Source organism: Akebia trifoliata, chromosome 9 (genome assembly GCF_017979445.1).
Source record: "Akebia trifoliata isolate Shusen 1 chromosome 9, ASM1797944v1, whole genome shotgun sequence".
NCBI classification, from domain to species: Eukaryota; Viridiplantae; Streptophyta; class Magnoliopsida; order Ranunculales; family Lardizabalaceae; genus Akebia; species Akebia trifoliata.
The window spans coordinates 2,498,700-2,604,164 of record NC_141383.1 but is presented as its reverse complement, the minus strand read 5'-3'; the positions used below and the strand labels follow the sequence as shown (position 1 = coordinate 2,604,164).

Below are 105,465 nucleotides of genomic sequence, written 5' to 3'. Positions count from 1 at the left end.
AAATTTAAAAAAAAATATTCCTAATTAGATAAAATCTTTTAACAATTTTTTAGGATTTTTTTATTTTTCATAAGCATAATGCTGAAGGAACATTAAATAGTACATCAATTATATATTTTGATGTGGTGGTGCACACATTACCATACATGCTTTTCATCTAGATACGAGTGAAAAGCATCTATGGTTTTGTGTGCACCACCACATTAGAATGTCAAAAACGATGTACATTTCAATTTTACTCTAGCACGATTCTTTTCATAAAGTAAAGATTGAACATTGATAAACTTTGAATCTTTAAAGAAAATGAAATATTTGGGGAAAAATAAAATTTTCAGAAATTTTTTATTCATAATTATTTATTTTGTTGATTTTATTTCAAGAATTTTTATTTTACTACATAACCTGAGCAAATTCAAGGTTTGAGGAAAGGATTTTATTACCTTTCTCAGTAGTGGGTAGATGCGATAACATTGATGTTGGGAGATGCCTTTGATGTTTTGGTTACTGTTTTTATAGTTGACTGGAAGATGAGAGGTTGAGATAGTCCTATCGGGTGTTCCAGAAATTTGTCGACAATAAATTTCAACAAATCTATCCTGAGATTCGTAAAATAAGATCACAAATGATTTTATTGATTTTGATGAAAAGGAGATACAGATCTCAATGTTTCCTTTGATTAACAGTCGAATACAAAAAGATGATGTATGTAACTTTTCTTCTCTCCGAGATTTGCACTTTATCAACTGAGAAGGTTATTTTGACGATGGCTTTGTTTGTGCTTCATCTTTTGTCGAGAGTTCTGTAGATTTTCTTCTCTTCGGATTTAACACTTTATCGACTAAAAAAGATTTCTTGACTTTCGGATAAAGGCTTAATGATTAATCTTCTTTTTAATTAAAGTTTGGATCTCTAAAGAACTTTACTTTGTTTTTAAAGGAGGGCTTGGGAGCTTCTTCTTCTCTAGAGGAAAATTTTCTGTCTCTGAGAGAAAGTGATGTGGATCCCCCTCAAATTAGAGAGGCTCTTGTATTTATAGACTTAAAGATAATTTAATTTTTTAATTATACCCCAACTTAAAGAAATTTGATTGGTTTATTTAAAGACTAAACTTGTCCAAATTCAATTTTCAAGGATTCTATGGATTGTTATTGAACCAAACTCATTTATTTGAGTGTAAGGCCCAATATTAAATATGTGGATCACTTGAATTTGTTGAGTCATGGCCTTCATCTGCAAAAATCCAAATCCAAACCATATAAGGTCAATCCCAATTAATGGGTCCTAATTTAGATTTGTAGGCCCAAGTTTGATTTTAGAGACTTTCCGATAATTTAGAGAGTTGTTTGGTCTCTTTAAATTTTTTATGCTTCCAACTATAACTAGAATTCTAACAAATAAAATCTATCAATCTACTAAATAACATTTTTTTTTAACGAACTTTTATATAAATAAATAAATAAAATTCCTAATTAGATAAAATCTTTTAACATTTTTTTAGGGTTTTTAATTTTTTGTAAGGATAATGTTGGAGTAACATTAAAATGTACATCAATTATACATTTTGATGTGGTAGTGCAGACATTATCATAGATGCTTTTCATCTAGATACGAGTGAAAAGCATCTATGGTTTTGTGTGCACCACCACATCAGAATGTCAGAAACGATGTGCATTCCAATCTTACTCTAGCATGACTATTTTCATAAAGTAAAGATTGAACATTGAAAAACTTTGAAACTTGAAAAAAAATGAAATATTTGGCGAAAAAGAGAATTTCCAAATATTTTCACAACGTGAAAAAAGCTTATATTTGACGGCTCAAGGTTGTCGAATTTCATTAAATTTGACGGACCAAGACATCAAAATTTTCATTGTCATTTTTTTTTTCAAGGACCGAAACCGTTAAATTAATGAAGGATGGGAGAAATATGATGGCTCTAAGCCATCAAATTGAGGATCATCAAAAATTTCAATGGCACTGTCAAAATTCACTTTCTAAAATTTGTGGGCTTTGGCCCATCGAAGTTTCTTGTCAAAATTTTCAGTTTTTACAGTGTTTGTTTCATAATTATTTATTTTGTTGATTTTATTCTCAAGAATTTTTATTTTATTTTTTATATTTTACTTTAATTTCATGAATGTTCTTCATCAAGATTTGTTTTACAAAAGAGGTTAATGTTTTGGTATTTTTGTAGATGTAGATTTACAAAGTGAAATTTAGTTTTTAGATATTATATTTTTTTAATAGAGACCTACTATTGCCACACCAACTTTTACTAATGCCATACCAATTCTTACATAAATCACCGAACAATTTCACACACTTGGTGTGGCGTTAGCAAAAATTGGTATAACAATAACAACTTTCTTTATTAATTCATCATGAATATTTTTTGATCCTATATATGTAAAAATCAGTTCGACCGAATTGAAACTTGGTTGGACCAGGATCCGACCAATTGAGAAATTTTTTGGTTCAATTATCGGTTCAGTTTTTAAAACATTGGCTTCAATCCCTAAATGAAGATTAATGTGAGGGACAATTTTCTGGAGAGGGCCCAGTTAACTCAAATAAAAATAGAATCCAACTAATGAGATTCGTTAGATATGTTCTCCCCTTCTTTTATTTGGATTTTTTTTTTTCAAAATACACATACTAATGAGAACGGTCTAGAGAGCTTGAGGGATACAGTTCCAATTAGAAAAAGCCGAGAAAGAGTAAATCACTAAATCATCGACGAGAGCAAATTCATTAATATCTATAATTCTTATTAGCCTTATCAAGCTTCTTGTATTTTCAATTCCGACTCAGATTTACCAAATTCTGCTAGAAAATCATTGTGGAATGATAAACAAGAAGTTGTTAATTAATCCCCTTTGCTAGCTGAGCTATAAAAAAAAAAAAACAATAAAAGCTTACGTCTGGATTTTCATCAAAGCTATGTCTCTTCAATTATCTAGAATTAGATTTAATGATGATAAACAATAAAAGTGATATTCAAAGGTCTGGATTAATCGATGCTTCCGTTAAAATAATGATTTTTTAAATTTAACCCATCAAGGAGATAAAAAAAAATGAGATTTGCACTCTCCTATTTTAACTAATTTTTTTTTTTTCATTAATTACACATTCAAATTAATAACTTTATTCATCACTTACAAGTTAATCCTATTATTAATTTTCTTAATCACAATTAATTTTTTTTCATTAATTTTCTTAGTCATTTACAAGTTAATCCTATTATTAACATTTTGCCACATGATATGTGGGGAAATATAATTTCTGCACCCACCAATTAGACTGGACTGTGGCACTATCAATGCTTAAAATAAGAATCCATTTGGGCATGTTTATTGCTATAAAAAAAAAAAAATGAAAAAAAAAACTGTGAAAATTTATTTTCCTAGAAATAATTTTTTTTTGTCCGTGTTTGATTGCAAAGAAAATCCTTATTTTCCTGTAAAACTGTTTGCCCATTAAAGTATATAAATTATTTTTTAGCCACTCTAAAAAAATTAATGTCTTTCAATACCAAATTTAATAAAATTTGCATTAAGGGTCCTTATCTTTAGAATTCTAATGAGAGAAGGCGCAGTAAAAGTTGTTCAGACACCAAAATTTGAGTAGCCCTAAACTGCCCCCACTTTTATATTTAAGATGAATATAATCAGTGTCATTTTAGTAAGAAAATTACAATTGTATGGCCCTATAATCACGACATTGGTTTTCAAAATTATGAAATTTTCAAAAACCCATTTAATTTATATTTTAAATTAAAAATCAGCGCTTTTGGTACATGCCACCTTTGAGAATCTCATAAATTAAATTTAAAAGAAAAATCTTCTAAAGTTATAAATTGACTCCACACATCCAAATTGGGTATGATATTTGGGAATGGGCCTTCAACAATAAAGCGTGAGATTCAATTGATAAAAGTCAAGGCTCGAATACATCGAAATAATCTAGGCAAGACTGATAAATTTGAGGGTTGAAATCAAAATCAATTGGAAATGAGTGGAGAGGCCCAAAAACATAAGGAGAGAGACAAGGCAATGAGAGTTTGATGTGGGACTAAACTCAATACGACTCACATGTGTGGGCCGGACTAGGTCGAAGCACGTAGAGATATGAATTGGGTGACGTGGGGGAGAGAAAGGCCCGCTCCCATACCATGATAAATTTGGGGCTACAACTCAAAACTAATTGGCAATGAGTGGAGAGACTCATGAGTTTACAAGAAGAGAGACAAGGCAATGAGTGTCCGATGTGGGACTAAACTCAACATGACCACGCAAATGTGGGCCGGACTGGGTCATCTCACGTGGAGATATGAATTGGGTGACGTGGAGGAGAAAAAGATCCACTTTGATACCATGATAAATTTGGGGGTCCAACTTGAAAGCGCCCTCGATCCGCGGGGTGTGCGGATCCGCTTTTGACCCTTGAGGTTTGGGAGTCACCACCTAGTTATTATGGTCTAGGAACCAAACTAACTTAAAACAGATAAAAAACTAATCTACTACAGAAAATCTGAATCCGGGGATCATGTTACGGGGTTGGAAGGTGTTAGGCACCAACCCCGCCCTGCCAATGCCGGTCTCTACTTATCCCAAGTAAGACTACATTGCTAATGACCAAAACCTAGATAAAAAAATAGAAAAATGTTACCTTCGATACGCAAAGGTTCTATTCCCTCAGATCTGGTGAAACTGCTCCTTGTACCGTACTCCTTGCTTCGTTCTATCTCCGGATCTGATTTCTGATCTCCGAGGCAAGGTATTTTCTTCTTGGATCTGGATGCTTTGAATTTGTTGTGGATTTTTTGGGATGTTTTTGAAAGATTTTTAGGTATTTTTTAGGCTAAAATCGAAGTATGGGTGTTAGGTAAGGAGTTGGGGCTCCAAAATTAGGGTTTTAGGGAGGTTGTGGAGGCTTCTTCACTTACTTTTTCTATGATTTTTTCTTTGATACGAAAATAGGGTGTGGAGGGTCCTATTTATAAAGTTTTTTAGGAGAATTAGGGTTTCATTAGGGTTTCATTTAGGGTTTCAATTAGGGTTTAGACTTTAGTCTCATGAGATGGACTTAGTCTTTAGGGTTTTAATTTAGGGTTTTGACTTTAGTCTTATGAGATTGACATGATTAGTTTAGATTAGGGTTTTGACTTTAGTCTCATGAGATTGACTTGATTAGTTTAGATTAAGGTTTTGATTTAGGATTTTGACTTAGTCTTATGAGATTGACTTTAATATTTTGACTTTAGTCTTTCTTGGTTGGCTTTTAATATCTTGACTTTAGTCTTACTTGATTGACTTTAATGTTTCACTTTACGTTATTTAATGATTTATTTATTAATTTCAAAATTTTTAATTATTAAAGTTGTAAAATTACCGTTTTGCCCTCAGAGAGGATTTTTTACGTTTTAAGTCATTTTTCAATGGTCCAGGAATCAGTTTTTCATAAGGAATTCAATGGGAATGTTGATTTTTATTATTTATGAAATTTTTTGTGTGAAATGATTGTGAATTTTATGAGGGGTATTTTCGTAATTTTGTCAAATTCTGTGAAAATTGGCGAAATGATTTATTTGGTTTTGATTTGTTATTTTATGTGTTTGAATGGATTTTTCTAAGTGTAATGTAGGCTCTAGGGTTGTTTTGATGTTAGGGGTATTTTGGTAATTTGGTCATTTTTAGTGATTTTTATCGTGAAGCTTATTTTTGATTTGCAATATGATGATTTCTACGTTTCTTGGATCGTATTTTCCTAGCGTAGCGTGGTTTCTAAGTTTTGTCAGTTCGAGATACCTCATCCGGATTTCTGAAATATATCTGGTAACAAAATAAAGCATTGGAATAAACATCCATCATTGGGAACCGTTGCGATCGGGTTGATGAGTTGATTAATCAAGCGAGTGCAAAAATGGGGTGTCTGCAGATACCCCTCTTTGGCAGAGGGTTGAAGCAAACTAGATAGTAAATCTATTTCGGTAGATAGTGCGATATCCGAATGCCAAAGTCAATGACATTTCATTTTTGCAGCCTGATTTGGTGTTCGTCAGGGCGTCCAGATCCTTGAAGGTAAGTTCTCTCTGGACTAAAAATGTCAAATCCTCGAATTTTGAAAAATTCTCCTTGACTTATGCTAACATGCACGTGTGTGCAATGGTGTGATGCTCACGAAATAATCTATCAGATCATTGAGATTAATCCCTCCTCGATAACAACAAATGTCAGGTCCTGGAGATCTTCTCTCGCCGATAATGATGATTCAAACTGGAATGTATATATGCAATGAAATCAATCATACGATATTTGAATTATGACAAGTTTGAAAAAATGAGATAATCATAACACAATCAGAATCAGGTGATGTAGGAACTTCATTAAATTCTATCAAAATTCTTTTTTTTTAGAGTTAGAAAAAGTTTGAGTCTCGTTTATCGAACTCGTGTTAAGGTTGATAGGAACTTAAAAATCCTGTTAAAAATTGAAGTCTCGTTTCTCGGACTCGAACTGAGGTTTATAAGAACTTAAACAATCCTATTTCAAATGGTTGGAGTCTCGTTTTTCGGACTCGAACTGAGGTTTACAAGAACTTAAACAATCCCGTTAATTCATTCTATGATTCAAACAAAGCTGGGGTCTCGTTTCTCAGACTCTGGCTAAGGTTTATAGGAACTTAAAAAATCCCGTTAATTCACAGTTGGAGTCTCGCTTATCGGACTCGAACCTGCTGGAGTCACGTTTCTCGGACTAAGGTTTGTAGGAACTTAAACAATCTTGTTAACTCATTTTATGATTAAAAAACGGTTAGAGTCTCGTTTCTCGGACTCGCTTGTTGGAGCCACGTTTCTCGGGCTTGGGTTCGTAGGAACTTAAACAATCCTGTTAACTCATTTTACGATTCAAAAGAGCTGGAGTCTCGTTTCTCGGACTCGAATTCAAAGGAGCCACGCTTCTCAGGCTTGGATCAATTAAAGATTCAGTATTATCGAGCTCAACAATTGAGAGATTGGCCTTTATTGGCTTATCATGCATCTGGATTCATAATTATGAGTGGACTTCGCCGGACTTTTAAGCTTTTGAATAAGATTTCTCTTTTTAATCATGGGATCAAGAATGTAAACTTCGAAATCATAATTATCCTAAAAAATGCCCCTAGTTTCAAGGTTGACTTATATCTGAAGCTTGCCTATGAAACTAATGGGCTGGATTACATTTGAAAAGTATGGAAAAGGGACTACGGACTCCAATAAATGACAGACAAAAGAATTGATATTCCTTTAAATTCAAGACTTTTGAGATTATCATATGTGCAATAAGGAAATGATCATTCTCTTTCGAATTTCTTTTTGAAAAATGCTTGAGCTGGGCTTTGATAAATATTGGAATATAAGATCTTCCTCTTTAAAGTGGTCAATGAATCTACATTTCCCATTAGCAGACACTACTAAAGATCTTGTAATGTTCAAAAGAAAGGCTTCTGAGTTTCTTCAACTTCAACATTGTCTTGAACAATTTTCTACATTCTCTAACTTCTGTGTAAGCTTTTATTCTGAATTTTCTTTCTTGGTGGGATCTTTCCTTTAATTTGATGATGCCCTAATTTTTGCCTAGATTGCCTCTTCAGGTTTTCAACCTAGTGGGCTTTGTTTTTCTTTTTTTGAACATGCCTTGATTTTTGCCTAGATCGCCTTTTTAGGTTTTCAACCTAGCAGTCTTATTTTTTTTTTGTTATGCTCTAACTTTTGCCTAAGTCGTCCTTTCGGATTTTCAACTTAGTGGGCTTATTTGTTTTTGATGATCTTGGATACTCAACTTGACAACCTTTGGTTTTCTGGACCTTAACCAAATCAATGAACATTCAAGAGGACTTAGTAAGTGGGCTTAGGACATGGTTTAGAAAGAAAATGTATAAGGCTCAACTTCCCAAAATGGCCCTAGTATGACATTCTCTTTTTTAGACAACTCTCTTAAGTCTCTTTCTTTCTAATGCCCTTAGTTAGGCATCTTTGTCATCATTTTTTAATTATTCTTTTTTTTTTCAATGCCCCTAGTTTTGGTTTCTTTTCTTTTCCTTCAATTCTTTTGATTCTCTTCTTCTAATACCCCTTTTTTGGTATTATTTTCTTTTGCACATTTCAACAGGGAGTTTTCCCTTTCGATGACACTTTCCTTAAGAGAATGTATATTTTGTTTTTTGTTGTGACCGGGCCTGAAGTAACTTCTCAGGTTGCCTACGTACCCCAAATCATTTTTTTTCTTTTTGGGATCAGGTCAAAACGTAGTTCATACAAGATTTCCCTCCCAAGGTTAGTTGGTATGGTTTAGAAAGAAAAAGGCTATTGAATTTTTTTAGAGGCTGCAAGGGGCTAAAGAGGGTCATTTTTCTTTCTTGACAAGATAAGAGAATAGTTTGGTCAAAGAAGGCCTCCTTTAGTGAAAATTACTTGATCCGGTCAAGGTTCTGGGAACTCAATGTCTTGATTACTTTGTCGAGCGAGATCTTCTTTTGAGAATAAACCGCTTTCAATCTTCTTTTGAGAATGAACTGCTTTCAATCTTTTTTTATAAAATATGATTAAGTTTTCTGCATTCGACTGTTCACTTCTTCTAGAACTCCGAGAAAATCCTTTATCCTTTATGAGGGATTCCTTCTTGCAAATCTTGGCATCTTTGTCGACGGTTTCAATTACATCATTCCTGATGATCTTCGGCTTTGATGTTCACTCTTGACAGTAAGTTCTGATCCATTTTGGTACAATTCGAAAGGTAAAATAGTGTTCGCATTTACCATATCCTCATGAGACCATGCGAAAACACTGCTGAATTTCTTAAATGAATTCATCATTTTCTCATGTTCTTTTGAGGATAATGTAGTACCAATATACACTTCTTGAGTGTACTCTCCTATTCTAATATTTATCAAGTTCAATTAGTGAGCTCTGAGTCATTCTTCATGTTAGATTTTATGTTCACATTATTATTGCACGCATGATAATCAAAAGCTTCTTTACTTTATTGGAATAAAAAGACATAGACCTACCAACTTGATTAAAAAATAAATCTTAACATAATGGAACTGACCGACTGAATTTAAAGACTAACGCAACTGACACTTAAGGAAAAAAAACTGAAAATAGGGATATGATTCTGAATGAAAGGACAAATCGCTAGGGTCTATGCCACTTTGGATATCTTCATAAGGGATGATTCAGGCTCGTCCGCTTTTACCTTCATGTTCTGATTTAAGCTTGTTTGACGCTGAATAACCCATTACTTTCATATTGTCCTTGTTTTTCAGTTCTGTCATTGTCTCAGGGCAGATGAGCCCATTCTGACATGATAAAGATGCACTATCAAGACCAATCAAGTGGATAAAAGAAGCTGGGTCAACTGATTCAGGTTTGGACATGGATATTAGATTCAGAGTAGGAGGGGGTTGATTTTGAAAAGTAGGCAAAGGGTTAGTTTTGACATTAGGCGCAGTAGGAGCAGGTATGGTAACTTTCCCTTGTTCGATAAGGTCTTGGATAGCATGGCGAAGGGTAATGCACCTATCCAGAACATGGCCGGGCATTTGATGGAATTCACAGAATTGCCCATTGTCCAAGTTTGGAGGGAGAGGGTTAGGCAACGGCTTGGGTTGTAACGGTGTCAACAGTCCCCTTTCATTAGTTTTTGGTAGGCAACACTAAGAGACATCCCGAGATTGGAAAATTGTCTCCTAGGCTTGACTTGTGAGGATTGAGTGGCTTGAGGAGCTAGGGCAAAAGAGGTGTGGGCCACTTGCAAGGAATTTGTACTGGGTTTGAAGTGTTTGGGTTTTGACTCAGACGAGTTGCCAAAAAGTCCCAAAGAGTAGGCATCCTCGACTTGGTTTCCGACTTTAAGAAGAGATTGAAATGTTGGCAAGTATTGAGGCATCAAGTACTTGGCATAATTGGGAGTAAGATTCCTGAGGATGATCTTAACTTGCTCTTTTTCTTGAGGTTGGTCCCATAACTGAGCGGGTTTAGCTTTCCATCGAGCAATGAATTCTGTGAAGGTTTCCTCGGGCTTCTGCTTAGTTGTTTCTAGATCTCTTCTTGTGAGTTCAATGTCTGTGTTAAAGGAGTATCGACCAATGAACTCTTTCATCAATTCATGCCATGTTCTTACTCGAGACGAATCTAATGACATTAACCAGCGTAAGGCAGGACCTGTAAGGGTTCTCTGAAAAAGTTGGGCCATCTGTTCTTCACTCAGACCCTGAGACTGCATGATGCCGACATATATTTTCAAGTGAGTCCTAGGGCATCCAGTCCCATCAAATTTATCCACATCTGGCATTGTGAACTTTTCTGGTAGACGGACTATAGGAAATAATGTCATTGCCCCTAATCCAAGGGCGAGATCGTCAGGATCCTTGATATTCTTCAATGCAGTTTCTACCTGAGTTATTCGATGAGCTAATACAGGGTCAAAGGACACTTGATCATCTTCAAAATCTTCAACCAGATCAAACACGGCCTGAGGTTTTACAACTTTATCTTTTTTATTTTCAGTCTTCAGGGCCTCAATTTGTGTCTGGACAGAAGCAATAATCTGCGCTTGAAAGGAGTCCAAAATCTGACGGAGTGTTGCTTCATCCATTGTACTTGTTTCTTCTTGTGGAGAGTGTTGACTACTTGGCCTTAACAAAGGTACTCTGGTGAGACGACTCTTTTCACGGACCCAAAGTGGCACGGTTGGTTTAGAACGCCTAGGAGCAATTATTACCTAATTAGAAGTAAATCAGGATCAATTATTGACTCGGAAGATTGGATTCTTAACCACATGATAAAAAGAAATTTGACATGATTTAGCCCAAGTCCGGTTGTAAACATTATGTCCAAATGCATTATAAGTCTATAAAGACCACAAGGGTGAAAGAAGTTAATTACGGGTCTACCCATGTTTGGGTTGAACCTTGGGTCAGACTAGTTAGTTTGACCTCCTGATTGCATCTCTTCGGTATGAGTTAGGTTGAATCTTTAAACCTAAAAAACCAATTGGTCCAACCTGTTTGATGTTGTTCGTTTAGATCCATTTGCCAATTGGGCCAACTGGTTTAATTGGTTCAAATTGATTGGTGCATTTTACCCATTGGGTCGGACTGATATTGCGGGTTTAATTTGAACGGTATGGATCGGTCTACCCACTTACCTTTTGGTTAGATTAAATGGAACAACCTGGGAACACCCATAGTCAGTTCTAGTCGTGACCTATAGGAAGGCTTCTAGACTCTAGGTTTACTACGTGCAATGCATTTTATCTGGCCACCTTTGCTCAGATACACCTATATACCTCTCGATACGTGGTGACTTGGTTTGATATACCGTATAGGTGATAATCTAAAATCTCAACTCACTTCTCTAAAGTCAAAAATAGCCAGTTTGATCTCCAGTTGAGAGGTGGCGCACAATGCTGAGCAAGGGCCTACTTAAATACCTCTCGTCTAGAATAGACGTAGTCTATCCCCCTCGTACAGTAGGGTACAGCGGAGCAAGATCTCGCTTAGGCACCGGTTTTGACCAAGAAGTGCAATTGATATACTTAGATTATATTTTATACCTATGGGTACGAGTCAAGAGTTGTAGCTTTCATAAATGGTTTGGCATCCCACGAGGGGACCGACCACGTACTAGTACTACGTTGGCAATCGGGACATGTGACTGTGTGGCTCATAATAGGTCAAAGGCTTAGGTCGCTCCAGCCTGGGTGCATCAATATACCTCTCAGAATCACCTGATCAGACAATATTGATGCCCCAGTTTGATATACCCTAAGGTACGTGACTGGAGCTGTGATTTTCATGAATGACGTCGCATCTCCGAAGAGACCAGGCCAAGCACTAGTGCCACGTTGACTATATAGGACGTGTAAGTGTGCAAAACAGTAAACGTGCATGTGGTGTATGTAACACAGGGTGGGGTGTGCCCGGGGCCTTTTTAAATAAATGGGTCCATAGGCCTAATCAAACCATCACAACATGAATATAATGAATATTACCCACATAATTCATCATATCAAGATTAAGATCAAAGCATGCACATCAAAAAATATCTATCAAGATCATGACAAATCAATTAATGAGCATGGCATATAATAATTAATCAAACAAACATTACAATAGGCATAATTTTTATAATTTTTAAGGTCCAATCAATGATCACTTTTGGATGATCCAAAATAAATCAAGATTCCAATAGATGTTACATTGATGATAGAATGACAATGGTTGAGATGAGCTCACTCTCAGGAACATTAATTGTGCTAACATTAGATAAATTCGGATTTTCTGTGAATTAGGAAAAAACAATCCGAACTTGCATTGATGATATCTAAAGCTTCCGATAACGAAATCGAGTAAACTCAGATTCTAAATTAATCTACTCGATGAGATCTACATTTTATTAAAAATGCCCAGACTTAGTTCTCACTAGAATGTTCTATAAAAACGTTTTAACATTGCTATCCCAACCTTCATTCAGAAACAATTCCAGATTTACAGATTGAACTTGCATCGATGATATCTAAGGCTTCCGATAACGAAATTGTGTGAACTCAGGTTCTAAATTAATCTACTCGATGAGATCTACGTTTTATTAAGAAGTTCCCAGACTTAATTCTCACTAGAATATTCTATAAAAACGTTTTAACATTACTGTCCCAACCTTCATTCAACAACAATTCCAGATTTACAAATTTAACTTACATCGATGATATCTAAGGCTTCCGATAACGAAATTGAGTGAACTCAGGTTCTAAATTAATCTACTCGATGAGATCTACATTTTATTAAGAGGTTCCCAGACTTAATTCTTACTAGAATATTTTGTAAAAATATTTTAACATTACTGTCCCAACCTTCATCATTCCATCATTTTCATATGTCAATTTGACTCTTTCATTATTTAGGGGTCATCAAAAAGTGATCCTTAATTGGAAAAAAAATGCAATACCGAAAATTATCTACAATCAAGTCACAAAAATAAATAAATAGGAAAAATAAATAAAATAAATCGAACTGAATAAAAAAAAACTAGGTCATCTTGGCAATGCTCCCATACTTGGGGTTTTTCAAGTTTGATCCTCAATAGTCCCCAGTGGAGTCGCCACTGAAAGCGCCCTAGATCCGCGGGGTGTACGGATCCGCTTTTGACCCTTGAGGTTTGGGAGTCGCCACCTAGTTATTATGGTCTAGGAACCAAACTGACTCTAAAACGTATAAAAAACTAATCTATTACAAAAAATCTAAATCCGGGGATCATGTTACGGGGTTGGAAGGTGTTAGGCACCAACCTCGCCCGGCCAATGCCGGTCTCTACTTATCCCAAGTAAGACTACATTGCTAATGACCAAAACCTAGATAAAAAAAATAGAAAAATGTTACCTTCGATACGCAAAGGTTCTATTCCCTCAGATCTGGTGAAACTGCTCCTTGTACCGTACTCCTTGCTTCGTTCTGTCTCCGGATCTGATTTCTGATCTCCGAGACAAGGTATTTTCTTCTTGGATCTGGATGCTTTAAATTTGTTGTAAATTTTTGGGATATTTTTGAAAGGTTTCTAGGTATTTTTTAGGCTAAAATCGAAGTAGGGGTGTTAGGTAAGGAGTTGGGGCTCCAAAATTAGGGTTTTGAGGAGGTTGTGGAGGCTTCTTCACCTACTTTTTCTAGGATTTTCTCTTTGATACGAAAATAGGGTGTGGAGGCTCCTATTTATAAAGTTTTTTAGGAGAATTAGGGTTTCATTAGGGTTTAGACTTTGGTCTCATGAGTTGGACTTAGTCTTTAGGGTTTTAATTTAGGATTTTGACTTTAGTCTTATGAGATTGACTTGATTAGTTTAGATTAGGGTTTTGACTTTAGTCTCATGAGATTGACTTGCACTACAACAAATATTGCAATTAGGAACGGTTTATTACCGTTCCTAAGCCGCTATGAAACGGCTTGCAGACCGTCTTTAATCGAGGCGTCGTTAATGAGGTTAAACGGCTGAAAGCCGTTCTATATTTGATGATTTGGAACGGTTAAAAACCGTTCCAGATATCTGAATTTGGAACGGCTGAAAACCCTTCCTAATCTGCGTCTTTATACAACAGCACACAGTACCCCCAAAAAGATTTGAGACATCGGATTTTATAGAACTGATGTCCTAGGTCTGAGACTTTAGACATTGGTTATTAACTGATATCTAAAATTATTATAAATTGATATCTAAAATATTTTTTTTTTCTATTTGCCTATTACCCACAGTTAAAATAGATCCAAATAAAGAACATCGAGGTTCTCTATCACATTAATTTATACACAAAAAAAGTTGCAATGAGTCATAACTTACAAATCCAAAATTACAATGCATCGATAAACCATTCACAATCATTACACAAGCACAAGTGCTTACAAGGAAGCAATGCCAGCACTCCCATCCCTCTCTATCTTCTTTAAGATCCCCACAATGTCCGCAACTACCAATAAAAGAATTCTTTCGTGTCACCACATTGCCTACTCTCACAATGAACTTCCGCACCTTCAAAGGAGTATCTGAGAAGCAAGTGCTCCTGATCAACCAAAAATGGATATCAAAGATATTAGACACAATAAATTTCTACATCTGAAAATATAGATAAGGATCCAAAGGGTAGACTACAATTTTAATTGTCACAGAAATGTTTGTGAAGCAGATTTTCCAATTTAATAAAATTCACTTGTTATACCTTACTAAAAAATATATTGATCCCTGTCTCGGCGCATGTTTCCCCTCCTCCTCCAGGATTTGGTCGTGTTGGGCTGAAAATGTTCACCCAAATGCAGATGTTATCATGGCAGAACAAAGAATATAGTAAGATTGGCAAATGGATAGCTTTATTTCCATACAAAATTATCAAAGTACCTGGAAAAGGCAGACCGCATAGTAGGTGGTGGTAACTTTGGTTTCGGACTGTTAAAGGCCACTAGGCGATCCTTCACCGGCGATGCAAAGGAATTACATTCTATCAATACACTTCTATAATCACCACACACTCTCTTTGGAGACCGGATATCTCCATTCTGACCTAAAGTTGAATTGAAGGATTGAAAAAATTTTAAATTAGAATACTTGAAGTCTGAATAGAAAAAGCAACATCCAAGATCTACCATCAACTGCCATACATGCTTTAATAAAATGCAATAATAAAGGTTGAAAATCAATGCTAAATTGAGCTCGGAAAACTTGGAAAATCGAATTGAAGATTATTATGCTCTGCACAATCATGTACATTAACTTAGAATCATATTTCAGTAACTTTAGCTGGAAATAGACAACCATTCATAACCTGATGAAGTCTCTTGCTTGTGCAAAGTGGGCAAAGGTGGAAAGCCTCCATAGGAAATGTTATTATGATTTTCAATGGAATCCAACGATGGCATTGGTTCCGCTAAAGACAAGGCCAATCAATGTTTCCAAGGAAGTTCTCACAGATGCCATAAAACAAAATTTGATTTCAGTGGAACCTATGCACAATCACTTATTTGAAAACATTGGTACAACTTCCATGACAACTATATCCATGCAATAACAGCAAAAAATATCCCTACAAAGCAAGAAGAAAGACAAATGAATACAGACCCCCAGCATATAAAATGTTTACATCAGTTAGAGATTGCAAAACTAATAAACATATGTATATATATAATTCTCACGAAGAAAATATATAAATAAGCACCTGCCCTGGCCCCAGGAGGTTGAAGTGCATACAGACCCCCAGCATCACCATAACCAGACTGTTGCACAAAACAAACAGAAAGAGACACAGATACTTTAGCAGAGAAGGTCTGAGGAACAAACATTAAAATGATAACCCATAAAGCTTGTAAAGAAAGAAAAAAAGGTTGATGATGAGAACTGCATAGAAAACTTGGGAAATACAATGAAACAAGGGAACATACATACTTGTGATTATGGACTCGCTGGTAATTTAATAAAAGGTTCACTCTTATTGATTATGGACCTTGTTTCTAAGTGCTTATTTGCTTCTAGCTGAAGAATTGGCATTCGATTGATACCCACACCTGGATTTTCGTTTGTTGCGATGGGAGTGGTTGAACTCACAATACCTTTTTCCTCTGGCCCTGGCAGGGCTAGCCTCGCACTGTATCCCAACTTGGTTCATTAGTCATCTAAATTATGAGAATATATCATGTATGCCAAGAAACAAATTCATTATAAGCTCTCTATAATGTCACACTATTAGTATCACAATATGGTGATGACCCTCAAACAGTAAATATGGACATAAAAGAGTTTTAAGATTCTCCCAACACTAATAAATACAAGCAACAATCACACAAGTCTATGTACCAGTAGTAAGTTCTCCTCACATACCCTCCATCCATGAACCAACCCTCTCAATTGTGGTGATTCCTTACCTATGCTTCAAGATTATCAACTTTGGATTGTACTCCTGCCAGTTCAAGTGACACTATTTTCATTATGGAGAAACCATATTTCTTTGATGTATGAGAAAAATTTAACAACAATGCCTTTTTTATTTTTCATGCTAAAGTTCCTAACATGCTTATTTCTATTTTTTAAGCATTCAGAGATCGAGCCCCCACTACAGTTACGTCATTTCCAGACACCATAGAATAGTTGAAATGAACTTACCCACGAAGTCCCAAGTATCAAAGTTAATATTGCTTCGGTTTTCAGTTTTGGACATCACGTTAAAGAAAAATAATCAAATTATGTTTCATCAAATTCAACTCTAAAAAATAACTGGTTTATAAATTTCCCAATCCTAATCAAACTGACATCAGAATCCTAATATATTTCAGCTTTTACCAAAGCTTACCTAATAACTGGCATAGAGGCAGGTGCTTTGCACATGAACAAAACTCGAAATATTTTTGGTCTACTCACTCTTTTTGGAACCTTCAACCTATTTGGTCTTCTACCTCAATCTGAACCTGAGTCAGATTCAGAGAATCATTGGAGCAACAATTGGATATAATTTCATAGGCAATAGTAAACATTCTATTTTCAGTCTCCACAATTATAATGAATCTGCCATCTTAATTACTGGTATATGTATATGATATTCTAATCACTAAGATGTCGTGAAAAAGATCTTAGAGATATTCACACTCTATAAGTAGTAAAACCAACCATTATAAACATCATACAAGTCAATTTTATTCTTCAAAGCATAAGAAAAGCTCATAAACAAAATTAAGGTCGCAAAAGAAGAAAAAGAAGCTCATGTGAGATGACTTGAAATGAGAAAAAAATTGTAACTTATTGATCAAAAAAGACGATGTAAGATGGTTGCCAAAAAAATGAAGAACAAAGAAGACTTGTTCTTCTTTACCTCCCTCATCGGGCAAATCTGAAGTCCAAAGTGTGAGATTGTCCCTAAGAAGCTGCATTATAATAATGCTGTCCTTATAAGATTCTTCGTTGAGGGCATCGAGTTCTGCAATAGCCTCATCAAATGCTTGTTTGGCAAGGTGGCATACCCTGCATTGTAAGAAACCTTGAAGTGATAAGATGATCTAACGGGTAATCATTATTGATTAAAAGTAAGAAATTTAATAGAATTCAATTATTATTATTATTATTTTAAATTTGAATTAAAAAATAGAAATGAAGGCAAAAGCAAAAGTTTTAAAAATAGAAATCCAAATTAAATACACAAAGGAAAACATAGAGAAGCTTGCAAACCTTTTGGGTGAGTTCAATATCTCATAGTAAAAAACAGAGAAGTTGAGGGTTAAACCAAGTCTGATTGGGTGAGTTGGTGGGAGATCTGCTGAAGCAGTGCTAGTGGCAGCCTACATCACCACAAACAATTCCGTAACCACTCTCATTTCCACTTGTAAAGTTTGAAAAATTACAAAGAACGTAAATATATATATATATATATATATATATATATATATATATATATATATATCTATATATAGGGTCCCGTTCGGCACCCTAAGTTTTACCACACACTTTAACAAACGCGTTTTGTCCTACATGGGTTAGAAGTTTCGGAATGAGCTGATTTTTGGTGAGGATGATCTCTATGGTGAGGAGATCATCCTCACCAAAAATCAGCTCATTCCAAAACTTCTAACCCCATCAAAAATGATTTACAAAAAATGGACGGTTCACAATTTTTCAACTTGTAAACATGGGGCTAAACATTTCGGAATGGGCTGATTTTTGGGGAGGATGATCTTCTAATCATAGAGATCATCCTCACCAAAAATCAGCCCATTCCAAAACTTCTAACCCATGTAGGACAAAAAACGTTTGTTAAAGTGTGTGGTAAAACTTAGGGTGCTGAACATTTCCCATATATATATATATATATATATATATATATATGGGTCCCGTTCGCCACCCTTAGTTTTACCACACACTTTAACAAACGCGTTTTGTCTTACATGGGTTAGAAGTTTCGGAATGAGCTGATTTTTGGTGAGGATGATTTCTATGGTGAGGAGATCATCCTCACCAAAAATCAGCTCATTCCAAAACTTCTAACCCCATCAAAATTGATTTACAAAAAATGGACGGTCCACGATTTTTCAACGTGTAAATATGGGGCTAAACATTTTGGAATGGGCTGATTTTTGGGGAGGATGATCTTCTAATCATAGAGATCATCCTCACCAAAAATAAACTCATTCCAATACTTCTAACCCATGTAGGACAAAAAACGTTTGTTAAAGTGTGTGGTAAAACTTAGGGTGCTGAACATTTCCCTATATATATATATATATATATATATATATAAAAGAGACCTCATAGGCCTTGAGTGACTGATCTGCCACTTCTTTACGTTCATTCCCTGGTTTAAATTCGGCCAAATATCAAAAATAGTTCCCCTTCCTAGACAAGAGAACCAAGATTGAAATTAGCCTGAAAAATACTTGTTATGATAGAAAATCAAAACCAGGGCAATTTTCATATATCAGGTTTTGGATTTATATATTTGTCGGTGTTATAGGAGAGAAATCGAAATGGGAAACTCGGGTTCGAGGTAGGGGAGATCTAAAAGAGCCAAAGAGGTATCATTTGGATACGCGTGTATCTAATCATAATACAAGCTTATAACAAATCCAACATTTATAGCATTGAAATGTTGTTCACATTCTGAAACAAATTGAAATTAAGTCAAGGTACTCCAAACAAATATGAGGAAGTAAATAATTGAATTTACAAGTCATACTAACAGGGCATCTAACCTATAAACAAATGTTAGAATAAAAAATATAAGTACATAGCAAAGGAATATCTATAGATGGAAGGGTTTAATGACCAAAGACAAAAAGACTAGGACTAGAAGTTAGCTACCCCCACAACAGTAAGACTAGGACTAGAAGTTACTCACTAACTCACAAATTACTTATGCTACGGCTACCAAATTAAAGAAAAGAGGGAAAACTCTTAAGAGTTGCTCCCACAACAATAAGACTAAGCCTAGAAGTTAGCTACTCCCACAACAGTAAGACTAAGACAAGAAGTTACTCACTCAATGCAGATTTGTAAAAGTAGGCTCATCCACATAAAACCTTAATTGGGATGCTTCATCTTCTGTAGTGATATAAGTCGCATACTTAGATCAAGCATAATGAATTTTAATATAAACTAAAGCTAATATTCAAACACTAGTGAGAAATTATCATCATTGTTGAAAAAAAAAAAGAGGATAACTATAACAATCCTCATCCCCATATTGCTACTTCGGACAAAAGGCATCGAAAGTTGGCTACTTTTTAGGATAAAAATTATATTCTATTCTACACAATAACGAAATTCAAATATATTTGGATAATAATGATAATGATTACCAATGAAGCCTTAAATGGCCTAAAAAAATCCAACAGAATTTTATTGTTGAAGGGTCATAGAAACATGTAATTCCAATGTAGAAATGGTAACACAGTCCTTAAATGATTGTCTGACTTGGCAAATACAATACTAACTATTGACAATCTTACATGTCACTGTATGATTCAATTAATTTTTGTTTCATATTCAAATCATTTTGGGAGTCAAGTCAATCATACCTTAATCCACAGAAACGGAAGGACTCTACAGCACTTACTATCTTTTGCAGCTTGTTGGGACCTTTGGAAGGAAAGGAATTCTTAAGCATTCGATGGGAAGGAACATTCTTCAAGAACTTCTATATTAGTATTTTGAGTATTTTGTTCTTTTGGGGAGTTGTTCGAGGGGTTCAATAGGTGTCTTCTTTTTCTAAGTAGAGAAGTATATGGTTTCCTATAGTTCGCAACGGGTGCAGAAGTGTCAATCAATTAGGTAATGAACGTATTTCTGCAGAAAAACTAGGAAATCAGGCCCTTATCATATATAAGAAGAGTAACTATATTCTTGACCAGATACATGGAGTGGTTTGTGCCCATGTGTTAAGCTGTTGATTGTAAATTTTGATCACTCACAAAGGAATTAGAATGAAACAAATGACTGCACAGAACATAAACACATCTCAAGACATCATCTTTAATCTTAGTATTTTGAATCATCTCAGCAACCACCGAGACCAAGATGACTCTGACAGCATGTAGACTAATATTAGAAGCTAAAATCACAAAATCTCATTTTATATAGCTCACAAATATTTAAATTCTGAAAAATCAATTACATATATAACCATTCTATACTGGTCGACTTGGTCGAGTTTTTCAAATTCTTGGACAAGATGACTAGTGTTTTGGACCAGTCATTAAGATGGCTGATTCATAGTAGAAATCTCGCTTGGATGCCTCAAAAGTCAGAGATCACTCGTCTAAGCTGTCTCCAAAATGTTGGATCATGGATTATGATCTATACTAAGTCCTCTATAGAATTGTACCAACCACACATAAAGAAATTCTTCAAAAATTAAAATAAAATTCAGATCGAAGAAGAATCTGAATTAAAATAAATATACCTGACTTTAAAATTAAATTAAAATTCAGATCAAATAATAGCATTACATACCTTTCAATTTGAATAATCCCAAATGTTGTTAAAGAGAGATCGAAAGAGATGTTTCAGATTTTTGGGGAGTTCTTCTCCGATTGATAGAGAGAGAGAGAGAGAGAGAAGTTTCAGATTTTGGGGGTTTTCGAGTTCTCCGACTGAGAGAGAGAGAGAGAGATATGAAGCCAACGAATTAAAGAGGGAAGATATTGAGAGGTCGTTCGAGGGAGTGACTGAGAGAGAGAGAGAGAGAGAGATCTAAGAGAGCGAGAGATCGAGAGATGAGATCGAGAGAGAGAGAGAGCGATCGAGGGAGCTACTGAGAGAGAGAGATGAGATCGAGAGAGAGAGAGAGCGATCGAGGGAGCTCTGAGAGAGAGAGAGAGGGAGCTACTGAGAGAGAGAGAGAGAGATAAGATCGAGAGAGAGAGAGAGCTCGATCGAGGGAGCTGCTGAGAGAGAGAGAATGAGACTGTGAGAGATGTTCGTTCCAATACGGTGATTGGGGCGTTTAAACTACGAATAAAACGGTTTTATAAAGTAAAACGGTTTAATACCGTTTTTTAAAAAAAAACGGCTTAATACCGTTTTAGACGTCTGTTCCTATTTGGCAATTTTTTTGTAATGTTGATTAGTTTAGATTAGGGTTTTGATTTAGGGTTTTGACTTTAGTCTTATGAGATTGACTTTAATATTTTGAGTTTAGTCTTTCTTGGTTGGCTTTTAATATCTTGACTTTAGTTTTTCTTGGTTGGCTTTTAATATCTTGACTTTAGTCTTACTTGATTGACTTTAATGTTTCACTTTACGTTATTTAATGATTTATTTATTAATTTCAAAATTTTTAATTATTAAAATTGTAAAATTACCGTTTTGCCCTCAGAGAGGATTTTTTACGTTTTAAGTCATTTTTCAATGGTCCAAGAATCAGTTTTTCATAAGGAATTCAATGGGAATGTTGATTTTTATCATTTATGAAATTTTTTGTGTGAAATGGTCGTGAATTTTATGAGGGTTATTTTCGTAATTTTGTCAAATTCTGTGAAAATTAGCGAAATGATTTATTTGGTTTTGATTTGTTGTTTTATGTGTTTGAATGGGTTTTCCTAAGTGTAATGTAGGCTCTAGAGTTGTTTTGATGTTAGGGGTATTTTGGTAATTTGGTCATTTTTAGTGATTTTTATCGTGAAGCTTATTTTTGATTTGCAATATGATGATTTCTACGTTTCTAGGATCGTATTTTCCTAGCGTAGCGTGGTTTCTAAGTTTTGTTAGTTCGAGATACCTCATCCGGATTTCTGAAATATATCTAGTAATAAAATAAAGCATAGGAATAAACATCCATCATTGGGAACCGTTGCGATCGAGTTGACGAGTTGATTAATCAGGCGAGTGCAAAAATGGGGTGTCTACATAACTCAAAATCAATTGACAATAAATGGAGAGGCTCAAGAATCTATAAGGAGAGAAACAAGGAAATGAGTGTTCGATGGACTAAACTCTATAGACACTCCCAATTTGCACGAATCCGTTAGGAAGATCCAAATTTCCTCAAATTGATTTCGATTTAGAACTTAAGTTCTTTGACGGACCCGCATTGCCACTTGGCATCATTATTCATGCATACATGCATTATCTCATATTATTTTTGTATACCCATACCTTGTCCCTAATCCAAACAAATTCTACTTACTTCCATGAACCGATCTGAACCTATATCTATTTTCCAACCTAACCCAAGTCCAAAACTCAAGTCCATATCCTAAACCCAAATCCAAGTCCATATTTTAAGCCCAAACCCAAGTCCATATTCTAAGTCAAAACCCAAGTCCATATCCTAAACCCAAACCCAAGTCCATATTCTAAACTCAAACCCAAGTCCATAAATAAAGTCCATATCCCAAACCCAAAACCAAGTCTATTTTAAGCCCAAGCCCAAGTCCATATCCTAACCCAAACCCAAGCCCAATACCAAACCCACTCCAAACCCATTCTCTCATACCCCTTCACAAGATGACACATGTTGATACCTCATAAGCCCCCAATACCCAATGCATCATCTAATTGGAAGGTCAACTTTCCCTTTGTGAAAACTCAAGAATGCCCTTCTCAAAAAGTTTAGTCAAACCAAAAAGATACTTTGATCTTTGATAATAATCCATAAAGGTGAGAAAACTTCCAATCATACCCTCAAAAGGTGGGAATCTTCAAGTACGTACACGGAGTTCTCCCATTAGTCCATTTCAAAAACATATATCCACCATTGCTTTATGAGTTATTTACAAATAAACCAAGGTCTACTTTTTACCTACCATTTCACCTTTACACATGTCATTCTCTTACTCACCCTCCCAAATGTACTTTTGTTCTCCCATTGGCTTATTTCAAAATTCTACTTCCACCCCTACTTTATTTGTTATTTACAAATGAACCAAGATCTACTTTTTACCTACCACTCCACATTTACACATGTCACTCCCTTATTCACCCTCCCAAAAGTACTTTTGTTTTCTCACCTTTATTTACTAAAAAATCAAGGATCAAAGAATGTTTTTAGGGTTTCTTCACAAATGTCATCTTTGCCCTCATACAAATAAAAAATCCAAAAAGAAATAACCTAAACTTTGTGTCCATTCTCTTTATTTTTAAGGTTGGACCACTTTATCCCCAAAAGTTCTCCAAAAACTCTATAAATACCTTCATTTTCTATGAACAACTCATGCTCTCAAGTCCCCATTTCTCAACCTAAAACTCTACCAAAATCTCTACTCATCTATCATCTCCTAACCTTCAACTCTCTCACCCTTCAATTCTCAAGTTCATCTCTAAAGCTCAAGTTCATTCAAAACTTTAAAAAAGGACAAGGTGGGACAATAGTTATTTATTTATTTTTAAACTTGCATCTTCTTCTATCCCTCTCTTTTTATTTTTAGAAGCCTTTAGGATGTAATGGAGAACCCTCCTTCATCCCGAGTAGATTGAACATCAACCTTGGGCATGGAATGCTTTAGGCTGTTTGATTGAAAGGATGGAGGTTGAAGTCCTTTTTAACCCATTCTCATATCATGCATCATAATGTACACTATGCACACACATCACACATGTTTGGCTATGATGAAGAAATATGTAACACTCTTGATGAGGTTAAAACACTAAGTTTCTAGCTAAGCATGCATGCATTAAGGTTATAGATCTAAGAGAACTCCATTCATGAAACTTCTCTAAAATCCTAAACCAACATTTCAACTCATGCAAAGGTGTGTTGACTCCATAGAATATCTTCTCTCATAAGATATTTCTTATGTCAACACCAATATCAAATCCTCTTCTAAAGAGGTACATACACAACATGTGCACCCACCTACTCCATGCATCCCATGCATTTTACTTGTTATGCTAATCTTTTTTAAAAAACGGCCAACTTTAAAAGGTAACCACCTTAGGTGGAGAGAATGGGGTGCTTAACACCTTCCCCATTCTCTAATCGAACCCCCTTACCTAGATTTTAGGTAGACCATACCTTTTCCAAGAATGAGAGTCACTAAAATGTCATAAAAAAATGGTTTTCAAAAGAATCGATTCAGGTGCCCATTCACACTCATTTCCAAAAAAGAATGGTGGCGACTCCAAACCACGTAGCATTGAGGTTCAAAGATGAACATTCTCATGTCTACAAACTCAATAAAGACCTTGTGCTCACACACCCAATTAGAATAATTGAGTCATAATCGAGTCCACAAATCCATTAATTTAAGATGGTCATACTCTTGAGTTTCAAGAGAAGTCAAGCACATACGATTTTTTTTTTGTTGCTCCACATTGGTGCTTGTGAATTATGTTCAATACTCAATAATCCTTCAAGAAAAATGAGTTACATGATGTGTCTTGTTCCTGATATGTTTAAAAAAGAAGATCGAGAAAATCCCTTTATGAGAGATTTTGATTTTATTTTGAATTCTCAACCACTAAATTTGTGAGCATGGAACACAACACTAGGATGGAATAATCCAAAGTTCACGTTAATATTGATTAATTGTCTACAACTCATAATAAGAAAATGGAATAAAAAAGCTCAATAAAAAATCTATAATTAATATAAAAATATTAATTGGACTTCTTCTACCTTCAACCTGAGCTCAACCCGAATTGAAATCGGGTTAAGATATTCTAACCCTAGCTCAACTCATCTTCTATGTAACTCAGCTCAGGCTTGCCCATCGATCGGGTTGCGCCCGGGTAGAGTTCGGGCCAGCCTGCCTAAGTTTCAGCCCTAGGTTATAGGTGACATTTCAATTCCCTATAGTTCACAAGAGCATCAAGAAAATCGTGGGACACACACTTGAAGGGAGACTGTACAAGTTCTTAATAATTGTATTGAAATCTATTTTAAATGTTATTTCAAATATTTTTTCTTCTATTATTTGCAGTCAAATTCTTCCTCTTAATTGTGATAATATATATATACATATGATATATACAAAACTAAACATTGTGCCAAATAATTTGCAATATATAGGTGAAAAGTTTTGGAATGGGCTGATGTTTTGTGAGGATGATCTCTATGGTAAGAAGATCATCCTCACAAAATATTAGCTCATTCCGAAATTTATAACCCCATTAAAAGTGGTTTAAAAAAATAAGTTGGTCCACAATTCTTCAACTTGTAACTGTGGTCAGGTTCAAGGGATATATATCCACTGTTTATACTAATTGCACCCATTTACCTCTATGAATTCCACCCCAAAATTTGTTGTAAGTTAGTTCAGTGAGCACAAATGGTTGGTGCAACTGCAAAGAGCCTAATCCTATCTATATAATAAGATACAACTGTAAGGCCCACTTTTGTGAGGGATAAACTTCCATCCAGCGAGGATAAACATCTCATGCAATAACGATTTTCTTTTAGGCCACATTATTATCTTTCCTCATCACCCTCTCTACTTTTATTATATATATATATATATATATTTTTTTTTTTTTAACTCACTTTAATATTTTTCATCTTTTATGTTATAACCTCAAAAAAACCTTAATAATTTTCCTAATTTTGTTTGTTTGTTTGGTTGGTTGGTTTTTTTTTTTCACTTTTACCCCTTAATCTCAAAGAGGATACGGGTAAACTCTAATACATTAATGGAGTAATGATTTTCAGTCTCCCCCATGTGGGATGTGCAGATATGTATCCCGAGGCATAAAATCTATGATTCTAGCATATGCCGCATCAAGAGAATATTTTGAATATGCCACATGGGGGATCAGATTATCACGACTCATATTAATAAAATGAAAATATTGTCAGTGACCACGTGAACATGTCCATATCACAGAGTACCAAACCTTGATGGAGCAATAATTATATCAAGATTCATCTTTATATTTGGGGTCCACTGTATTTATTTCCTTTTGTTTTAAATCTTATCACCTTCACCTATAATTTAGTTGAAGAACTGCTATATAAATGCACCTCAGGAACAATTTGAGAGACACCACCAAGAAAATGGCTCACAAGTTTTCGATCAAATGTGAGATCAAGTGCCCTGCAGACAAATACTTTGGATTGCTTAAGAACAATCTAATGGATCTCATCAAGATCCACCCTGAGAATTACAAGAGTGTTGAAATACTTGAAGGAGATGGAAAGAGTGTAGGTTCTGTCAGGCTTTGGAAATATGTCTTAGGTAATTTGATGAAACGAAGGAGGATACAAAGGTAAAGCAGGCTGATTTCCGACAGCATACATGGAGAAACGCCATAGGATCCCCACCAGTAATACAAGCACTGAAGTTTTTTAGTAGCACACATTAACTAGTCAGAACTTTATGTATCTAAGGTAAACAAAGCACACTGTGTTGCTAATGTGTAAGGTGTTGGTCACTTGTACTAAATTCTTTTACTTCATATTCTTCTTACTGAACAAGATGAATATTAAGTTATGCTTTTGAATCTGGGCATGAGACAAGACAGAGACAACTTAGACGAGTGAAATCTGACTTTGAGGGATCCGAGAGAGATTTCCACTATGAATCAGCCATCCCAATGACTGGTCCAAAACAGTAGTCATCTTGTCCAAGACTTTGAAAAACTTGACCAGTATAGAACAGTTATATATGTAATTGATTCTTAAGAATTTAAATATTTGTAGGGTCCCTATCCGTGGCCAACAGTTTGGCAAACATTTTGGCAAACACTTTTTCAAAACATGGGTTAGAGGTCTTGGAATGGGCTGATTTTTGGTGAGGATGATCTCTACGGTGAGGAGATCATCCTCACCAAAAATCAGCTCATTCCAAAACTTCTAGCCCCATTTTACAAGTTGAAAAATCGTGAACCGTCCATTTTTTGTAAACCATTTTTGATGAGGTTAGAAGTTTTGGAATGGGCTGATTTTTGGTGATGATGATCTCCTCACCATATAGATCATCCTCACCAAAAATCAGCCCATTCCAAGACCTCTAACCCATGTTTTGAAAAATGTGTTTGCCAAAATGTTTGCCAAACTGTTGGCCATTGATCGCTACTCATATTTGTAATCCATATAAAATGAGATTTTGTGATTTTAGCATCTAATATTAGTTTACATACTGTCAGAGTCATCTTGGTCTCGGTGGTTGCTGAGATGATTCAAAATACTGAGATTAAAAATGATGTCTTGAGATGTGTTTGTGTTCTGTGCAGTCATTTGTTTCATTCTAGTTCCTTTATGAGTGATTTTAATTTACAATCAACAGCTTAATACATGGGCACAAATCACTCCATGTATCTGGATTATGTATAGATAGGGTTGTTTCGTGTAAAGTTTAACTTCCTTCTATTTGGAATTAGAACTGGTATTGCCTATCCAAAACGGAAGCAGAAAGTCAGGCTTTTGAGTATGCAAAGAGAAGTGAGCTCAATGTCGTAACAGTTTGTCCATCCCTTATCATCGGGCCAATGTTGCAATCCACAATGAATGCTAGTAGCTTGTTTCTTGTCAGACTTTTGACTGGTATTTCCTCCTATTATAGCTATCATTCTTATATATGTAGTTACATTGACGGATGCGGATATTTATTACTGTCAGCACCTTCATGTATCTATGTGACAACATCTCATGCTTTCTTATTGACTAACGTTTTCTTATGGAAATAGAACTCTGATGCTTATAATTATTCATTATTGCCAATAATCTATCAGATGGGTGTGAAACTCTGGAAAACAATGTTCGGATGATGGTAGACGTGCATGATGTGGCTAAAATATCTTTTCTATGTGATTAGTCATTGTCAAACACCATAGAAGGAGGAACCAGATGGCTGGTTAATAAATTCAAAGGTGACCTTTTCTTTGTAGTTCATTGACTAAAATTAATTCCTTGTAAGTTATAAGAAGCTATAGCTGCATGAATTGAACCACAATACACTAAAGGCATGCCAATATAATACCAAGTTCAATGCACTTTAGCCTTTATGACATAGTTGTGAGATGGTATGGAGATTAGGTGTTCTTTTACTTGAATAGTTTTATTTATGCTGTTTTGGTATTTTAATGGAATTGAATTGAGAATGTGAGTCATGTTTCCGAGTAGGATGGCATTGACATGTAACTTTTTTTCTTCTTCTTCTCTGAATAGGATTCTTCAACTTTTTAATGAAATGGAGATTTGGTTTTTACAGGGAAATTGCAAAAGCTACTGCCGGAGTTATGAAAGGAATATGACATGGCAGTAGGCATTTTTCCTCGAGATGCCCTCAACTACGAGTTCAATAAAGAGACAAAGAAGCTAACTGTATTTATACCTTGTGTATGTGAAGTCGGGTACAAGGATTCATCTGTCTTGCGTTTCTTTACCACTGTGACTGGGTATCTGGAGAAAGGAAAGCTAGCTGATATCTAGAGAGGCTTATGAGGTCCTAAAAGATGGCGTGTGTGTGCATAAGTTTTAGGAGGGTCTCTTTTAAATGGGTATCGATCTGTTGGAAAAATCTCTATTTTTGTGATGGTTGTAAAGTGTCCATCTATTGAGATTATATCTGTTTGTTTTTGTAATGTCTCCTAACAACAAATTGGATACTTATTAAGCCAATTGTCTAAAACTTATGAAATGCTTGTTTTTAAGGCTCATGATGGAGTTGGTCTATACATACTTAACTCCACCTTGTGGAGTGTATTATCTATATGGGTGACTCTAACTTGATTTCTCAAAATGCTTGTTTGTTGTTACGCATGTTTGAAGTCTGGATCAAACCAAACCAAATAATTTGCCATGTCCTATGGGATAGGTTTGTTCGTTGAGAAAGTGAAGCAATGTGTGGCATCAGGTTTGGACCCATTCAATAACATACAAAACCTTGTGATGGATATGTATAACAAACCTATCATAGCCCAACCTTTGAACATGAGTGGTGGTTGCCTGTGTTTTTATCCAGACCTAGGAATTAGAGACCTGGATTATGTGTCATATGGGGGAGTTAGCTTCTAGTCATTTTTTCTGCCCCTTATTAGCTTGTATTGTATTTCGGCTTTTAATACACAACAAAAGTTTAATTAAAGAACACAATTTACAACTTATCCTTCACAATAGACTGATTTTTTTTGCCTTCTAAAAAATAAAAATTCATAAAGTCGATACTTTGCCTAACTGTATATCGACCGAGTGAAACTGATTTTGTTACAAAATCCAGTCAAACTTTAGTCAGTCCTCCTCAGTTTGGGAGGAGCAGAACCTTTCCCTTTTCACAGCGTGTTTGGACCACATTTTGGTGAATATTTGTGGTACCTCCATTTGTGGAATGGAAGAATTGTTAAGTATATTTTTTGTTCTTGGTGTTGCTCACACACTCTTGGCCCTCTCCCTCCATTTATAAATATATGCACTATCTAATGATCAAGAACTGATCAAAAAGTATTTGACAAGTGTAAAAGGTGACAAATTTATCAACGTGAAAACTGTTTGATATCGCGTTAAGGACTATTTTGGGGTGGAAGGAATTAAGTTAGACCTTAACCTTAAACATTTTTGGAACATGGGTCAAGACGAGAGGTTCATGCAATCAATATTGTGTTCTTTCTCAGTTATTCCAAACTGAAATGTATATGATGATGCCCTTCATTGGTATAAAATAAGTTTGCTATCTGAAAAGACCAATGAGTTGCCTTTAGTAACCTTTGTTGCCTTTTGTTCATGATATTAGAAAACAAAGAAAATAATACAACTCATACATGTATATATGCATGAATTAGATTTGTAAAGTTGCAACCAATAGTCTGCCTGACTCCATTGCTGAGCGTGTTTCCGAAGGAGCTCAACCAATAGTTCCCCTGCACCTTCCCATGGAACATCAACCAATGTTGGGCATCCTTGTACTCCTTTCTTTCGAGCATCACACAACCTAAATGGACAAAATAGGTTCATGCTAAAGCACTTATTCCTTAGAAGAATAAACCCGAACAGAAAAAAGAAGTTCAACATACTAGTACTGTGTTGATTTGATTACTACTGTATGTGTTGGTAAGTTGATTCCATGTGCAAGAGTATTAGTAGTGCATAGAATTTGAACATCTCCCCTAAGGAAAAGGCCTTCAATGAGGTTTCGATCCTTCATACAAAGCCCACCATTGTGATAACCAACTGCAAATAACACAAGCTTATCATTGAAGACATAACTTGAAATAAAGTACAACAATACTCATTTCCTAGGGTAAGAGTTATCAGTATCAACTAAAGGGTTAAGAGACACCCCTAATCAAACAAGGAAAACAAGAGGCATGGATGATAGGAGGAAGGAAACTCAATAATCATTTAGTATGTACCAGCTAAAAGAACACATGATTGCATTTGTTTATCGCTGAATGACAGTGAAACTTCCTTTAGCCTTTCTTGTTGTTCCTTGCATTTTATTAATGGATTCAAATGGCCAAAGGTCATTGCTGTCCGAGAGAGCTGTAGTGCTGCTTCTTGTGCTCCTTTTCTGGTGGAACAGAAAACCAAGGCAGATTGTCCTCTTGAGTGTTGCATAAGAATATCTGCAACCAAGTTTTTGCACATAATTCTATGGAAGTGAAAAAGATGAGAAGATGCAAAAAAAGAGAATCAACATAACTGTCTCTTAAACCCTGCTTACCAAAAACATAGTTTTGGAGGTGCTGGATAATAAAACAAGATATTAAAATAGTCAGATGGAAGTGACAAAGGTATAAGAGGACATTTCCAGAATTCTAATTTTCAACTACAATTACCAAAGATATCGACAAGTTTAAGCAATTACCTTTTCAAATAAGAAGTCATTTTTTGCTGGAGCATAGCCTGCAGAGAAGGAAATTGTGAGAACAAATGAAACAATAGGATTGAGACTTAAGATATTATCCATTCACTAGATATTGCTTGAATCCTCATGAAACAAAGAATTAAATAAAATGAAGTCTTGATGCTACAATTTATATCTTAGTAAGAAAGTTCCTTTTCTAATTTTATGAGGACAAATGGAGGAACTCCACTTTAAATGAAACCATAATCTAGAAGGGAAACACGAAAATGATTGATGTATACCAAATACTCGGGTGGTCAATTGTACAGGACTCATTTCTTCTCCAAATCTGCATAACAAACATTAAAAGGCGAAACAAAATTAACTTGCTGCTGCATTTGCATTGAAGAAAACAAGAGCTTGTTTATATCAGTCATATAAAGAGGAACCTTTTAATTCCTTGGACCAGAACCAGAAGCCATTCCGCTGCTGAGACTAATAAAAATACAATGAAGTCTACATGAGGGGATTAAAATCTGCCTAAATCAATTGGGCAAACCAATTGGGGATTAAAGTAACAAGCTAACCAATCCCTTCTAAAATTCTGAACATGAAATTAAAAAAAAATTAAAAAACTAATTAAGGGTTTCTGATTTCTTACCTTTGACAGAGATCGAATTTGTGATTTCTTTGGAACGAATTAGAGAGAGAAAGAGTGTGACGAAGTTTTGCAAATCTACAGAGAATCGAATCCGTCCAAATCTACAGAGAATTGAAAATGCCCATATCTACAGAGAATTGAAAATGTCTAAATCGATGAGGAAGAAGATGTCTTCGTCTTCATCGTAAACTGACGGTTTCAAAAGCCGTAAACCGATGTTGCAGAGAAACGAAGAACGAAGTTGAGATCTGTTTTTGTTTTTACGGGGAGGTGAGTCTAATCGATCTCGATGAGGAAGAAGAAGTCTTCGTCGTAGTCATAGTCGTAAATCGCTGTAAATGACGAGAGAGAGAGAGAGTTGTCTTCGTCTTCATCGTAAATCGAAGACGATCTCTGCAATCTCTCGAGAAGAGGAAGTTGAGAACAGGAACGAGGAAGAAGACGATCTCTGCGATCTGTCGATTTGTTTTTGTCAAAGAGGATGTTTCAGAGAGGGCTTCGAATGCAGAGATCAAAGCGAAGAAGATGAAGTAGAAGAACTTGTTTTCTGTTCGATCTGTGTTACGGGGAGGTAGTTGTAAATTTTAAAACTTCATCGTTTTAAAAATGGGTCGCGAGCTAGACCATAGATTTAACGAATATCGAATGGTTGAAATTGTGAATCGAGATGTGCGTCGCAATGTGTGTCGTAAGAACCCGATCCATATATATATATATATATGGGAAATGTTCAGCACCCTAAGTTTTACCACACACTTTAACAAACGTTTTTTGTCCTACATAGGTTAGAAGTTTTGGAATGAGCTGATTTTTGGTGAGGATGATCTCTATGATTAGAAGATCATCCTCCCCAAAAATCAGCCCATTCCGAAATGTTTAGCCCCATGTTTACACGTTGAAAAATCGTAGACCGTCCATTTTTTGTAAATCAATTTTGATGGGGTTAGAAGTTTTGGAATGAGCTGATTTTTGGTGAGGATGATCTCCTCACCATAGAGATCATCCTCACCAAAAATCAGCTCATTCCGAAACTTCTAACCCATGTAAGACAAAACGCGTTTGTTAAAGTGTGGTAAAACTAATGGTGGCGAACGGGACCCTATATATATATATATATATATATATATATATATATATGGGAAATGTTCAGCACCCTAAGTTTTACCACACACTTTAACAAACGTTTTTTGTCCTACATGGGTTAGAAGTTTTGGAATGGGCTGATTTTTGGTGAGAATGATCTCTATGATTAGAAGATCATCCTCCCCAAAAATCAGCCCATTCCGAAATGTTTAGCCCTATGTTTACACGTTGAAAAATTGTGGACCGTCCATTTTTTGTAAACCATTTTTGATGGGGTTAGAAGTTTTGGAATGAGCTGATTTTTGGTGAAGATGATCTCCTCACCATAGAGATCATCCTCACCAAAAATCAGCTCATTCCGAAACTTCTAACCCATGTAAGACAAAACGCGTTTGTTAAAGTGTGTGGTAAAACTTAGGGTGCCGAACGGGACCCTATATATATAGGGTCTCATTCTACAACAAACATTTTGACAAACATTTTGGCAAAACATTTTTCAAAACATGGGTTAGAGGTTTTGGAATGGGCTGATTTTTGGTGGGGATGATCTCTACGGTGAGGAGATCATCCACACCAAAAATCAGCCCATTCCAAAACTTCTAGCCTCAGTTTACAAGTTGAAAAATCGTGGACCGTCCATTTTTTGTAAACCATTTTTTATGGGGTAAGAAGTTTTGGAATGGGCTGATTTTTGGTGATGATGATCTCCTCACCGTAGAGATCATCCTCACAAAAAATCAGCTTATTCCAAAACCTCTAACTCATGTTTTGAAAAATGTTTTGCCAAAATGTTTGTCAAAATGTTTGTTGTTGAACATTTCCCATATATATATGGGTCCCTATCCGTGGCCAACAGTTTGGCAAACACTTTTTCAAAACATGGGTTAGAGGTCTTGGAATGGGCTGATTTTTGGTGAGGATGATCTTTACGGTGAGGAGATCATCCTCACCAAAAATCAGCTCATTCCAAAACTTCTAGCCCCATTTTACAAGTTGAAACATCGTGAACCGTCCATTTTTAGTAAACCATTTTTGATGAGGTTAGAAGTTTTGGAATGGGCTGATTTTTGGTGATGATGATCTCCTCACCATATAGATCATCCTCACCAAAAATCAGCCCATTCCAAGACCTCTAACCCATGTTTTGAAAAATGTGTTTGCCAAAATGTTTGCCAAACTGTTGGCCATTGAACGCTACTCTATATATATATATGGGAAATGTTCAACAACAAACATTTTGGCAAAACATTTTTCAAAACATGGGTTAGAGGTTTTGGAATGGGCTGATTTTTGGTGAGGATGATCTCTACGGTGAGGAGATCATCATCACCAAAAATCAGCCCATTCCAAAACTTCTAACCACATCAAAAATGGTTTACAAAAAATGGATGGTCCATGATTTTTCAACTTGTAAACTGGGGCTAGAAGTTTTGGAATGGGCTGATTTTTGGTGAGGACGATCTCCTCACCGTAGAGATCATCCTCACAAAAAATCAGCCCATTCCAAAACCTCTAACCCATGTTTTGAAAAATGTTTTGCCAAAATGTTTGTCAAAATGTTTGTTGTTGAATGGGACCCTATATATATATATATATATATATATATGGGAAATGTTCAGCACCCTAAGTTTTACCACACACTTTAACAAATGTTTTTTGTCCTACATGGGTTAGAAGTTTTGGAATGAGCTGATTTTTGGTGAGGATGATCTCTATGATTAGAAGATCATCCTCCCCAAAAATCAGCCCATTCCGAAATGTTTTAGCCCCATGTTTACACGTTGAAAAATCGTGGACCGTCCATTTTTTGTAAATCAATTTTGATGGGGTTAGAAGTTTTGGAATGAGCTGATTTTTGGTGAGGATGATCTCCTCACCATAGAGATCATCCTCACCAAAAATCAGCTCATTCCGAAACTTCTAACCCATGTAAGACAAAACGCGTTTGTTAAAGTGTGTGGTAAAACTAAGGGTGGCGAACGGGACCCTATATATATATATATATATATGGGTCCCGTTCGGCACCCTACAACGTAACAAACAATTTGACAAACATTTTGGAGCCGTCGGATATATAGAGATCGGACGGACGAGATTCACTTAAACACGTTCTAACGTGTAATTTAAAACTTTTAAGTTAATTACACGTCATACTTCTACTTTCCATTAATTAGTGTCTCCTCCCTCTCTCTTTAAAAAAAAAAAAAAACAGAGAGTGAGAACTCTCTCATTCTCTCTCTCAATGGAACTCGATAGCACCCTCTCTCTTACTCTCTCAAACCCTCTCACCTGAACAAAAATGGTGCTTGGATGGGCAGTAGCTTTGAGGAGATAATCAGTAGCCCAATGAATGGCCACCCTTGCGTTCTGTAACTCGCCCTTCATCAACCCACCAAACTCAATCACACTCCATGAACCCATAGTGGTTGTGAAAGCCATTGGAAACCCAAACTTCACATTGTCCCCTGCATCATAATACCCTCTTATTTTGAGAGAGAGGGTTTCAATTCGATCAAGAATGAGATCGTGAGAGAGTGTGAAAGAGAGTGAAATCGGACGGATGATTGAGAATGAGAGAGTGAGAGAGTGAGAGAGAGTGTGAGAGAGAGAGAATGAGAGTGTGTGAGAGAGAGAATGAGGAACTGGGAGTCTCCAATACGGGGGTGTTATTTTCTCTCAAACGGTTTGTTATTTTTAACTTTATTTCAGTTGATTATTTCTTTTTTGTGTGAAATCATCTTATTTTAGGCACTTTCAGTTCCTCTGGCTGTCGATGAGTAGATTGGGAGTTGTGACCGAAGGATGCTGTGTTTTATGGAATAATTTTCGTTGTTTGTGATTGCAAAACGCATTTGTTTTTTGTTTTTTTCGATTTGTCTTTTTTTTTTTTTTTGGGGGGGGGGGGCTTGGTCCCCTTTTATCTGCAGAAAAAATAAAACGGTCAAATGTTTTGAGATCCAATAAATAATTATACTCAAATGTCAATTTTCTTTTCTCCATTTTCCTCCAGTGTTGTGCTGTGCTGTTGTGCATTTCCATAGTTGATGAATTCCTTGATTGAACCGACTGTTAGTTCCAAAGATAGCAGATTTGCAAATTCCTTTCCTTTATTTGTTCTTCTCATTAGCAATTTATGAATTCCTTTGGCTAATATTTACTCAACTTTTTATAACAAAATTCTCCCTCACCTTCATAAAATTTTTCAAGTACACAAAATACAATCCAGTCCATGAATGGTCCATCTATTCGTGAAGACAAGTGAATGATGGAGAATCTCATACTCAAAATTTCGGATATTTGTGAAGACAGTGAATAATGGTGAATGACATACTCAAAATTTTGGAGACTTAGATCTATTTTAATTTCTTCCAATTTGATCAGTGGTCCACTTAAATCTTCATTGTTTTCACTTTCACTTTCACATTACAAGTCCCTTCTTAGAATCAAAATTTAATTTATGCTTGTATAGTTGTAATATCTTCATTTGTTTTCACTTTCACATTAGAAGTCCCTTTTCAAAATTTATACTTCTTGTATAATTGTAATATTGAAATGGAGAATAAATAAATAAAAAAGAACATTTTTTTTCCTTATTTGATCGAATTGAAAGAAATTAAATTTTGAAATGGCACTATGATATTTACAATTGATTATGCTCTTATCAACAAATCTTTTGTATATTTTTAGAGAACTGCTATTAACATGCCAACTTTTACTTATAACACACCCCTATACTTATGTAAACTACTACTCGATTTCAAAAGGATTGGTGTGTTGTAAGTAAAAGTAAGTTTGGCTATAGATCTTTCTTTTTTCAAAGAATGAGGATATAATTGCACTTTGAAGGATTCAGTGACCAATATTCATGCAACCTTTTAAGGTTTTGCTACTATTACACTATTGTTGCTCAATGTTGCAATGGTTACATTTATAACTATCATTTCTCTATAAAACATACTTTTTATCAACATGGATCATGAAAGATTTTCAAGATCAGAAAGCTGCTAAGATTTAAAATTTCTACGGATTTTCATAACTCAATAGTTAATTATGAAATTTGATCTAATAACATTGCAGCAGCCTCAAAACAAACTCCCATCATGATTCCACGATTGCATCTATTTAAACACCCATACAGAATTTAAAACTATTACCCTTTCTACATGTAATGCAAATTGACTAGATGCCAAAATTGCACATATTTAGCCTAGAGATTTCACCAACATTCCTAATGTAGAAGCTAACATCATAAGACAGCTGAAGATGTGGATTCCTTATAGTGTTAGGAGACCCTAACGACATTAAGTTCCAGTTGTGTCACAGCCGCATTGATTGCATCGATCACCTCCATCTTCCCTTGGCTCACTGCTTCATCCATTGGCGTCCGCTCAAAGCTAACCAACACCCAACATCACAAGCATTAAAGATTAAACAAAGAGCATCTTTAATACACTAATAATGGCTTCAGAATTTGTTTTCAGGGTGGAAAATACATACCAACTTAGAATGGTTACATTCGCTCCTGCCAGAATCAAATTCTTAACCACCTGAGAGAACATCTATCACTAAATTTGCATGAGGGATCAAATTGACAACCACAAGTAGGGAAGCAGGACTATCACCTCGATATGCCCATTGAGGCAAGCCCAATGAAGAGGTGTATTTTTCTCCACATTAGAAGCATTTAGATCCTGCATCACAGAATGAACTCTCAAACACAGGTTCTCTAAAATGATTTGAGAAATTTTGGAGGACTTGAAAATTGTATATAAAGTATTAGAAAAACTATGTCGTGTTCCAGGCACAGATATTACTTTGGTCTTTAAGAACCAAAACTCAGACAAATCTCTCATCAGCCAATATAATAATTCATCAAAAAGATGTAAAACATAATTCATTTAGGAAAAATAAAAATTTCAAAAGACATTGGAAGGCAAAGAATTTTTTACCCAAAAACAGAAAGGATATGGAACCAATACAAGGTGTAAAAGACAAGCACACTTTAAATTGAAGTAGTCGATATGGATAAGGGTAAGAAAATATGTTGTATTCAGGTAACATTGATACCAACAGTGAGGCACCCAATAATAGAAGCAAAGAGAAATCCTCACCACTCCATTTTCCTTTGTAACATTCTTCTCATTACTTTGGCTGCCATTATACAATAGCCATTATCTCATATAGTAATATTGTTGCACTTCCCTATTTTGGATAAACAAGCAAGCCAAAGGTAGGTTGTAGTCTGTTGGTGAAGTTTCGCAAGATGTTACCTTACACTCAAGCAGTTCTTGTCTTTGACTAAGTGTTGATTGTCACCTTCTACCACTTGGAAGAAGAAGCATGCTATACACAAGGGGCCACAAACCCATGATGTACCACAGTGACACAAGCACCTCATTCATTCTAAACCCATCATCACCCTTCAAATTAAGGAGCTTTTCCAAGAAATACATGTCCCTAGACTGGAGAAAGTTCCAAAGTTAACATATATAAAACAAAACAAGAAAAAAGTGAAACAAAGAGCAATTTGAGATTATATTGTGGGAATGATCAATAGTTCAGCTCTAGTAGGCAGCATATACAATCTACACATAGCATTCCATAAAACTCTCACTTGTAACGCAGAGGGAATCATTCACCAGATGGTCTTAGACGATAGCACAGTGGTTGACATATTGCAATGCAACCTTGAGGTCCTCAGTTCAAGAATGGTTTTAAAACTCATTTTCACGTCTCATCTCGTCCATGAATGAGACTGAATCATCTTGGACGAGTTTTCTGATACGTTTAAGCCACCTCGTTCAACAATGAGAAAAATGAACCACAGTTTTAAATCTCTTCCGACACGTTTGACTTGTCTATCCTCGTTGGTGGACGATACCGAGATGCATCGGACAAGTCATCTCGGTCTCGGGCTAGATTTTAAAACCATGGGTTCAAGTCCAGCTTACTAATAAAAAATAAAAAAAAATTCACCACTTGATGGCTGCAAATCATGATTAAAAAAAAAAAAAAAGCTAAATATTTCCCACTTCTAGTATCTTTCAACATTTACTATTTTAAAAAATTATTGAAAGTCAGGAGGAACAAAAAGAATAAAAACAGAAAGTAAATTAGTCAAACCAAATAAAACAATGCCAATTCCACAAAAATGCTTGTGAATGAACTGGACTGTTTTTTTTTTTGTAGTTTTTCATCAGACATGAAGCAATGTTCGAATTTCTACTTAGCAATGAGACACACAACAAGATGATTAAAGAAGAAATTAAACTAATCAACCAACAACACCACAACAATTAAACCAACAAACAGATAGAGAAAGTATATATTTCATCCAAATTTTTAAAGCAAAGGGGCGTACCGGAGTTTGGTTGGGTGTGAGCATAAAAACATAGTACATTAGTGCAGCCCACAAGCCAAAGAGAATAATTGAAGTTGTCCAGTCTCCTCCATCCCCACCAGTTCCATTATCAAGCTTATTGTTCGTAAGTTGTGCAGCATTTAGCAGTGTACCATCCAAGAATTCAATGAAGTATGTTATAATGATGAACACAAAACCAGACTCCACTAGGCTGTAACTGCAAACCATACCTGCAGTAGAGATGCAATACCAATAGTTAAACAAATCTTCAAACCAGCCAACTGTTGAAGTATGAGTCAAGGCTTTGAAAGGTGACAACTTTCCATGGAACTTGGAGGATATGGTTGCAAAATGTTACACTTATTTCTTAGCTACCCAACAAATTCAGAATTTTCACAAACAAAATTTAACTTCCACTCTGGCATGATGAGTCTCCCTCTGGTATGTTGTTTGGTAATTTAATTTGTACACCAATTTAGTTTAAATTTTCGTTGCATAATTAACAGATATTTTAGAGAAATTTACAAAGTGAATCAAACAACTGATACAAACTCAAAAAAAAAATTAAAAATCAATGGTTCTCCACAAAGTTAAGCATTTAGAGAATTTTAAAATGGGGTTTCACATGGATAACAATTAAGGATTTAATTTAAACACTAGAACTACAATCTTCTCAACAGAGAGATGTTTTTTTCAAATAATTCTTACTAAAATAGAATCAAAACCACTTCTACAAACTCAAAAAAAAATCGCTCAATAGGTTGAACTAAAATAGAATCAAAACCATTTTTCTACCTAGAAACCAGATGTAATTTCAATGAAGTTCTTAATTTGAATCAATAATATAAGAAAAACCCATATTAGCATTCAAGAAAGTATTGAAAATTCAGACAGTACCTGTCTTCGTCGAGAGGGAGTTGCAACACACGTGAGCGAGAGTTGCAGAGAGAGAAGAGAGGAATTTTGCAGCGAAAGCCGTTCGTGCGAGGGCGAGGTAGTTGCAGCGACGAAAAGGGCGAGAGAGAATGAAAGAGTGAGAGAGAGAGTTTCAGTGAGAGAGAGGGTTTGACAGAACTCATTGTTATTTCGTTCGATCGGGTTTAAACGAGAGAGAATGAGAGAGTAAGGGAGTGAGCGAATGAGAGAATGAGAGAGTGAGAGAGAGGGTTTCGGCTGCGATGAAGTTCGAAGAGAAAAGGGAAAAGGGATCGAGAGATCGAAGAGAACTCTCTGTTCGTTTCTGTCGGGTTTAAAGAGAAGAGGGACTTCGCACTAATTAACTTAATTTAGAGGGATGGCGTTGTAATATATATAAGTTATATCGTTTAAGTTAAATAGCGCCGAGATTCAATCGCGTCCCTTAGATCACGTTATATCAAACGGTCCGAAAATGTTTGCCAAACAGTTTGCCATTAGCCAACGAACGGGACCCTCTATATATATATATATATGGATCCTGTTCAGCAACAAACATTTTGGCAAAACATTTTTCAAAACATGGGTTAGAGGTTTTGGAATGGGCTGATTTTTGGTGAGGATGATCTGACGGTCCACGATTTTTCAACTTGTAAACTGGGGCTAGAAGTTTTGGAATGGTCTGATTTTTGGTGAGGATGATCTCTACGGTGAGGAGATCATCCTCACCAAAAATCAGACCATTCCAAAACTTCTAGTCCCAGTTTACAAGTTGAAAAATCTTGGACCGTCCATTTTTTGTAACCCATTTTTGATGGGGTTAGAAGTTTTGGAATGGGCTGATTTTTGGTGATGATGATCTCCTCACCGTAGAGATCATCCTCACCAAAAACCAGTTCATTCCAAAACCTCTAACCCATGTTTTGAAAAATGTTTTGCCAAAATGTTTGTCAAAATGTTTGTTGCTGAACATTTCCTTATATATATATATATATATATATATATATATATGGGTCCCGTTCAGCAACAAACATTTTGACAAACATTTTGGCAAAACATTTTTCAAAACATGGGTTAGAGGTTTTGGAATGAGCTGATTTTTTGTGAGGATCATCTCTACGGTGAGGAGATCATCCTCACCAAAAATCAGCCCATTCCAAAACTTCTAGCCCTAGTTTACAAGTTGAAAAATTGTGGATCGTCCATTTCTTGTAAATCATTTTTGATGGGGTTAGAAGTTTTGGAATGGGCTGATTTTTAGTGAGGATGATCTCCTCACTGTAGAGATCATCCTCACTAAAAATCAGCTCATTCCAAAACCTCTAACCCATGTTTTGAAAAATGTTTTGCCAAAATGTTTGTTGCTGAACATTTCCCTATATATATATATATGGGTCCCGTTCAGCACCCTAAGCTTTACCACACACTTTAACAAACGTGTTTTGTCTTACATGGGTTAGAAGTTTTGGAATGGGCTGATTTTTGGTGAGGATGATCTCTATGATGAGAAGATCATCCTCACCAAAAATCAGCTCATTCCAAAACTTCTAACCCCATCAAAAATGATGTACAAAAAATGGACGGTCCACAATTTTTCAACATGTAAACATGGGGCTAAACATTTCGGAATGGGCTGATTTTTGGGGAGGATGATCTTCTAATCATAGAGATCATCACCAACAAAAATCAGCCCATTCCAAAACTTCTAACCCATGTAGGACAAAAAACGTTTGTTAAAGTGTGTGGTAAAACTTAGGGTGTTGAACATTTCCCTATATATATACATAGGGGACGGTTCAGCAGCCCTAAAGTTTGCCAAGTTTGGTGCCAAACAGTTTTCAAAATATGGGTTAAAAGCTTTGGAATGAGCTGATTTTTTGTGATGATGATCTCTATGATGAGGAGATCATCCTCACCAAAAATCAGCCTATTCCAAAACTTCTAACCCCATCAAAAGTGATTTACAAAAATTGGACGGTCCACGATTCTACAACTTGTAAACTATGGTTAGAAGTTTCAAAATAAGCTGATTTTTTGTGACGATGATCTTTTCACCGTAGAGATCATCCTCACAAAAAATCCGCCTATTCCAAAACTTCTAACCCCATCTAAAGTGATTTACAAAAAATGTTTGGCACCAAACTTGGCAAACTTTAGGACTGCCAAACTGCTCTCATATCTATATATATATGGGTAGCGTTCAATGGCAAACTTTTTTGCAAAACATTTTTCAAAACATGAGTTAGAAGTTTTGGAATGGGCTGATTTTTGGTGAGGATGATCTCTACGGTGAGGAGATCCTCCTCACCGAAAATCAGCCCATTCCAAAACTTCTAACCCATGTTTACAAGTTGAAAAATCGTGGACCGTCCATTTTTTGTAAACTGTTTTTTATGGGGTTAGAAGTTTTGGAATGGGCTGATTTTTGGTGATGATTATCTCCTCATCGTAGAGATCATCCTCAACAAAAATCAGCCCATTCCAAAACTTCTAACTCATGTTGTGAAAAATGTTTTGCCATTGAACGTTACCCTATATATAGGGTAGTGTTCAATGACTAACTTTTTGGCAAAACATTTTTCAAAACATGGGTTAGAGGTTTTGGAATGGGCTGATTTTTGATGAGGATGATCTTTACAGTGAGGAGATCATCTTCACCAAAAATCAGCCCATTCCAGAACTTCTAGCCCATGTTTACAAGTTGAAAACTCATGGACCGTCCATTTTTTGTAAACCATTTTTGATGGGGTTAGAAGTTTTGGAATGGGCTGATTTTTCGTGATGACGATCTCCTCACCGTAGAGATCATCCTCACCAAAAATCAGCCCATTCCAAAACCTCTAACCCATGTTTTGAAAAATGTTTTGCCAAAATGTTTGTCAAAATGTTTGTTGCTGAACATTTCCCTATATATATATAGAGAGTGGGGTTTCGTAGACACATAAAGTTACTCATAAAGGTACAACGTGTTTGTCTTATATGGTTAAAAAGGTTTGGAATGGGCTGATTTTTTGTGAGGATGAACTCTGTGGTGAGGGGATCATCCTTGCAAAAAATCATTCCATTCCAAAACTTCTAACCCCATCAAAAGTGATTTACAAAATTGGATGGTCTATAATTCTTCATCGTGTAAACATGGGGCTAGAAGTTTCATAATGGGCTGACTTTTGGCAAGGATGATCTCCTCATCATAAAGATCATCCTCACAAAAAATCAGTCCATTCCAAACATTTTTCCCATATAAGACAAAACACGTTGTAGCTTTATGAGTAGCTTTATATGTATACAGATCCTAATCCATATATATATATATATATATATATATATATATATATATATATATATATATGGGAAATGTTCAGCACCCTAAGTTTTACCACACATTTTAACAAACGTTTTTTGTCCTACATGGGTTAGAAGTTTTGGAATGGGCTGATTTTTGGTGAGGATGATCTCTATGATTAGAAGATCATCCTCCCCAAAAATCAGCCCATTCCGAAATGTTTAACCCCATGTTTACACGTTGAAAAATCGTGGACCGTCCATTTTTTGTAAATCATTTTTGATGGGGTTAGAAGTTTTGGAATGAGCTGATTTTTGGTGAGGATGATCTCCTCACTATAGAGATCATCCTCACCAAAAATCAGCCAATTCCAAAACTTCTAACCCATGTAAGACAAAACACGTTTGTTAAAGTGTGTGGTAAACCATAGGGTGCTGAACGGGACCCTATATATATATATATATATGGGATCAGACAACATTAAGGAGACAATGTTTGTTCTATATGACTTACAAGTTTTGGATTGGGCTAGTGTTTTGTGAGTAGGTTGTCTATAATGTAGAGATCATCCTCACAAAAAATCAGCCCACTTTAAAACTTCTAACCACATCAAAAGTGGTTTAAACCTGTGAAATATCATTTTTTACCATTAATTTGTAAATCACTTTTGATTGCGTTAGAGATTACCCTTACAAAAAAAATTAGCGCAATCAAAACTTTTAACTCAATGTAGGAAAATTTTTGTCTCCCACTTTTTTCTCCTCACAGATATCTTCATGATTTTTGCATCATAATTGATTTTTTTTTTTTTTCATATTAATTATTTTGGTTGAGTATAACATATTTCTGACAACTGGTAGCTCACTTTGGTGACTACTTGTCTGGGATGATCCCAATGCTAGATAGGTAACATAGTACAATTTCTCACAAATTCACTTGGGTCTTCACTATCACGTCCCCATAATATTTATAGAGAGATTCTATTAACATGCCAGTTTTTTTATTGTAACATACCAAATTATACGGAAACAACCATTTAACTTCAAAGGATTGGTGTATTATGAGTAAAAGTTGACATGCCCAGTTCTTTCATGATTTTTATTAGATTTTAAACTTCTATGGCTTGGCTTTGGTTACATGATCAAAGGAGATGAACTTTTATTTCTCAAGGAGAAGACCACATCCATTGACGACGAAAAAAGGTCAATTGTTTTAAGTGCCATGGAAGGAGATGTCAAGAATCATTATAACTGTTTCAATATCGAAATTCATGTGACTCCAAAGGGTGAAGGGTGCGTTGTCGGGTGGGGCGTGGAATTTGATAACGTACATGACGAGGGCCCGACTCCATATCACTTTATGGATTTGTTTGCTAAGGTCTGCAAGGGCATCGGGGCTCATGTTGTCAAGGAATAAAAATAAGTTGCAACCAATGACAATGATGATATTGGTTCTGCAATAAAAGATGTGGAGCTGTCATATATAATTAATCTATGTTTGTAGAAGCTTATACGTAGGAGCTTTCATGCTCCTAGATGGAGTGGTTGTAATGTGTTCTTCTCTATGGTGGTGATGTTGTGGTCATGCCCTTCTATAAGGGCAGCTTGTGTTTGAGATGTGATAGGAATCTCTGGGATTCAGGTTATGTATTCCAAGGATGGTATGCCCCCTTTGCAATGTAAATTATTTTATTTGATAATATTTCCTTGTTTGCTTTAAAAATTAATAATAAATGAATAAAAATAAAAGTATGTAGTTAATAGGAAACTCCTAGTATGAAGAGGCATCAAACAACATACAACTGAGATGGGGGTATATTTCTAGGGATTCTAAAGAAATTGGATGTCTTCATGGATGAAATTCGTACTTCATTTGAATTATAAAAGTTTAAGACCACTCCCTATGTGAAAAAATGGGTAAATTTGACGCATCCCTTTTAAACGCTATGTGAAAAAATGGATAAATTTGATGTCAAGGTCCATGGAATTTACCTTTTTTCAAGTAGTGTTCCTTTCTGGTCGACGTTTGTGCTGATCCACTTTGCAACAACTTTCATTTTGATGGCCCCTTTTGGAGTTCACGGGCAAGGTGCTCACTCTTATCGGGCTGTTAGATAGCCCATTACCAGGGCCTCCACTTTTAATGTTAAACCTTAGGTGTGGTAATAACTCTGTTGTACTAACATCCAGCTGTTAGGGTGCAACTCGGTCTAGTTCAAACCAAAAAACGAACCAAACCGATAACTTTGGGGTGGTTTGGTTCGGTTTGGAACAACTTGCGGTTCGATTCATGGTTATGAAAATGGAGAACCGATCAATTTCATTCAGTTCTTGGATCAAGCTTGTATAAATTAATGACTTGTATATTATTTTAGTAGTTAGGACATATATTAGTGATTTGTTTAGATAAATTAATGAATTTTTATGGAAAGATTAGTAATTATTGTATGAAATTTTATGTTATTATATGTTTAGTTTTTTAATAAAAAATATTACTTACAATTTATAGAATATTGACATTCCGTAAAACTGAACCGAACCAATCGACTTTAGTTTGTTTTGGGTTGGTTTGGTTCCAATGGAATTTAGATCGATTTTGATTCTTATTTAGTGGAACCGACCTATGTTGGTTCGGTTCCAATTTGATCTCAAACCAAACCAAGTTGCACCCCTAGGTGTCATTAGTGCGGAAAGTTAAGCCTCAACTTTTTGGAGTCGAAACAAATACAAGCTATCTCTCTCTTTCTCTAAAACACAATGACCTAGTGTGTTATCAGATATGGTCGAATCAACTAATTATTGGAATACTGCCCTGAAAAGACATTTTTAATTAATTTATTAATCAATAAAATATTTTTGAGTTTATTTAATTCATTTATTATTCAATTTTATTTTTCATCACACTAGAATATAAGAGGAAGTTTCATAAATGATGAGATGGTTGATGAGGTCTGCAATATCATATGGTCCTTTGGATATAATTATAATATAACTAAGTGATCAACAAAAGATTCAAATCGAAGAATTAGTTATATAATTCATTTTCTCTAAAATTGTCATGGCTACGAATGAAGTTATGATTTCATTATCATGTTGTTAGAGTGTATGCATTTGATGTATGAGATTTTATTATCAAGATATATCGTGTTTATCATGCACTCAACACACGGACGCTTATTAGTACATTGATTGATTGCGTATATTGTTTTTGTTGAAATTTATGATAAAAAAAGAATTGAGTTTATCACATAGACCAAGTTTAGAAATTCCTTAAATCTAAGAAGCTTATCTATCATTTAGTAGCAATCCGTTCACTTTGATTTTGTTAATAGTAGTTCACAATCATGGATTATGTTTGACATTAATTGTGTAACCGATGAATTACTAAGATAAGGATAAGTATTAAACAAGGAATTAACAATCATTAATTTGGAGAATATTCAAGATTGAAAAAAGGATAGTCATGAGATACAAGATCATGATCAGGCGAATTTTGATCATTGATTAATCAATAAATACATATTTTATTTGTTAAAAATATCTACTATATATTACATTTCAAAAGAGTTTCTTCCATTATCCATTGATCATCCTAGAGTCCTAATGACATGCATAGAGACTAAGGGTTAAATACTAGAATAAATTCACCACGATTTCTATATGGGATATTGATTATTGGAGAAGGAATTATCTAATGAAAATTTTGTGGCAAAAACCTATTAGTTAAATATCTAATTCTAAGGATTCAATTATAATATACATATCCTATGTCTTACAATTATTTACCTATTGATTTAGGGTTAGCTGATTAGTACAACTTAATTAGCTTGGAATAGGATATCCCAAAGCAATATGAGTTTGTGTTCAAATCGAATGGATTTATCATTTTATCTCCATGGCGTGTATACACTTGACAAATCCGAAGTTCATTATTCAATGTGTTTTTATTAAGCCCATAAGGTTAAACGACGGTTTGGGTATTTTATTAAATGATTTCTCGGATAAGTTTGAAATAATGTTTTAAAAATCGGATTGGACCAACGGTTTGACCAGGTTCGACCGGATTTTATCTAAAATTGATTCGATTCTTAATGAACCGTTATTTAAGTAACTACTGGTCTTTTGAAAACCTATGGTTCAAGCGTACAAGCCGGTGGCCTTTAAAAAGTAATTCTTGAAAAATGAAAATTTTCTAATGCTTGTCTCTTGCAAAATTAGAAAATCTGGAAATTTTGGTAATTAGTTTACATGCATATTTTTAATACCAAATAATATAGAAATCTACCATAACTAAAATTCTAACAAATAAAATTTATATCAATCTAATATTTAGTACCAAATAATATAGAAACCTAATATAACTAGAATTCTGACAAATAAAATCTATCAATCTACTAAATAACATTTCTTTTAAGAACCTTTAAATAAATTTAAAAAAATATATTCATAATTAGATAAAATCTTTTAACAATTTTTTAGGATTTTTTTATTTTTCATAAGCATAACGCTGAAGGAACATTAATTAGTACATCAATTATATATTTTGATGTGGTGGTGCACACATTACCATACATGCTTTTCATCTAGATACGAGTGAAAAGCATCTATGGTTTTGTGTGCACCACCACATTAGAATGTCAAAAACGATGTACATTTCAATTTTACACTAGCACGACTCTTTTCATAAAGTAAAGATTGAACATTGAAAAACTTTGAAGCTTTAAAGAAAATGAAATATTTGGGGGAAAAGGAAATTTTCAGAAATTTTTTATTCATAATTATTTATTTTGTTGATTTTATTCTCAAGAATTTTTCTTTTACTACATAACCTGAGCAAATTCAAGGTTTCAGGAAAGGATTTTATTACCTTTCTCAGTAGTGGGTAGATGCGATAGCATTGATGTTAGGAGATGCCTTTGATGTTTTGGTTACTGTTTTTATAGTTGATTGGAAGATGAGAGGTTGAGATAGTCCTATCAGGTGTGTCAGAAATTTGTCGACAATAAATTTCAACAAATCTACCTTGAGATTCGTGAAATAAGATCACAAATGATTTTATTGATTTTGATGAAAAGGAGATACATATCTCAATATTTTCTCTGATTAACAGTCAAGTACAAAAAGATGATGTATGTAACTTTTCTTCTCTCCGAGATTTGCACTTTATCAACTGAGAATGTTGTTTTGACGATGGCTTTGTTTGTGCTTCATCTTTTGTCGAGGGTTCTGTAGATTTTCTTCTCTTCGGATTTAACACTTTATCGACTAAGAAAGATTTCTTGACTTTCGGATAAAGGCTTAATGCTTAATCTTCTCTTTAATTAAAGTTTGGATCTCTAAAGAACTTTACTTTATTTTTAGAGGAGGGCTTGGGAGCTTCTTCTTCTCTAGAGGAAAAATTTCTGTCTCTGAGAGAAAGTGATCCGGATCCCCCTCAAATTAGAGAGGTTCTTGTATTTATAGACTTAAAGATAATTTAATTTTTTAAGTATACCCAACTTAAAGAAATTTGATTGGTTTATTTAAAGGCTAAACTTGTTCAAATTCAATTTTCAATGATTCTATGGATTGTTATTGAACCAAACTCATTTATTTGGGTGGAAGGCCCAAAATTTAATATGTGGATCACTTGAATTTGTTGAGTCATGGCCTTCATCTGTAAAAATCCAAATCCAAACCATATAAGGTCAATCCCAATTAATGGGTCCTAATTTAGATTTGTAGGCCCAAGTTTGATTTTAGAGATTTTCCGATAATTTAGAGAGTTGTTTGGTCTCTTTAAATTTTTTATGCTTCCAACTATAACTAGAATTCTAACAAATAAAATCTATCAATCTACTAAAAAACATTTTTTTAACGAACTTTTATATAAATAAATAAATAAAATTCCTAATTAGATAAAATCTTTTAACATTTTTTTAGGGTTTTTAATTTTTTGTAGGACAATGTTGGAGTAACATTAAAATGTACATCAATTATACATTTTGATGTGGTAGTGCACACATTATCATAGATGCTTTTCATCTAGATACAAGTGAAAAGCATCTATGGTTTTGTGTGCACCACCACATCAGAATGTCAGAAACGATGTGCATTCCAATCTTACTCTAGCATGACTATTTTCATAAAGTAAATATTGAACATTGAAAAACTTTGAAGCTTGAAAAAAAATGAAATATTTGGCGAAAAAGAGAATTTCCAAATATTTTCACAACGTGAAAAAAGCTTATATTTGGTGGCTCAAGGTTGTCGAATTTCATTAAATTTGACGGACCAAGACATCAAAATTTTCATTGTCAATTTTTTTTTTCACGGACCGAAACCGTTAAATTAATGAAGGATGGGAGAAATATGATGGCTCTAAGCCATCGAATTGAGGATCATCAAAAATTTCAATGGCACTGTCAAAATTCACTTTCTAAAATTTGTGGGCTTTGGCCCATCGAAGTTTCTTGTCAAAATTTTCAGTTTTTACAATGTTTGTTTCCTATTTATTTATTTTGTTGATTTTATTCTCAAGAATTTTTATTTTATTTTTTATATTTACTTTAATTTCATGAATGTTCTTCATCAAGATTTGTTTTACAAAAGAGGTTAATGTTTTGGTATTTTTGTAGATGTAGATTTACAAAGTGAAATTTAGTTTTAAGATATTATATTTTTTTAATAGAGAGCTACTATTGCCACACCAACTTTTACTAATGCCACACCAATTCTTACATAAATCACCGAACAATTTCACACACTTGGTGTGGCGTTAGCAAAAATTGGTATAGCAATAACAACTTTCTTTATTAATTCATCATGAATATTTTATGATCCTATATATGTAAAAATCAGTTCGACCGAATTGAACCTTGGTTGGACTAGGGTCCGACCAGTTGAGAAAATTTTTGGTTCAACCATCGGTTCAGTTTTTAAAACATCGGTTTCAATCCCTAAATGAAGATTAATGGGAGGGACGATTTTTTGGAGAGGGCCCACTTAACTCAAATAAAAATAGAATCCAACTAATGAGATTCGTTTGATATGTTCTCCCCTTCTTTTATTTGGATTTTTTTTTTTTTTTTCAAAATACACATACTAATGAGAATGGTCTAGAGAGCTTGAGGGATAAAGTTCCAATTAGAAAAAGTCGAGAAAGAGTAAATCACTAAATCATGGACGAGAGCAAATTCATTAATATCTATAGTTCTTATTTGCCTTATCAAGCTTCTTGTATTTTCAATTGTCTAGAATCAGATTTAATGATGATAAACAATAAAAGTGATATTCAAAGGTCTGGATTAATCGATGCTTCCGTTAAAATAATGATTTTCTAAATTTAACCCATCAAGGAGATAAAAAATGAGATTTGCACTCTCCTATTTTAACTAATTTTTTTTTTTTCCATTAATTACACATTCAAATTAATAAATTTATTCATCACTTACAAGTTAATCCTATTATTAATTTTCTTAATCACAATTAAATTGGGATAATCTACATTTTGGGAATCAGCTAGTCCAATCTGGATTTTATGGTAATAACATCTTCCCACATGGTATGTGGGGAAATATAATTTCTCCACCCACCAATTAGACTGGACTGTGGCACCATCAATGCTTAAAATAAGAATCCATTTGGGCATGTTTATTGCTATTAAAAGAAAAAAGAAAAAAGAAAAAAAAAACTGTCAAAATTTATTTTCCTAGAAATAATTTTTTTTTTTGTCCGTGTTTGATTGCAAAGAAAATCCTTATTTTCCTGTAAAACCATTTGCCCATTAAAGTATATAAATTATTTTTTAGCCACTCTAAAAAAATGAATGTCTTTCAGTACCAAATTTAATAAAATTTGCATTAAGGGTCCTCATCTTTAGAATTCTAATGAGAGAAGGCGCAGTAAAAGTGGTTCAGACACCAAAATTTGAGTAGCCCTAAACTGCCCCCACTTTTATATTTAAAATAAATATAATCGGTATCATTTTAATAAGAAAATTACAATTGTATGGCCTATAATCACGACGTTGGTTTTCAAAATTATGAAAAAATATCCTTTTCATTATGAAATTTTCAAAAACCCCTTTAATTAATATTTTAAATTAAAAATCAGCCCTTTTGATACATGGCACCTTGGAGAATCTCATAAATTAAATTTAAAAGAAAAACCTTCTAAAGTTAGAAATTGACTCACACATCCAAATTGGGTATAATATTTGGGAATGGGCCTCCAACAATGAAGCGTGAGATTCAATTGATAAAAGTCAAGGTTCAAATACATCGAAATAATCTAGGCAAGACTGATAAATTTGAGGGTTGAAATCAAAATCAATTGGAAATGAGTGGAGAGGCCTAGAAACATAAGGAGAGAGACATGGTAATGAGAGTTAGATGTGGGACTAAACTCAATACGACTCACATGTGTGGGCCGGACTAGGCCGAAGCACGTAGAGATATGAATTGGGTGACATGGGGGAGAGAAAGGCTCGCTCCCATACCATGATAAATTTGCAACTCAAAACTAATTGACAATGAGTGGAGAGACCCATGAGCTTACAAGAAGAGAGACAAGGTAATGACTGTCCGATGTGGACTGAACTCAACATGACCCCGCACATGTGGGCCAGACTGAGCCATGGCACGTGGAGATATGAATTGGATGACGTGGAGGAGAGAAAGATCCACTTTGATACCATGATAAATTTGGGGGTCCAACTCAAAATCAATTGACAATAAATGGAGAAGCTCAAGAGCCTATAAGGAGAGAAACAAGGAAATGAGTGTTCGATGGACTAAACTCAATAAAGACCTTGTGCTCACACACCCAATTAGAATAATTGAGTCATAATCGAGTCCACAAATCCATTAATTTAAGAGAAGTCAAGCACATACGATTTTTTTTTTTGTTGCTACACATTGGTGCTTGTGAATTATGTTCAATACTCAATAATCCTTCTAGAAACAATGAGTTACATGATGTGTCTTGTTCCTGATATGTTTAAAAAAGATGATCAAGAAAATCCCTTTATGAGGGATTTTTATTTTATTTTGAATTCTCAACCACTAAATTTGTGAGCATGGAACTCGACACTAGGATGGAATAATCCAAAGTTCACGTTAATATTGATTAATTGTCTACAACTCATAATAAGAAAATGGAATAAAAAAGCTCAATAAAAAATCTATAATTAATATAAAAATATTAATTGGACTTCTTCTACCGTCAACCTGAGCTCAACCCGAATTGAAATCGGGTTAAGATATTCTAACCCTAGCTCAACTCATCTTCTATGTAACTCAGCTCAGGCTTGCCCATTGATTAGGTTACGCCCGGGTAGAGTTCGGGCCAGCCCGCCCAAGTTGCAGCCCTAGGTTATAGGTGACATTTCACAAGAGCATCAAGAAAATCGTGGGACACACACTTGAAGGGAGACTGTACAAGTTCTTAATAATTGTATTGAAATCTATTTTAAATGTTATTTCAAATATTTTTTCTTCTATTATTTGCGGTCAAATTCTTCCTCTTAATTGTGATAATACATATATATACATATGATATTATCCAAAACTAAACATTGTGCCAAATAATTTGCAATATATGGGTGAAAAGTTTTGGAATTGGCTGATGTTTTGTGAGGATGATCTCTATGTAAGAAGATCATCCTCACAAAATATTAGCTCATTCCGAAATTTATAACCCCATTAAAAGTGGTTTAAAAAAATAAGTTGGTCCACGATTCTTCAACTTGTAACTGTGGTCAGGTTCAAGGGATATATATCCACTGTTTATACTAATTGCACCCATTTACCTCTATGAATTCCACCCGAAAATTTGTTGTCAGTTAGTTCAGTGAGCACAAATGGTTGGTGCAACTGCAAAGAGCCTAATCCTATCTATATAATAAGATATAATTGTAAGGCCCACTTTTGTGAGGGATAAACTTCCATCCAACGAGGATAAACATCCCATGCAATAACGATTTTCTTTTAGGCCACATTATTATCTTTCCTCATCACCCTCTCTACTTTTATTATATATATATTTTTTTAGCTCACTTTAATATTTTTCATCTTTTATGTTATAACCTCAAAAAATCCTTAGTAATTTTCCTAATTTTGTTTGTTTGGTTGGTAGGTTTTTTTTTTTTTTTTTTTTCACTTTTACCCTTTAATCTCAAAGAGGATACGGGCAAACTCTAATACATTAATGGAGTAATGATTTTCAGTCTCCCCCATGTGTGGGATGTGCATATGTATATCCCGAGGCATAAAATCTATGATTCTAGCATATGCCACGTCAAGAGAATATTTTGAGTATGCCACAATGGGGATCAGATTATCACGACTCATATTAATAAAATGAAAATATTGTCAGTGACCATGTGAACATGTCCATATCACAGAGTACCAAGCCTTGATGGAGCAATAATTATATCAAGATTCATCTTTATATTTGGGGTCCACTGTATTTATTTCCTTTTGTTTTAAATCTTATCACCTTCACCTATAATTTAGTTGAAGAACTACTATATAATGGCACCTCAAGAACAATTGAGAGACACCACCAAGAAAATGGCTCACAAGTTTTCGATCAAATGTGAGATCAAGTGCTCTGCAGACAAATACTTTGGATTGCTTAAGAACAATCTAATGGATCTCACCAAGATCCACCCTGAGAATTACAAGAGTGTTGAAATACTTGAAGGAGATGGAAAGAGTGTAGGCTCTGTCAGGCTTTGGAAATATGTCTTAGGTAATTTGATGAAACGATATCAACTTAATTAAATGTTCAAATACACCAACAATTTATTTTTTCTATAGTTTTTTTACATTTTTTTTGGATGTGTAAGGGGAAGGTTTGGGGGACCAGTTTTGGGAATCCATGCAAGTAATATGAGATTCGATTCACGAATATATGTCGTATTCGATGCAGGATTTCAATTAAAGATACTCCGATGCTTAAATTAATGAACACTCAAAAAAAATTCATTAATACAAAAAGAATGAATTATACATCTTAATCATTGTCTTATTTATAGAAAGTTTCCATATGTACTATAGAAATTTATTTGTTTATTTATTTATTTTTCATATGATCACGATTGATTTAATTGTTATTTTCTGATTATTTTGAATGTTTATTATATATTTCTAACAATGATAGATCATGTAGTTGGTGACTTCTCAAGAGCAATGATCCCGACTTGCTTGACAAGTAATATAGTTGAAATGTGGTGCATGTTTTGGTAAATCTGCCTAATAAATACATGTCTCATCGTTCAACTTGGAGTCTCACTATCTCTTTTCCATAATATTTATGTTCAGCTTTTTATTATTTGATCACAGGGGCAAATCCTGATGACATTTTGTATGTCAAGGAGAAGACCAAAGCCATTGATGAAGAAAACAGATCAATCATTTTTAGTGTCATCGAAGGAGATGTCATGAATCATTACAACTGTTTTGATATTGAAATTCATGTCGTTCCAAAGGGTGATGGAAGCTTGGTGGAGTGGACTGTGGATTTCGAAAATGTTCATGATGAGGTCCCTACTCCACATCATTATATGGACTTATTTGCTAAGATCTGCAAGGGCATGGATGCTCATCTTTCCAAGGAATAAAAATAAGTCATAATCGTCAATGATGATGATGTTTCTCTTTAAATAAAACAATCTGTATTTGTTGAAGTTTAGTTAGGGGCTTTCATGCTTGGAAGTTGAGTTGTACGTTGTAGTGTGTTCTCCTCTATGTTGGAGATGTCTTCTTCAATAGGAGAAGCCTATGTTGAAGATCTGATGGGAATTTCTAAAATTAATGTTATGCATTTCTAGGGCCCATGCCCCTCACCACTGTCTGAAAATGGAAAAACACTTTCCTCACTAACTTAGTAAGATTTTAACTCTTACTAAGGGTCCTTGAGCCTAAATGAATTACCACATTGGCAATCCAACACCACAGACCTCTAGATTTCATGAAAAAACTAAGATCCAAAAAAAAAAAAAATTTAAAAAGAATTTTTTTGGGGGCCTTGATCTAGGTTTTTAAAATGGATGGCTATCAAACATCCACGAAGCTCTCAAATTTAAAATTAAAATTCAACGGTGAAAAATAATTTTTTTTAATTCTTTTTCAAAATACATAGAATTCTGTCCCCAATCTACAACCCTGTGGCATCAGATCATATTGTTGGATGCAGCAAGGCAATCTCAATGATCCTTACTAAGAGTTGAAATCTTACTCAATTAGTAAGTTTAGATGGACTCTAAGAAAAAAAAACTTTAGATACAAAAATTGGTTAAACTTTTGATCAAGATACGTAATCAGATATGATTTTCAAATAGTTACATACCTGGACAAAATTTTCCATCTGTGCATGTAAAATTTTTGTCGGGAATTTATCTTTCTATCCCTTTGATTTTAAAATATCGGTTGTGCAATATATTTTGACTAAAACTTTTATTTGACTACATAAATTAAAACACCTTAGGAAAAATTTAGTAAGAAATTAAACGTCAAACATACATTTGAGAAACGCACATCGATCCTGTGATGGTCCACCATTTGGCGACTTTCACTATTGGAGCCCCTGGATAGTCTTGTCCTCACTACATTTTGTGTCCAGATATCCCTTTCTCCAGTTTACTCCTACCATGGTTTGAATCCGAGATGTAGTTCCCATTCTAGATACAAACACAACCAATATTACAACAAAAGCAAGTAGATATTACTACTTTAAGTTCATATCTCATTCGATCGTAAGTGAGAATAAAACATATTGATTTAGTGTGCGAGTAATTATGGTCAAATCATTGAAATTTTAAATCCAAAGGGATTGACCTAGTGGCAAGCCGAGTCTTGATAAACTACTCAGGAAGGGTAGGTCAAGTGTTAAAAACCCATGAAGTAATGAATTCCTGGGGGCCACTCTCCAAGGTCAACTCAACCAGTTGCACAGAGGACTTTATGAGGGGGTGGTACATGTGACAGTGAGATTAGTCTCACCCAAAGGGTGGGGATACCCACTATAAGAAAAAAAAAAAAAAAATCAGTGAAATTTTAATTAAGTTGGTAGGTTTGTCAAGATGTTGGCAAAGCATTTAACAAATGGTATATAGTTTGCTATCCTTCCCATTCCCATATGACGACTATATGTTTGCATTAGTAATTTTCTGTACATATTTTTCTATCCTACCCACTCCCATATGAAGAGTATATGCTCACATTAGTAATTTTCTATGACTAGAATCCTATATGAGATTAGGGTTGGCAATGGGTTAGGTGTGGCCGTGTGGGTCGGATGAAGCATATTTCATATTCATATCGGATTCTATATTTGGATATCCATATCCAATTTTTTACTTGATTTTATTAAAGATATTTGTATCCAACTACTTATATACTACAACATTTATGATATATAGCGGCAGATATATCCACATGACAAATCCATTTATTTAGTGTCGAGTTGTATGTTGTAGTGTGTTCTACTCTATGTTGGAGGTGTCTTCTTCAATAGGAGAAGCCTATGTTGAAGATAAATTGCGGTGGATGAGTAGCGGAAGTGCCATTCGCCTGTGCTGCCCTCGTCACTAAAAATAGCTGCGGATAATATCTTCCATTGCAACAAGAGGTACCAATAGTGGCAGATGCACAATCGAACACATTAAGTAATTTAAAAAAAGAAAAAAAGAAATAATACCTGTTGCAGCAGAAATATCCGCCGCTATAGATGTATTTTTAAAAAAATTAAAATAGCTAAAGTAGCACGTGCAAGGCTCGTGCCCAGCTGTAATTAAACGCTTTCCTTTTTCATGTCTCTTGATGTTGCTAATTGCAAAAGAAAGTAAAATCAGTCAGGAGAGTGAAAGCCAATGATACTTGTTTCTTTCACACAAGGAGATAAATATTTTATGTGATGAAATATTTAATATATATTACATTTTGAAAAAGAGTTTCTTCTATTATCCATTGATCATCCTAGAGTCCCAAAGACATGCAAAGAGATTAAGGGTTAAATAGTAGAATAAATTCACCAAAGTTTCTGTATAGAATATTAATTATTGTAGAAAGAATTATCTACTAAAAAAAATTGTGGCTAAGACCTATTAATTAAATATCTAGACATCCCATTCTTGCATTTGCTGGATTCAACAATTCCTTACTTGGTCAAATATGCCAAAAGTTGAAAGTTAGGGAGAGGCATTTTTACAATTTTCTCCAATCCTATCTTTGTTGTGATTTCATCCTGTTCTTATTTGGCATACTCAAAGTAAAAAATTACACACGATTCTGATTGTCACACTTTACACTTAATTTAGCAAATACGTACGTTTAGACTTGTCACACATTTCGATGACCTAAATACCTAAAAACGCTAGGAAAATGCGCCATTGAGACTTAAAAATAATTACATTGGGACACAAAGAAGTCACACGTTGAAATTCGTAAAAAATGACAAAATAATAAAAATACCTCTCGTGGGTTTCAAACAATTGAAATGTCTCAAAAGTACTTTCATTACTCTTGAAATGTGATTTCGAGTCTAACGTGACTAAAATCGATGAAAATGAAGAAATTTATGAAAAATTGCAAAAATGACCAAATCTCCCTTGAAGTTCGACCTTTATTTAAAAACTTCAAATCCTAAAAAATCATGATTGAAAATAAATATTTCAACAACATTCATGCAAATTGACAAAACATAGAGATCCCATATGCTTAGGAAAACCAAATTTCCATATGAAATGAATATTTCCATTGCTCAGAATGATAATTTTTTACATAAAATGACGACCTTCGACTATGTGAAGTGGTCAAATTCAAAAATTGAAACTTTAGTTCAAACATTGAAGCTCTAATTTAAATCTAAAACTTAAAATTAAACCTAAATCGAAAGTATGAATTAAAACATTTAAATCTCAAACTATAATAAATATTTAATCAACATTGAAATTTTTTTAACCAATTTAAAAATATTTAATCAATTAAAACTTCTAACCAATATAGTTTTTAATCAAATTAAAAAATAAATTAAATTTTTAATCGATCAATCCAACTAACAATCAATCAACAATTTGATTTAGTTTCTAATCAACCTTAACCGATTCCATTTGATAACGAAAAAATTTGACCAATCGATCAACAATTTTTAACATAATCAAATTAACCAAGTAAATTCCACTCGAACCAATTTTAAAAGTAAATCTGAAATATTAACAAATTAACAAAAAATATATATATATTTAACAAATTTGAAAACATTAACAAATAAATTTTCCACAAAATAATGATTGGATTAAGGGTCCTTTGGCCAACAATGCATGTGAAGGGTATAGACACTTCAATTTGAACGGGCCACTACTCGAAAGGGCCCAAAAATACAGATTTTTCAAATAAATGAGCCAACTGCCCTCAAGGGCCCAAGTCATTTAAAAGTGACATTTTGATCAAATCAAGGCCCCTAAGACCTCCTAATGATTTGGGAGGCCCGCCAAGAGAACTCGGCCAACTCTCCGCTTTCCCAATATTCACCGCTCTGCTTCCAAAATCAAAAATGCCAAATTTTTGATAAAGTTCACAAACGGGCCTAAAAAGCCCGATTTGCCAACACGTGGCATTTTGATTAATTCAATAATTTCAAAATCTAAAAAAAATAGATAAAACTAAAAATGTGAGACTTGGGACATCTATCACTTCCTCTACCTTCACCGTTCCACTCCCGAATCTAATTACCCTAAGCCCACCTAAAGCCCGCAAACTCTCAACACTCACAAATTACATTTCTCACCTCCGCCCCTAACCTAAACTCAATCCCACATCACCTAAAATCTAAAACTAACCTACACCCTCAAAAATCCAATTCAAAACAAACCCTACCCAATCCAATAACTCAAAACCATTCCATAACCCAAGCTCAATACATTAAAAAGCCCACAAGCCTTTATCCATATCCAATTGACATCCAACCCATAATCCTAACCCACAAACCACTACCCACATCAACTAATCACCATCTTGATAATCAAATATGACACATGTTATCATCCCATCTCACCTCCCTCATCCAACTACCTATCCCATTAATTTTCTTTAAACCTCATCTACCCACACATCAACCCACCCCCTCCCATAACCTACTATCATCACTCCCTACTAACCAACCACCACCTTCCTCTAATCTACCATCTCTACAACCTAAACTTACACCCCCTTCAAAAACTCATTCTCTCCCAACCACAATTAATTTAAATCAAACACCACTCAATCAATCAACCACCCTCTTAAACACCCATCATCTCACCTCACCAAACACTCCACCTAAATGGTTTGGGTAAGATCCAAATCATTTGGATCAAAACACAACCCATTTACCCTCATTACATAATTACCCCTCTCCCAACTCCTAATTTCATACCCCCCACCTTTAAAAGATGTCATTCTCTACTCTCTCCCACTTTACCTCATTCTATCCCTAAAATAACCCCTCAACATCTATAAATACCCTCATCCTTTTCTCAAACCCCCCCCCAATTCTCACTACCAACTACTATTATCAATTCTCTTATACCAATTCTCTCTTACTAACTCTACACCAAGTCTCACACAAAAAAGAACTTAAATCTCTACTCACCTCTCCTCTACTATTCTACCTTCACAATAATCTTCTAAAAAAATATATACACACTCTCTCATAGTCTACTAAGGATTCAAGAAAACATAAAAGAAGAAAGAAAGAAGAGAAGAGAAGCTTCAAGGTGGGTTCAAGACTCCATACCCCCTCTTCTCTCTACCCTCTCCTCCTCCCTCTTCTATTATCCCATCTCCTCTTCATTTATTTTAAATGGATTTAAGATGAGTAGATCTCAAGGCAAATGATCCATTAGGATCATCTCTTTCAATGAGATGATCCTATGATCGAGCCGAAAGTAAATCTCTACTTAGGGTACAAATGCACACACATGATACTTTATTTTTCACATTTTCTTAAATCAAATGACTGAGTTCTTTGAGGTTACCGCCACTTGGGGGGAGAAAATGGTGCCTAGCACTTTCCCTTTTCTCCAATCGAGCCACTTATCTCGAATCTCAAGGTTTGATCAATCCTTATCCATCGCGAGTCACCATATGCCAAAAATGTCATTTTTTTGCAAAATGCACATCGGGTGACCATTCACACCCACTTACAACATGGATGGTGGCGACTCCAATCCTTAGTAGAGGTGGCCATCATAATGACGAAACCACGTATCTACAAAGGGTATACATCAATTAGCTTTAAAGTCTAGGGTGGAGGAGTTGGAGCACTACGTGAAAATTGGAAAATTCGACAGAAAAAATTGAGGAGCAAAGACTCAAATTTTAGAAAGTTAATTTTGACGGTCTAGGACCGTCAAAATTTTTAATGTTCTCAAATTTGATGGTTTAGAGAGTTGTCGAATTTCTCCCACCCTTCATTAATTTGAAGTTTCGGCCCATCAAGAAAAAAAAATTTTGACAATGAAAAATTCAACACCAACTCAACCCCTTGGTCATGGAATTTTATGAAATTTGACTGCCCAGGGCCATCAAATTTTGACTTTTTTCACATTGCGGAGAGGAGGAGGAGGAGGAGGGTACATCTTCTTTAGTCGTTGGGAAAGAGAGTGAATAGGAAAACTAGCCTTACTTTCTTTTTGTTAATAAGTAAAGTACCTCTCAAAGATCTTTTTAGATTCTCCATTCCAATAACTTAGAAGTCCAAAATCAGAAACAATAATAAAACCTTCAAACAAAAATGATATAAAAAAATAGAAACAAACCATTTTCTTTAGGAACTCCATATCCTAGCTCAAGTTAACTAAAGAAAATGTAAAAGTTTAACGAAGTAGAAAACCAACACAAATTGAACTCTAGGGAAAGAAAAATAAATTCTTGGAAACTCTTGCTCGTTAATTCAAAAAAGGGACAAAAGTAAGAGGAAATCCATTCGCATGAAATTTTTTGATTTTCGTTGGACTCAAAAGAAAAGATATAGAAAATCTAGAAGATCATATAGAATTAGGTACGTTCGAGTATTCACACAATTCCCAACCCATTCTCAAGATCTTAGGAGAATCATGAATTCTTTGTAGAAACAAAAAGGAACAACATTCGGGTTGGACACTCAAGATTTCTTTAAAAAAAAAAAAAAAATTCCAATTCTTGAGGCTTTCAACGTCCTACACAGAGAAGCCATTCTCTTTCTCTTTCTATCTCTTTTTTCCTTCATTCTCAGGACTTCTTTTTTTTTTTTTTTCCTACCCTCTCTTCACGTCTTGCTTAAGATTGCAAAGGTTACTTTTGTGACGGTATAAGACATACGAACACTCTGAAGGAGTCCGAACAACCGAGCATCTATTTCGGCTTTGTATTCTAACTTGGATTAAGTCAAGGTTGGTTGAGTTCTTTTCGATTTTCAAATTCATTTTCTTTATTACTGATTCAGCCCATTATTGCAGGGATAGAAAGGTCACGTTATCATGGATCTGAATTTCAATCATAAAAGATATTGCTTGGGTGTAAATTTTGATTTATCTTTTAACCATATTAGCTTGAATCATCTCACATGAAATTATGATTCAGATTCACTATTATAGTGTGTGGTCATACTCAAATGTAGGATCAAGACAGCTTGTTTTTTTCTTTTTACCCTTTGGAGTGCCTCGGACATCGGGCATTGAGCGAGCCGATATAGACTACTTAATGGCTACTTTGTGATCATTCTCAGTTGACCCTCTAAAGTTCTGTGGGTAACAATTTCATCAAGGAAGGTGAGTTTGTAAGCAATTTATCAGCTAGAAGTGCAACATGGTATCTGCGTAGACATTAATTTGAGCCTGTGATTAATTCAGTCTACCTACTTATATGCCGTTGAGATGATCTTGGGACCTTTGGATTGGATTGGAGACTGAAAATTTCAACTTTCTTTTTGAAATATCTTACATGTATCATCTGGTCTAATTCAAAGATAACGAGTTCTTCTAGTTTTGGGAATTCGTTTAATCGGACCAATTTGGTGGTTATTTCAAATTTGAGGTAAGTAGTGAATTAATCTCCTTTTGCATAAATTTATTTTTCATTGAGCCAAATCATCGTTTTTTGTGTGTGGATGGGGCGAAGTTGGAATTATCTTTTTTCTAACAGGTATAAGTGAGCCAACTCACTGATTTTTGGTGCATAAGATCAATTTTATTGGAAAATTTCTCATTAAACACGGCAAGTGAGTGGACTCACAGATTTGTGTGCACCAGGCATGGTATATAAATTAAGTTTTTTATTCCAAAATATGGCTAATAAATAGATTCACTGATTTTTGTGCATTAATTAGCAAATTGACTTACTGATATATGCCATGTGGATCTTGCAAAATTAACCGAAAATTAAGGTTGTTTTATGATTCCTTAAATACAAAATTAGGAAAGGATGATGTATTTAATTTTTTGGAGAATTATAGCCATGGGATTTGATTGGCATTTGGCACACAATGATGATGATCAGACCTAACTCTTTGGGCCTTAACCTTGACTTTAATTTGTTTTAATTTGACCTTATGATATTTTAACCCATTATTTTGACCTTAGTCTTACTCTCTCGACTTTAGATTAATTTTGAATTGTAGTAGAGATTAGTCATCTTGATCGGGCAGGTTCAATGACTAACACCTTCCGAAACTTGCAACTCGAATCCTTACCCATTTTTCTTACTTGTGGACCGACCCAAATTCATTCGGAGTCAAATTTTTTATTCATAGACCTAAATTAGGTGGCAAATCTCCATTCCATAAAAATCCCCCAATTATTAATTATATATTTTTTATTTATGATAAAAAGTGTCGAGGCACTTTCAACATCCTATGTCACTTACAATTCTTTTACCTATTGATTTAGGGTTAGTTGATTATTACAACTTAATTAGCTTGGAATAGGTTATCCCAAACAATCTGAATCCGTGCTCAAATGGAATGGATTTATCATTTTATCTCCATTGTGTGTATACACTAAAGTCCAAAGCTCATTATTCAATATGTTTTTATTAAGCTGACAAGGTTAAGGGTAATTTGGGTATATAAGTTTGAATTAGTGTTTTAAAAACCGGACCAAACCAGCAGTTTGACAAAGTCCAATTGAATTTTATCTAAAATTGGTTTGATTCTTAATGAACCATTATTCAATTAAGAAAGACCGGTTTTTTGAAAATCGATGGTTCAATCATACAAACCGGAGGTTTTTAAGAAGCAGTTCTTGAAAAAATGAAAACTTTTGAATACTTCTCTCTTGCAAAATTAGAAAATCTTGAAAATTTGGTAAGTAGTTTACATGCTTTAGATTTTTAATACCAAATAATGTAGAAATCTAACAAATAGCATCTATGTCAATCTAATATTTAGTACCAAATAAATATAGAAACCTACTATAACTATAATTCTAACAAATAAAGCCTATCAATCTACTCAATAACATTTTTTTAGGAATCTTTATATAAATAAAAAAATATTCCTAATTAAATCAAAACTTTTAACATTTTTTTAGGGTTTTTTATTTTTCATAAAGTAAAGATTGAACATTGAAAACTTTTGAAGCCTCGAAGAAAATGAGAAAACACATGATCTTGACCATGTGTATATATATATATAAAGTGAAATTTAGTTTCTCTACATCTTATATTTTATTTATTCATCATGAATATTTTATATATACTAATGAGAAAACACATGATCTTGACCATGTATATATATATAAATCGGTTTGACCAAATTGAACCTTGGTTGGACTACGGTCCGACCAGTTGAGCAAAATTTTGGTTCAATTATCGATTAGATTTTTAAAACATTTGTTTGAATAATCCTTAAATGAAGATTAATGTGAGGAGTGGTTTTATGGAGAGTGCCCACTTAACTCAAATAAAAATAGAAGCCAACTAATGAGATTCATTTGAAATTTTCACCCCTTCTTTTATTTGGATTTTTCTTTTCAAAATACATATACTAATGAGGACGGTCTAGAGAACTTGAGGGGTACAGTTCCAATTAGAAGAAGCCGAGAAAGTGTAAATCACTAAATCATCAATGAGAGCAAATTCATTGATATCTTGAGTTCATTCGTCATCGACTATATCTCTACATTATCATTTTTATCAAAGTTATATGTCTTCAATTCTCTAGAATTAGATAAAACTAGATGTTAGTATTGCGGAAAGTTAAGTCCATATCTCATTCGATCCTAAGTGAGAATAAAACATATGGATTTGGTGTGCGAGTAATTATGCATGGCCAAATCATTGAAATGTTAATCCTAAGGGGTTGGCCGCCTAATGGCAAGTCGTGTCTTGATAGGCTTCTAAGGAATTAGTGTAAGTCAAGTGTTCAAAACCCCACGAAACACTAAATTCCTTAGACCACTCACCTGGGTATGATTGACCCTTGACTCAACCAGTTGCACATAGGACTTTATGGGTGGTGGTGCATTTGACCATAGGATAAGTCTCACCCAAAGGGTGGGGATACCCACTATACACAAAAAAATCATTGAAATTTTAATCAAGTGGGTAGGTTTGTCAAGATGTTGGCAAAGCATTTACCACATGGTATATATTTTGTTATCCTACCCACTCCCATACTATGATTATGTGTTCACATTAGTAATTTTCTATGATTAGAATCCTATATGAGATTAGGGTTGGCAATGGGTTAGGTGTGGCCTTGTGGGTCGGATGAAACAAATATTCATATTCATATCAGATTCTATATTTGGATATCCATATCCAATTTTTTACTTGATTTTATTAAGGATATTTGTATCCAACTACTTATATACTACAACATTTATGATATATATCGGTGGATATATCCGCATATACAAATCCATTTTCCGTCGTTGAAGATAAATTGATGTGGATGAGTGGTGGAATTGCCATCCGTCTGTGCTGCTCCCATCGCCAAAAATAGCTGCAGATAATATCTTCCTTCGTAAAAAGAGGTACCTATACTGGCGGATGCACAATTGATTGCAGTAAGCAGTTTTTTTAAAAAAAAATGAGATAATACCTGTTATGGCGGAAATATCCTCCGCCATATGTATTTTTTATATTAAAACCTAGTTAAAGTAGCACGTGCCCAGCTGCGATTAAACTCTTTCCTTTTCATTTCTCATTTCTCTTGGTGCTGGTAAGTGCAAAAGAAAGTAAAATCAGTCGAGAGAGTGAAACCCAAGGATACTTGCTTCTTTCACACAAGGAGAATCCTTGTAAGATCTGAAATACAAAAGTAGAGTTTAAAAAAAAAAAACTCCTAAATTTTCATAATCTATCATTTTTTAGCTCCTCTCTTGCTGGCATATTTGCACTCAATCTGATCAATGGTTTCTGATGGGAGGAAAAAAGCTGCAATGCCCAAATCACTAAATACACAATTTAATACATCATTATTTAATACTGACCAACAACAACGATAAATACAAAATAAAAATAAATCAGATGGGTGCCCCATGCATTAATTTAAGAGTTGTGATAGTATGACTTGCCAGGTGGCATACTCAAAGGACTCTTCGACATGAAAAGTTCGGGTACTGTAGATCTGTATGTCTCAGGGTACACGATATCACTCCCTCATAAAAACGTGTATCCTGAGGGAACTGTGTATCCTGAGGCATACAGATTTAGGGTTACCGAACTTGTCCACATCATGAGGTCATTTGAGTATGCCACCTGACGAATCATATTATCAGAACTCTTAATTTAACCAACCTACTCACCTTCAATTTCACCAGGCAAGCAAATCAACTCAGTGAAGTGTACAGAAGTGAAAATAAATTATTTACAGCAAGGCAGTGAAATAGAAATAAGTTTGTTTAACGTTTAAAAAAAGATCATAGTCGGATTAAAAAAGACACTAAAATGTTTCTGAAAACCTCTAGGCATTGTCTAGTTGTTTCCTATGGAAATTCATGAATACCAACCTCATGTATTTCCTATCTCCAAGATCATCTCATAATAAGTAAACAGGTCCTTTAATCTAACTTTAAGTGTTTCAAATTGGGGCTGAGGCTCACCTATCCCGGATTGGCTTTGAGGACTCAATGTATTATCACTGTACATCATCACAGCTAGGGACTCCATATCCAAGGTGCCCTTTAAGTGATACTCATCGAACTGAATATCTGAAATTGGGCAACATAAGAGATGCCACGAGCTGCTTGTAGGTTGAAGGAATTTTATATGTAATGCCCTAACCAATATCAAGACGAGCAGAATCGAGGGACTAAGAGAACCTATCAGCCCCATGTTCTGGTGTAAAATCATCCTCATAATAGTTCACTGGCTCTTGAGTACTAATGTCAGTGAGATAATACGACGAGGTTTACATATCTTCATATAATCTGGAAAATTATATTTTCACAACGAAAGTTTTAATTATTTTAAATAGAGGGAGGATACTATTTACCTATCAACAACAGTCGTTCAAAGCTCGAGTTCTTCTAATGAGCCCTGAATATTATCGATTGTTTGTGTGAAATTAATGATTTGTATGTTGCATCCTACAACATTCATAGTGAGGTTCGAGCATAATCCCCAAAGTGAAAAAGAAACCCTCCAAGAACTGATCCTCTGTGAAGCTCTATTTTTCGGGTCAGCAAAAGTGCCTCCACCATTTTAATGACAGAAAAGAAAAATTGTATTATAATTAAGATATATTGTAAAGGATTAAAAAAAGGATCGAAAATGATATTAAGGGTACAACCCTACAAATATAAATTTGGAAATCTAAATGATCGTTCATTTTATCTCCAAGAAATGCATGTAACACAATGGAACAGCTATGATAGATCATAAAAAGATTAATATCTCCTATGGAAAAACAATGTTCTATGAAGATTTCAATGAGAATTTATGAATCTGCAAAACTATGGCTTTTATAAATATTTCTAGAAAGACAATTTATTGTATTTTAACACAAAAAGTTAAGTTTTTCTTGTCATCGCCTTGCAAACTTTGTGAAATTTTTGTATTTCCACAAGTTACCTGAACCCCAACTCTTTTTAAGGCCTTCTTCACCTGGCAATAAATCAGGAAAGGCAGAAAAACGACACAGCTTGTCATACACAGAGAAGACCGCAGTTAATTAAAAGAGAGGGGAAAGGAAACAGATGACAAGGACATCAGTAAAATATAAATGTGTAGTACGGTAGAATCAAAATATACAAGAAAGTCATATACAGATATAAAAATGTGTTTAAGAAAGAATTGTCTCATTCACAGTGCTGTATGTGATTTAGAAGATAATATTTTGAAAGAATGAAAACACATCAAAAAGATAAAATTTTAAACATGAATAGGCATTTTATCTATTTCTCTAACTTCATCCAAATCCACTGTGCATTATTCTAAATCAGATACACAACATTGTACAATAATGTCCTAATCAAGTAGGGAATAGAGAATTTACGTATGCTATATTTTTTCACACTTAGCATAGAAACTCAACTTATATATTAATTTTATGTGTTCATCCTATTTAATGTAGCAGACCATCCTAGAAAACCTTGATTTTTTACAGGAATTCCATAGAGTCCTGTGATTTAGGTTTTCAATTCTCATCATCACATACACCTAAAGCCATAACCTTCCAGGCCTTAATATCCCCATCGTCCCAACTTAACAATAATCAATACCACCAACACAAAACTACTCCTAAGTGAGTATGTAAGTACGTGTAAGTGTTTTGGGGTCTAAAAGAGTGAAATTTAAGTGGATTTGCATTCAAGTCCCAAGCCCACAAAAAAATTCAGCAAGCACCCATTTTCCTTTTAACTTTCTCGCTTACTCTTTTGCTTGATTTTACCAATCAAACTATAGTTCATTTTATTCATAAATCCATTATTATCTCTTCTAACTTCAAAACATACCAAATAATAATAATAATAATAGTATTTCCACTTCACTTATGACCATCTTTTAATAATCATCACTTGATGTGAGAGACAAGATGTCTAACACCTTCCTTGTCCCTCAACAAAGCCTCTCTACCTAATTTTTTAGGTAGACTACCATTTCTATTGATGTGAGTCAGTATGAGTATATACCAAAAAGATAGATTTTATAAAACCACTTTTGGTGTCCATTCACACCTTAATCTTGAATGGTGACGACTTTTAAACCCATATAGTAGAGTCCAAACCCATGAACCTCACATGTTTACACAAGTTTTATAAATATTTTTTCTTTATCGATGGTGATTTTTATTTTTGCTAAGTAAATGAATTTTGTACTAAGAAACAAAGGAACATGCCCTTAAATTACAAACAAACCAATCCCCCATGATATGCTACTTTACATTTTCTGGGAAATTTGAGAAAATCTATCTCTATTAGATTCGATTCCATAATTTGCAAGGGCATCTACAGTTGAATCCTCTTCTCTGAATATACATTTTACTAACCATCGAATGTTAGAGATGATGATGATGATCACACACACACACGCAGGTGTGTGCACCAAGCTTGGTCTTAGTACACTATTCCGACAAGGGTGCTTAATATATTCTCGAAAAGGAAAATTGATTGGGCTTTATGTAGTTTATGGTGAGTTGTGAGACTTCCCGTCTGTATTTAGAAATAATCATTTTGTAATGGGTAAAATACACTTTCAGCCCCTATGATTTGGCATAATTCTATGTTGACCCCCTAACTTTTTGGCAACTGCACTCACTTCCCCTATAGTTATCTAATGAGTGCACTTACCCCCAACAAATGATTTTTTACATTTTGTAAAGATTATTTTACCCTTTTTAAAATATTATTATTCTTGATAAATAAAACTTCCCTATAAAAAAAAATGGGTTTCCTTGTGAATGCTTAGGTAGTGCCATTTTTTTTGTAGTTCCAAATTTTAATTTATTTTTTTATGAAAAAAGATAAATGAGAGAGTAAAATAGTACAATAGCATCCGAACTTCAACACCGTTCGTGAAAGGGGAGGTAAATGCAATTGTAAAAAATGTTAGGGGGTCAACATAAAATTATACCAAATCACATGGGGTCAAAGTGTAATTTACCCAAGATTGAGAGAAGCAACTTTTGTGCTCTTATTTTGACTAAATTTGCTCGTCTACACTTTCCAATTAATTAGGAGATTTATTCATCACTTACAAATTTATCCATCATTTTCTATTTGGACATGTTTGGTTGCAAGGAAAATCAGGCAGCAAATCATTTGCCTATAAAATGATTTTTTGTTTGCAGAATCCTTATTTTATAAAAACATTATTTGCCCATAAAGTGTGAAAAATATTTTTCATAGGTACCAAATATATGAAAATTTGTATAAAGGACCTTATATCCTTCAAACAAAAAAAAAATACTTCTAATGTCAAAAATTGGTCTCACACATCCAAATTGGGCATGGTATTGTGGAATAGTCATCCCAGATATGTTTGGGGACTGAATTTCATTTTATAAAACCTCCTATTCAAATACATCAAAGTGATCCAAGACATGCATTGATCCCATAATGAGCCCATAAATCTATTAATTAAAGACGAGTTAAACTTCAAACAAATAGAATGAGAGGACCAAATACAAATAATGTCTTTTATATACTATTGGAACTTGTTTACTATTTACTATTTGTTTCAATAGTCCATTTAGAAACTATGAATTACATGATGTCTTTAGTTTATAACATTAAATTAAATAAAAAAAATAAAAGATAAAACTTGTTCTTGCAAGTCAGTCTATTAGGGACTTTGATTTTATTTTGAATCCTCACCCACTAATTTTGTGGTTTTGGAACACATACTGAGCATAGTAATAACAGAAATTTGGCAAGAACTTTATATATTAGATCAACTTAGGATGCCATATGTTGTCAAAGTTAACACTCATATATATATATATTCCATATGCCTCACAAGAACATTTTGATAATCGTTTTACACTTCAATATATATATATATATATATATATATATATATATCTATTCCATATGCCTCACAAGAACATTTTGATAATCATTTTACACTTCAATGACAATTGTAGAAGTTCTTAATTATTATGTTGAAATCTTTCAAAGATCTTCCAAATCATATGTTTTCTTATTTTATTTGCATTAGTTGTCACCTTGAGAATGATACATCCTTTCTTATCTCAATGATAATTTTTTGACGTATTATACTACACTCCTTGACCTGGCAGTGCATAGAATCATATATCTTTTTTCTTCAAGATACACAAGGAAAATGATCTATGGTTCTATGCACTACCACGTCAGAGGGAGTAGTCAGTTTATCATTGGTCTAATTTTTTTCGTCTTTTAGGTATAACATGTATTATAAATAAATAAGGTGAAAAGGATGGTAAAGCTGACCACCACAATGAAATTTTCTTTATGTATTATATAAATTTTTTAAATATTTAACAAGGATTCATCTTGATATTTGGGGTCCAGTTTATTCTCTCTCTTTTCTTTTTTTCAGTGTAATCTCCTTCACCCATAACTTTAGCTTTGGAATCCATTTTATCCTCTCTCGGTTTTTTTTTTTTTTTTTTTTTTTTCAGTGTATTCTCCTTCACCATAACTTTAGCTAAAGGACTGCTATATATATCAAGCAAGGAAACAATTTCAGAGAAAGACCCAAAATATAATGGCTCAAAAATTTGAGGTGAAAAGTGAGGTCAAGTGCTCTGCAGACAAGTTTTATGGATTGCTTAAGAATAATCTGATGGACCTCTCCAAGATCCACCCTGAGATTTACAAGAGTGTTGAAATACTTGAAGGAGATGGAAGGAGTGTGGGCACTGTCAGGCTTTGGAAATATGTCCTTGGTGGTGAGATGATACAAAATCGATATCTGAGCTACTTAAATATTCAAATGCCCCAATAATTTTTTTTTCCATTTATCACTGATAGCAAATAGCCTTGTCATTAGTACCTTGCTTGTAGCATACCAACTAAAGATATTCCGATACTCAAATTAGCAAATAGTCCAACAATTTTAATTCTTTTATAGTTATAGTTTCCTTAAATTTTCATCTCTTGGAAAGATTTCATAATATTTTATCAGGTTCTTACTATGTTTTTTCTTTTTCAATCATATTTGAATTTGTGATTCATGTTAACATAAATGATATATATTTTTCTCAAATGATTTTAGATCTTTATTAGTCTTTAAATATCTAGCAATCCATAATCATATGGATAGGAACTTGATTGACTAGTAACATGATACATGTGTCTCATCATTCACCTGCCGCGGATCGGATTATCTTTCACACGATATTTATTTCTAATAACAAAAGTTCTTCATGAAAATTGTTATATATCATCAACTTATATGGCTCATTTTTCGGTTATCTGATAACAGATGGTCCCGATCATTTGGTTGCAAAGGAGAAGATCAAAGCAATTGATGACGAAAAAAGGTCAATTACTTTGAGTATCATCGAAGGAGATGTCTTGAATCATTACAAGTGTTTCGATGCTGAAGTTCATGTCACTCCGAAGGGTAATGGGAGCTTGGTGGAGTGGACTGTGGAATATGAAAACGCACATGACAACGCCCCCACTCCACATCTCTATCAAGAAGTTGTAGCTAAGGTCTGCATGGGGATTGATGCTCATCTTCTAAAGGAATAAGAATATGTCACAACCAAGGACCACGATATTAGTCTTTCAATTAAAGAAGTCGAGCTTTCATATATAATTAATCTATCATATTATAGAAGCTTATATGTAGGAGCGTTCATGCTTCTAGATTGGGTGGTTGTAGTGTGTTCTTCTTTATGGTCGTGATGCCTTCTTTTATAAGTGAAGCTAATTATGTTGGAGATTTCAAGGGTTATGTATTCCAAGGGGAATGCCCTTTTGCACTGTAAATTATGTATAATATTCCTCTCGTTTGGTTAATAAAAATATATAAATAAATAAATAAATAAAATGTTGTTAATAATAGGAAAGCTTTACTCTGAAATGAGTATTCAAAACATGCGGTTGGGATGGGAGGATTGAATCTGAGATATGGTACTAATGGCGTGTTTGATTGCAAGAAAATCACCATGGAAAATACTTTTCATTCAAAAATTGGTGTTTGACATCAAGGCAAAATGCAAATATCGGGAAAAAGGATTTTTCATTTGTATCCAATTTGCCTCAAGTAGTGGCATGTCTTTTCTCACCCCTCATCCCTAGTAAAACAATTTGCCACGTGAGACGAAAATTTGGATCTCATAAATGCTCCTCAATTTCTATTTAAACCTAATATAATGGGGTCATTTTGGTCAAAATCCAATAAAATTTCCACCTTGGACTTCATAATCCCTATAACATAGGTGGTGAGTTATAAAAACTGCAAAAATATCTATTTTATTGTATAATTGTTAAAATTTCTTTTTTAAGTATTAAATTACAGATAAAGTTTAATTAAAAAATATTAAATAAAGGAAAAAAGTAGAAGATGGTATTTATTGATTATATTTAGTTTAATTAAAAATAATAAAAATATTTATTTTAGACTTTAAAAAAATATTATTACAATAGTTATTTTTGAATTTTTTTTTCAAACGCTATTTTATCATTTTTTTAGTGTAATTTATTTTTAACATTTTTTTAATTTAAGTAGCAAATCTAAAGAAAAAAATATTTAAATAGATTCAATATATGAATGAATATATTATCATTTAAATCATATATTAATTTTATTTTTAGAAAAAAAAAACATAGAAGTTGGTATTTTCAATTATTTTTAGTTTAATTTAAAATTAATAAAAACTAATTTATTTTAAACATATATAAAAATATTATTTTAAATATTTAATTTTTGCATTTTTAAAAAAAATTATTTTACCATTTTTAAGTGTAATTTATTTTCAGTATTTTTTAATTTAGGTAGTAAACCTAAATAAAAATGTCATTTAAATAGATTTAATGTATAAATGCATATATTATCATTTAAAATCGCAGATTAATTTTATTTTTATCATTTTTTAAAATTTTATTTTATTGTTTAACAAATGTAAGCATTTTTTAAATGTAAAAATAAGCATTTTATATATAAAATACTTAAATAAAAAAATTATCAAGTTTTCTACATGATTTGCTCAAACGGTGAAAATGGATTTGCCTCCACATCATTTGCCTAACAAATGATTTGTCAAATAAGTATTTTCCCTCTAATCAAGCACTCATTGTAATGTAACCAAGATATTATGAGTCAATGATGAATGCACATGATTAGGTATGTGACTGACGTGTCAACGGCACAGAACCATAGATCTTTTTTATCAGGATACGCAAGAAAAGATGTGCGGTTCTATGCCTTTGCCACGTCAGCCGTGTACCCAACCGTGTGCATTCATCATTATTCATAGAGTCGTGATAATATGACTTGCCAGGTGGCATACTCAAATGACTCCAAGACATGACAAGTTCAAGTACCGTAGATCTATACGTCTCGGGATACATGATTGCACTTCCCCATAAAAAAGTGTATCATGAGGCATACAGATCAATGGAACCTGAACCTGTCCACGTCATGGAGTCATTGCCACCTGACGAGTCATATTACCAGGATTCTTACTCATATACTATATAATCCTCTTTTCTCTCTCTCTCTCTCTCTAGCAGTTTGGATCAAATCGAAATTTTTTTGATCAAGTGTATAGTTCTGCCAAAACATGGGCAAAGCATTCCTTACTCAATGATCCATGTGGCCTTGTTTTTTCATCCTACACACTGCACCACAGGTTATATTACTTTATAGGAAGGGGTTGGACCTATAGCTTATGGTTGACATAATTTGCAGGAAAATTTCTAGGTCGTGGCGGGGCTTTAGGTCCAGCTGATCATCTGAAAAATAAAGAAATAAAATCCCTGAAATTTTTTGCTGTGGAAGACCATAGATCGACCTAGTAATGTCATTAAAATCAGTTTACATTAGAAAACATAATAAAACTGATAAAATATTCAAATTAATTTTAACGTACATTTTTTAGATTGATGATGGTGATCATAAAAAATCTAGATAAGTAAAATCAAATATTCTTTACATAGTTGTGAGACTTTTTCATTCTTATTTATTTAAAAGTGATTGTTTCATAAATTTTAACCAATATATTCATCAGTTAATCCTATTATTCATTTTCTTAATCACAATTAAATTGGCCAACAAATCTGGGTTGTCACAATCAGCCAACTTGGTCTAGATTTCGTGATTTTTACATTCTCCTACGAAGTATGTAGAGACACATTATTTTTTGCACACTTTGATGACATTTGACTTTGGAATTTACAATGTTTAAATCACAATCTAGAGGGAAGAGGGAAAACAATTTTGCGCCCTTTGCCTTTTCGTTTAGAAAGTTTTACAGACAGACTCTATTTTCCGCTGCAACACATCTCGATCAATCGTTTTGTATGGCTCCTATAGCAGCGGCCACATCTATCCGCTACAAAAAAAGCTCCCTACTGCAGCAGAAATAAGAATCCGATGCTATAACTAGATGCAGCAGAGCGGAAATGTTGTAACAATAGCTGCGGATAATAAACTCCGCTGCTATATTAATTTTAAAAGAAATAAATTAATTTTTACTGGCGGATTTATTAATCCGCTGCTATTTTTAAATTAAAAAAAAAATATATTGATAAAGACAAGAACTTACTGAACATAATTTTTTATATAAATTTTTTTTTTATTTTTTTAGTGGCAGATATACGTATCCGCTGCTATATTCAACTTAAAAAAATTTTAAATTAATTTTTTTAGTGACGGATATATTAGTTCGCTGTTATATTCAATTTAAAAACAATTTGAAAAAAAAAAGAACTCATTAAACAAAACTTTCTATATCAAAAAAAAAATTTTAATTTTTTACTAACGGATATATTAATCCGTTGCTATACTTAATTTAAAAAAAAATTATAAAGGGAAGAACTCACTGAACATAATTTTTTATATAAAAAAAAAAAAATTGATTTTACAGTGGCGGATATAGAAATCCGCTGCTATATTTAATTTAAAAAAACTTAATAAATAGAACTTATTAAAAAAATTGATTTTTAGTGGCAGACTTACTAAGCCGCTGTTATATTCAATTAAAAAAATTTTGATAAAGAAAATTCATTAAATATAATTTTTATATTAAAATGGTTGATTTTTTTAGTGGCAGATCTATTAATTTGCTGCTAGATTCAATTTATACATATTACATAAAAGAACCACCTGAACAGAACTTTTTATATTAAATTTTTTATTTATTTTTTAATGGCGGATATATTTATCCGCTGCTATATGAATTCAATAAACACAAACTTGTAAGCACGGGTTCCTATAGCGGCGGATAAATTAATCCGCTGCACAAGATATACCTATAGATGCGGATAATAAAATCCGCTGCATAAAAATGTATTTATAGCATCGAATAAAAGTATCCGCTGTTATAAACCATCGTTGTAGATCAAAACTGTTGTAGTGTCTGATATATCATTTGTTTTGAATGAGTATGTACTCATGTCAATAAACAATTTTCCATTGCTACTTCGACCTTGAAGATAAACTAATTGACTAAAATCATGAATCGAGTTATAAAAATGAAAGTGAGAAACGAGGGCTAATCACAATTTTTAATATCTTAGGCTTTTCGATGTAATTTCACTGTTTTCGTAGTTGTAGAAGATTTGCCAACCCCTCAACCAATGGAGTTGGAGTCCTGGGAGATGGGGTTTCTGAAATTGTGGAATAAAAAATTTCATTTATATGGGTTTGCAACTATAAATTATGATTAATTAAGAAAATTAATAATAGGGTTATGTGGTTATATATACAAAATTTACTTAAATTAAAAACTGTTTTATTTCGTCGTTAGGACAAGATGTTGTGTATGTGAACACCTTGGTAAAACTCAATTAGTAATTTGATTAAACATTTATTGGGTATTTTACCAAACACTTTATATATTACACTTTTCAAGACATTATTTAATAATGGCAATGAAGGATAACTTAACTAATATTAGAAAATGTAAAGAAGATAAACAATCACACAAAGAAAAAGTAAGAATATAATACCCACACATAAGCTTTTACGTAGTTCACCCAAAGGTAGCGTTCATGGAGGTATAAGTGTTGGATCTCGATTTCACTATAAAGAAAACAAGGTAAATCGATACAAAAAAACACCTCTAGCAATTAGCTTCACCTTCTTCTAGATCTCAATTTTCTCAAACCTTTGAACCTCTCTTATCATGGATTTTCTCTTTCTATAAAAAAGATTTAGACTTGGAGATAAACTTCTAACCAAATTAAATAGAATCCCGTCCTTTTAGAAGCACCACAAAGTGGACCTCTTACACAAGTTACAAGTCCAACCCAAACTACTTTTGACTGATCCCCAATACGAGAGTTTACATAGTTCACTCAAAGACTACGTCCACAGAGGTATGAGTGCTGGAACTCGATTTCACTATATAGAAAATAGGACAAATCGATACAAGAAAACACCTCTATCAATTAGCGTCACTTTCTTCTAGATCTCAATCTTCCCAAATCTTTGAACCTCTCCTCTCTTGGATTTTCTCTTTCTCTAAAGAAGACTTAAACTTAGAATTAGCTTATAACTAAAGGAAATAAAACCCCATCCTTTTAAAAGCACCAAAAAGTGATCACTTACATAAGTTATAAGCCAAACCTAAACTACTTTGGACTGACCCAAAAACACACACATTTGGAGCGGGCCTAATTGATTTTGAGCTATAACTTCAATACAAGAAACATTTGATTAATAATTTCAATATCTTTAGAATGAGTCTTATGGATCGATAAACAATTTTTCATTGCTTTGAGATGCACTAAACAATTATAACCATTAATAGAATTACAAAAAGAAAAAGGGGAAAAAAAAAAAGAGACCTCAAGATGTTTTACTTATCTTGCTCTTATAATTTAAATTTGCTAACCCTTGTCTCAATGGAGTATTGGAACCTCGAGAGATGGTTTTTTTTTTTTTTTTTTTTTTTTTTTTTTAATAATTTGTCAACACTATACAACAACTTTGTCAATATTTGTATGTTACACTTTTAAGTATTCATGATAATATTAGTAATTATTTGGGATATTTTCCTTTTTGTCAATGTCGAATAAAATATTTCACTCACATGCGTTTACACCTAACTTGTGGAATATGAAAATCTTTCCATGAATATTCCTCCAAACTTCTAGAATATGGATTTGCTCATTGTGGGTTATGAGAATCCTTTCAAAGAATGATTCCTCCCAACTAATTGGAAAGCATTAAATATCTAGTCCATTGGGCTCTTCAGGAAGCTTGTAAACCTAAGACTTCCTTCAAATGCCGTATAAAGTGTGCATGAGGTTCCCCCTCATGGAAGGGCTCCAACCAACTTGTAGAATAAGGGAACCCTTTCATGTAAATGATTGAGATCAATTGAAATTCCACTACAGTAAAATAGGGTTATAGCGACGGTCGTAACTGTCGCTATAGGGACAAATACCGTAGCAAAAACATGTAGCGATGGCCAAGGAGGCCGTCGGTAGTCGTATTCACGTCGTTAGTGCAGGACTTATAGACAGCCGGTATTGGCCGTCGCTATAGGGTATCGTTTTAAAAAAAAATTAATCAACTCTTTAGCTACACTTTTGGCCGTCGCTGTAAAGGTTTTTGAAGAAAACAAAATTTTATTTTACACCAGCCCCCTCATATATTACAGAATATTGGAGATACCCCTATGTTTTGAAGTTGATGACCATGACCCCAATTACCTATATGAAAAGACTCAAATGCCCCTCTACTAGAATTCATTGTGTTACTATTACCAGATTATGATACAAGATGAGCTACTAATTTTACTTTTACGTTACAAAAATTTTTACTTTTACATTACAAAAATTAATGGACATGGAGTAATTATAACTAATTAATTAGTTGCCTTTGCTGAGGTCTTTATTAGGATATGAAGCATATGTGGCTATGCCGCGCTACATTCTTATGTAACCTTTCTCACCCCATTCTGGTCCCCATGAGTTCTTCACTATCTAATACTTGGTCCCACCTAGAGTTGCTCCATAGCCTACGATCACCACCCCATGATCTAGTTCTTTGCCACAATCTCCCGTGAATATGCCCTGTGATCATAGTCAAGTCGATACATATATATAAATTAAATTCAAGGAGTTTTATGTATTTAGAATATAAGAACTGCAAACTAACTGATAAGTTCCCAATCATTTCATTTTGGGACTGTAATTTCACCGAGATTACCATAGTATAAATACTAGTTCCCTTAAAATAATAATAAATTTCATTAAATCCCAAATTAATGTGGCTAACAATAGTTTGTTACTAATTTCAGGTAAAAATGGCACATTCGGAAACTAACAAACGGTGTAACAATTACTGTTACAACATGCGAGCAAAAAGGAAGCATCTAGCAAAATCTCGAGGATTTTGGGCGTCACGTCACCGCGCCGCGGCTAGCCAAGACCGCGTCGCGGTCATTTCGAGGAATTTGTCTTCGAGATTTTTACAGAAGCTTCGGTGGTTGTAACTGATTGGGTCATTTGAATCGAATTATCCGTCAAATCACCCCGATTACCCGAATACAAACATTATAAATTGGGAGGTTGATTTTAGAGAAAGGGGCTCTTCTCTCCTTCTCTTCTTCCATAATTTTTGGTTTTTCTTTTTTTAATTCTCTGTAATTTTTCCTTTAGGTGAGCTTTTGAGTGTGGTGAGAACATCAAGAGTAAACCATTGGCTCTATTGTAACTCTTTTGAGAGATCATCAAGAAAGGAATCAAGTTGCATTTCTATTTTACATTTTCTTTCTATCTATCTTCTTGCTTTTAGTATTGTTGCAATATGATCCTTGCGCTGATCGGCTAGATTCTCATTAGAGAAGTCAAGAATGCCGGAGCAAGTTCACTCCATTAATGCTATTTTAATTCATTACTTCTATTTTTTTATGCCAATTTTATGAATCTCTTCATGATAAGATCTTCCAATTTAGACTTCCATTTCAAGCTTTGATGAGTGTTACTTAGATAAGCTCAAGAACATTCATGCTCTGTGATGAATGGAAGCATAAGTCGGATAATCTTGCATAAACAAGAGACCTTCATGAAGACTTTTGGGTTCCAATCAATGGTTACATCGAATCATCTTCCGATCCACGAGCAATGACTTGCTACGTGGATTGAGTCGTGTTCTAGAATTAATTAGCATTTTTGGGTAACTTGCAAAGGTAATCTTGAATTCTCTAAACTCTTTTCCTTATACCTTCAATCTCTATTGTTAGTTTAATTTCATCTACCAATTAGTTGCTACTTTCTTCTTTGTTTTGTTTTTACAAATCAATTTGTTTTAAGAAAAATCTGTTTTCTAATTCTTTTTTGGCCTTTCTAACCGAATGAATCTTTGAATCTTCATTGTCCCTGTGGAACGAATTCGACTTGCCCAAAGTCTTAGTTCACCTCTTAATCTCTACATTTATTTAGCAAGATTTACAATCGATCACTAGCCTAATAGTATATCTATATATACTAATTGAGGGCTACTACCATTATTTGTTATCACCATCATATGTTGAATACTACGTCAGGATTGGATGAACAATGCCATGGGCTGCTTCAGCTTCAATGGTCTTCCCATCTGGACACACCTGAAATCCCAATCCAAACTCCAATTTATTCAGAGACTTGCGTACGTACAAAGAAAAAAAAATGATATAAAAGGTGTTTACAACAAATATACCAGTACAAATGTCATCAATCCAAGAGATTAGAATCCTACAAGTGGGGAAACAAAAATTTGTGATTAAACTGGGACTGCATCTCGGTATAAGTACTACTACGAGATGAGTTAGAAGTAGATGTAAAGACCGAACTCGAGGTCGGGCCTAGGCCATATGTACGCACTCTACCATGCTGCTCTGGTCCCATCTCCTCAGTAAATATCCTCTCACTTATGGGTATAGAATCAGATCCGCCACTATCTTAATGTTTTTTTATCATATTATTCTGTAAAAAAAAAAAATTAGTAATTATCTTACAATAAATAATTTATCTTACAATTGACTTCTTATGTACAATAAGCTCGGTCGATTTAGGATCACTGTAAGACCTATTTTTCCTAGTATGGATTTTCTTGAAAACTTCAGCCCGGGTAGGTAAACTACCATCTTCTTTACCCTTGGCCTATAATTACATGAGAAAAAAAAAATTAGTATATATCGTAGGTCACTTAAATATTGAAATATATATATATATATATATATATATATAATTAACATATAAATACGCACCATCTCCGACCAATACTGTCCACAACTCTTTGTCCCCCCGTATGTTTAATTACTTGATTTTTCCTATTATTGCTATTCCTTTTTGAGATAACCTACACAAATTTAATAACATTACAAACAAATCATTCTTTAAAAATGATTAGTTAAGAATTTTGTAATAATTTATACCTGAGCCTTGGGGGTGCTCCAATAATGGACAAGTCAAGTCCAATCAGCCTTTGAGACGCCAGTAGGAATATGTAGTAATCTCTCTTTATCTGTTTCATATTTTTTGTAATCTTTCTTTAAATCATTCTTCCAATCTTTATACCTCGTCGACATACGTTGCATCACCCACTTCTTCTTTGAATCATCCATTTCGGTCTTATTCTACAAAAACACATAATTTAATAAATAAATAAATAATGATATAATTAAAAAAATGACAAACACATTAATTTATATTTACCTTGACCGCTTGCCATAATGAGTCCTTTGAATGCTTTGGAATGTCAGCCCATTTCTTATACTGCAAAGGGGCATAACCAGAATGCTTAACAATAGTCCTCAATAATTGTGAAAAACGACTAGCATTCTCCCCTATTGCTTGATTATATTTATTCCAATCTAATGACATCTTTTGGCCTATCTTCTGGCCAAAATTACCCACGCCTCGCATAGGGCCTCTCTTCCTCGTACTAGTAGAAAGCTAAAAAGATGAAATCATAACAAAACAAAACAAAAAAATGTTAACGATAAATTATCTAAATGCACATGTCATTAACGATAGTACATGATATTCAAAATAATTTAATACAACATATCATACCTGCACTACTCACACTGTCTCCAACATCCCCGGATGGCATAACTCTAGAAGATTCTCCACGAGATATATCTAACTAAGCAATTCATAACAATGAAAATCAATATATTCACCAATTATAAGAAAATTTCACTTAACAAACTATCAATAAGTACAAATTTTATTGAAATATAGGTAAGGAGTCCTCAAGAGAAAAACAAGCAATAAGAAAAAAGAAGTAAAACAAAATGACTAAACATCATCATCATCATTATTATCATTAATGAAGTCATGATCACCGTCATTTCCTTCAACAAGTACTCCTTGGATATCACTCCTATACCAAGTGACAACATCGTCATCAATGTCGACTTCGGTTTGGTACAACTCATGCTCATTCTCATTCTTTTGGAAAGGCTCTTCTTCAACATCCTCTTCAGGCATCATATTGTATAGGTTACGTGGTTGCGTATTTATTATCACACGCCAATCATCATTAGTGTTGTCTCTAATATCAAAAACTTGTTGTGCCTGGTTTGCAAGGATATAAGATTCGTTAGTAGATAATGTCCGTGTAATATTCACACAATTGAACCCATATTCATCTTGCTTGAATCCCCTACGACTCAAAACATCCCACCAATGACATTTGAATAAAACAACTCGATACCCATTAGGATACTTCAACTCTAAAATATCATTTAAGATGCCATAATATCCAACATTGCCTGTCACCGGATTCATGTCCCTTGCGCTTGCAAAACTATGTGTCTCTGCAGAAACGAACACACCACTATTTTGAGTCTTTCGCTGTCTGTTGCGCTCTTTTGTGTGAAATCTAAAGCCATTCACAATATATCCCTTAAAACATATCACATTATGTGATAGACCCAAAGCTAGATTCTCGATATATTCATCCACAAGCTCACCATGTAATCGCATTTGAGTAACCAATTTGATATTAGAAAATAAGATAACTAAAGTTACAAATATATTGAAATGTGCTTAATAAATAAGAATATAATCATGATATTGAAGGCATACGTGATGTTTAAACCATTCAGAAAATTCTTTAATATGTTTTCGCTACATATCCTTCGCACTCATGTGATTATGAGTGTCTTTAATCAACTCTCTATGTTGTCTATAAAATAAATTGTTCCATTAATAATTGAATAATGAAAATTATGAATATATAAAAATAAAATTTGAAAAAATTTATCTTACCGAACAAATAGAGCAATTTCATTGCAGTTGTTCAACACGTAAAGACGTGCTTGTTCCCACTCACTGGATCCCAATATTTGTGGGATAGCCTTTCCAATAGCACGATCATTTTCCATAAAAATTGATAACATTCCACTTGAGCCAACATCAACATTATCGTTATTACGCTTTAGTCGATTGAATCTTGTCTCGACCCCATGTAAGTACTTCGAGCAAAATGTTAATGATTCCTTACAAAGATAATCTTCTGCAATTGAACCCTCTAGATAATTTTTATTATGCACATATGACTTTAGCCGATGCAAGTACCTCGCTATTGGATACATCCACCTGTAGTGCACTGGACCAGCCATCTTGGCTTCACTAGCTAAATGAATGGGTAGATACACCATAATATCAAAGAATGCCGACAGAAAGATCATCTCCATTTTACAGAGTGTTAAAACAATTTGATGTTCAAGACCCTCCAGTTCCCTCACCCTGAGTACCTTACAACATAATTGTCTAAAAAATGTGGACAACTCAATCAAAACAGAACATACATTCTTAGACAAGAGTCCCCGTATTGCAAGTGGAATAAATTGTTGCATCCGTACATGAAAATCATGACTCTTCAGTCCTGAGATCTTGTATTGTTTAACCTGAACACATCTTGAAAAATTCGAAGAATAACTATCTGGAACCTTTACACACTTTAAACATTCACAAAACTTCTTCTTTTCAAGTGACAACATTGTGTAACATGTAGGCGGTAGTAATAGTTTTCCCCTTTCCGGTATCGGGTGAAGTTCTTTCCTTTATACCCATTAATTGCATATCAAGACGACTTTTCAAATTGTCTTTTGTTGAACCCTCAATGTTCAAAAGTGTTCCAATCAAATTATCACATACATTTTTTTCAATGTGCATAACATCCAAATTGTGATGCAATAAAAGATCTTTCCAATACGATAAATTGAAAAAGATGCTTATTTTCTTCCAATTTTTTGGTAACTTGCAATCATCTTTTTTTCTCTTCTTCCCAATCTTATCTTTATTTGCCTTACCAAAAATAATTTGCTCGTATTCTCGTAATTGATCAAGCACATCCTCTCTACTCAACGATTTTGGTGTATATTCCAACTCTTTTTTTCCATTAAACGAATTTTTATTTTTTTGGAATCTATGATCAAGTGGTAAAAATCGACAATGTCCCAAGTAACATTCTTTGTTTCCTTTCTGCAATCTGACTGAACAAGTGTCTTTGTGACAAGAGGGGCAAGCAAGTTTTCCTTTACTACTCCATCCTGATAAGTTCGCATATGCAGGAAAGTCATTGATAGTCCATAAAACGGCTGCATGCATCTTAAAATTTTATTTTCTTGAGGCATCGTATGTCTCAACTCCATCTGTCTACAATTCATTCAATTCGTTTATCAATGGTTGCAGATACACATCGATGTCGTTCCCAGGAGCTTTAAGACCTGGAATGAGCAACGACAACATAAAAGAAGTTGGTTTCATACACATCCATGGAAGTAAGTTATACGGAATCAAAACAACAGGCCATGTGTTGTGAGGAGTACTCATATAACTGAAAGGAGTAAAGCCATCGCTTGCCAATCCAAGTCTAACATTTCGAGGTTCAAAACCAAATGATGGATACTCCTTGTCTAAAGTTTCCCACGCCATAGAGTCAGCTGGATGCCTCAACACACCGTCTTTTATACGACTATCAGAATGCCATCTCATGTTCTCGACTGTTTTTGAAGACATAAACAACCGCTTAAGCCTCGGTTTTAATGGAAAATGATGTAAAATCTTTGCAGCTATTTTCTTATCTTTTGTAGATGAACGAGAAGGTTCCTCAGTTGACTAGCATGTAATTGATCTCCATCTAGACTCACCACACACTACGTATTCATTTGCATTCTCATGCTCCTTCCAATATAGCATGCAGTCATTCGGGCACTAATGTATCTTCTTGTAATGTAAATTAAATTCCCGCAGGATCTTCTTCTATTCGTAATAATACTTTGACAACTTTTCACCAGTAGGAAAAGCATCTTTTAACAATTCGAGTAACATATCAAATGATTTATTACTCCATCCATTAAGACATTTCAGATGTAACAACTTTACAATGAAAGATAGTTTCGAAAATTTAGTACAACCCGGATATAACTCAGTCTCGGCAGCTTTCAACATTTCATAAAACTTGTTTGCATCCTCATTTGGCTCATCTGGACTATCATCATTCGACTCATTAACATCCTCATTCAAATGCATCATGTAACATTCTTTGCATATCATCACCCTCTTTAGACTCATCAATTATATATTCATCTTTGAATGTCTCACCATGACGTGTCCAATGTATATATCCCTTATCTATCCCATACCATAATAAATCGCCATGCACGTTTTCTCTATTCTTTACCACCACGTTGAGACATTTGACACAAGGACATTGGATCGCATTATTGAACCTTGAATGAGAAAATGCAAAATTCAAGAACTTAATAACTCCTACTTCATATTCAGGGGTATCTCTAGGCAACTGAATCCAACTTTTATCTATCGGCATATCCACTTCACAGCAATGTCACCTTTAAACCAAAAACACATGGTAAATAAAACTTACCAACTTGGATGAGTGCAACTGCATAGATTAGTCTACATCCCAAAAGATGTAGGATACCCCCACCTTATTAAAAAAATAATCACAAAGGTCATGGTACGAGACGTAAGATTGTTGCGGTCAAGATCCTATCTAGGACAATCGACCGAATAGAAAAAGGTCACCTTAAATGGGGTCCTAGTACCTTAAATATCAATGAAGAGTATATGATGGGATGTTATGAACTTGGGACTAATAAAATAATTTCACCAAGAAGGAAACATCGCAAATTCGCTATCAAACCTAATTATCTTCCTTTAAAAGGGATGGGGAAAGGCATATCTGATTGAAAAGGTTGACAAGTGACTCAACCTGCAATTATTAAAGGTCTTCCTAAAATTGAAATCCTAAGAGAAACTTCTCCCAAATTGAACCATGAAATCTTCAAATCAGTATATTTTCTTTGATGAAGTAGAAAAGAAATTTGAAAAGTGCAGTTCAACAAGTGAATTATCACACTAACGATCCTCCTAAAATTGTATTATAATGGGCTGGGTTAGATCCGGAATGAGATCTACCAAATTTCAGTCCATATTTAAGACCACCTCAACCTTATTTGATTTAACTAATGAGAATAGCAACATAGGAAACAAAAATCTGAACTTACACAGATGTTTGACCTTCCTCTAATGAAAGATGGATGGCTTTCTTCTCCAATTTAACTACACAATTGCTAATTCCAACCAAGGATAACAATCAATGCACTAATAGAATCCAGAATTGGAACAGTTAATTTCGGAATAAGAACTGGAACTATAAAAGAATCTCTCTTAAACTGATTTTAGTTATTAATTTTTATCAGTTCCTATTGATGGATCAGGTTTCAAGAGCCCTAACTCCATTTGATTCCAATAAAAAATGAGTCAGAACCATCCTATTGATTCTGATTATACAGATAGTCATTGATAACCCTAGAGATCATGACATGTTACAAACAAGAGAGATGGCCATTGATAACCCTAGAGATCATAATATGCTATCAAAGAGGGGCTTAATAATTAAAGATTAGAATACAGCCAACCACTAGCATGTGGTTCTGGTTCTAGTAGAGAGGCTCGGTAATCTCTTCGACTCTTAATGAAATCGTAAATATTAAGGACAATATAATGTCTTAAACCTACAAAATTAGCACAAAAATCTTTTACAAAATGAAACTTATTTCAAATTTATTCCCTCCACCCATTACATACATGCTTAGTTAATCTGAACTTAAAGCAAATAAAAAAATTAATACAGATCTGAGAGTAAACTTGATAATCTGAGTGAGTTCTCAGATTTGATAAGCAGAATTGGGGAGTGACGGTCTCCTGAAATCTGATTTTATTCAATTGAATATTAGTTAGCTATAAAAATGAGAAATTAGGGTCTTGGCTTGAAATTAAACTAAAAATTGAATTAAAATCATAGAAATTGGGATTTTGGTTTGAAATCAAACCAAAATTTGAATCAACCCTATAGAAATTAAGATTATACAGAAAAATCAACAAAATATGCAGGAAAACAAAATATGCAGAAAAATCTAGGGTTTAGGGATCGACTGAAGAAAAAAATTAACAAAATATGTATAAAAACATACCTAAATTTTCGAGGTTGAAATCAGATCGGATCTGTTTAGTTGAACCCTAACGCGTTTAAGAGATCAAGAGAGCAAGAGATCGATAGAGAGGTAGAGAGGCAGAGAGGCAGAGAGAGATCGACAGAGACAGATCTGTCGAGTATGAGATGAGAGAGAGACAGAGGCTTCGTTTTCGATTTGCAGACGAGAGTGAGAGAGAGTGTGTGAGGCTTCATTTATTTGCAGACAAGAGAGAGAGAGTGAGAGCTTCGTTTTCAAATTTCAGACGAGAGAGAGAGAGACAGAAAACGAAGAGTGAGTGAGTGAGTACAGCGAGAGTGAGTGAGTGAGTTAATAGAGTTAGTGAATTTGAGCGAAATAAGTCTTATATAGCGACGGTCAAACTTTGACCGTCACAAAAAGTGGTTGTGGTAGCTAATTTTTCTTGTAGTGTTCCCGGATATTGGAGCTCCGATGATGATCTTATCAAATAGAGAATGGTTACATGTAGTGCATAACTAACCTAAGTGCAATATCAATATGATTTAATGTTTCTCAATGCATCCTAATACAATGTATCATAACTACCTTAATTGCATTGAGATAACAATTCCATGCTTCGTTGATCACCTTGATACAACACTCCATAATATAGTACTCTAATACCCTCCGGCAAACTCATATTCCTTTGAAGAAGGAATGTGCAATTGATTATATAATATCAAAACCTATGAAATTAATGGATTGATTGTTGCCAAAAAACATCGATTGTGCTCCTTGGAGACTGTCACCTGTTTGTTGATGAATCGAGAAAGACTTTGAGGAGATGGACTTAGTACTTTAGAACATGCCTTGGACATACTCATAAAGAAAATATAATTGGCCTAAGACTCACTACAGTTGTAAATGAGGCCTCATTCAACTGGGCTTGGATTTTGGCTTAGAAAGAACATGATCCAATATCAAACAAAATGGCTAAGGATGTTGGGACTTGGGAGGCCTTCAACTTCAACTTGAACTCAAAGTAAAGAGTTGCACGAGTAATAATTTGGTCAGATACCAAGAGGTAACAACACCAATTGCAGTGGCATGAAGATGACACGTGTAGTGGCAAATGCAAAATCATCCGGTGTTGCCCAATGCACCTTAACAAAGGCACGATTTTTTTTAGCGAGACAATGACTAGAAGTGTGACATTTTCCTTCTTGGATGTAAACATAGATCTGACGATCGAAAGAATTAAGGTTTATGTCACTACAAAATCGCGGGGTTTTAGCAACAACGTTTTAGCGACGGCCAAAATTCCCGTCGCTAAAACTCGCGTTTTTTTTTTTAAGAAAATCAATTCTCCGTGGAAAATTTCCCAAAATGCTTCGTGCGTCGAATTGAACGTAGCTCTCTGCTCTCTCTACATCGCACGAAAATTTGCTTTGAACGTCTGTCTTTGCTCTCTCTACATCTTCTTCTTTGTTCTCTGTGTAGGGTTTTCAAATCTAATGGAGAAAATTTGGTAGAAGAGGTATCGTCTCTCTCTCTCTCTCTCTCTCTCTCTCTCTCTCTCTCTCTCTGTATGTATGTATGGCGGAAATCATCTCACTCTCTCTACTCCATGTATCTTCTCCTCTCCTCTCCAGCTAGGGTTCTAAGGTTTTCGATATTAATGGCGGAAATCGATATACTCTTTTTAATAGGTATCGTCTTCTTCATCTCTCTCTCTCTCTCTCTGTATCTTCTCATTCGATTATAGCGATTTAATCAGATTGATTTGAGATCAAATGGCGATTTTCACTTTGGTTTGATTGAAGATCAAACTGATCTCAATTGTTCCAGTTTATAGATTGATTTAAATATCAAAATGCTCAAATCAATTTTAGATTTGCTTTTCCTTTAAAGATTAAAACCTCCAAATCATGTTTCAGATTTTGATTAAAGATCAAAGAGCTCAGTTTGGTTTTCTTTGATTGAATTCTTATATTTTCTGTATATTTTCTCCAAATATTTGGGATGAGGAATATATTATGCTAATTTTCTACACTATAACAGAGTGGATACTCTATTCTTTTTGATAGTTCAAACATTTAAAACATGTAGAACAAGTTCCATAGTTTATTCGTTCAACCATCTAGACTTTTTCGAATGTATTCTGCACTTGCCTTGTCCTTCATATTTATTTCCTTGATGTTTGAGTGTATATCTTAGATCAGCCCTTTCAATTTGAGTAGTTTTGGAAAAAATTTCTATTCTAAAGAGCATCAAATTATGTCATAGCATTGTGTTTATTATGAGGGCTTTTGAGTATAGAGGGCTTAGTTCCCCATGGCTTAGAGTGCACTTATTCCTGATGCAGGGGGTAGTGTAGGGGCTTTGTAGTGTGCTTACTGTCCAGGGTTCTTACTTTAGGACTTTAGGTGTTCTTATGAAAAGTGAAAGTAACTGAACATTCATGATTATGTATCTACGTTTACGCAAAAATTGAAGAACAAAAACTACTTATCTCAATTCAAAATGATGCAGAGGCTTCAGCACATAATGTAGTTTAGTTCATAACTTTCCCATTTACTTTGGTTGAAATTTTTTTTACTGCTAATATACACATTATTCAATCAAATTACACAAAGGTAGATAAATCTTTCTACATTATTTTTTCTATCCCCACATCTCTCACGTGTTTCTCTATTTAGAGAGCCCGACAAACACCTTTTTTCACTGTACTTAATAGCTTTGGATGTCATTCCACTCGCCTACTGCCATTTCTAGTTTCATTCCATTCTTCACCAGCACATAATGTACCTAAGTGTTTTATTACAACACTTACAATTGTTAACATCTACAAATGAAGTTAATTTGCCAACACTGTTTTTCTCTAGTTTATAAGTCAATGTGCTTATACTCAATTCTAAAGATTTTATAATGGTTCAATGATGAAAATTTTCAATTATTTTATAGAGACCCTCTACTCATCAGAGTCTATGTGTTCTTATCATTGATATGATAAGCTTGGTGTGCCTAGGCCAAGTTATCTATAAAGAAAGGTGCAGAAAGACTGTCCATCACAGCAAACTGCTTACATGAGATGGTTCACCTATGTAATCAGTTGTCTTGAAAGGCAAACTGCAGGCCTGTGTCCAGCAAACATTTTTTTTCCCGAAGATCCTTTTGTAGTGAATGACATTTTCTTGACAATCATAAACATTCTTATTTAGAAGAAAATTTTAAAAAGGAATATAGCAGTCCATTATTATTTCAAAAGATAGACAACAAATCAAAGGGAATTATTTTTATTTTTATTTTTTTTTATAAATAAAAACTATCCAATCAAACTCACATAGATAAATTTAACTAAACTGAAAATCAAAACCAAAGAAACCAGATAACATAGGTAAAATGCCTTCCAATATAGACTACTAGCATCATCAATGTATTCTAAACATATATAACATGAACATTTTATGGGCTAGTGGTTGAAGGGGGAGGGGAGAGGAAAGGGATTGAAGGAATTGTGGTTGGGATGGTTGGAATTGTGGGGAATGTCGTTGGTATGGTGGGCAAAGGATTTGCAGGCTGTGGAGGCAATGTGACCTTTGGAATTGTGGGCATTGTAGGCAATGTAGGGAGTGGAGGTAATGCAGAGTTGGGCAAAGAAGGCAATTGGGTGCTTGGCAATGGTGGCAAGGTTAGCTTGGGCAATGTTGGAATAGTAGGCAATTGGGTGCTTGGCAATGGTGGCAAGGTTAGCTTTTGACAGACTCAACAGTGTACCATTTGCAACTTTGCGATACCATTAACATCTATAGTCAAATTTTCTGAACCAAATAACTCCATTACTTCCATCCTAGCTTTCTCTTGCCAATCTGTGTTGAGGGCTAGAAGAAGAACAGTCCATGTGAGTAAAGTTGAAGTTGTTTCATGCCCAGCAAAGTAAAATGTCTTGCATTCATCAATCATGTCATCTATTGAAATTCTCTTGCTTTCATCGCCGTCCTGATTTGCCTTTACAAGTAATCCAAGATAATCGCAACCATAGTCATCTAATTCTCCCATCTTTATCTTCTCCTCCCTTCTGCGTATTATTTCTATGACAGATTCTCATATTCCATGCTCAAGTTTCTCTGATTTGATGTCGTCACTTGTTTTCAAAAGCTTTCTATGAAAAATGAGAATTTTGATCAAATGAGGTTAAGACAGACAAACAGAAGATTGAACAGATAGTAAATATTCACAATATCCTTGCAATTTTCAAGGTTTAATTGTGTTGTCACAAAACATTTATATTGAATTGGATTTATTAGAAAGAGATTTAAAGTTCCTCTTATAATGGAGTAGTATGATGACCATAGGTCATATATATAATGGTGGTATCAATTTTCGAAAAAACCAAAATGAAAGCTTACCCAATAATAGGGAGTCTTATTTTATATACATTTGCAGCAGCAATTGCAACCAGCTTGGTGAAGAGATCCCTTGCATTTTCGCAATTGTAGTAGCTCTACTTTCTAAGGTATGCTTAGCAAACAAATTTTCATGCCTTGCAAGATCTTTAGAATAATTCCTAAGTTGTATCCGCAAATGAAGTTGTTGTGGGCATGAAATGGCAGCAGGTGACTGCTGTTATGACATATGGCTGCTGTGGTATAGGTGGGAAATGGGGAAGCAATTGAAGTTGGGCTTGGGTCAATCTTATTTCATAGATCTCACCTTCTCTTTTCCCTAAATACTATCATATGGTTTCTTCCCTTTCTAACAAGGTATTTCTTTTGTTCTTTTTTCAATCTACCCTATTGCAACAGGGCTTGGGTCAATCTTGTTTCAGAATCAGAACGGTGGGACAATGTTGTAGCCTGCATTGGTGAGACAACTGCTTTGGCTGCAAAAAGATATGGCTTGAAGAATGTATACTACCCCTCTAACCCTGGTCTTGAAGGGTATATCTCTCAATCATTGAAAGTCTATTAACTGAAAATTCTACCATCTATGAATATTATTCTAGCATTTACCACACTAACTGTATGCAAAATGTACAAATGCTAATGATACTTTTAGTTCTAATTATTTGATTTCTATTGGAATTTCTTCTTGTTTGTCCTCAATTGTACTAAGGAGAAGCATTCATGAAACCATTATAGGCATAAAATGCTGATTGTGTCAAAGTGAGGTACTACATCACACATTTAAACATACCCTTCTACCCATTTCACTCATAAACCTTACAAATTTAACGTTTATTCGAGCCTTGTATAGTTTGTCTAACAAAATCCTGAGAAACAAACCCTGAAATACAACTCATATTCATGGAGATGATAATTCTTCTGGTATCTGGAACATGGGAGCAGGAAGGAACAAAAATATATATATATATATATTGAAAGGTAATGGTGAAGTTGGGTTCTAAGAGAGTTGACCCTAAGACGTCACCAATTTGCTAAGTTGTCATCTTCAATAGAAATTGATTGTGGTGAACTAAGAGGATGTTATGCTGGAAAGGAACAAAATATGCCACATGGAGAGTAATATATAGAGTTTAAAAACGTGAACTCGGTGTTTTTAAGTCAAACTCGTTTGGTTCAAACCCAAACTGCACATTGCATAAAGTGCTAGTAATGTGATTTTGAAATAAATTCAAGTTTGATCTGATTTATTGGATGCAAATCTCGGTCTCCATAGTTATGGTTTTCAACCATAATTTAACATTTCTGTGTTCAAACATGATTTAACTAAATATGATTCATTAACTGCTGCATGATTAGATAGATAAAACTTAATCCCATATGGAAGTTCTCTTTCTATTCTTGTATTCAAGTGAAGGAGACCTTTTGTTCCTTTTTTTGTTGTCTCAGTGATGCAACATTTCTAACCACATTTAAGTTGTGGTACACTGTTCAAACTTATGGACTGATTTTACACCAAGTTGGGACTAACTTTATCGTCATTGTAGACTGCTTCCACAACAAAAATCCACATCTGGTGGGACATTCTCGAGTTGTCAAACAACTGACTCTTTGGGGATTTATTTTGGGGTTCAAACACTCAATTTGTAGGACTTGTTTAGTAGTTAAAAATGGGATTTTGTGGGATTGTTTTAAAATGAAAAATAAATAAATATTAAGTCAGATGGTCTTGCTGCCATCTTAAAAAATTTATCCTTTTTAGCTTGCTTTAGGCGAGTTGGTCACTTAGCACTCCTTAAACACACCTCCATAAATTTCTCAATGGTATGTAATTAAACAACCATCAGAATATACATTCCCTCTCACCTACATTCATTTGTTTAGAATCAAAGGACCTGTTTAGGCTAAAAAAGTTTTCTTATAAAAATACTACACTGTTATCCATTTGATTCTCAGATTCTCGGATTCTCGCATTGCATTTTTATAGTGCTATGTAGCATAATTATGCTTGCTCTGGCAGCACACATCCTTCCTGTTATTCTTTCTATTTCATTCAATAGATAATATCTGAAACACTACTATACTGGTTTTGTTCATTTTGGACATGCATTACCTTCATAGCAGATGCTTCTCAACTTGTTCATCATGCTTCATTTTCTAGAAATGAATATGTAAATGAAATTTTAAAACATGCAAATATGCAGGAAATTAATGCTAGTCCTTGTATGAGGTGTTAGTAAATCTAAATTGTTTTAGTAGTAAATAAAGCATAACTTTTTGTATAATTTTCATCAAGCATTAATCAATTATGTTAATATCTGAATTTGAAGATACTAAGAATTTTTAAAATATTTTGCAGGACAAAATAAAAGAACTTTTGAGTTTATTACCAGAAGACTCTCAAGATATTACAGGTTGAAATGATGTATTATCTCAAGTCTTGGGACCTGATAGACATGGTCGTGTTCGTGATTTCGGCCTGGGACCGACTCCTAGCAAATTATTTGCATCATGTTCTGAAAATTCCTCTAGCAATTCTGCTGAGGTACATAGGTTGAAGAAGAAATTAGAGTCTTTAGAGCAACAACAAACTGTAAGAGATGCTGAGGTGGAGAGACTCAAGGAATTAATCATTACTCTAATGAGAAAGGTAAATTCTCACCGATAATAGAATATGTTGTGTTTTAAAATATTTTATTAATAAATATTTATTTATTTATATGACTAATTTGATTAATGTATATGAATTGTAGGTTGATGAGCAGCACAATCAACCCGACAATGATCAGTGCCTACAACAACAACCACGATAGATAGCTTTTGTTTTTTGAGTAATAAACATGGATTTATAAGCATCAAACATGGATTTATAAGCATTGGCTCTTAATTCAATCGACTTATTATTTTGTTGTACTTGTCTCTTAACTAATTTGATTTACTAAGTAATTGAGTTTAATTGACAGGTTGTATAAAAATAGGTATTTAATTACAAATAATTTTAAAATAAAAGAAATTAAAAAAAAATAAACAAATAAATCTTATTAACGGTGGTCATTAACACCACTATAAAGCATTCAAAATTGTATTTATAGCTATAGCAAAAAACTAATTAGCGGCGGTTTTTAACCATCACCATAGATCTTACTCATATCTATAGCGACAGTAATACACTATTAGCGGCGGTTTTTGACCGTCACTATAAGATCCACTCATAACTATAACGACGGTAATACTAGCGGCGGTTTTTGACCGCCACTATAGGGTTCATATGGCCTTTAGCAATGCCACCTCTAGTGGCGTTACACGTGACCATCACTATTACTAATAGCGGCGGTTTTTGACCCCCGCTAAAAACCTAAAATTTTGTAGTGTGTTTGAGAAGGAATGAGTTTTCAACAATGGGAAAAAGGATTTTACATTGGAAACCCATAAAAAGAGTAAACCACGGTAATGGTCAATGATCGAGCCCAAGATGGAGCCTACATTGAACCCATTTCAGCGTTGAAGAGAGACCATTCGATAATGTTTCTTTTCCAATTTGTCCATTTATATTTTAGGTGATTTGAATTGTTTTAATTTATATGATCATTGGCATGTCTTATTCAATGCCATGCGGCATTTGGCATGGCAACTCTTCTTCGACGATCTTGTTCTCCGAGGCCATCGATTTCAGCAATCGTTGATCCCCCAATCATCATGAGTTTGAGGAAGGGTGTTACAGTATTAGGATATGATGCATTATAATAAGTTGTAGTGAAGTTGTAGTGTGGACTATTTGGTACATCATTTCATCTCATGAAGATTAAGATTCGGGATAGATATGGTTGGATTATATTTTCTTAGATTTTGATAGATTCCCTATTATTTTGATATAAATCCTATTAATATTCAATCAAGAGAATCAGTCTAAATCAATTCTTCTATATCATTTTCCGTGCTTTACTAAGGGTGAAACAATAAAGTAATTTAATATATGGTGAAATTGAAAAATCAATGGCATAATGATAATTATTATAAATTTAGTTGAACTTTTGATAAAAATAAATTAATCATACTAGCCAAATGTTATTTTCCATCGAAAATAAAATTCCAAACTCATTTTCCATACACAATAAAACATTGTCAACAACAAATTTCACAAAATCTACCTTGAAATCCATGAAGTAAGATTGAAAATGATTTTATTTATTTTGATAAAAATGGAGAGTACAAATCTCGGTGTTTTTCTTTGATTAATAGTCAAGTACAAAAATAGTAGTGACATGTGCGTAATTTTCTTCTCTATGGCTTCATACATGATCGGCTGAAAAGATAGCTTTGGCGGTGCCTTTGTTTGTGCTTGATCTTCTATAAATTTTCTTCTTTCCGAACTTTGTGTTTTATTCGTTGAGAATGATTTCTTGACTTCCTGAGAAAGGCTTTAAACTTAATATTCTCTTTAATCACAGTCTGAGTCCCTTGAAAAGCTTTGCTTTATCTCTAGATGAGGGCTTGAAAACTTCTTCTTCTCTAGAAGAAGAGCTTTTGTCTTTTGAGAAAAAGTGATCCTCCTCTTCCCCTTTCAATGAAAGAAGCTTTTGTATTAATAAACTAAGGATAGGAGAGTATTTCCAATTATGCCCCCCACTTGACAGTGGCTTTGTTTGTACTTGATTTTCTATAGAGGTTTTTGTAGATTTTTTTCTTTCCGAGCTTCACGCTTTATCCGTTGAGAATGATTTCTTGACTTCCCGAGAAGGATTTTAGGCTTGATCTTCTCTTTAATCACAATCTGAGTCTCTTGAAAAGTTTTGCTTTGTCTCTGGATGAGGGCTTGAAAACTTCTTCTTTTCTAGAAAGAGAACTTTTATCTTTTGAGAGAAAGTGATCGCATCTTCCCCTTCCAATAAGAGGAACTTTGATATTAATAAACTAAGAGTAGGAGAGTATTTCCAATTATGCCCCCCTCCCTCCCTTTTAAATGGGTTTTACATAATTGGTTTAAATACTATTGGGTTATTGGTTTGATTCATTTCATTGAATTTTGGACTAACCATATGGGCTAACCCATTTATTGGGTTTATTAGTCCAATACTTAGTGTGGATCACTTGAATTTGGTTAGATCATGGGCTTTATCTGTAAAAACCCAAACTCAGGCAATAAAAGACTTGATCCCATTCAATGGGCCTCATTTGGATGTGTGGGATCGCATATGATTTCTAAGGACTTCATTTTTATTCATAAAATTTGTAAAGACCTCTTCAAAATTTTGGTACTTACAAACACAACCTTGTATTAAACTAAAATAAAATAAAATAAATTACATGAGTAAATGGGCCATACACCTTACAATTACATCACCGATATGGGGATTTGAAACTAAGAAAAATCACCTTAAAAGTTTGTTTCTCCAATTAATGGAAGCGCCATTAATAACAAGGATGCAACTTGGGTGGGCTGGCCTGTGATTAACCCAATTGATGGGCAAGTCTAGGTCAAGTTATGTAGATCATGAGTTGAGCCTAGGTTAGAATATCTCAATTCAATCGTAATTCGAGTTGAGGGCAATCCAGCTAAATTCTATCTTGAGGCTATAAATATTTATTATTATTATTTATTCTTAAAGTTTTTTAAAATTATTTATTATATATATATATATATATAGGGTCCCGTCCAGCACCCTAAGCTTTACCACACACTTTAACAAACACGTTTTGTCTTACATGAGTTAGAAGTTTTGGAATGGGCTGATTTTTGGTGAGGATGATCTCTATGGTGAGGAGATCATCCTCACCAAAAATCAGCTCATTCCAAAATTTCTAACCCCATCAAAACTGGCTTACAAAAAATGGACGGTCCATGATTTTTCAACTTGTAAACATGGGACTAAACATTTTGGAATGGGCTGATTTTTGGGGAGGATGATCTTCTAATCATAGAGATCATCCTCACCAAAAATCAGCCCATTCCAAAACTTCTAACCCATGTAGGACAAAAAACGTTTGTCAAAGTGTGTGGTAAAACTTAGGGTGCTGAACATTTCCCATATATATATATATTATAAATAACTAAATAAATTGTTCAAGTACCATACTCGACTAGGCGCATTTTGGCGTTGGCTCAACCGAGTTAACAAGTTGGTTTGAGGATTCCTCGACTTAACCCAACAAATTGGTTTCTTTAGATTTTTTGGTCAACTCACCTCAAAATCTAGTGAAATACGACTCATCTTCCAAGTTTCGAGTTGACTCAACTAGTTATAAAACTATATATGGTATAGATAAAGTGATTTTTCGCTCACAGTCTAACAATAGTTTGACATGGATTGCGAATGACATCAGCAATAGAGAAAAAGTTTCTTTCTCGTGCTCGTTGTTTTCTGCCCACATATTTATTTTTTAAGATTTCAAATCTTGAAAAGGGTCGTCGGGTTCACATTGATTATCACATTGATAGTCCAACAACACAGTCTTCTAGATTTCATGAAAATATTAATATTTTAAAAAAGATTATTTTTCAAGCTTGATCCAAAGTGTTGAAATTGGATGACTACCGAGTAACCCAATTTAAAAATAAAATTCAACGATAAAAAATAATTATTTTTTAATTTTATTTTTAAAGTTCATATAAGTTTGTCTTCTACAATCCCATTGGTGTAGACACTCCAATTGGAACAGACTCCCACTCAAAAGGATCCAAAAATATCAATTTTTCAATAAATCTGCCAACGGGCCTACAAAGCCCAAATTGGAGAAATTCGTCATTTTTTATCAATTCATAGGTTCTTAAGACCCTTAAAGGTTTAAGAGACCTACAAAATAGACTTGGTGTACTCCCACCTTCCTTACCTTTCACCACTCTACCCTCAAGATCAAAAATACCCCAAGCCCGCTTAAGGCCTACGAACCCTCAACTTACAAAAAATTCATTTCTCACCTTATCCAATCTAATTTCATATTACCCAAACCATAAAAATCACTAACCCATTAAGTCCATCCTAAAATACACCCTATCTAATCCCAAACAACCTAAAATCTTTCTTAAAACTCAAGCCCAACACACCAAAGCCCACAACAATTAAAACCCACATCTATAACCCACAATCCATTATCCACATTAACCAATCACCCAAGATGATCAAAATGGGACACATGTCATCACCCCAACTCACCCCCTCATCCAACTACCTATTCCCATTTCTTTTATCTAACAATCCATCTACCCACATCAATTCTCTCTAAAAATCCTCTCAACCCATACCCTTCCTTAACCTACCACATCATCCATTCTCTAAACAAAACATCTACCCCCATCTCAACCCATACCCTTCTCTAACCTACCCTCATCATCACTTACAAATTCATTTTTACAAACCAAATCAACACCCTTTATCTCCAATCTAACACTCATTCTCTCCAATAAACTTATCTAATCACCTCACCTCTTCATCCTTTTGACACATGTCATCATTCTCTTAACCCTCCTAAAATCCAATTAACCAACCATTTACACAACCCATCCTCCTAATCAAAACACCTTATCTCTTCAATCAACTTAACACTCAATCAACAAATCACTCCCTTATACCCCCATCTTTTAAACCAAACACTCCACCCAAATAGATTGGGTAGGATCTAAACCATTTGGATAAAAAAATCATCCATTTACCCTCATTACACAACTATCCTCATCTCAACTCTAAATTTCATACCCTCACTTTCAAAACTCATGATATTATCTACTCTTATAATACTTCACCCCATTATATCCCTAAAATAACCTCTAAACACCTATAAATACCCCCATTCACCTTCTAAAATGGGTATCCAAATCTTACACTAAAAACTCCTACACTCAACTCATCTCTTCCCTACTCCCTCAATTTACATAAAAAATAGTTACATTCTCATAAATTACTAAGGACTCAAAAAGACATGGAAGAAAAAGAAGAAAGGAAGGAAAGGAAAAAAAGCTAATGCTTCAAGGTGGGTCAAAAGGAACACACTCCCCTCTCTCTTTACCCTATTTCTGGTAGATCGGACTTCGATTCAGTTGAAAGTACAGGAGTCATAACCACTTTCAAAAATAAAATCGTTTTAATCCTTAAAATCATTTTGAGGCAATTGGTATTCGTGTCCTTCTCAACTCATGAGAGTGGACCCACAACCATAGTCAATACTTTTGAAAAAAAACACATGCAATTGCCAAAGTTAAGGGTTTATAAGGATCATCCCCTTCAATGCTATGATCCTATAATCGAGCCAAAAATAAATCCTTACTTAGGGTACAAATTATCGACACGTGACACTTTATATTTATTTTACATTTTTATTTAAAAATTACCGAGCCGACTTGAGGTTACCACCATTTGATAGGGAGAAAAAGGTGCCTAATACCTTTTATTTTCTCTAATCGAGCTGCTTACCTCGATCTCAAGGTTAATTAGTACCTTATCCATCGAGAGTCACTAAACGTCAAAAATGACATTTTTCCTAAAAATGTACATTGGGTAGCCATTCACACCCTCTTACAGTATGAATGGTAACGACTCCAAATCTTCGTAGAAGTAGCACTCGTAATCGAAAATCATATATCTACAATTGGGAACATATTTTTTAATGCCACAAGGTAATCAAATTAGAAAGTTTTCTTTTTTTCGCTATGGATAGGAGAAAGAAATTTTCTCTCTCATTTTTGCCACATGTCAAACGTCTGTTGGGCTGTAAACAAAAAGTCACTCAAATATATAGATATCCCTTGCATCCCTTTCAAATATTATTATTTGATCACAAAATGTGGAGGGACCATTTGAAATATTTGATAGATATGTCTAACAAACTAAAGCTCCATTTTTTTCCACAATTGGAGACAAAATTAGGTATAGAATACCTCAAGTTCTTGAAAGCTAAGGATCACAATTTACATTGCTAATTAAGCAATGGAGAAAATGAACTACACCGACCACTCTTCTTCATCCACATGTTTTCCATTTATTTATTTATTTATTTTTATTTTATTTTTTTGATAATCAGGTAGATTTGTAGACAGAGGCAGATAGGATCCTAGATCTTATAGACAATTTTGATCCACTTCAAGGTGAATCTTCCTTCAAATTAATTAATTTATTTTAATTGATTGCATCCAAAAACGTATTACATCCTCCAATATATATAAAAGGAAGGATTTTAACTCCGTCATACAAATATTAGACTCCTAATTTAATAAAACTTCTTAAATTAATAAAATAGAAAGAATCCTAAAATAATAAAATACTTAATTAACAGATAGACTCCTAAACTACTAAATAACATAGTCGTATATCCTAAACTACTAAAATAATGTATCCTAACATTCATCCCCCCTTCAAAATGAATTATCCTCAAGGCGAAAAAAATTCAAAAGCAACGTCGTCCTTCAGCATGTCCGCATCGGTCTCCAAAAGGAGTAGTTGAGGTTTTTTGCAATGATGTCCCAGTTTGAAAAGTTTGTCGTAATTGAAACAAAATCCTTTAGATAGCCACTCCATTTGTTCTGTTGGGGAAAGTTGATTACTAAGAGGAAGCCCAAGAGATGCCTTTGACTTAAGAGGTGTTGCATAGCACAATGAAAAATCTTGGATTATCTTAATCGTTTATTTTTGGCAAATAGCCAAGTCGAATGCTTCAATTAGTGAACCAGGCCTAAATAACTGAACTCTAGCATGCATGTTGTCACATAAGCCCGAAACAACTAATTAAAAATGATTTTGGTAAATCGATAATCTGATTCGTAAGCTTTTCAAATAGGCCTTGAAATTCACGAACCGTATCAGTTTGTTTGAGTTTAGATAATGTCGTACCCGGATTCGTGAACTCCCGAGAGCAAAAGCGAGAGTATAGGGCTCAAGTGAATTGGGTCCATGACATTAACCCAATCGAACGAGCCATCCAAAGATACCATGCTATAGTGTCTCCGGTTAGGTGAACAGGGGCCAAGGAAACATTTGTTCATTAGGCAAGCTGTTCAATTGTTGGTATTATTCAGCCCAAAAAATTCAGCCTTCTGGATCATCTCTGTCAAACCTTGCAAAATTGATACGAAGTGGATGACCTTGTATTGGTATGCCGTTTTGTTAATTCTCTACACTTTGTTATACATTAGTAGGAGCACGTGGCGCTTCCCAAACTGGTGGTTGATCTACAACCAAAAGCTCTAGGGTGATTTGAATTGCACGCATCCCTTCTTTCAATTCGTGAATATCAGTGTTTATTTGATCAAACTGAGGTTCAAACGAGTCGATTCTCTCACTTAGATCCTTAACAAACACCATCTTTGGCATCAAAATCTTTTGCTCTGATACTAGATGATAGGATCCTAGATCCCACAAACAATTTTGATCCACTTCAAGGGGGATTTTCCTCCAAATTTTTTTTTTTTTTTAATTGCCTCCAAAAATGTATTACATCCTCTAATATATATAAAAGAAGGATTTTGACTCCAATGTACAAATATTAGACTCCTAATTTAATAAAACTTCACAAAATTCGTAAAATAGAAAGAATCCTAAGCTAGCCTCCTAAACTACTAAATAACATAGTCGTATATCCTAAACAATTAAAATAATGCATCCTAACAGAGGTCCATATCTGGAATTTGCCTAGTCCATAGACCATGCATGGTCTTGTCCAAGGACTATTCGGGCACGTGCAACACCCGCACATCACACGCACCAAGTAAGTGAAGGTGATTATAATTCGAAGGATGTGATTATGATTGAGCTTGAGGCAATTTTTGAAACTCTGAAATATGTTACAATGAAGGGAATTGATCGGGTTAGTGTATCATTGGATTCAATACACTCAATATAAAAGGAGAAATTGAGCTGACTTGGAAATACAAAGAATTGAACTTCTATAAAATTTCAGCATGCGGTTACTTGAGTTTTATTAGAGGGCAACTAATAGAGCAACAAATTTTTTTGCTTGTCTTGAGTCCATCGCAAAGGAGTATTTTGTAATTGAGGAGGTTGATTCTATTCCTCAAGAATTTTTGAGAATTATTATTTATGATGTAACTTGTAGTTATTCTCAGAGATAATTTAATAAAAAGGGTGGGGTGTTTCTAACCCCCAGCTTACCAATCAAAAAAAAAAAAAAAAATCAAAAGTGAGGATGCACCCTTGTGGGTGGTTCCTAAGGAATTAATGCTCATACTGAGTATTGAACTCATGACCTACAGGCATTAATCGCTTATCGATCCAAAATTACCATTGAGCCAACCCCTCCAGTCGGTTTTCTATTTTTTCTTAGTTGAATGAGAAAGAATAGAAAAGATAAACCACAATAATCCATCCCATCACTTGTAATGGTAATTAAAATTTTATATTATTTTTTGTGTGATAGAAAATGACATTCACATGAAAAAGAGAAGAAAAAAAAATTGGTGAACTTTGTGTGGAAATATCAAACATGTACTTGCATGATCTTATACGAGCTTTATTCATGGTGTCATGTTGCTAAGTAAGTGGTAAGGTTGTCAATGGATCGGATCATATCCGGGATGAGATCCATTCAATCTGACTATTATATGGATCTAGATCGTGGATTTGAGTTCCGATAAGGATCCAATTTGATAACCTATCAGATTGGTTATAAATCAACCATCTCCAATCCCTAAAATGTGTATGAAAATTATATTATACATGTCATGTAAATATAATCGACCTCTATCCCACCGGGACACAATAGATTGACAACCCTAGTTAGTAGACTTAGCAAATGTTGATACGACCAATATGATTTTATAACTCAAATGAGTTATAGAGTGAGTTGGAATGTATTCAAAGGCCGCCGAACGAGTTTTCCACTATGATTTGGTCATGACACTTCTCTTGGTTTTTGGAAAAATTTAGTCAGTGTTTTGTAAACTTGGTTGGTTTGGATTTGTTTCAGTAGCTAACTAATTTGTATTATATATGTCTTTTTGGTATATTTAAATGATTTTTAAGACTTTAAATGTTTGTGATTGATATAAAATAATATATATTTTTTGGTTGGTGCATATATCAATCTTGATTATATTTTAAGTGTAGTGATTTTCTAACTCCCCCCTTTGACCCACGCCCCCATCACATAATCGTATATCATTTACCTCGAGATATGCATAATCATAACTTTTTATTTTGTATCCTGAGGCAAATGATTTACAGTTGTGTGATGAGGGGTAGGGAGGTCTTTCTCAAAGGGGGACATAATATTATCATGACTCATATTTTAAATATACAAATATATTTTTCTTTTGAAGACAAAATTAGGTTCAACTGGTGTAGTTGAATTGACTTGTTTGGATTGAATTAGATTGATTTGAGTGCATCTCAATCCAATCCAAGAGATTGGGTTTTAATTATTATTATTATTATTGTTGTTATGTTTTTGATAGGCAAGGGACTGAAAATATGGATCTTCTTATCTTCTTTCTGGGATAACTTTTGGATTTAAAATTTTCAAACGATTTGACCGCTTTGATAGTTTTAGTAGGATGAAACAAATTTGAAATGTAAAAGATAATTCATTTTATCGTGTCTGTAACCCTTATTTTTCAAATATTTACAAACAATGTTTTGAAATTTTTGTCATGATTTCACATTAAACCTTATAATATTCCATTAAAGCTTTTAAAACTCAAATCACAGTCATTTTAATTTAAAATATTCTTCAATGTTTATCATATACATTTTAACACATTTTCTCTTCTCTTTGACACTTGGGTTCGAGTTACGAATCAAAGTAGGAGATTTGGGTCAAGTCGTTGAGACCGGACCGATAATGGCACATCAATAACAATATGCATGCAAAAATTTAGGAAAAAATATGCTTTAATTTGTTTTGGTTGATATAATCATTGTTGTAATGGAAACTACGTAAAGTAGGTAAAATTAATTTTATAAAATAATGTACATTCGATGGTGCTTAGCTTCCTCTAAAAGTGGGTTTGAGCCACTTCTCGCTTCTACCCTTTTCTGTTCCTTCGAACTTCTTTCAAATCAACAAAGGACTTTTAGTTCTAAATTAGAAATGCATCCGAACAACCAATTTCCTAGTCACAATATCTAGAAGTGATTCTTATATAAGCCTTTCTATTAAAAGCCCCAAGCAAGTCCTTAATGATTAAAAAAATAGTTCTAAAGCTCAATTTTATTCACTAAACAATAGTTGTGATTTTCACTCCCTATTTTCTTAATTCACATCGCGGATTTTCTTAAGATCCCTTAGAATCGATTTTGGTGTGGTAAAAAAAATATAGAATGTTACATGCTTGATTCAGTGTATCTATGCATGATACCAAAAAAAAAAAAAAATTGATTACTAATAGAAAATAGATTTGATAAGTTGTAAAATCTTTTAGAATTACTACACCTTTTATGTTATACAATAGTCAACCAAAAAAAAAAAATTATTTGAAATTGCATATTAGGTTTTAAATGTATGGTACAAACAAGTAATAGAAAATGATTTAGCAAGTCATAAATTAAAAAAAAAAAAAGGAAATTTATTGAATTTTACGTGATTGATTCACGTGGTAAAATCTTTCTAAATTATTATACCATATTTATTGCTATGAAATATTATTAAAAAAAACTTTTCTATATAAACTCCCAACCATAGTTAGCAATTCGGTGGACGGGAAAAAAATGGTAGGAAAATAAATCAGGTACCATTCGGAATAGTGATGCACCGGTTCATTTGAAAATTCGACGAAAAAAATATAGGACGGAAAAAATACGATACGAAAATAGTTCGAGAAGGATTCGGATCCAACAATTGTTAAAACTTTAAAAATTCGGATATATATAACATATGATATGACTTAACAATTCTAATTTACTAATCAAATTATCAATATTTAAATTAAAAATATCTTAAGTAAACAAATAAACAATCCACAATCACATTCATCAAATACAATATATATTTGCAATTTAAAAATTTAGTTTTAATCCATCTAATAATCAATGTAAATAAAAAATAGAAAACATGATATACTAATTAATGCCAAAATCATTATGTCCCATGACCTAATT

At 34.1% G+C, this 105,465-nt stretch overlaps 5 protein-coding genes and 2 long non-coding RNA genes across 34 annotated transcripts; 3 read left to right on the top strand and 4 right to left on the bottom strand.

Annotated features, from left to right (window-relative positions):
* Positions 1 to 14,289: 14,289 nt before the first annotated feature.
* On the bottom strand, positions 14,290 to 21,247 carry LOC147394058 (retinoblastoma-related protein-like). Of its 22 annotated transcripts, none has more exons than XM_086454067.1 (10): positions 21,008 to 21,247; positions 20,074 to 20,341; positions 19,536 to 19,597; positions 18,805 to 18,892; positions 17,732 to 17,841; positions 17,379 to 17,527; positions 15,735 to 16,977; positions 14,921 to 15,083; positions 14,745 to 14,817; positions 14,290 to 14,588 (listed from the first exon to the last, which is right to left on the bottom strand). In XM_086454067.1, exons 7-10 carry the CDS (start codon positions 15,856 to 15,858, stop codon positions 14,496 to 14,498), a joined length of 453 nt encoding a protein of 150 aa, XP_086310193.1. In that variant the 5' UTR covers positions 15,859 to 16,977; positions 17,379 to 17,527; positions 17,732 to 17,841; positions 18,805 to 18,892; positions 19,536 to 19,597; positions 20,074 to 20,341; positions 21,008 to 21,247; the 3' UTR covers positions 14,290 to 14,495. The 22 variants fall into 22 exon arrangements, 20 of the variants coding, with proteins under 20 accessions (XP_086310193.1, XP_086310194.1, XP_086310207.1 ...); XM_086454068.1 differs by having other exon boundaries at positions 20,112 to 20,341; XM_086454081.1 differs by lacking the exons at positions 19,536 to 19,597; positions 20,074 to 20,341 and adding an exon at positions 15,345 to 15,602 and having other exon boundaries at positions 15,735 to 15,792; positions 15,962 to 16,977.
* Positions 21,248 to 27,811: 6,564 nt separating this feature from the next.
* Positions 27,812 to 29,089, top strand: LOC147394057 (uncharacterized). Its single transcript, XR_015181266.1, has 3 exons — positions 27,812 to 27,974; positions 28,163 to 28,300; positions 28,642 to 29,089. It is a non-coding gene; the product is annotated as an uncharacterized LOC147394057 (long non-coding RNA).
* Positions 29,090 to 30,077: 988 nt separating this feature from the next.
* Positions 30,078 to 32,414, bottom strand: LOC147394056 (ATP-dependent DNA helicase homolog MER3-like). 6 transcript variants are annotated; one of them, XM_086453109.1, is made up of 8 exons: positions 31,874 to 32,414; positions 31,662 to 31,728; positions 31,515 to 31,561; positions 31,234 to 31,271; positions 31,090 to 31,111; positions 30,779 to 30,991; positions 30,440 to 30,596; positions 30,078 to 30,357 (listed from the first exon to the last, which is right to left on the bottom strand). In XM_086453109.1, coding segments are annotated over exons 3-8 (465 nt in total). In that variant the 5' UTR covers positions 31,549 to 31,561; positions 31,662 to 31,728; positions 31,874 to 32,414; the 3' UTR covers positions 30,078 to 30,356. The 6 variants fall into 6 exon arrangements, with proteins under 6 accessions (XP_086309235.1, XP_086309237.1, XP_086309232.1 ...); XM_086453111.1 differs by having other exon boundaries at positions 31,662 to 31,707; XM_086453106.1 differs by having other exon boundaries at positions 31,234 to 31,561.
* Positions 32,415 to 37,043: 4,629 nt separating this feature from the next.
* LOC147394055 (uncharacterized) lies at positions 37,044 to 40,573 on the bottom strand. Of its 2 annotated transcripts, XM_086454386.1 has the most exons (5): positions 40,215 to 40,573; positions 39,318 to 39,547; positions 37,579 to 37,647; positions 37,454 to 37,503; positions 37,044 to 37,350 (listed from the first exon to the last, which is right to left on the bottom strand). In XM_086454386.1, exons 2-5 carry the CDS (start codon positions 39,543 to 39,545, stop codon positions 37,239 to 37,241), a joined length of 459 nt encoding a protein of 152 aa, XP_086310512.1. In that variant the 5' UTR covers positions 39,546 to 39,547; positions 40,215 to 40,573; the 3' UTR covers positions 37,044 to 37,238. The 2 variants fall into 2 exon arrangements, with proteins under 2 accessions (XP_086310512.1, XP_086310513.1); XM_086454387.1 differs by lacking the exon at positions 40,215 to 40,573 and having other exon boundaries at positions 39,318 to 39,611.
* A 13,449-nt stretch (positions 40,574 to 54,022) lies between these two features.
* On the top strand, positions 54,023 to 55,347 carry LOC147394054 (MLP-like protein 423). The gene is made up of 2 exons (XM_086454457.1): positions 54,023 to 54,248; positions 54,842 to 55,347. The coding sequence occupies exons 1-2, from the start codon at positions 54,029 to 54,031 to the stop codon at positions 55,117 to 55,119; spliced, it is 498 nt and encodes a 165-aa protein (XP_086310583.1). The 5' UTR covers positions 54,023 to 54,028; the 3' UTR covers positions 55,120 to 55,347.
* Positions 55,348 to 71,112: 15,765 nt separating this feature from the next.
* LOC147394053 (major latex protein 146-like) lies at positions 71,113 to 72,454 on the top strand. The gene is made up of 2 exons (XM_086454458.1): positions 71,113 to 71,333; positions 71,870 to 72,454. Exons 1-2 carry the CDS (start codon positions 71,150 to 71,152, stop codon positions 72,139 to 72,141), a joined length of 456 nt encoding a protein of 151 aa, XP_086310584.1. The 5' UTR covers positions 71,113 to 71,149; the 3' UTR covers positions 72,142 to 72,454.
* Positions 72,455 to 80,271: 7,817 nt separating this feature from the next.
* LOC147394052 (uncharacterized) lies at positions 80,272 to 81,494 on the bottom strand. Its single transcript, XR_015181802.1, has 4 exons — positions 81,265 to 81,494; positions 80,985 to 81,185; positions 80,817 to 80,908; positions 80,272 to 80,709 (listed from the first exon to the last, which is right to left on the bottom strand). It is a non-coding gene; the product is annotated as an uncharacterized LOC147394052 (long non-coding RNA).
* Positions 81,495 to 105,465: the final 23,971 nt, after the last annotated feature.

Excerpts from the sequence above, each read along its gene's own strand:
- LOC147394058 (XM_086454067.1), bottom strand. The coding sequence starts at position 15,858 with ATGTTTGTTCCTCAGACCTTCTCTGCTAAAGTATCTGTGTCTCTTTCT. Across the intron at positions 14,818-14,920 it reads ATGCGGTCTGCCTTTTCCAG|CCCAACACGACCAAATCCTG; the intron begins GTACTTTGATAA and ends GAACATTTTCAG. Across the intron at positions 14,589-14,744 it reads TCAATATATTTTTTAGTAAG|GAGCACTTGCTTCTCAGATA; the intron begins GTATAACAAGTG and ends TTGGTTGATCAG.
- LOC147394056 (XM_086453106.1), bottom strand. The coding sequence starts at position 31,335 with ATGGATAATATCTTAAGTCTCAATCCTATTGTTTCATTTGTTCTCACA. Across the intron at positions 31,112-31,233 it reads ATGACTTCTTATTTGAAAAG|CACCTCCAAAACTATGTTTT; the intron begins GTAATTGCTTAA and ends TTTATTATCCAG. Across the intron at positions 30,597-30,778 it reads ATCATGTGTTCTTTTAGCTG|TTGGTTATCACAATGGTGGG; the intron begins GTACATACTAAA and ends TGTTATTTGCAG.
- LOC147394055 (XM_086454386.1), bottom strand. The coding sequence starts at position 39,545 with ATGGTTTGCAGTTACAGCCTAGTGGAGTCTGGTTTTGTGTTCATCATT. Across the intron at positions 37,648-39,317 it reads TCACACCCAACCAAACTCCG|GATCTAAATGCTTCTAATGT; the intron begins GTACGCCCCTTT and ends TCTGTGATGCAG. Across the intron at positions 37,351-37,453 it reads AATGTAACCATTCTAAGTTG|CTTTGAGCGGACGCCAATGG; the intron begins GTATGTATTTTC and ends GGTGTTGGTTAG.
- LOC147394054 (XM_086454457.1), top strand. The coding sequence starts at position 54,029 with ATGGCACCTCAAGAACAATTGAGAGACACCACCAAGAAAATGGCTCAC. Across the intron at positions 54,249-54,841 it reads GCTTTGGAAATATGTCTTAG|GGGCAAATCCTGATGACATT; the intron begins GTAATTTGATGA and ends ATTTGATCACAG.
- LOC147394053 (XM_086454458.1), top strand. The coding sequence starts at position 71,150 with ATGGCTCAAAAATTTGAGGTGAAAAGTGAGGTCAAGTGCTCTGCAGAC. Across the intron at positions 71,334-71,869 it reads TTGGAAATATGTCCTTGGTG|ATGGTCCCGATCATTTGGTT; the intron begins GTGAGATGATAC and ends ATCTGATAACAG.